The sequence below is a fragment of the Phyllobates terribilis genome, unplaced genomic scaffold (genome assembly GCF_046119375.1).
Source record: "Phyllobates terribilis strain yellow unplaced genomic scaffold, ASM4611937v1 Scaffold_7__3_contigs__length_470593459, whole genome shotgun sequence".
Lineage (NCBI taxonomy): Eukaryota > Metazoa > Chordata > Amphibia > Anura > Dendrobatidae > Phyllobates > Phyllobates terribilis.
Window position 1 is genome coordinate 153,201,862 of NW_027362767.1, and position 144,179 is coordinate 153,346,040.

General features: G+C 48.3%; 1 protein-coding gene across 2 annotated transcripts; it reads right to left on the bottom strand.

The window, feature by feature from the left end:
* Positions 1-7,191: 7,191 nt before the first annotated feature.
* LOC141154046 (uncharacterized) lies at positions 7,192-87,442 on the bottom strand. Of its 2 annotated transcripts, XM_073639450.1 has the most exons (6): positions 87,372-87,442; positions 81,772-81,861; positions 14,059-14,391; positions 12,677-12,925; positions 12,319-12,380; positions 7,192-10,196 (listed from the first exon to the last, which is right to left on the bottom strand). In XM_073639450.1, exons 3-6 carry the CDS (start codon positions 14,351-14,353, stop codon positions 10,119-10,121), a joined length of 684 nt encoding a protein of 227 aa, XP_073495551.1. In that variant the 5' UTR covers positions 14,354-14,391; positions 81,772-81,861; positions 87,372-87,442; the 3' UTR covers positions 7,192-10,118. The 2 variants fall into 2 exon arrangements, with proteins under 2 accessions (XP_073495551.1, XP_073495550.1); XM_073639449.1 differs by lacking the exons at positions 81,772-81,861; positions 87,372-87,442 and adding an exon at positions 18,244-18,391.
* Between the last annotated feature and the right edge of the window lie 56,737 nt (positions 87,443-144,179).

Consider the following 144,179-nt stretch of genomic DNA (forward strand, 5'->3'; position numbering starts at 1 on the left):
CAATCATCGCCAAAAATCTACCGGTAGGTCACCGTTCTTTGGTGCATACGGTTTCCATCTACAGTTTGGTAGTTTTAGTGGGGGAGGGGGCTTCGGGAGTTCCTGAGGAGGAACGTTTTGCTTTGTTACTCTCATCGGTGTGGTGAGGGGGGGACAGAGTAATTTGAAGATCATGAGAGACAGGTACAGGTATGGCTGACTGGAAATGCTCGCCAGGTCCGGACCTGAGTGTGAATGACTGTGTGGTTGTCTACCAGGAATATCAAGTTGAAGGTTCCTTCCTGGAAGCTGAGACCTAGATTTATTGGTCCCTATAAAATAACCGCCATCATTAACTCAGCTGCTTTTCATCTTGAGCTACCTCAGGCTCTTATGATCCACAATGTGTTTCATAGGTCTCTGCTCAAGAAATATGTAGAACCTCTTGAGTCCCCTCCCCTGCCGTTGCCCCCAATCATGGTTGATAGTAATTTGGAGTTTCAAATTTCGAGGATTGTGGATTCTCGTCTCCAGTGTCGTTTCCTACAGTACTTAGTGCACTGGAGGGGTTACGGTCCAGAGGAAAGGATATGGGTTTCAGCATCAGAGGTGAATGCCCCTAGGCTGGTTCATTCGTTCCACATCTCTCATCCTGAGAAACCTGGTCCTGAGTGTCCGGAGGCCACTCGTAGAAGGGGGAGTACTGTCACGGGTGTATCAAGTGTGACAGACAGTCCCTTTGGATCCGGCTGTAGAAGGTCACTGCGCTTGGCATTGCAGACGCCTTCTTGATCCTCTCATCTCTGTAGTGTAGTGATATCCTTCTTCCTTTAGGACCCAGCAGTGACCTTCACATTCTGCTGCTAATTGACACACCCTTGCTTGGTAGTTAAAAACTCTCAGTGTTTTCAGAGAGTCGCCGGTGATAGTTCCATGTTTCTCTGTCCATGCCTGGAGTATTAGTAGTCGGCTAGTTTCTTCTTGGACTTCCCTTGGAGGACAGTTGGCGTTATCTCTTTGGTGTCTTCTCAAGCTAAATGTATCCCCTTTGTTTGCCTTGTTGTCTTTAGTTAAAGTGGGGCCTGACTAGTGTTCACCCCGCCCCCTCCCTACCTAGGGCCTAGCTCTAGGGACATTCAGGGATTAGGTTTCCTGCTAGGCAATAGTTGTGGAACCTAAATAGGGACAATAGGGTAGTCAGGGTGATATTAGCTCTGCCTAGGGGTCTCCACTCCCCCTTTCCCTAGTTGTTGGGCTCCCTTCCCCCACTTCCCGTCGTTGTACACTTGTTCCTTCCCTCACCTTGATTGACACGGACATTCCATTGTCGCAAGTCCTCCCAAAAACCATCAGACCAAAAGACAAACTTTTTACAATTTGAGGAATCAATGTCCTAATGAATCCCCCGGATCAATTTAGACCCAACTTCAAGGACCCTCCAACCGCCGTTGGCCACCATGAATCTAAAAGTTGCCCCTATGTATCCTCTTTCCCAAACATTTTACAAAATAAGGGAGGGTGGCCGGGACTGCAAACTGCCCTGGGAGGGGGATACTGAAAAACCCTGCTCACTTCTATTACATTTATAACCCCCAACTAGTAGCCCCCACCCCCCACTTAGAAGTAACTCCACCTTCCCTCCAAGCCATCGTCATGCCGGCCTCCGCCCATGCCAAGGCTGATGATCCAGCCTTTCCTTTCCCCCCTCCCCTCTCCTTCCCCCGCCCCTCTCTTGCTCCCCCTCCTCCCCTTTTGCCCCCTCCTCCCCCTCCTCCTACCCCTCTCCCTCCCCCCTCTCCAGTTCCCTCTCGCCCTCCTCCTCCCCCCTCTCCCTCCTCCCTCTCGCCCTACCCCTCCTCTTCAGTTCCTTCTCTCCCCTCCCTCTCCTCTTCCGTTCCCTCTCTCTCTCTCCTTTCCCTCCCTCTCCCTCTCATCCCCCCCTCTCTTCTCTCCAGTTCCCTGTCTCTCCCTCTCTTCCCCTCCTCCTCCCTCTCTTCCCCTCCCTCTCCCTCTCTTCCGAGATGACGGGCCCCCAGGGCAGTGGGGTATTCGGTGTCCGGGCCTATGGATGCTGGGGGGGAATATGTCACAGTGGCTGGCCCGGTCCGTGGCCCAGGGCGGTCAACAAAAAGGGGATAGTTTATATGGGATTTGTAGTTTGATCGTGACGCCACCTGTGGTTTCTGGTAATTTGTACCAGTGCTGCTGCAGACCTCTGAGGCAGTTGATAGGGCAGCTAGGATGGAACAGCTCCCCACAGGTGGAGCGGGCCTCAGGGCAGTGTAGAGTTTGATGGTGGGTGGTGCTGGGGCTTGTGGTGCAGTCGGGATGGCGCAGCTGAAATAACTGATGGAGGCAGTGGAGTGCAGTCATCCGAGTTTTACTCACAGTTCTTGTTCAAGGTTCTCAGGTACACTGTACGGGTGTCCGCCTCCGCGTCGCACTGCGTCTACCAGACCAGTCGTTCAGCACTTCCCCAGATACATCAGGAGTGCCTGACGGAACCCCGCGTTCTTTATGTTCCTTACTAGACCGACTTCTCACGCTAGGTCTTCTCCCTCCTGCCCTGCGCTTCCCCACACTCAGTCCCGATTGGGTGCTCTGAAGTCGCTCTGGGCAACCTGGAGTTCCCGGACCTACTTGACCCTCACGGTGACTAGGATGAGACTGTGGCGACTGCACCATGGAGGTGCAGAAGCCTCCAGTTTTTCCAGCCGAGACCTGGAGTAACACCTCTGGTCCAGGGGCCGGTCCCCTTCTTGCGGCCTGATCCCTCTGACACCTGGCAGATTCGGGGCGTACGGGTGCCGTCCTGCACTCACTGTACTCCCTGGGATCCCTTCTATAGAACGGAGCCTTCCTCCTCTGCTCCCCTCCTGGGCCTCTATCACTAGGCCCCACTTGTGGAGCAGAGCTCCTGACGAGACTCTGCTCCCCTCCTTACTGCTCACTCACTTACTACTCACTGACCGACCAACTAACTCACTCTAAGATGGCTTCCTATATATATATTCTCTAAGTGCTCCCCTGTACTGCGTCCTCCACCCACACCTACTACTGGTTCCCCCTCACTTTTGCTTCCCCCCACTCCAGCCAGGGACAGGGCTCAGCAGGAAACACAGTGCATCTTGCCCTTCCAGGAGGCCTGGAGTAGTGTAGTGTTGAATGTGGGTGTTGGGGTTTCGGGCAGCACTCCCTCCTTACCTGAGAGAAGGAGACACCACACCTCTGGGTGAGGTGCAGTACCTCTGTGGCGACTGAACCCTCAGGGGCGCCACACCTCCTCCTCCCTCTCTTCCCTCCTCCTCCCTCTCTTCCCCTCCTCCTCCCTCTCTTCCCCTCCTCCTCCCTCTCATCCCCCCCTCTCCTCCTCCCTCTCTTCCCCTCCTCCTCCCTCTCTTCCCCTCCCTCTCTTCCCCCCTCCTCCTCCCTCTCTTCCCCTCCCTCTCTTCCCCTCCTCCTCCCTCTCTTCCCCTCCCTCTCTTCCCCTCCTCCTCCCTCTCTTCTCCTCCCTCTCCCTCTCTTCCCCTCCTCCCTCTCTTCCCCTCCTCCCTCTCTTCCCCTCCTCCCTCTCTTCCCCTCCCTCTCCCTCCTTCCCCTCCTCCTCCCTCTAATCCCCTCCCTCTCTTCCCCTCCTCCTCCCTCTCTTCCCCTCCCTCTCTTTCCTTCCTCCCCCCTCCTCCCTCTCTTTCCCTCTCCCTCTCTTCCCCTTCTCCTCCCTCTCCCTCTCTTCCCCTCCTCCTCCCTCTCTTCCCCTCCTCCTCCCTCTCTTTCCCTCCTCTTCCCTCTCTTTCCCTCCTCCTCCCTCTCTCTCTTTCCCTCCTCCTCCCTCTCTCTCTTTCCCCCCTCCTCCTCCTCCCTCTTCCCCCCCTCCCTCTCTTTCCCTCCCCCTCTTTCCCTCCTCCTCCCTCTCTTTCCCTCCTCCTCCCTCTCTTTCTCTCCTCCTCCCTCTTTCCCTCCTCCCTCTCTCTCTTTCCCTCCTCCTCCCTCTCTTCCCCTCCTCCTCCCTCTCTTCCCCTCTCTCTCTTCCCCCCTCCTCCCTCTCTTTCCCTCTCCTCCCTCTCTTTCCCTCCTCCCTCTTTCCCTCCTCCTCCCTCTCCCTCCCTCTCTCTCTCCTCCTCCTCCCTCTCTTTCCCTCCTCCTCCCTCTCTCCCTCCTCCTCCCTCTCTCTCCCTCCTCCTCCCTCTCTCTCTTTCCCACCTCCTCCCTCCCTCTCTTTACCTCCCCCTCTCTCTCTTTACCTCCCCCTCCTTCTCTTTACCTCCTCCTCCCTCTCCTTACCTCCTCCTCCCTCTCTTCCCCTCCTCCTCCCTCTTCCCCTCCCTCTCCCTCTCTTCCCCTCCCTCTCTTCTCCTCCCTCTCTTCCCCTCCCTCTCTTCCCCTCCTTCTCTTCCCCTCCCTCTCTTCCCCTCCTCCTCCCTCTCATCCCCTCCCTCTCCTCCTCCCTCTCTTCCCTCCTCTTCCCTCTCTTCCCCTCCCTCTCTTCCCCCCTCCTCCTCCCTCTCTTCCCCTCCCTCTCTTCCCCTCCTCCTCCCTCTCTTCCCCTCCCTCTCTTCCCCTCCTCCTCCCTCTCTTCTCCTCCCTCTCCCTCTCTTCCCTTCCTCCCTCTCTTCCCCTCCTCCCTCTCTTCCCCTCCTCCCTCTCTTCCCCTCCCTCTCCCTCCTTCCCCTCCTCCTCCCTCTAATCCCCTCCCTCTCCCTCTCTTCCCCTCCTCCTCCCTCTCTTCCCCTCCCTCTCTTTCCTTCCTCCCCCCTCCTCCCTCTCTTTCCCTCTCCCTCTCTTCCCCTTCTCCTCCCTCTCTTCCCCTCCTCCTCCCTCTCTTCCCCTCCTCCTCCCTCTCTTTCCCTCCTCCTCCCTCTCTTTCCCTCCTCCTCCCTCTCTTTCCCTCCTCCTCCCTCTCTTTCCCTCCTCCTCCCTCTCTCTTTCCCTCCTCCTCCCTCTCTCTCTTTCCCCCCTCCTCCTCCTCCCTCTTCCCCCCCCCTCCCTCTCTTTCCCTCCCCCTCTTTCCCTCCTCCTCCCTCTCTTTCCCTCCTCCTCCCTCTCTTTCTCTCCTCCTCCCTCTTTCCCTCCTCCCTCTCTCTCTTTCCCTCCTCCTCCCTCTCTTCCCCTCCTCCTCCCTCTCTTCCCCTCTCTCTCTTCCCCCCTCCTCCCTCTCTTTCCCTCTCCTCCCTCTCTTTCCCTCCTCCCTCTTTCCCTCCTCCTCCCTCTCCCTCCCTCTCTCTCTCCCTCCTCCTCCCTCTCTTTCCCTCCTCCTCCCTCTCTCCCTCCTCCTCCCTCTCTCTCCCTCCTCCTCCCTCTCTCTCTTTCCCACCTCCTCCCTCCCTCTCTTTACCTCCCCCTCTCTCTCTTTACCTTCCCCTCCTTCTCTTTACCTCCTCCTCCCTCTCCTTACCTCCTCCTCCCTCTCTTCCCCTCCTCCTCCCTCTTCCCCTCCCTCTCTTCCCCTCCCTCTCTTCTCCTCCCTCTCTTCCCCTCCCTCTCTTCCCCTCCCTCTCTTCCCCTCCCTCTCTTCTCTCCAGTTCCCTGTCTCCCCTCTTCCTCCCCAGTTCCCTATCTCCCTCTCTCTCCCCTCTTCCTCCCCCTCCTCTGCAGTTCCCTGTCTTCCCCTCCCTCTCCCCTCCTCCTCCCCTTCCCCTCCTCCCTCTTTCTCCCCCTCCCTCTCTTCTCTCCAGTTCCCTATCTCCCTCTCTTCCCCTCCCTCTCCCTCTCTTCCCCTCCCTCTCTTCCCCTCCCTCTCTCTTCTCTCCAGTTCCCTGTCTCCATCTCCCTCCCTCTCCCCTCTTCCTCCCCCTCCTCTCCAGTTCCCTATCTCCCTCTCTTCCCCTCCCTCTCTTCCTCTCCCTCTCTTCCCCTCTTCCTCTCCAGTTCCCTATCTCCCTCTCTTCCCCTCCCTCTCCTCCCCTCCCTCTCTTCCCCTTTTCCTCCCCCTCCTCTCCAGTTCCCTCTCTTCCCCTCCCTCTCCACTCTTCCTCTCCCTCTCTTCCTCTCCAGTTCCCTATCTCCCTCTCTCCCTCTCTTCCCCTCCCTCTCTTCCCCTCTTCCTCCCCCTCTTCTCCAGTTCCCTCTCTTCCCCTCCCTCTCCACTCTTCCTCTCCCTCTCTTCCTCTCCAGTTCCCTATCTCCCTCTCTTCCTCTCTTCCCCTCCCTCTCCTCCCCTCCCTCTCTTCCCCTCTTCCTCCCCCTCCTCTCCAGTTCCCTCTCTTCCCCTCCCTCTCCACTCTTCCTCCCCCTCCTCTCTAGTTTCCTAGTAGCAATAACCAAAAAATGTAGAAATAAATATAGATAATATAATACTTTGTAATCCCTCCCTTTTTCCATTTGTTCTAGGATTGTTCCTACATGACAAGCTGTCACCTGTGCAGCTGATCGCTGGGAGCCCGAGAGTGAGAACAACCCGTGATCGCTAGAACGGGGGTCCTGCCTCACTGCCAATGACTGCGGCCCCAGTATCACACAGGATTGGCTTAGATGCACAGCTGAGCAGACAGTATCACAATTATAGTATTAGATACACCTATTCAATAGCTATTACACATAGTGGGCTTAGATACAACTGCATAGGTAGAATAAGATACACCATATTATAAAGTATCACATATGAGAGGCTTAGATACACCAACTCAGTAGACAGTATCACTCAATAGGCTTGGACACACTGGTTCCGTATACAGTAACGTGATAGGCTTAGATACACCAGTTCAGTAGACAGTATCACACAGAATTAGATACACAAATATAGTCATGGAAGAAACAGTGGTGTAACATGTAATAGTATATACTGTATACCGAGCTCATCATACTGCATGTATATACTGCTGATCTGCCGCCATCTAGTGGCTGATTCTTACCATGACCATTAACATGGGATATCGATGGAAAAATAATTTTCTGACAAATCCACACAACGTTTATTGTTCTGTTGAATCAAAGCTGAAAAGCAAACATGACCTTGACAGGAACTTCTTCATGTCTGACCCTAAATGCACTACCCCACTTAAGGAACGCACAGTTAAAGGGATACTTCCATTTTGGACATTGTTGACATATTCAAAGGACTTGCCAAAAACATCCGAAAATCATACAAATCCCCCTTTAATAATACAGACAGGTCAGGGTGTCAATTTAAAGCAGATTAGCTTAATAGTTACAGTCTCTCAATGAGGGAACACGCTTGATAGTTACACACAGAACAGCGGCACAAACTTTTTATTATTTTTCTTTATTACTAATCCAACCAAAAAAAAATCAACAAATGTAATATTTCCACCATAAAATATAATCCCATCCATACTCCACGCATATCAGTACAAAACCTTTCAACACTCATTCATCTTCTCTCAATAGTCAGCCTTACAATGTATATATTATATTTTTACCATCCTCTCCTACATTTAAAAACATCCCTGAGAATCGCAATAGCAGCTACAAAATCTTGTACCTTTGAACACCGCCACCACATAGGTGAGATCTCTGTGTCCACCGTGAAGCGTCTTGGACACACATCAGGTCCAGTACTGAGATTTTCTAAGACAAGTTGCCTCTTCTGTAGATTCTTTCAACTTATTCCAAATTTTACTAGGATTTTCACCATTAGAATCAAGGCAAGTTCAATAACCTGATGGTTACACACCGGGACTAAGGCACAAAATTTGATAGTTACACTTTAGGGTTAAGGCATAAAGCTTGGTGGTTACACTTCAGAGCAGAGGCACAGAGCTTTGTAGTTACACTTCAGAGCAGAGGCACAGAGGTTTGTGGTTACACTTCAGCGCAGAGGCACAGAGCTTTGTAGTTACACTTCAGAGCAGAGGCACAGAGGTTTATGGTTACACTTCAGCCCAGAGGCACAGAGCTTTGTAGTTACACTTCAGAGCAGAGGCACAGAGGTTTGTGGTTACACTTCAGAGCAGAGGCACATAGCTTTATGGTTAAATTTCATAGCTGAGGCACAGAAGTTTGTGGTTACACTTCAGAGCTGAGGCACAGAGCTTGGCAGTTACACTTCAGGGCTAAAGCACAGAGCTTGGCAGTTACACTTCAGGGCTAAGGCACAGAGCTTGGCGGTTACACTTCAGGGCTAAGGCACAGAGCTTGGTGGTTACACTTCAGGGCTAAGGCACAGAGCTTGGCGGATACACTTCAGGGCTAAGGCACAGAGCTTGGCGGTTACACTTCAGGGCTAAGGCACAGAGCTTGGCGGATACACTTCAGGGCTAAGGCACAGAGCTTGGTGGTTACACTTCAGGTCTAAGTCATAGAACTTGGTGGGTACACTTCAGGACTAAGGCACAGAGCTTTTTGGTTTTAGTTTAGGGTTGAGGCAAAAACCCTGGTTACATTTCAGGGCTGAAACAAACAACTTGATGGTTACACATCTGGGCTTAGGCAAAGAGACTGGTGGTTACAATTCATAACGGAGACAAAAATTGGTCATTGCACTTCATTCAGGACTGAAACGCAGAGCTCAGTGGTTACACGTCAGGACTAAGGCACAGAACTTGCTGGTTACACTTCAGGACTAGGGCACAGAACTTCGTGTACTCACAATGGGAAAATATACCTTGCATTACAAGACAGCACTGCTAATCACGGAGCCAAGATGACTACCTGCACCTGTGTAAGCGATGGACCAGGGTGGGCTCCCCAGGATACAACAAAGCCGTGGACAAGGAAAGCAATAAACACTACACTTGTCAAAATGAACTTTTAAACTCAGACTGATTACGCTTCCACCAACCAACAAAATGTAACAGGTTAATTCACACACACCTGGTCAGAACTGACCGGGACCACGGTGCAGCTTCACTCAGTAGGCCCGGAAATGTTGACTACATTACTATTTACCTAGTTGAGCACCCGCCCAGTGCGGCTACCGAGCATTTACCTGGAAAACTGGAGCAATCAAATGGATGCCCGGGATGGCCTATTGGTGATGCAGCACAGCCGCTTATAGACTTAACAGAATGACTCTAAACCTACTAGATACAACCCAGTTATTGAATTATACACTGTTGCGTTCACTTTAAGGACCGCATGAGTGCAATGGGCCGCTCCTCGGAACACCTCAGTATACTGTATACTTCTGTAGCTCCCCTTTAATGTTGTAGTCTCTGTAAGTCACTAGTGGTTCAGCAAGCTGAGTCTGATCGGCAATGATGCATTTAAGTGCCAGTATCTGCCTGTCTGAGTTTGGCGCCAAACTAACTGTGTGCGTGCACGCTCCCACCATAATCCTCGTGGTGGGCCTGAGCTCAGGATTTAATGACCCGTGTCTGGTCGCTGTGTTGTTGCAGAGATAAGCTCATCTGGATGATGGCTGTTTGACCAATGGATGCCGAGTCTCTAACCGATGCGTGGTACCACAGCTGACTTGTTGATAGGCCCTCCGGGTGCGTCATGGATCTCGGATCCTGGGGATTTCGGCTCCGCTACTTCCTGTGGACGTCATCTCTCCAAACTTCTTCTCTGACAATGAAACTGGAAAACGGTATCCTCTGCTACCCGCTGTGGTTTTTGTCCCCTTGGAATCCGGATGGCGTTCAACGGAGATGTCACACGTCCTCCTCTTTCCAGCCAAGATGGCCACAGAACCAACCCCTTCCTGTCAGGCACTTCCTCCCAATTGCTTACACTGCCCCTCTGGCCTGGGGCTTCATCTGCTTCTGTCCAAATTTCAGTTCAAACCAGCAGAACAGAGTCCATTTAAGATAACATAAGTCTTTGCCAACAGAATAACTGTTTCTCTTTCTCCTCGCAGAACTGGGTAACTGTCTCTGAATAAATATCCTGCACAAACCAGTTTAAGCCATGGAAAGTCATGGAGGAGTTACAGAGGAAACAGCGGCCTCCTGTGGCTGGTGATTAGTACTGCAGACAAGAATATTCTCAATGTCCATGTACATTACTAATAAAATAGCACAGCAGCTGCAAATTACATGCAAATGGTTAATGGTAGGTGACAGTCAGCGGCATATTCCCCATCACCTCACACCTGACTAACTTACATAACTTAGCAGTTTACTGCACTCAGATAAACACAGCTCTCATTAAATAGCACGTCCCATGGTAAAACTCATCAAAAAAAAATGGTCGACGTAGAAATTGGTTCTTCTCCAGCAAAAAGACCCAGTCTGACTTAATTAGCAAACACTATTATGTCTTTCTTCCTCTTCCTTCCTTTGATCTTTTGCTCTCTTTCTTTTTTTATTGATGATCACCTGCAATAATGAAAAAAAATACTTATATAAAATTATATAAAAGCTAAAATAAAGAACGTTAAAAGGACCTCTCGGCTTTCCTAACATGTCCATTTCGATAAATACTTGTGTTTCCTATAACACAACACTTCTGGAGCATCATTTTTTAGGTGTGGGGAATTGCTGTACACCTCAATGGATAAGACCAAGCAAATCGTTTTCGAGTTCATCCACTGGGAAAACTTTTTACCAGAGGGATTTTTTTTAATTGTAAAACTGCACGACTTGTTTAAATGGCCACATTACTTGCCCCCCTGGACTATGTAGACCAAGAGGGGGTTCAGGAGGAGAGTGGTAGGGCACCTGGGGGATGTACGGCATGGCCATGATACCTCATTAGCAAAGCACATGAGCAGAAGGCACCACGGTGAGATTGGAGACATCTCTCTCTGTTTAATGGAGGTGGTCAAATCCAATGCCAGTGAATGGATATTTAGAACAGACTCACTAGCCCCGAAGGGACTGAATGAGCAAATGTCCTCTGCCTGTTTTGTGTGAATACGACCCTATGATGGACTGGTACCCATGGACGAGTCTCTGTCCATTTTTACTTTGGGGTCCTGTGAATGGGGTTCACATATTACCTACTGTGGTTTATCATAATACAGTGGTGTGAAAATGTGTTTGCCCCCTTCCTGATTTCTGATTCTTTTGCATGTTTGTCACACTTAAATGTTTCAGATCACAAAACAAATTTAAATATTAGACAAAGATAACACAAGTAACCACAAAATGCAGTTTTTAAATCTAAACCTACAGAGCCCTGTGTGAAAAGAAATCCAAACCTACAGAGTCCTTTGTGAAAAAAAATCCAAACCTACAGAGCCCTGTGTGAAAAGAAATCCAAACCTTTAGGGCCCGGTGTAAAAAGAAATCCAATCCTACAGGGCCCTGTGTGAATAAGTGATTGCCCCCTAAACCTAATAACTGGTCGGGCCGCCCTTAGCAGCAACAACTGCAATCAATCGCTTGCAATAACTGGCAATGAGTCTTTTACATCGCTCTGGAGGAATTGTTGCAGAATTGTTGTAATTCAGCCACATTGGGGGATTTCCGAGCATGAACCGCCTTTTTAAGGTCCTCCGGAGGAACTTCGCGCATGCGCAATCCTCATACTAGAGGTGCGGACGCCATCTTTATTCATCAAAAACGTTACCTTTTGCCATCTTGCGATGTTCTATGCACAATGAGGATTCAGTAAGCAGCGTTTTGGAGCCATTATCATTATGGGATGCTCCCCACTAATATCTTGGTGCAACAGTGTTTTAATGGGGCACCTACGATACCTAGGACCTTGCAAAACATCATTCCCTATGGGGGATGATTGCAGAGGTCAAAGGCACTAAACAGAGGTCAAGCCCTAGTTAGGACAAGCTGTCAGAATTACAGTTGTCCTTCTACAGTTTGACCACTAGTGGCTGCTATTGTTCACCTTAATAATTGTGCTGCAATCCCACTCCTTACCATTTGAGACTGCTGTTGTGTTCTGCAATTGCCATTTACTAAGATGGCAGATTCTGAATCTATGGGATCCATCTTGTTTCCTGTTTCGGCCTACTTAAAGCCACATAGTTCTCTCACTTATTGCTTGAGTATTGTGTCTAGCTGTTAGCCTAGTTTCCAGTCTCCAAGCTCCTGAACATTCTTACCTTGATTGTTCTCACCTATCTACAGATTGTTTCCTACAACTCCTTTTGCTAACTACAAGAACTACTACTACCCCTTGTTGTTCCTGCTCCTTCGGCCACTGGTTTCCAGCAGTACTACACCAGCATCGTAACACAAGCACTCTACCATCAACATAAGGCGGTCATTTAAGTCACTGTGGGCAGCTCCATAATAAGTGCAGCACTCCACAGCGCTCCAATTAAGCTCCTCCCATGGCATTTTACGTGGGATTAAAAAAAAATGTAAAAAAAAATAATAATAGTAAAAAAAATACAAAATCAAAAAGTTTAAATCCCAACTTTCCTTTTCCCATTTATTACAAGTTATTACCTATCTGTCTCAGAGTGCTCGGCCCGCCACCAATCGCTAGATCAGTGGTGCCCAGGTAAAACAATACAATGTGATACAAACTTACCAGAACAATAACAATTAGTACAGGGATGATGGCGGCCACGATTATCCATCGACTAAAGCGATCTGTCCAGAGAAAAAAAAATAAAGTTTAATCATAGACTCTGATATCAATTCTGAAAATTATGTGATCTTCTTAAAGGCGCCAATGCAGACAATGCTTTTAACTTCCTCCCGGAAACATAGAAATTCATGGACAACTGGGTGTTACCATTCCTCAGGGGTGTGGCCTTGTATCAGTGCTGATAGGGTTAGACTGTGAATGGACATCGCCCTTTGCTCCGCCCCCGCGGTAATCGCACCGGGCAGCTTTGCCTGCAGTTCTCTTTTAATGCTGATTTCCGGTCTAATCATCCACTTACCTTCCTCTGGCACGCTGTACTCATGGCTGTCTTCACTGGCAGCATTACACACGACCACCCTGTATACTCCAGTGGCCGTGCCCGGGATGGTCAGAGTCTTGTCATGGTTGGACAGTAGATAACCCTCGGGTAGTTCTCCTCCAATCTTGCTCCAGGTGACTGATGCCGGCTCGTCTCCAGTAAAGAAAACTGTCAGGGATGAGTTCTCGCCCGTACTGGTCATGGAGATGTTGCTGATGATGATTGGGGCTGGTCAGAAGATAATGGGAGAGGATAAAATTCTCATATAATAAGTGTTAGGACTCATGTTATTTTCTGAGCTGCCTCTAGTGGTCACTGTTTGCAACCAGAATATTTTCACTCCAGAGCTGAACTCTCTCAGCATTCCCTGCTGGCTCAGTGTCTGCACCGAGCTGGCGTAAACTCTATGGGAAGAGACTTCAGTAGACCAGTCAGGACATGATGTCAGTGCTGATATTCAAGGTTATCATGTGCCCGCCTGCTCTCCCATCTGCTTCTGAGTCTCTGCTCTCTCCACGACTTGCAGTCACATATAGGACAGAGTATAATGGTTTTATCTATAGGTGATAGATGGCGCATACTCTGTCCCTCAATATTCCTGCAGTACCTTCCTGGAAAGCACTCATGCCCCTATACCTGTGCTGACCTCTTTTTTTGATGCCACATTGTGAGGCCTTTACATAAACCCAACTCCCTGCTTCCTCTCGGGACAGGACACCAATGACCCCATAAGACTGGCTGCCATGTTGTCCAAAGATGTCTGGGCCGTAAACTCTGCAGTCATTATGGTAGTCAGGTCTGATGTCTAAGTTAGTGAACTGTTCTGGCATATATTTAATCGGGTCTGGGGTCTGAATAAATTTAGGGGGCTGGCCTGGGGTCTGAATGTATTAATTTTGCTATAGAAACTGTAAATATTAGCAGAAACAATGAGCCAAAGATGTCACAGAATGAAAAATATGCAGTCAGCCCCCATATAGGGTCTGATATGGGGTTCGTTTGGAGTTCGGACTAGTCTGGGGTATGAAACTTATTAAGGTACCGGTTTGGGGTCTGACTATTTGTGTTTCTATAAATACTGCACAAGTCAGGGACCAAAGACGTCTTAGCAGCAAACTCTACAGCTGTTAGGAGCAGTCATAATAGCGGTCTGGGTCAGATGGAGAAGAAAAAGACAGAGGTGGGTGATTAGAGAAGATGCCACATGAGATCGCTGGATTTATAGAAGAGGTGTAACTTCTCCTGATCTGTCTGGAATAATGAATCTTTGTATTATTAGAAAGGTAAAATTTGATGAATCAACATCATTAATATTTATTTTGATAACAAAGAATCTCTGAGGTGAGAGACTAAAGACTTACCCAGCACATCACAGTCCACAGTATGGTGCAATCTTTTACTTTGGTCTTTGTCTGTGAAATATATGAAGTATGTCCCGGCATCATCTTCTCTTACGTCACTGATATTGACACATCCACAGGTTGCATCTAAGGTGGTCCTTTCCTTGTATCCACCATAAATATCAAGAAACCGGTCTCGACAATAATAGGTAAAAACCATTGATTTATGATGATCCACGTTGTAATCCCCCTCTGACCCACAAGGCAAATCACAGAACGATAGGAGTCCTGAGATGGTGACGTGAGTACCGGTCATGGTGGATGGGCGCGGACAAACAGGACTGCCGTGAAAAGCTGAAAAAAAATATATGATTAATAACTGCATAAAACGCATCAGAACTACTCTGCTCTCATGTCTCTGCCCTGATCATATAACTCATTGTAAAGCATTGGAGACATATCTGAGCGCCCTCTGGTGGCTGATCACCGATATTGTTCAAGTCAAGAGGAAGAAAAGAGAACAGGGATAGGTGAGCATTAACAGAAGCTGATGGGTGTGAAGACGAGTGTAAGGATCTGATTGACTTTCACAAAAATCAAAGTAGATTAGGAATGTCCGAAATGGGCAGTTTAATAGGTTGTTCCCGGTATTAGAATTGCAGCTATGATAGAAAGATGTCCCAGCACTTACAGCATAACTGCTATGATAGAAAGACCACTTACAGCATCGCAGCTAGGAAAGAAAGGAGACAGACTACTTACAGTATCACAGCTAGGAGAGAAAGGAGACAGACCACTTACAGTATCATAGCTTGCCATATATAGGGCAGTGACCTAAACACCAAAACAACACCTTTGGGATGAACTAGAATGGAGAATGTAAATCAAGCCCTCTCCAACAACAGTGTGTGAGCTTACAAATGGTCTCATATACATAGGACATAGCTGATTATTTTGGTTACAGTTTCAGATTTGGTACTCCCCAGAAACTGTCACTTGATTATAGCTTTGTTTTATTTAGTCAGTCTAAACACCCGCATAAGAGGCACATCAACAACCATTACAGCGTTATCGTCATTTTCTCCTCGAGTCTGTGAATTTCTAGTGTCTTTGTTAGATATCGTATTAACTTGAAATTACTTCCCGTTTCAGAATGATTTCTTTGTCCAAATATTTGGGACCGCTATGGGGTCAAATGTAGCCCCATTTATGCTAACATCTTTATGGGTACACTCAAGGAGGACCAGTGTATGTATCCCACCACTACAGACATGACCTGGAGTGGTGTGAATACTGTGGCAAGACGACTCACTTGGCTTTCAGAAGTAGACTCAGGGACGTTTTCGTCTGCTGGTTTATTTAAAATGGCATAAAGTACTGCAGGTTCAGCAAAATAAACTCAGCCTTGCTGGCATAACGGCGAAACAAAAGATAAACAATAGTACAGTCCATATGTGTGCGGGATTCACCCGCTTAAGTTGCAGTACACTTCAGCTCCTCCTGAGCTGAAGTTTCACAGTCTGGAGACTTGCCTCTCCAAACTCACAACAGAGAAAAAAAAAACAGTGACGGAGCATTTAACTTGCCCAGCCACACCCTAAGGTGGAGAAATGGTGAATGACTTCCCACCCTTCTCAATGTCATTCACAAAAAAACACTCCCTTTAAAATGGTGGTTTAACCCCCAACAAGTAAGGGCTGGAGGAAATTTGTAGGTTTAGCTCACTGAAGCTAGTAGCCGCAGTGAAACATATCTCCAGTGACTGTCATATATTCCCCCCTCTGCCCAAAGCCGGGAGTTTGGGCACCTTCAGACACCAGACAGGGAATTCTAGAGAGGGCATCAGCGTTACCGTGAAACTTCCCGGGTTTATGCTCCACGTGAAAATTAAAATCTTGGCGACCTAAAAAACACCTAATCACCTGGGCATTCTTAACCATCTTTTCCCTTAACCATTTCAAAGGGGCATGGTCTGACACCAGTTTAAACTTCCGGCCTAGTAGGTAATATCTTAGCGCATCTACGGCCCAATTTATGGCTAAGCATTCTTTCTCTGCTATAGCGTAGTTTATCTCGCAGGAAGAGAGCTTCCAGCTCAGATACAGGATGAGATGCTCTTCACCATTTATCTCTTGGGACAGCACGACTCCTAGGCCAACCTCTGAAGCGTCTGTCTGGACCACAAATTCCTTATTGAAGTCTGGTGCAACCAGGACCGGCTGCTTACACAGTGCTGTCTCTGTTTCAACTGTCCATTTCGCCATCAAAGAATTGGTGCCTTCGAGAAGATCCGTAAGTGGCACGGCCATCATGGCAAAATAAACTGCTGATAATATCCCACAATCCCAAGAAAAGCTCTCACCTGCTTCTTGGAGAGCGGTTGATTGATTGATTATTGATTTTCGGCTTGATTTTGCCTCTCCTGACCACATAGCCTAAGTACTTGGCCTCTTCCTTCCCAATGGCACTTGTTTTTTATTTATAGTAAACCCCACCTTCCTCAGAGCATCCAGAATCACCTGTACCTTTGGTAGATGACTAGCTCAGTCTGGGCTAAAGACCACAATGTCATCAATGTAGGCTGCGGGATATTTCTTATGTGGGGCTAGGATCAGATCCATGACCCTCTGGAAGGTGGATGGGTCCCCCTGCAGTCCAAAAGGCATTAGAGTGTATTGGAAACATCCATCAGGTGTAGAGAAAGTCGTCTTCTCCTTGGCCCTTTGGGACATGGGGATCTGCCAGTAGCTGTTCGTCAGGTCAAGGGTGTGTCACGCAAGGTGTGGGAAAGGCTAAGTGCAACACAAACAGAAGAGGGAAAAGGAGCCCAGACTCTAGGGAAAGGGGGAGTGGAGACCTCCTAGGCTGATCTAGCGTCACCCTGTCTCCACTAACGTCTCTGTATTGGCTCTTCACCAATTGCCGCACGTGAACCTCACCCTGTCTTTCCCTGGCGTTTGGCTCAGGCTAGGGAAGGGAGTAGATGAGCACTAGTCGATCTCCACTACTATAGACAACAAGGAAGAACAAACAGGGGGAAATGGCTTAGCTTTAGATGAATCCAGACAAATGCACTCATGACCGCACGCTTCAGAGAGGTAGAAGTACTGCTCTTACTAAAACCTTCACAACGAATATCGCTGGCACCTCCCTCTGAAACACAGCAAGTATTTATATACCCAGGCCAGAGAGTTAATTAGCCAGAGGGAGGTAGCCGCTGGGTCCTAGAGACAGCCTCTCAGAAGATTATAATGGTAAAAGTGAAATGTTTCCAACACTTAAAAATCCAACAAGACAACAGTATACATGAGAATGTGACTATGCCAACATGGGTACACTAACTGTTTTCAATTGCTTTATTGAGGTTGAGCACTTGGAAAAAATCTATGCATTTCTGAATAATTGACCACATGGCCCCCTTACGATGTGGACTAAGTGTAGGAAGTTACATTGGATCCATACTCTGGATACACTTTATACATCATATGTAATTATGCTATCTACTCACTGTAATATATATTGTGTCACACGTTGCTGTATTTAATGTTTTTCAATTATACAACACTTCCAGGAGGAACTGAAACCTTGGTATTGGTGATGGGTTAACAAAGCGCTCCCTTCACTCCTGAACCTTGGAGTTCTTGCCTTTCATTTCTATATACAGAAGACATAGTGGGGGTCCTGAGAATTGCACCCACCACTGCCGCCTGCTGACGATACTACATATTCAGCCAAGTTTGTGTATATTGTTAGATACGTACATACTCAATCTATATCATCTCTCTGTGTATCTCTCTTCTATGTGTTGTAACAGTTTAGCAGATTAGCTCACAAGATCGCCATCTCCGTGGACAGACAGGCACTTCAGGCACTCTAAGAAAATAGTCCACTAAGTAAACTATGCATGGAAATACTAACTCCTGTGCTTAGTGCACAGCATCCCAAATAAAACAGTTGCTGTACTCACAGCAGTTTTCCCAGGAGCACAGAGACCAGAAACGTGTCAGCGCTCTGCTCTTATAAAGCATACCTGAGCAGGTGATCAGCCACCATCATAGAGAGGGAGATACACAGATCTCTGCTACCGAACTCCATGGCGGGGATATATACACCGTATAATACAGGAACCCTGGAGGTTGTTACACACTGTCAAGCACTTTCCCCTGTCACAGTATATAAATGGTGATATATTCCTGTACTCCTTACCTGGGCTCAGCAGAGCGAGGAGCAGGGAGACCTGTGCAGCGGAGAACATGGTCACTGCTACACAATGTGCAGAGAAGAGCAGCAGAGCAGTGCGGTGCGGGGAATACATAGTGTATAACTGCTTGTACTCCACATTCACTGCCGATTACTCACCAGGAAGGAAGTCCATGTATGGACAGTAAGTGATGTCAGACAGACAGGCAGAAGGGTCATTACTGCCATATAGACTGTACTTAACCCCTTTACCCCTGAAGGTGGTTTGCACGTTAATGACCAGGCCAATTTTTACAATTCTGACCACTGTCACTTTATGAGATAATTACTCTGGAACGCTTCAACGGATCCCCCTGATTCTGAGAATGTTTTTTCATGACATATTGTACTTCATGATTGTGGTAAAATTTCTTCAATATCACTTGCGTTTATTTGTGAAAAAAACAGAAATTTGGTGAAAATTTTGAAAATTTTGCAATTTTTATGCCCTTAAATCAGAGCGATATGTCACAGAAAAGAGTTAATAAATAACATTTCCCACATGTCTACTTTACATCAGCACAATTTTGGAACCAAAATTTTTTTTTGTTAAGGAGCTATAGGGGTTAAAAGTTAACGAGCGATTTCTCATTTTTCCAACAAAATTTACAAAACCATTTTTCTAGGGACCACATCACATTTGAAGTCACTTTGAGGGGTGAAAAAGTGGAAAAAACCCACTTTTTTATTTTTACGGATTAATTTGTGAAGCACCTGGGGGTTCCAAGTGCTCACTATGCATCTAGATAGGTGCCTTGTGGGGTCTAGTTTCCAAAATAGGGTTACTTGTGGGGGAGCTCCAATGTTTAGGCACATCAGGGGCTCTCCAAACGCGACATGGTGTCCGCTAACAAATTGGAACCATGTCGCGTTTGGAGAGCCCCTGTGTGTCTAAACATTGTAACTCCCCCACAAGTGACCCCATTTTGGAAACTAGACCCCTCAAGGATTTTATCAAGGGGTATAGTGAACATTTTGAGTCTAGAGGTACGACACAAAATTTGATAACATTAGGTCATCATATTGAATAAGTTGTCATTAGTCTTGAGCGCAAGTGCTCGCTACTTGAGTTTGCATCGGGTACTCATGTATGCACCATGTATCGCTTGTGCTCGAGTGACATGCTCGAGTCCCTGCCCCGCATGTTTCACGGTTATTAGACACCCAAAAAAAAACATGCGGGGATCGCTCGTGCATGGCAGGCAATCCCCGCAAAGTTTTTTTGGCCGCGAAGCATATGGGGCGGAGACTCGAGCATGTCACTCAAATACCCACGATACTCAATGCATACCAGAGCACCCGATGCAAACTCAAGTAGCGAGCACTTGCGCTCAACACTAGTCGCCATATCGTCATCTTTTTTTCTTACTTTTTAAAAAAATCCCAACCCCATCACAACCCTAACCCAACCCTAACCCTAGCACAACCCTAACCCTAGCACAACCCTAACCCGAGAGTTTATTTTTTACGCCGTTCCTCGTGCGGTATAAGTGATTACACGACTTTATTTTTGGGTCGATACGATTACAGCGATACCAGAATCATATCGGGTTTTTATGATTGACAGCTGTCACACACTAAAAGACGCATTTTTGTAAAATCTAGTTTTTGCATCGCCATATTTTGAGAGCTATAATTTTTCCATATTTTGGCAGACAGTCATGTGAAGGCTTGTTTTTTGCAGGAAGAGTTGACGTTTTTATTGGTGCCATTTTCAGGCACGTCACATTTTTTGATCGCTTTCTATTCCGATTTTTGGGAGGCAGAATAAACAAAAACCAGCAATTCAGGAATTTTTTTTTTTTTTTTTTTTATTCTGCTCCGCGTGTGGTAAAATTGATAAGGCAGCTTTATTCTTCGGGTCAGTACGTTTACAGCGGTACCACATTTATATAGTTTTTCTATGTTTTGGCGCTTTTACACAATAAAGCTATTTTATAGAAAAAAATTATTTTTTTGCATCGCTTTATTCTGAGAGCTATAACTTTTTTATTTTTCGGCTGATGGAGCTGTATGGCAGCTTGTTTTTTGCAGGACAAGATGATGTTTTCAGCGGTACCATTTTTATTTATATTCGTCTTTTTGATCGCGTGTTATTCAATTTTTTGCTTGGCGGTATGGTGATAAAGCATCGTTTTTTGTTTCGTTTTTTTTTTTTTTTTTTTACCGTGTTCACTGAAGGGGTTAACTAGTGGGACAGTTTTATAGGTCAGGTCGTTCCGGACGCGGCGATACCAAATATGTGTACTTTTATTGTTTGTTTGCTTTTTTTTTCATAATAATATTTATTGATGGGTACATTATATTTTTATTTTTGGTGGATTATTATTATTATTTTTTTTTTAATATTTTTACAATTTTTTTTTTTTTTTCACTTTCTGGGAGTTTTTACACTTTTTTACTTTGTCCCACTCTGGGACTTTTACTTTTTTTTATTCTGATCACCTGCATAGCATAGGGATGGAGCACAATCCCTGTGCTATGCAGGCAGTCAGCGCTGGACAGTGAGAACATTGTTTGGTCGTGCACTGCGCATGACCAAACAATGTTCCTGCTGCCTGGTGACCCGGATGTTGTCATGACGACATCGGGTCGTCATGGCAACACCCGGGCAGCCGCGGCAGACAGCGCTGGAGGTCGGAAAAGCAGGTGAGTATACCGATCACCTCCCCTTGCCACCGCAATGCTGCGATCGACTTCGATCGCAGCATCGCGGAGGTTAATGTGCTGGGAGCGGTGCGGGACCGCGCCCTGCACATAGTACCGGGTGTCAGCTGTGACAATCAGCTGACACCCAGCGGCGATCGCGCCCGCACAGCCTGTGTGCGCGCGCGATCGCGATGACGTACTAATACGAGTCTGGCTCTTAAAGCCCAGGGCACAGACGCGTATTAGTACGTCATGGGCTGTAAAGGGGTTAAATACCGCATTACTGCCATATAGACTGTACTTATATACCGCATTACTGCCATATAGAATATACTTATAGACTGCATTACTGCCATATAGACTATACTTATATACCGCATTACTGCCATATAGACTGTACTTATATACTGCATTACTGCCATATAGACTGTACTTATATACTGCATTACTGCAATATAGACTGTACTTATATACCGCATTACTGCCATATAGACTATACTTATATACCTCATTACTGCCATATAGACTATACCTATATATCGCATAACTGCCATATAGACTATACTTATATACCGCATTACTGCCATATAGACTGTACTTATATGCTGCATTACTGCCATACAGACTATACTTATATACCGCATTACTGCCATATAGACTATACTTATCTACCGCATTACTGCCATATAGACTATACTTATATACCGCATAACTGCCGTATAGACTATACTTATCTACCGCATTACTGCCATATAGACTATACTTATATACTGCATTACTGCCATATAGACTGTACTTATATACTGCATTACTGCCATATAGACTGTACTTATATACCGCATTACTGCCATATAGACTGTACTTATATACTGCATTACTGCCATATAGACTGTACTTATATACCGCATTACTGCCATATAGACTATACTTATATACTGCATTACTGCCATATAGACTGTACTTATATACTGCATTACTGCTATATAGACTGTACTTATATACCGCATTACTGCCGTATAGACTGTACTTATATACTGCATTACTGCCATATAGACTGTACTTATATACTGCATTACTGCCATATAGACTATAATTATATACCACATTACTGCCATATAGACTGTACTTATATACCGCATTACTGCCGTACAGACTGTACTTATATACTGCATTACTGCCATATAGACTGTACTTATATACCTCATTACTGCCATATAGACTATACCTATATATCGCATAACTGCCATATAGACTATACTTATATACCGCATTACTGCCATATAGACTGTACTTATATGCTGCATTACTGCCATACAGACTATACTTATATACCGCATTACTGCCATATAGACTATACTTATCTACCGCATTACTGCCATATAGACTATACTTATATACCGCATTACTGCCATATAGACTATACTTATATACCGCATTACTGCCGTATAGACTATACTTATCTACCGCATTACTGCCATATAGACTATACTTATATACTGCATTACTGCCATATAGACTGTACTTATATACTGCATTACTGCCATATAGACTGTACTTATATACCGCATTACTGCCATATAGACTGTACTTATATACTGCATTACTGCCATATAGACTGTACTTATATACCGCATTACTGCCATATAGACTATACTTATATACTGCATTACTGCCATATAGACTGTACTTATATACTGCATTACTGCTATATAGACTGTACTTATATACCGCATTACTGCCGTATAGACTGTACTTATATACTGCATTACTGCCGTACAGACTGTACTTATATACTGCATTACTGCCATATAGACTGTACTTATATACCTCATTACTGCCATATAGACTATACCTATATATCGCATAACTGCCATATAGACTATACTTATATACCGCATTACTGCCATATAGACTGTACTTATATGCTGCATTACTGCCATACAGACTATACTTATATACCGCATTACTGCCATATAGACTATACTTATCTACCGCATTACTGCCATATAGACTATACTTATATACCGCATAACTGCCGTATAGACTATACTTATCTACCGCATTACTGCCATATAGACTATACTTATATACTGCATTACTGCCATATAGACTGTACTTATATACTGCATTACTGCCATATAGACTGTACTTATATACCGCATTACTGCCATATAGACTGTACTTATATACTGCATTACTGCCATATAGACTGTACTTATATACCGCATTACTGCCATATAGACTATACTTATATACTGCATTACTGCCATATAGACTGTACTTATATACTGCATTACTGCTATATAGACTGTACTTATATACCGCATTACTGCCGTATAGACTGTACTTATATACCGCATTACTGCCATATAGACTATAATTATATACCGCATTACTGCCATATAGACTGTACTTATATACTGCATTACTGCCATATAGACTATAATTATATACCGCATTACTGCCATATAGACTGTACTTATATACTGCATTACTGCTATATAGACTGTACTTATATACCGCATTACTGCCGTACAGACTGTACTTATATACTGCATTACTGCCATATAGACTGTACTTATATACTGCATTACTGCCATATAGACTATACTTATATACCGCATTACTGCCATATAGACTGTACTTATATACCGCATTACTGTCATATAGACAGTACTTATATACCGCATTACTGCCATATAGACTGTACTTATATACCACATTACTGCCATATAGACTGTACTTATATACTGCATTACTGCCATATAGACTGTACTTATATACTGCATTACTGCTATATAGACAATACTTATATACCGCATTACTGTCATATAGACTATACTTATATACCGCATTACTGCCATATAGACTGTACTTATATACCGCATTACTGCTATATAGACTATACTTATATACTGCATTACTGCCATATAGACTATACTTATATACCGCATTACTGCCATATAGACTGTACTTATATGCTGCATTACTGCCATACAGACTATACTTATATACCGCATTACTGCCATATAGACTATACTTATCTACCGCATTACTGCCATATAGACTATACTTATATACCGCATAACTGCCGTATAGACTATACTTATCTACCGCATTACTGCCATATAGACTATACTTATATACTGCATTACTGCCATATAGACTGTACTTATATACTGCATTACTGCCATATAGACTGTACTTATATACCGCATTACTGCCATATAGACTGTACTTATATACTGCATTACTGCCATATAGACTGTACTTATATACCGCATTACTGCCATATAGACTATACTTATATACTGCATTACTGCCATATAGACTGTACTTATATACTGCATTACTGCTATATAGACTGTACTTATATACCGCATTACTGCCGTATAGACTGTACTTATATACTGCATTACTGCCATATAGACTGTACTTATATACTGCATTACTGCCATATAGACTATAATTATATACCGCATTACTGCCATATAGACTGTACTTATATACTGCATTACTGCTATATAGACTGTACTTATATACCGCATTACTGCCGTACAGACTGTACTTATATACTGCATTACTGCCATATAGACTGTACTTATATACTGCATTACTGCCATATAGACTATACTTATATACCGCATTACTGCCATATAGACTGTACTTATATACCGCATTACTGTCATATAGACAGTACTTATATACCGCATTACTGCCATATAGACTGTACTTATATACCACATTACTGCCATATAGACTGTACTTATATACTGCATTACTGCCATATAGACTGTACTTATATACTGCATTACTGCTATATAGACAATACTTATATACCGCATTACTGTCATATAGACTATACTTATATACCGCATTACTGCCATATAGACTGTACTTATATACCGCATTACTGCTATATAGACTATACTTATATACTGCATTACTGCCATATAGACTATACTTATATACCGCATTACTGCCATATAGACTATACTTATATACTGCATTACTGCCATATAGACTGTACTTATATACCGCATTACTGCCATATAGACTATCTATAATATAACGGGAGATGCATGTCTCTGTCCGAAGCCTCGATAGACTGCACATGCGTGACGCGCAGTCTGGCTCCAGACAGAAGACCACATCCAGCCGTTACAGGTAAGACAGCCACTGCTATGGGGCCCGGGCCCGTGGCCGGAGGGGGCCCATGAGGGCCCCAAGCAGCGTGGGAACGAGGAGGATAGGTGAGTAGGAGGTGGCGGCGGCAGAGGAGCGGGTTGCGGCAGTGAAGGAGCGGAGCACACTACCACGTGTGCCCGCTGCTAAAGGGACATGAATATTCCCTCTGAGGCCACTCCCATGGGCGTGGAGAAGAGGGAATATTCATTCTCTTTAGTAGCGGCCACGGAGGAGCGCTGAGCCCCGGCTCCTGCTGTCAGTGGCTGCCGCTAAAGAGAAAGCATATTCACTCTTCTCCATGCCCATAGTCCAGGCGTGGAGAGGAGTGAATGTGTGTCACCCTGGCCTGGATGCCACAAGTGTAATTAAAGCTGTGTCTGAGAGCAAGGGGGAGGTTCTCTAGTCAGGGGAATATTAGCATGCAGTACTTCCTGTCTCAGGCCAGTAGGGGGAGCTGGCTGCCCCTATAAAAGCTGGTGCTGGGGGCAGGGTTAGAGATAACTTGATGGCCTGTCTCAGGACTGAGACTTGTCCCAGAGCAGAGCAGGGACAGACAGTTGCACTGCACCTAAGAGGAAGTGTGGCAGTAGGAGAGCCACAAGCCAGAGACAAGAGGCTAAGAGAGCCTGTCTTGGCAGATAAAAGACTGACTTTACCAGACTTTGGTGTCTGAGGCTGGGAGGATTCCACGTCCTGCAGCAGATAACCAGTCCGCAAGGGACTGTACATTCCTTGGCCTAAGAAGCCTGGAGGCCCTGCCACAACCGAAGGGACCAGCAAAGCCGTACAAGGCTGGGAGCAGAAAGGAACCCACGTCACAGGCCATACAGGCGAGAATACACGGAAAGCTCGGAAACGTGGGCTGTTATCCTATAAGGAGGGGATAGCCAGAAGGAGCGCAGAAAGCACGGTAGGCCTACACCCTCACCCTGACCAGGGCCAATTTCCCCGTTGCTCTCAGACATCCAGGTCCCCTCCTAGCTGGGACTGTTTGTGGGTCAATTTACCTGTTCTAGTAAAGACCCTGGACTGCAACCTGTTGTCTGCGTGCTCCTTGCTCCTCCAGCACTATCAGCACTGAGACTCTCACTACCATCACTCCCAACATCCATTATACTGCCCTGGGGCTGCATTGTTCCCGTGGGGAGTCACACTACCCTAGCTGCACACCTCATCAGCCCCAGCGGTCTGCATGCAGCGGCGGTTCCTAATAACCGCAATCCACGGGTGGCGTAGTCGGACATTATCAGCAGAACGTAGCAGACTACCATTGGCCTGACCACCCTGAGCCACGGAACCGGGTCGCCACTACTACCCCCATCGTCTGCCTATTGCCCGGATCCGAGTGCCCCACGGCCCTAGGGGCGAGTCAGCTTTGGCGTAGTCGGCAGGATTGCAACCAACCAGCCACAAACGGTTATTGCGTGCCTAGAAAAGACTTTGCGCTTACCTGAAAAGAGGTTTCCCGCCATCCGGAGCCGTTTCCCGCCATTTCCAGCCGTCTCCCGCCATCTTCCATCGGTTTCCGCCATCTTCAGCTGTTTTCCCGCCATCCGAAGTCGTTTTCCCGCCATCGGACGCCATCTTCGGGACGCCGCACGGGAAGAAGAGGAGCGTGGACGCCGAAAGCGCGCGAGATCCGAAGCTCCGCCCCACACACCGACGCTGCGCAAGGTCCTGGAAGGGAGAGAGAGCGACGCTGACGTCACCAGGACGCGACGCAAGGTCCTCGTCCAGAGCAGCAGCAGCGGAGCCGCGGCCTACAGAAGAGGATCGTCGGAAGGTAGGCCACGTTTGACTAGGGGGGAGGAAGATGTCGGACACAGAGGCCCCCACTACCACCAACGCAGCTGCAGCAGCGGTGATGCCATTTTCCCTGCCTTACATCCCTGGAGCGGCCTGGCTGCCTAAGTACTCTGGGGAGCCCCATGCCCTGACTGATTTTAAGGAAAGGCTGTACAGTTTGTTCCAAGTTTACCCCCTGACAGAGGAACAGAAGGTCAGCATATTAACAGGGCAGTTAACTGGCGCAGCCCAGCGGGAGGTAAAATCATGGCCCACTGAGGAGAAAAGGACAGTGAAGGGTATTCTGGCCCGGCTGCTAGGTACCTTTGACACACGTACCTCCGCTGAGATTAAAATGAGGTTCTATGGATGTAAGCAGCGGGCACAGGACAGCATCAGAGACTATGCCCTGAATCTGCAGGAAGCCCTAAGGGCCATTCAACAAACTGACCCTGGCAGCGTGCAGGAAACGGATAAGTTACTAACAGAACAATTCATAGAAGGTCTGCTGTCCAGTGCCCACAGGGCCCAGCTGCGCCTCATGTTCTTTCAGAACCCTGATCTGACCTTTGCCCAATTTAAGGACAGGGCCATAAGGGTGCTCCGTGAATCTGCAACCAGTGGCGCTATAAACCCCCGGCACCCTGCTCTCACCAACCACCAGAAGGCGGCGCCCTCCTCTATGGACTCCGTGGAGGCTGATGCACAGGCCCTGAACCAAGCCCCGTCGAAAGACCTGCACCACCAAGTCCAGGAGCTGACCAGGAGCGTCGCGGCATTGACCAGGAGCGTCCAGGCGTTGCAAGTGGACCCGTCAAGACCCATCGAGCTGGCTTCAAGTCCGGAGGATGTCCCATGGCGTCGACAGAGGAGGATCCCATCGTTCCGAGGGAGGCCCACAGACCGCTACGCAGAGGATGGACAGCCCATTTGCCGTCGATGCAACCAGCCCGGACACATTTCCAGGTACTGAAATTTAAACGGGTCCAACCTGGGGCAGAGGGCCAACCCCCAGGCATAAGATCACCAGGCCCTTACAATTGGCGTAATAAGTACGTTGGGGGGCGCCCGGTTTTACCCGTGGTGCTGGACGGTATCCCCATGAGCGCCTTGCTGGATACTGGGTCGCAAGTAACCACTATCCCTTATGTACTTTTTAAGCAGTATTGAACTGATGCTGATATCACACGGTATCCAGACAGTAACTTGAGCATCATCGCCAGTAATGGCTTACCCGTGCCGCAGATGGGGTTCAAGGAGATGACCATTAAAATTGGTAAAGTTGAACTGCCGGCACAGGGAGTGATTATTGTGGACATTGACCGTCGTGAAAGTCACCCTAAAATAACTGTGGGTACTAACGTGATTAAAAATTGTCTTTCAGAGGTAATTGTAATCTTACAACAGGTGGCGGTGAATGCTAGTTCCAGCCAACAGAGAGTCCTCAACAAGGAGATAAAAGCCCTGATGAGACGGCAGCAGGTAGAACTGTCTGGTGGTGAGATCGGTAGCGTAAGACTGAGTGACCCATTCCCAATTTCCATGCCTCCCAAAAGTGAAATGATGATCTGGTGTCGGACTGCAATCGGGTTGAGAGGTAGAGACTACCAAGCCATGGTAGAAACCATGTACTCAGACAGCAGGCCCACCATTTTGACAGCCCGGGGGGTGGTTGATGTCCGTCATGGGAGGGTGCCCGTCCGCATCCTCAACATAGGGGAGAGGGAGGTACACTTACCCAGGTACGCTACACTCGCCAAGCTGTTTGTGGTCGAACACAAAGCTATCAGGGCCGTGGAACCCTTGCCTCCATCTCCTCAGGCGGAGGGTAATGGCTCCCAGAAACAAAAGGAGGACTGGTGCCAGAAACTCCATGTGGGTGCTGACTCCACTCCCCTGCACCAAAAACAAGGAGTCTACCGGGTGGTACAGGAGTACGAGAGAGTCTTTAGTAAGCACCCGCTAGACTTCGGCAGAGTAAAGGGGATAGAACACCACATCCCCACCGGGAGCCACCCACCAATAAAAGAGAGGCACAGACCTGTACCCCCTGCACATTATCAGAACGCAAAGGGCATGCTAAGAGAGATGAAAGAAGCTGGGGTTATTAGAGACAGCTGTAGCCCCTGGGCAGCCCGCTTGGTTCTGGTGAAAAAGAAAGATGGCACCATGAGAATGTGCGTAGACTATAGACAAATCAACCGTATCACCCACAGAGACGCATACCCGCTGCCCAGAATAGAGGAGTCTTTAGCCGCACTAAAATCAGCTAACTTCTTTTCTACTTTGGACCTTACTAGCGGGTACTGGCAGGTTCCTGTGGCAGAGGCTGACAAGGAGAAGACCACCTTCACCACCCCGATGGGACTGAGTGAGTTCAACTGTATGCCCTTCGGGCTCTGCAACGCACCAGGGACCTTCCAGCGGCTGATGGAATGCTGTCTAGGGCACCGAAACTTCGAGACGGTCCTCCTTTACCTGGACGACGTGATCGTCTATTCAAAGACCTACGAGGACCACCTAAAGCACCTGGCCGAGGTGTTCGAAGCCCTGGCAGGCTATGGTCTGAAGGTAAAACCATCGAAGTGTCACCTGCTGAAACCACAGGTCCAGTACCTAGGGCACGTGGTAAGCGCGGAAGGAGTGGCCCCCGACCCTGACAAGGTCACGGCAATCAAGAGCTGGCCAAGCCCCTCGAACATCAAGGAGGTGAGACAGTTCCTCGGGTTGGTAGGCTACTACCGAAGGTTCATCCCCGGGTTCACTAAGATGGCAGCTCCTATGCAGGACCTCCTGATCGGACAATCTAAGTCCAGGAGTCAAAAGCCACCCTTCAAATGGGATAAACCGGAAGAGGAGTCCTTCCGCCAGCTAAAGATGGCCCTCACGGGGGATGAGATCCTCGCCTACCCTGATTACGGCCAGCCTTTCATTCTCCACACAGACGCCAGTAATGTGGGACTGGGAGCCGTGCTGTCCCAAAACCAACAGGGCAGAGAACGGGTGATCGCATACGCCAGTCGGAAGCTGAGGCCCACCGAGAGGAACCCGGAGAATTACAGCTCCTTCAAGCTAGAATTCTTGGCGGTGGTGTGGGCCGTGACGGAACGCTTCAAGCATTACCTGGCCTCCGCAAAGTTCACCGTGTACACGGACAACAACCCGTTGACATACCTGGACAATGCAAGACTGGGTGCCCTAGGACAGCGGTGGATGGCCCGTCTCTCCAACTATGACTTCGTGATCAAATACCGGGCCGGCAAAACCAATGCCAACGCTGACGCCCTATCGAGGATGCCTCACTTACCTGAAGGTGACGAAGACCCAGAAGAGCTGGAGGAGGTAGAACTCCCCGCGTTTCACCGGTATGGAGCCGCTCAATACTCCCACCGCGTGAAGGAGGAGGATCTAACAACCGTGATGATCAATCCCCTACCTCACCACAGCTGGGCCGAGACCCAAGATAGTGACCCTGCCATCCGCCTGGTGAAAGATCTGTTGACCCAGGAAGACGCCCGCTTAGATCCAGATGCCCCAGAGGAAGCCAAGCAGCTATGGAAAGAGAAGAGCAAGTTGTTCCTCTACGAAGGCAAGTTGTGCAGAAGGATTGTCAACCACCGGATGCACGAGCTGACCTGGCAAGTCGTGGTTCCAAGGCGGGATGCAGCTATGGTCCTGGGGGCTTACCATGACAGAGCGGGACACTTCGGTTGGAAGAAACTGGAGTTCCTACTAAGAGGAAGGTTCTTTTGGGTCGGCATGAGAGGAGCTGTAGAAAAGTGGTGCAGAGACTGTGGCCCTTGTCACCTAAGGAGGAAGGACCGTGCCAGCCAGAAGACACCCTTGAGGCCCATCGTCACCACGCAGCCTCTTGAGCTGGTAGCTCTGGACCACGTCAAATTGGCTCCAAGCCTGTCTGGATACATCTATGCCCTGACAATCGTGGACCACTATTCCCGTTTCCTAGTGGTGGTCCCGGTAAAGGACTTGACAGCCCAAACAGCGGCCAGAGCCTTCCAGCAATATTTCTGCCATCCACACGGGTATCCGGAACAGGTCCTGACAGACCAGGGTCCAGCATTCGAGGCTGAAATCTTCCAGGAGTTCTGCAACCTCTATGGCTGTAAGAAGATTCGTACAACGCCTTACCACCCCCAAACCAACGGGATGTGTGAGAAGATGAACAATATAGTCATTGATCTCCTGAAGACGTTGCCCCTGGAGGAACGCAGCCTGTGGCTGGAAAAACTGCCGGACCTGATAGACCTATACAACAATATCCCGGTGAATGCTACAAACTGCACCCCGGCTTACCTGATGCGAGCCAGACCAGGTAAGCTGCCCGTTGACCTGGAGATGGGAGTCCTAATACCTGAGGACACCTCCCCGGATGCGGACTGGGATACGGAAAGGCAACTGCAGTACAAGAAGGTACAGGAGAGTGTGGAGAAGAGCCTGGCCCAGGTGAGAGAGAGGCAAGAAAGACTCTTCAACCAACACGCCCCTGCTGGTCCCCTAGAACCTGGTGAGCAGGTCCTGAAGCGGAAGAGAAGGCTACATAAGTTGGACGACCAATGGGAAAGGGAACCCTACACCGTACTGCAGTCTGACCACGACAACCCAAAGGTGTGCGTAATCACCAAGGAAGGAGGAGAAACCACTAGTGTCGTCTCCAGAGACCACCTCAAAAGATGCCCCGAGCAACTCCGTAGTGCAGAAGAAGATCAGAGTGACCTTGAACCCGCAGAGGACAAGGAAGAAATGATCAGCACCGTTCTCGGAGAGTTCCCTCAGTTCTGGACTCGCATAAATGATGCCATAGTGGTACCTGTCCTGCATTTTCTGCAACCGGCACAGCAACAACCAACACCAGAGCCGGAAGGTGAAGAGGAGCAAGCGGTTCCAGAGGCAGAAGAGCCTGTACCAGCAGCCCAGGAGAGTCAACCCTCTGCTGACAGTGAGCCTGCCATGCCTGCGGTAAGCCAAAGGACCCGCAGACAGCTGCCTGCCCTACCTGTACACCCAGCTGGTAGCTGTACCCCTAACGCTAGTGGGGAAAGCCAGGTTGGTCCACCACCAGACAGTGGGCTACGTAGGTCAACCAGGAGCACAAAGGGGCAGATACCCGCTTGCTGGAGAATATAGAGCGCGCAAAAATTGTAAATAACCCTGTTACCAAATGTTGAATTGTTTGCCAAGTTACATGCATGTTTGGTAATTCTGTGTTTCAGTTTCTTGCAGCTACCGTAAGGACTCAAAGGCTATGGACTTTGTATAACCGGGACCTTGTATGGACTGCATTCGGAGCTTAACCCAGGAATGAACTAAGACTGTAAAGGACTTGGGGTAGGACAGACCCCCACCTGGTTAAGGCTCCCCGTTGTATTGGTGATATGCACACCCGGTCACAGACCACACTGTGACCTTAAGAACTCAATCTGTGCTTCGCTTGTATACTAATGTTTTATGGTCATGCATATAATCCTTGTTTACTGTTTAGTCCCGGAGTACTAAATTTCACTAGGGGGGAATGTGTCACCCTGGCCTGGATGCCACAAGTGTAATTAAAGCTGTGTCTGAGAGCAAGGGGGAGGTTCTCTAGTCAGGGGAACATTAGCATGCAATGCCTCCTGTCTCAGGCCAGTAGGGGGAGCTGGCTGCCCCTATAAAAGCTGGTGCTGGGCGCAGGGTTAGAGAGAACTTGATGGCCTGTCTCAGGACTGAGACTTGTCCCAGAGCAGAGCAGGGACAGACAGTTGCACTGCACCTAAGAGGAAGTGTGGCAGGAGGAGAGCCACAAGCCAGAGACAAGAGGCGAAGCAAGCCTGTCTTGGCAGATAAAAGACTGACTTTACCAGACTTTGGTGTCTGAGGCTGGGAGGATTCCACGTCCTGCAGCAGATAACCAGTCCGCAAGGGACTGTATATTCCTTGGCCTAAGAAGCCTGGAGGCCCTGCCACAACCGAAGGGACCAGTAAAGCCGTACAAGGCTGGGAGCAGAAAGGAACGCACGTCGCAGGCCATACAGGCGAGAATACACGGAAAGCTCGGAAATGTGGGCTGTTATCCTATAAGGAGGGGATAGCCAGAAGGAGCGCAGAAAGCACGGTAGGCCTACACCCTCACCCTGACCAGGGCCAATTTCCCCGTTGCTCTCAGACATCCAGGTCCCCTCCTAGCTGGGACTGTTTGTGGGTCAATTTACCTGTTCTAGTAAAGACCCTGGATTGCAACCTGTTGTCTGCGTGCTCCTTGCTCCTCCAGCACTATCAGCACTGGGACTCTCACTACCATCACTCCCAACATCCATTATACTGCCCTGGGGCCGCACTCTTCCCGTGGGGAGTCACACTACCCTAGCTGCACACCTCATCAGCCCCAGCGGTCTGCATGCAGCGGCGGTTCCTAATAACCGCAATCCACGGGTGGCGTAGTCGGACATTATCAGCAGAACGTAGCAGACTACCATTGGCCTGACCACCCTGAGCCACGGAACCGGGTCGCCACTACTACCCCCATCGTCTCCCTATTGCCCAGATCCGAGTGCCCTACGGCCCAGGGGGCGAGTCAAATGTGCTGGCAGCAGCTCACCTCGGCTTCTGAGAGAGCGCAGCTCAGATGCCGACATGAGCTGCAGCAGACAGGACTCAGCGCTGGAGCAGAGGTGAGGAAGGAAGGTGAGTGTAAGTGTTTATTGTTTTATGTGTGCAGTGATTGGGGGGATGAGGAAGCCACACATACCAGGAATGGGGGATTGAGGAGGCCACACATACTAGGATTGAGGGGTTGAGGAGGCCACACATACCAGGATTGAGGAGGCCACACATACCAGGATTGGGCGGTTGAGGAGGCCACACATACCAGGATTGGGGGATTGAGGAGGCCACAAATACTAGGATTGGGGGGTTGAGGAGGCCACACATACCAGGAATGGGGGATTGAGGAGGCCACACATACCAGGAATGGGGGATTGAGGAGGCCACACATACCAGGAATGGGGGATTGAGGAGGCTACACATACCAGGAATGGGGGATTGAGGAGGCCACACATACCAGGAATGGGGGATTGAGGAGGCCACTCATACCAGGAATGGGGGATTGAGGAGGCCACACATACCAGGAATGGGGGATTGAGGAGGCCACGCATACCGGGATCGGGGATGAGGGGAGCCACGCATACCGGAAATGGGGATGAGGGGGGGAGCCACGCATACCGGAAATGGGGAAGAGGGAGGGAGCCACGCATACCGGAAATGGGGAAGAGGGGGGGAGCCACGCATACCGGAAAGGGAAAGAGGGGGGGAGCCACGCATACCGGAAATGGGGAAGAGGGGGGGAGCCACGCATACCGGAAATGGGGAAGAGGGGGGGAGCCACGCATACCAGAAATGGGGAAGAGGGGGGGAGCCACGCATACCGGAAATGGGGAAGAGGGGGGGAGCCACACATACCGGAAATGGGGATGAGGGGAGCCACGCATACCGGAAATGGGGATGAGGGGAGCCACTCATACCGGAAATGGGGATGAGGGGAGCCACGCATACCAGAAATGGGGATGAGGGGAGCCACACATACCGGAAATGGGGATGAGGGGAGCCACGCATACCGGAAATGGGGATGAGGGGAGCCACGCATACCGCAAATGGGGATGAGGGGAGCCACGCATACCGGAAAGGGGATGAGGAGAGCCACGCATACCGGAATCGGGGATGAGGGGAGTCACGCATACCGGGATCGGGGATGAGGGGAGCCACGCATATCGGGATTGGGGATGAGGGGAGCCACGCATACCGGGATCGGGGATGAGGGGAGCCACGCATACCGGGATCGGGGATGAGGGGAGCCACGCATACCGGGATTGGGGGATGAGGGGAGCCACGCATACCGGGATTGGATGGTGGGGACAGGATGGGGGCAGCACATACCAGCATGGGAGACCATATACCAATAAAAATGCTCGCCACCCGGGCGTAGAACGGGTTCAATAGCTAGTACTTATATACTGCATTACTGTCATATAGACTATACTGATATACTGCATTACTGCCATATAGACTGTACTTATATACCGCATTACTGCCATATAGACTGTACTTATATACTGCATTACTGCCATATAGACTGTACTTATATACTGCATTACTGCCATATAGACTGTACTTATATACCGCATTACTGCCGTATAGACTGTACGTATATGACGCGCCCCTGGGCCTGTGTCGCGCTGCGTTGCGCACGCGGGAGCTTACCCGGAGCCGGATCTGTTGAGGGTTGTAGTCTCGTGGCGGTGACCCGGTCCGTGCCCAGGGAGTCAAACTGAGCGGCGATGTATCAGCGGTAGATGTTGGACGACTACGCCACCCGTTGAGTACAGCTAAGGAGCTGCTGCTGCAGGGCAGACCGCTGAGGCCGGTGGTAGGATTGTGCAGCGTGATAGTATAACCCCCAACGGGAGGGGTATGGCCTCAGGGCAGCCGACGTGCATGATGGGGGTAGCAGGAACCACTCGGAGACGGTACGGTGTAGTTCAGGGTCTTTACTGGTGACAAAGATAGACCCTCCCGGAGTACTGGCTAGCGATTGGGGCCTGGTCAGTCATTGAGCAGATGGGATCTCCCCTGGCCAGGCGGAGTTGTAGGCCTCCCAAACTAACTGTACTCTTCTGGCTACCTTGCTAGAGGCGGGTATAAGTAGCCCACGTCCCTGAGTGTACCGTGTGGTGCTCACCCGTATGGCCGGTGACTCGGGGCCTTCTAGTAGCTTCCACTCCACGACGGCGGTGCTGGTCCCACGCGTGTGACCGTGCCTTCGGGTTTCTTGGCCAGAGGACCTGGAATCCCCTGCCTGACGGATTCTGCTGCTGGGTAGGAGTTAGTCCCCACAGCCTCGGACTCCGGGTCCGGTAAGAAATCTTCTCAGTCAGGGCGAGCTCTGCAGCTGCCAGCCCCTGACTCCTTGTAACACTGCTCCCACAGAGCTCCTGATGTTCTGTTCCTATATTTGCTTCTTTTCTCTGTCTCTACTTCTTCTCTACTCACTAACCCTGCCTCAGCCCTAGGTTTATATAGGGGAAGTTCTTCCCCTCCCAGGACTGGGCAGGAGGTGTGGCATGCATAGGATTCCTGACCAAGAGACCTCCCACCTGCTCTCAGACGTAATATCTCTATCACTGTGGCAACCAGACCCCTGGGGTGTCACATTCCCCCCTAGTGAAATTTAGTACTCCGGGACTAAACATATTTTAGAAAAACATAACGAGATATAACAATAACAATACAATAAAGAAACACATAAAGGTGGTCACGGCATGTCCGTAACCGGGTGCAGTCTTTGAAGAAAGCAAGGTGTCCATTTCACCAAAACAGGGAGACGTAACCAGGTAGGGGTCTGTCCTGCCCCGAGTCCTTAACAGTCTTTAGTCCGTCCTGGGTTACGCTCCAACTATGTACACAGGATTCCCGGTAAATCCACCAAAGACTCCTATAAACAACTAGAAACACATAATTATACACAAGCAACAAGAAAAAACAGGTAACCACAAATAAAACAATTTATACACTTCAAATCCTCCAACGTGCAGGTAACTGGCCTCTAGTGGCCCTAGTGGACCTACGGAGCTGACTGTCTGGCCCTGAACTACAGGGTGTAGGAGCTGTCAAGGGTAAATTGGGCAGCTGTCTACGGGCCCTTTGGCTCACTAGGGATATGGCAGGCTCACTGCAAGCAGAAGGTTGATCCTCCTGATCTGCTGGTGTGGGGTCTTCTGCCTCCTGGACCGGCTGTTCTTCCAGCTCTACCTGTTGCTCCGTAGGTGCTTGGGATGCTGGTTGGAGGAAGGTGAGTACGGGTACCACAACTGCACCATTGACTTGAGTCCAAGACCGAGGGAAGTCTCCGAGCACAGTACTAACCATATCTTCCCTTTCCTCTACGGGTCGATGGTCTTCTTGTTCCTCTTCAGGGTTCCGTAGCTGTTCAGGACACTTCTTCAGGTGATCCCGGGATACAATGGCTGTGGTCTCCCCTCCGTCTTTACTGATGGTACATACCTTCGGGTTCTCGTGGCTTGAGGGCAGTACGGTGTACGGGTCCTTCTCCCACTGGTCGTCCAACTTGTGGAGCCGTCTTTTCCTCTTCAAGACCTGCTCTCCGGGCACCAGGGGAACAGCGGGAGCATACTGATTGTAAGTTTTCTCTTGTCTCTCCCTAGCCTGACAGAGACTTCGCTCCACGCTCTCCTGTACTTTCCGGTACTGCTGCTGCCTCTCTGTGTCCCAGTCTGCTTCTGGTGAAGTGTCCTCGGGTGTCAGGACTCCCATTTCCAGGTCAACAGGTAACTTACCAGGTCTCGCCCTCATTAGGTAAGCCGGGGTACAGTTGGTGGAACCTACCGGGATGTGGTTGTATAGGTCCACCAGATCGGGCAGCTTCTCAGGCCACAGACTGCGTTCTTCCAGGGGCAACGTTTTCAGAAGATCCATTACCACCTGGTTCATTTTCTCACAAAGTCCATTAGTTTGCGGATGATAGGGTGTCGTCCTTATCTTCTGGCAGCCATACAGATTGCAGAATTCCTGGAAGACCTCCGCTTCAAAGGCAGGTCCCTGGTCCGTCAGCACTTGGTCCGGGTACCCGTGTGGACGGCAGAAGTGCTGCTGGAAGGCTCTAGCTGCTGTTTGAGCCGTTAAGTCCTTGACGGGGACGACAACCAAGAACCGGGAGTAATGATCCACGATGGTTAACGCATAGACGTAGCCACTTCTGCTTGGGGTCAGTTTTACATGATCCAAGGCTACCAGTTCCAACGGCTGCCGGGTGACGATGGACTGCAGGGGAGTCTTCTGGCTGGCACGGTCCCTCCTCCTCAGGTTGCACGGGCCACAGTCTCTGCACCACCTCTCGATGGTTCCCCTCATGCCTACCCAATGGAACCGCCCGCGCAGCAGGAACTCCAGCTTCTTCCATCCGAAATGCCCAGCTCCATCGTGGTATGCCTCCATCACCATGGCTGCGTCTCGTCGTGGCACCACTACTTGCCAGATTAGTTCATGCGTCCGGGAGTTAACCATCCTGCGGCACAACTTCCCCTTGTAAAGGAACAGTCTACTCTTTTCTGCCCACAGTTGCTTGGCTTCCTCCGGAGCGTCTGGGTCAAGGCGAGCCTCTGGCCGAGTCAGCATCTCCTTCACCAGCCGGACGGCAGGGTCACTGTCTTGCGTTTCCGCCCAGTTGTAGTGAGGTAAGGGGTTAAGCGTAGCGCCTTGCTTACTCCTTACCCGATGGGAATACTGGATAGTCCCATGACGGTGAAACGCGGGGAGTTCGACTTCTTCCAGTCCCTCTGGATCTTCTCCTACGTCCGGTAGGTTTGGCATCCTGGACAGGGCGTCCGCGTTGGTATTGGAGCGTCCTGCCCGGTATTTGATGGTGAACTCGTAGTTGGACAGGCGGGCCATCCATCTCTGCTCTAGGGCACCGAGTCTTGCCGTGTCCAGGTGTGTCAACGGGTTGTTATCCGTGTACACGACGAACCGGGAAGAAGCGAGGTAGTGCTTAAAGCGTTCGGTGACTGCCCACACCACTGCCAGGAACTCTAGCTTAAATGAGCTGTAATTCTCAGGGTTTCTTTCGGTGGGTCGCAGTTTTCGGCTGGCGTAAGCGATTACTCGCTCTTTCCCCTGCTGGATCTGGGACAGCACGGCTCCTAGCCCGATGTTACTTGCGTCGGTGTAGAGGATAAAGGGCTGGCTGTAATCCGGGTACGCCAAAATTTCATCCCCCGTGAGGGCCATCTTCAGCTGGCGGAAGGACTCTTCTTCCAACTTCTCCCATCTGAAGGGCGGCTTCTGGTTCTTGGCCTTCCGGGACTGGCCTATCAGGAGGTCCTGCATAGGAGCTGCCTTTTTGGTGAAACCGGGGATGAACCTGCGGTAGTAGCCTACCAACCCGAGGAACTGCCGCACTTCCTTTACACTGGAGGGATTTGGCCATTCCTTAATTGCGGTGATCTTATCAGGGTCGGGAGCCACTCCGTCAGCGCTCACCACGTGTCCCAGGTACTGCACCTTTGGTTTCAGGAGGTGACACTTGGAGGGTTTCACCTTTAGGCCGTAGCTTGCCAGAGCTTCGAACACTTCCGCCAGGTGTTTCAGGTGGTCCTCATAAGTCTTAGAATATACGATGACATCGTCCAGGTATAACAGGACTGTCTCAAAATTTCGGTGTCCCAGACAGCATTCCATCAATCGCTGGAAGGTTCCTGGTGCATTGCAGAGTCCGAACGGCATGCAGGTAAACTCGCTAAGTCCCATCGGGGTGGTGAATGCGGTCTTCTCCCGGTCCGCCTCTGCTACAGGAACCTGCCAGTACCCGCTAGTGAGATCCAAGGTGGAGAAGAAGTTAGCAGATTTTAAAGCAGCCAAAGACTCCTCTATTCTTGGTAAGGGGTACGCATCTTTGTGTGTGATACGGTTAATTTTCCGGTAATCTACACACATTCTCATGGTGTTGTCTTTCTTTTTGACCAAGACTAGTGGAGCTGCCCAGGGGCTACAGCTATCCCTGATTACTCCAGCCTCCTTCATGTCTCTAAGCATCCCCTTGGCGTGTTGGTAGTGTGCAGGGGGTACGGGTCGGTATCTCTCCTTTATGGGAGGATGGTCTCCCGTGGGGATGTGGTGTTCTACCCCCTTTACTCGCCCGAAGTCTAACGGGTGTTTACTAAACACTCTCTCGTACTCTTGAACCACCCGATAGACTCCCTGTTTCTGGTGTGAGGGAGTGGAGTCAGTACCCAGATGTAGTTGCTGACACCAGTCCTCCATTGGTTTCTTAGAGCCGTTACCTTCCTCTGGTTGAGATGGAGGCAAGGGTTCCACGGCCTGTACAGAATTCTGATTGATGGTATACAATTTGGCTAGCGTAGCATACCGGGGCAGGTACACTTCCCTTTTCCCGATGTTTATTATGCGAACGGGCACCCTCCCATGGCGTACATCAACCACCCCCCGTGCTGTCAAAATGGTGGGCCTACTGTCTGAGTAGACGGGTTCTACCATTGCTTGGTAGTCTCTACCTCTCAGACCAATAGCTGCCCGGCACCAAATCATCATTTCACTTTTCGGGGGCATGGCAATAGGGAAAGGGTCACACATTCTTACGCTACCAATCTCACCACCGGAGAGTTCCACCTGTTGCCGTCGCATCAGTGCCCGGATCTCTTTCTGGAGCACTCGCTGCTGGCCGGAGCTGGCGTTCTTGGCAACCTGCTGTAAAATGAAAATCACCTCTGCAAGACAATTTTCAATCACATTAGTTCCTAGAGTTATCTTTGGGTGACTCTCGCGCTTGTCAATGTCTACAATGATCAGTCCCTGTGCTGCCAGTTCGACTCTACCGATTTTAATGGTCATTTCTTTAAATCCGATCTGTGGCACGGGCTGACCATTACTGGCGATGATACTCAAGTCGTCGTCAGGGTAGCGGGTGATATCCGAGTCATTCCAGTACTGCTTGAAGAGCACGTACGGGATGGTGGTGACCTGTGACCCGGTGTCCAGTAGGGCACTCATAGGAATGCCATCCAGTACCACGGGTAAGACTGGACGTCCTCCCACATATTTGTCGCGCCAGTTCGATGGGCCTGGTGATCTTTTTCCTGGGGGTTGGCCCTCTACCCCAGGTTGTGCCAGTTTAAAGGACAGTACCTTGCCATATGTCCGGGTTGATTGCAGCGGCGGCAGATGGGTCGTCCGTCCTCGTTGTATCGGTCGCTGGGTCTTCCTCTGGCCGGTGGGGTCCTCCTTGGTCGACGCCACGGGATGTCCTCCGGTCCGGATGCCAGCTGGATCTTCCCTGGAGTGGAAACCTGTAAAGACTGCACAGTTCGGGTTAGCGCAGCAACGCTTTTAGCTAGCTCTTGGACCTGATGGTGCAAGTCCGGAGCCGGGTCATTGTTCAAAGCCTGCGCATCAGCCCCCAAAGGCCGTGCCGACAAGGGCGCCGCCTCCTGGTGGTAAGTGATAGCTGGGCGCCTGTGGGTCACAACGCCACCCGGTGTCGGTTCTCGGAGCACCCGATGGCTCTGTCCTTGAACTGTGCAAAGTCCAGATGAGGATCCTGTAAGGCTATGGCCCGCAACTGGGTTCGGTGGACATTGCAATATAGTCCCTCTATAAATTGCTCGGTCAACAGCCTGTCCTCGTTTCCCACGCTGTCAGGGTCGGTCTGCTTAATGGCTCTCAGGGCCTCTTGTAGGTTTAGTGCATAGTCCCTTATACTCTCATGTGCTCGCTGCTTGCACCCATAGAATCTAAGCTTAATCTCGGCTGAGGTGCGGGTATCAAATGTGTCCCTCAGCCGGGTTAGTATCCCTGCGACAGTCCTCCTCCCAGGTGGCCAGGACTTTACCTCCCTTTGGGCTGCCCCGGTTAGTTGGGCCACCAGGATGCTCACTTTTTGCTCTTCTGTGAGGGGGTACACCTGGAAGAGGCTATCCAGCTTTTCTTTAAAGTCATTCAGGGTATGTGACTCCCCTGAGTACTGGGGTAGCCAGGCTGCTCCCGGGATATAGGGCATGGTGAAAGGCATGACTGCAGCAGCGGTGGCGCTGGCGGGGGTTGAGGCAGTGAAGCTCTCCTCCGTATCCGACATCCTCCTCCCCCCTAGTGGACCGTGGCCTACCTTGCGATGATCCTCTTCCGTAGGCCGCGGCTCCGCAGTGGATCGTCAGGGTTGAGGGCCTTGCGTCGCGCTCCTGTGACGTCGGCGTCTGCTGGGCTCCTTCCAGGACCTTACGCGACGTCCGGACGTGAGGCGGGGCTTCAGTTCTCGCGCGCTTTCGGAGTCCACGCCCCTCTTCTTCCCGCGCGACGTCTTCAAGATGGCGTCCAACGGCGGGAAAACTCCACGGAGGCGGGAAGAAGGCTGAAGATGGTGTCGGATGGCGGGAATCGGCTCCGGATGGCGGGAAACGACTCCGGACGGCGGGAAACTTCACCACAGGTAAGTAAAAAGTCTCTTTTTCAGGCACGTAGTACCCGGTGGTTGCGGGCACGAAATCCTGCCGACTACGCCAAAGTTTGACGCGCCCCTGGGCCTGTGTCGCGCTGCGTTGCGCACGCGGGAGCTTACCCGGAGCCGGATCTGTTGAGGGTTGTAGTCTCGTGGCGGTGACCCGGTCCGTGCCCAGGGAGTCAAACTGAGCGGCGATGTATCAGCGGTAGATGTTGGACGACTACGCCACCCGTTGAGTACAGCTAAGGAGCTGCTGCTGCAGGGCAGACCGCTGAGGCCGGTGGTAGGATTGTGCAGCGTGATAGTATAACCCCCAACGGGAGGGGTATGGCCTCAGGGCAGCCGACGTGGATGATGGGGGTAGCAGGAACCACTCGGAGACGGTACGGTGTAGTTCAGGGTCTTTACTGGTGACAAAGATAGACCCTCCCGGAGTACTGGCTAGCGATTGGGGCCTGGTCAGTCCTTGAGCAGATGGGATCTCCCCTGGCCAGGCGGAGTTGTAGGCCTCCCAAACTAACTGTACTCTTCTGGCTACCTTGCTAGAGGCGGGTATAAGTAGCCCACGTCCCTGAGTGTACAGTGTGGTGCTCACCCGTATGGCCGGTGACTCGGGGCCTTCTAGTAGCTTCCGCTCCACGACGGCGGTGCTGGTCCCACGCGTGTGACCGTGCCTTCGGGTTTCTTGGCCAGAGGACCTGGAATCCCCTGCCTGACGGATTCTGCTGCTGGGTAGGAGTTAGTCCCCACAGCCTCGGACTCCGGGTCCGGTAAGAAATCTTCTCAGTCAGGGCGAGCTCTGCAGCTGCCAGCCCCTGACTCCTTGTAACACTGCTCCCACAGAGCTCCTGATGTTCTGTTCCTATATTTGCTTCTTTTCTCTGTCTCTACTTCTTCTCTACTCACTAACCCTGCCTCAGCCCTAGGTTTATATAGGGGAAGTTCTTCCCCTCCCAGGACTGGGCAGGAGGTGTGGCATGCATAGGATTCCTGACCAAGAGACCTCCCACCTGCTCTCAGACGTAATATCTCTATCACTGTGGCAACCAGACCCCTGGGGTGTCACATATATACTGCATTACTGCCATATAGACTGTACTTATATACCGCATTACTGCCATATAGACAATCCTTATATACCGCATTACTGCCATATAGACTGTACTTATATACCGCATTACTGCCGTATAGACTGTACTTATATACCGCATTACTGCCATATAGACTGTACTTATATACCGCATTACTGCCATATAGACTATCTATAATATAAAGGGAGATGAGTGTCTCTGTCCGAAGCCTCGATAGACTGCGCATGCGTGACGCGCAGTCTGGCTCCAGACAGAAGACCACATCCAGCCGTTACAGGTAAGACAGCCACTGCTATGGGGCCCGGGCCCGTGGCCGGAGGGGGCCCATGAGGGCCCCAAGCAGCGTGGGAACAAAAGGAGGATAGGTGAGTAGGAGGTGGCAGCGGCAGAGGAGCGGGTTGCGGTAGTGGAGGAGCGGAGCACACTACCACGTGTGCCCGCTGCTAAAGGGACATGAATATTCCCTCTGAGGCCACTCCCATGGGCGTGGAGAAGAGGGAATATTCATTCTCTTTAGTAGCGGCCACGGAGGAGCGCTGAGCCCCGGCTCCTGCTGTCAGTGGCCGCCGCTAAAGAGAAAGCATATTCACTCTTCTCCACGCCCATAGTCCAGGCGTGGAGAGGAGTGAATGTGCCGGCAGCAGCTCACCTCGGCTTCTGAGAGAGCGCAGCTCAGATGCCGACATGAGCTGCAGCAGACAGGACTCAGCGCTGGAGCAGAGGCGAGGAAGGAAGGTGAGTATAAGTGTTTATTGTTTTATGTGTGCAGTGATTGGGGGGATGAGGAAGCCACACATACCAGAAATGGGGGATTGAGGAGGCCACACATACCAGGAATGGGGGATTGAGGAGGCCACACATACCAGGAATGGGGGATTGAGGAGGCCACACATACCAGGAATGGGGGATTGAGGAGGCCACACATACCAGGAATGGGGGATTGAGGAGGCCACACATACCAGGATTGGGGGGTTGAGGAGGCCACACATACCAGGAATGGGGGATTGAGGAGGCCACACATACCAGGAACGGGGAATTGAGGAGGCCACACATACCAGGATTTGGGGATTGAGGAGGCCACACATACCAGGATTTGGGGATTGAAGAGGCCACACATACCAGGATTGAGGGGTTGAGGGGGCCACACATACCAGGATTGGGGGGTTGAGGAGGCCACACATACCAGGATTGGGGGATTGAGGAGGCCACACATACTAGGATTGGGGGGTTGATGAGGCCACACATACCAGGAATGGGGGATTGAGGAGGCCACACATACCAGGAATGGGGGATTGAGGAGGCCACACATACCAGGAATGGGGGATTGAGGAGGCCACACATACCAGGAATGGGGGATTGAGGAGGCCACACATACCAGGAATGGGGGATTGAGGAGGCCACACATACCAGGAATGGGGGATTGAGGAGGCCACACATACCAGGAATGGGGGATTGAGTAGGCCACGCATACCGGGATCGGGGATGAGGGGAGCCACGCATACCGGAAATGGGGATGAGGGGGGGAGCCACGCATACCGGAAATGGGGAAGAGGGAGGGAGCCACGCATACCGGAAATGGGGAAGAGGGGGGGAGCCACGCATACCGGAAATGGGGAAGAGGGGGGGGAGCCACGCATACCGGAAATGGGGAAGAGGGGGGGAGCCACGCATACCGGAAATGGGGAAGAGGGGGGGAGCCACGCATACCGGAAATGGGGAAGAGGGGGGGAGCCACGCATACCGGAAATGGGGATGAGGGGAGCCACGCATACCGGAAATGGGGATGAGGGGAGCCACTCATACCGGAAATGGGGATGAGGGGAGCCACGCATACCAGAAATGGGGATGAGGGAGCCACACATACCGGAAATGGGGATGAGGGGAGCCACGCATACCGGAAATGGGGATGAGGGCAGCCACGCATACCGGAAATGGGGATGAGGGGAGCCACGCATACCGCAATTGGGGATGAGGGGAGCCACGCATACCGGAAATGGGGATGAGGGGAGCCACGCACACCGGGATCAGGGATGAGGGGAGCCACGCATACCGGGATCGGGGATGAGGGGAGCCACGCATACCGGGATCGGGGATGAGGGGAGCCACGTATACCGGTATTGGATGGTGGGGACAGGATGGGGGCAGCACATACCAGCAAGGGAGACCATATACCAATAAAAATGCTCGCCACCCGGAAGTAGAACGGGTTCAATAGCTAGTACTTATATACTGCATTACTGTCATATAGACTATACTGATATACTGCATTACTGCCATATAGACTCTACTTATATACCGCATTACTGCCATATAGACAGTACTTATATACTGCATTACTGCCATAGAGACTATACTTATATACCGCATTACTGCCATATAGACTGTACTTATATACCGCATTACTGCTATATAGACTGTACTTATATACCGCATTACTGTCATATAGACTATACGAATATACTGCATTACTGCCATATAGACTGTACTTATATACCGCATTACTGCTATATAGACTGTACTTATATACCGCATTACTGCCATATAGACTGTACTTATATACCGCATTACTGCCATATAGACTATACTTATATACTGCATTACTGCCATATAGACTGTACTTATATACCGCATTACTGCCATATAGACTGTACTTATATACCGCATTACTGCCATATAGACTATACTTATATACTGCATTACTGCCATATAGACTGTACTTATATACCGCATTACTGCCATATAGACTGTACTTATTTACTGCATTACTGTCATATAGACTGTACTTATATACCGCATTACTGCCATATAGACTATACTTATATACTGCATTACTGTCATATAGACTGTACTTATATACCGCATTACTGCCATATAGACTGTACTTATTTACTGCATTACTGTCATATAGACTATACAAATATACTGCAGTACTGCCATATAGACTATACTTGTATGCCGCATTACTGTCATATAAACTATACTGATATACTGCATTACTGCCATATAGAATATACTTATATACCGCATTACTGCCATATAGACTGTACTTATATACCGCATTACTGCCATATAGACCATACTTATATACTGCATTACTGCCATATAGACTGTACTTATATACCACATTACTGCCATATAGACTGTACTTATATAAAGCATTACTGCCATATAGACTGTACTTATATACCACATTACTGCCATATAGACTGTACTTATATAAAGCATTACTGCCATATAGATTATACTTATATACCGCATAACTGCCATATAGACTATACTTATATACTGCATTACTGCCATATAGACTATACTTATATACCGCATAACTGCCATATAGACTATACTTATATACCGCATTACTGCCATATAAACTGTACTTATATACCGCATTACTGCCATATAGACTGTACTTATATACTGCATTACTGCCATATAGACTATACTTATATACCGCATAACTGCCATATAGACTATACTTATATACCGCATAACTGCCATATAGACTATACTTATATACCGCATTACTGCCATATAAACTGTACTTATATACCGCATTACTGCCATATAGACTGTACTTATATACTGCATTACTGCCATATAGACTAAACTTATATACCACAATACTATCATATAGACTGTACTTATATACCGCATTACTGCCATACAGACTGTACTTATATACCGCATTACTGCCATATAGACTATACTTATACACCGCATTACTGCCATATAGACTGTACTTATATACTACATTACTGCCATATAGACTATACTTATATACTGCATTACTGCCATATAGACTATACTTATATACCGCATTACTGCCATATAGACTATACTTATACACCGCATTACTGCCATATAGACTGTACTTATATACTACATTACTGCCATATAGACTATACTTATATACTGCATTACTGCCATATAGACTGTACTTATATACCGCATTACTGCCATATAGACTGTACTTATATACTGCATTACTGCCATATAGACTATACTTATATACCGCATTACTGCCATATAGACTATACTTATATACCGCATTACTGCCATATAGACTGTACTTATATACCGCATTACTGCCATATAGACTGTACTTATATACCACAATACTGCCATATAGACTGTACTTATATACTGCATTACTGCCATATAGACTATACTTATATACCGCATTACTGCCATATAGACTGTACTTATATACCACAATACTGCCATATAGACTGTACTTATATACCGCATTACTGCCATATAGACTGTACTTATATACCGCATTACTGCCATATAGACTGTACTTATATACTGCATTACTGCCATATAGACTATACTTATATACCGCATTACTGCCATATAGACTGTACTTATATACCGCATTACTGCCATATAGACTGTACTTATATACCGCATTACTGCCATACAGACTATACTTATATACCACATTACTGCCATATAGACTATACTTATATACCGCATTACTGCCATATAGACTGTACTTATATACCGCATTACTGCCATATAGACTGTACTTATATACTGCATTACTGCCATATAGACTGTACTTATATACTGCATTACTGCTATATAGACTATACTTATATACCACAATACTGCCATATAGACTATACTTATATACCACAATACTGCCATATAGACTATACTTATATACTGCATTACTGCCATATAGACTGTACTTATATACCGCATTACTGCCATATAGACTGTACTTATATACCGCATTACTGCCATACAGACTATACTTATATACCACATTACTGCCATATAGACTATATTTATATACCGCATTACTGCCATATAGACTGTACTTATATAGCGCATTACTGCCATATAGACTATACTTATATACCGCATTACTGCCATATAGACTGTACTTATATACCGGATTACTGCCATATAGACTATACTTATATACCGCATTACTGCCATATAGACTGTACTTATATACCGCATTACTGCCATATAGACTATACTTATATACCGCATTACTGCCATATAGACTGTACTTATATACCGCATTACTGCCATATAGACTATACTTATATACCGCATTACTGCCATATAGACTGTACTTATATACCGCATTACTGCCATATAGACTATACTTATATACCGCATTACTGCCATATAGACTGTACTTATATACCGCATTACTGCCATATAGACTGTACTTATATACTGCATTACTGCCATATAGACTGTACTTATATACCGCATTTCTGCCATATAGACTATACTTATATACCTCATTATTGCCATATAGACTATACTTATATACCGCATTACTGCCATATAGACTATACTTATATACTACATTACTGCCATATAGACTATACTTATATACCGCATTTCTGCCATATAGACTGTACTTATATACCTCATTACTGCCATATAGACTGTACTTATATACCGCATTACTGCCATATAGACTATACTTATATACTGCATTACTGCCATATAGACTATACTTATATACTACATTACTGCCATATAGACTATACTTATATACCGCATTACTGCCATATAGACTGTACTTATATACCTCATTACTGCTATATAGACTATACTTATATACCGCATTTCTGCCATATAGACTGTACTTATATACCGCATCACTGCCATATAGACTGTACTTATATACTGCATTGCTGCCATATAGACTATACTTATATACCGCATTACTGCCATATAGACTGTACTTATATACTGCATTACTGCCATATAGACTGTACTTATATACCGCATTACTGCCATATAGACTGTACTTATATACTGCATTACTGCCATATAGACTGTACTTATATACCGCATTACTGCCATATAGACTGTACTTATATACCGCATTACTGTCATATAGACTGTACTTATATACTGCATTGCTGCCATATAGACTATACTTATATACCGCATTACTGCCATATAGACTGTACTTATATACTGCATTACTGCCATATAGACTGTACTTATATACTGCATTACTGCCATATAGACTGTACTTATATACCGCATTACTGCCATATAGACTGTACTTATATACTGCATTACTGCCATATAGACTGTACTTATATACCGCATTACTGCCATATAGACTGTACTTATATACTGCATTACTGCCATATAGACTGTACTTATATACCGCATTACTGCCATATAGACTGTACTTATATACCGCATTACTGCCATATAGACTGTACTTATATACCGCATTTCTGCCATATAGACTGTACTTATATACCGCATCACTGCCATATAGACTGTACTTATATACTGCATTACTGCCATATAGACTATACTTATATACCGCATTACTGCCATATAGACTGTACTTATATACCTCATTACTGCTATATAGACTATACTTATATACCGCATTACTGCCATATAGACTATACTTATATACCGCATTACTGCCATATAGACTGTACTTATATACCGCATTACTGCCATATAGACTGTACTTATATACTGCATTACTGCCATATAGACTGTACTTATATACCACATTACTGCCATATAGACTGTACTTATATACCGCATTACTGCCATATAGACTGTAGTTATATACTGCATTACTGCCATATAGACTGTAGTTATATACTGCATTGCTGCCATATAGACTGTACTTATATACCGCATTACTGCCATATAGACTGTACTTATATACCGCATTACTGCCATATAGACTGTACTTATATACCGCATTACTGCCATATAGACTGTACTTATATACTGCATTACTGCCATATAGACTGTACTTATATACCGCATTACTGCCATATAGACTGTACTTATATACTGCATTGCTGCCATATAGACTATACTTATATACCGCATTACTGCCATATAGACTATACTTATATACTGCATTACTGCCATATAGACTATACTTATATACCGCATTACTGCCATATAGACTATACTTATATACCGCATTACTGCCATATAGACTGTACTTATATACTGCATTACTGCCATATAGACTGTACTTATATACCGCATTACTGCCATATAGACTGTACTTATATACTGCATTACTGCCATATAGACTGTACTTATATACCGCATTACTGCCATATAGACTATACTTATATACCGCATTACTGCCATATAGACTGTACTTATATACCGCATTACTGCCATATAGACTGTACTTATATACTGCATTGCTGCCATATAGACTGTACTTATATACTACATTACTGCCATATAGACTATACTTATATACTGCATTACTGCCATATAGACTATACTTATATACCGCATTAGTGCCATATAGACTGTACTTATATACTGCATTACTGCCATATAGACTATACTTATATACCGCATTACTGCCATATAGACTGTACTTATATACCGCATTACTGCCATATAGACTGTACTTATATACCGCATTACTGCCATATAGACTATACTTATATACTGCATTACTGCCATATAGACTATACTTATATACTGCATTACTGCCATATAGACTGTACTTATATACCGCATTACTGCCATATAGACTGTACTTATATACTGCATTACTGCCATATAGACTGTACTTATATACCACATTACTGCCATATAGACTGTACTTATATACCGCATTACTGCCATATAGACTGTACTTATATACCGCATTACTGCCATATAGACTGTACTTATATACCGCATTACTGCCATATAGACTGTACTTATATACTGCATTACTGCCATATAGACTGTACTTATATACTGCATTGCTGCCATATAGACTGTACTTATATACCGCATTACTGCCATATAGACTGTACTTATATACCGCATTACTGCCATATAGACTGTACTTATATACTGCATTACTGCCATATAGACTGTACTTATATACCGCATTACTGCCATATAGACTGTACTTATATACTGCATTGCTGCCATATAGACTATACTTATATACCGCATTACTGCCATATAGACTGTACTTATATACTGCATTACTGCCATATAGACTGTACTTATATACTGCATTACTGCCATATAGACTGTACTTATATACCGCATTACTGCCATATAGACTGTACTTATATACTGCATTACTGCCATATAGACTGTACTTATATACCGCATTACTGCCATATAGACTGTACTTATATACTGCATTACTGCCATATAGACTGTACTTATATACCGCATTACTGCCATATAGACTGTACTTATATACTGCATTACTGCCATATAGACTGTACTTATATACCGCATTACTGCCATATAGACTGTACTTATATACCGCATTACTGCCATATAGACTATACTTATATACCGCATTACTGCCATATAGACTGTACTTATATACTGCATTACTGCCATATAGACTGTACTTATATACCGCATTACTGCCATATAGACTGTACTTATATACTGCATTACTGCCATATAGACTGTACTTATATACCGCATTACTGCCATATAGACTATACTTATATACCGCATTACTGCCATATAGACTGTACTTATATACCGCATTACTGCCATATAGACTGTACTTATATACTACATTACTGCCATATAGACTGTACTTATATACTGCATTACTGCCATATAGACTGTACTTATATACTGCATTACTGCCATATAGACTGTACTTATATACCGCATTACTGCCATATAGACTGTACTTATATACCGCATTACTGCCATATAGACTGTACTTATATACTACATTACTGCCATATAGACTGTACTTATATACTGCATTACTGCCATATAGACTGTACTTATATACCGCATTACTGCCATATAGACTATACTTATATACCGCATTACTGCCATATAGACTATACTTATATACCGCATTACTGCCATATAGACTGTACTTATATACTGCATTACTGCCATATAGACTGTACTTATATACCGCATTACTGCCATATAGACTGTACTTATATACTGCATTACTGCCATATAGACTGTACTTATATACCGCATTACTGCCATATAGACTATACTTATATACCGCATTACTGCCATATAGACTGTACTTATATACCGCATTACTGCCATATAGACTGTACTTATATACTGCATTACTGCCATATAGACTATACTTATATACCGCATTACTGCCATATAGACTATACTTATATACCGCATTACTGCCATATAGACTGTACTTATATACCGCATTACTGCCATATAGACTGTACTTATATACCGCATTACTGCCATATAGACTATACTTATATACTGCATTACTGCCATATAGACTATACTTATATACTGCATTACTGCCATATAGACTGTACTTATATACCGCATTACTGCCATATAGACTGTACTTATATACTGCATTACTGCCATATAGACTGTACTTATATACCACATTACTGCCATATAGACTGTACTTATATACCGCATTACTGCCATATAGACTGTACTTATATACCGCATTACTGCCATATAGACTGTACTTATATACCGCATTACTGCCATATAGACTGTACTTATATACTGCATTACTGCCATATAGACTGTACTTATATACTGCATTGCTGCCATATAGACTGTACTTATATACCGCATTACTGCCATATAGACTGTACTTATATACCGCATTACTGCCATATAGACTGTACTTATATACTGCATTACTGCCATATAGACTGTACTTATATACCGCATTACTGCCATATAGACTGTACTTATATACTGCATTGCTGCCATATAGACTATACTTATATACCGCATTACTGCCATATAGACTGTACTTATATACTGCATTACTGCCATATAGACTGTACTTATATACTGCATTACTGCCATATAGACTGTACTTATATACCGCATTACTGCCATATAGACTGTACTTATATACTGCATTACTGCCATATAGACTGTACTTATATACCGCATTACTGCCATATAGACTGTACTTATATACTGCATTACTGCCATATAGACTGTACTTATATACCGCATTACTGCCATATAGACTGTACTTATATACCGCATTACTGCCATATAGACTATACTTATATACCGCATTACTGCCATATAGACTGTACTTATATACTGCATTACTGCCATATAGACTGTACTTATATACCGCATTACTGCCATATAGACTGTACTTATATACTGCATTACTGCCATATAGACTGTACTTATATACCGCATTACTGCCATATAGACTATACTTATATACCGCATTACTGCCATATAGACTGTACTTATATACCGCATTACTGCCATATAGACTGTACTTATATACCACATTACTGCCATATAGACTGTACTTATATACTGCATTACTGCCATATAGACTGTACTTATATACTGCATTACTGCCATATAGACTGTACTTATATACCGCATTACTGCCATATAGACTGTACTTATATACCGCATTACTGCCATATAGACTGTACTTATATACTACATTACTGCCATATAGACTGTACTTATATACCGCATTACTGCCATATAGACTGTACTTATATACCGCATTACTGCCATATAGACTATACTTATATACCGCATTACTGCCATATAGACTATACTTATATACCGCATTACTGCCATATAGACTGTACTTATATACTGCATTACTGCCATATAGACTGTACTTATATACCGCATTACTGCCATATAGACTGTACTTATATACTGCATTACTGCCATATAGACTGTACTTATATACCGCATTACTGCCATATAGACTATACTTATATACCGCATTACTGCCATATAGACTGTACTTATATACCGCATTACTGCCATATAGACTGTACTTATATACTGCATTACTGCCATATAGACTATACTTATATACCGCATTACTGCCATATAGACTGTACTTATATACCGCATTACTGCCATATAGACTGTACTTATATACTGCATTACTGCCATATAGACTGTACTTATATACTGCATTGCTGCCATATAGACTGTACTTATATACTGCATTACTGCCATATAGACTATACTTATATACCGCATTACTGCCATATAGACTGTACTTATATACTGCATTACTGCCATATAGACTATACTTATATACCGCATTACTGCCATATAGACTGTACTTATATACCGCATTACTGCCATATAGACTGTACTTATATACTGCATTACTGCCATATAGACTATACTTATATACCGCATTACTGCCATATAGACTGTACTTATATACCGCATTACTGCCATATAGACTGTACTTATATACTGCATTACTGCCATATAGACTGTACTTATATACTGCATTGCTGCCATATAGACTGTACTTATATACTGCATTACTGCCATATAGACTATACTTATATACCGCATTACTGCCATATAGACTGTACTTATATACTGCATTACTGCCATATAGACTGTACTTATATACCGCATTACTGCCATATAGACTGTACTTATATACCGCATTACTGCCATATAGACTATACTTATATACCGCATTACTGCCATATAGACTGTACTTATATACCGCATTACTGCCATATAGACTGTACTTATATACCGCATTACTGCCATATAGACTATATTTATATACTGTGTCAAAGAAAACATTAATATCCATAGCCCTCTCCAGGAAGGATTGTGAATCTGAAACCATTGAAGCCCCAGAATCAGCCCAGCAGGTAAATTATCCAACACAGAACAGGAGATGGATTCAGAGTGGAGAGCTCCCACTTGGAGCGTGAAAATCCACTGTGAGCCTCTTGACCAAATTCCAGGATAATGGTGTCTTGTCAAAGGCGATGATTTGAATGCGTCTTTCTAAACTAACTGTCCCTGATCCTAGCTTTAGAACCAATCCCGAATCAATAAAGTTAGCAGCAGACCCCCAGTCAATGAACGCCAATGTTGATAACACCTGGTTTTCGAAGGATAAAATCGTATTTATCAGTACGAAGTATAACTGGCAGCCTGCTGTTCAACACGTCTCTCACGGATTCTGCGGTCTATTCGTATGGCCTGGGTCATGGCCTCCACCAGAGAACAAGGGCCGTCATGAAGGACCAGAGTGTGAAAAGCCTGTGTGGAACGAGCACCTGAGAGCTGCACCGTTCCACAGAACCTCAGTGGACCACTGCCGGAACTGAGTGCAGTAGTCCTCAGCTGTGGAGCCCCCCTATGCCAGGTTCATGATCTTAGCCTCAGCGACCTGGATCCTGTCAGGTTCATCATAGATCAGACCTAAACTGTCAAAGAAGGTGTCAACACAAAACCGTTCTGAGGCTTGTGGGAACAAGGAAAATGCCCAGGTCTGAGGGCCACTTCGCAGTAGGGACATGATTATTTCCACTCCTCCCCTATCGGGGGCGCAGGGTAAAAAATAGCCTGAAGCTCTCCCTGAATACACAGAACTGGTCTTTCTCTCCAGAAAATTTATCAAGGAGGGCCATTACAGGTTCGGGAGAGACCAACTGTACATCAGAGGGTACTGATGTCACAGCCAGTGCCGGCAGTGGAGGGCTATAGGAGGTCTTCATTAAATTAGTTATCTGACACTGCAACTGACATTGTGATGACTCCAGACTCTGGCATTCCTTAGCCAATCCGAGTCATCTGCGTCAAATTTGCCACCTGGTCACAGAGCGTGTGAACAGGCTCTGTAGCGCCCCGAGGGCTTGGTTGCTACAGGGGTATTGCACCTCAACCAGAGGTGTGATATGCCACTCCCGGGTAAGGATGGAGTGTGGACCAGGGCTCAGTTAGCTGCATGCACACACACATACTCACCCCATTTCCGGGGGACAGCTCAACGGTGCTCCCAGCTGCGAGCACAACTGACCATGTCCCTGGCTGGAGTGGGGAGGGGGGGGGGAGAACCCAGTGGTGTAGGAGCAGAAAGGGGGCGGTTTCTGGAGCATAGGAAGGAGCTCATTGGGTGCAGGTCACCTGAGCTCAGGCACAGAGAAACAGATGAAAGGTGGGAGCCATCTTAGTCGAGTAGTTCAGTTCAGTCAGAGCGGAAGGGAGAGAGAGCTGACAGGGAGCCGCGGCTCAGCCTGAGCTCAGCTCCACGAGGCAGGCCTAGAGAGAAGGCCGGGGCCAGAGAGGAGAAGAGAAGAAGGAGAAGGAAGGAAGGAGAAGAGACAGAGGAGTGGAAGTGCTCCAGAAACAAGAAGGCAGAAGGGATCCTAAGAGTGCAGAACGGTCAGCAACCGTTGCATACCCCATTATACCGGGTGGAAGGGTCAGGCTGTGGAAAGGTACCGGATCCCTAAGTTGGTGGAGGCGAATCTACCCTCAGCGCAGAACCGGTGGTTGTGACCATTTATTAGTGCGACCCCCCGCTAAACCTGCTAGGAAGGCATCATATAGGATAGCGGGAAGTGAAGGCCAATGCTTACCCGACACGGTCCGCGGTAGCTGGACAGAAGTTTGGTCACTGGTGGGGCACGAGAGGCCAGAGAAAGGACAGAAGGGGGTCCTGTGCCATACTCCTGAATTGCCTGGGGGTTGACCGAGCTCCTCACCTGGTGGACGCAGCAAGGCTCAGGCAGTCCTTGCTGACAGAAGTGACTTGGATAACAACTGTGAGTAGAATACCCTGGACTGCATCATTGGACTCTGTGTGATTTCTGCTGCGCCTGCACCATCACCCCCAGCATCCACTTACACTGCCCTGAGGCTACACTCTTCCCGTGGGGAGTTATCCTACCCCTGTGCTGCACACCAACACCAGCCTCAGCGGTCTGCCTCGCAGCGGAGGTTATCCCTGACCGAAATCCACGGGTGGCGTAGTCGGACATTTAAAGCACTGCCACAATTTGGTCTGACCACCCTGAGCCACGGGATCAGGTTGCCACTACTACCCCCATCAGCACCGTACACCAGAAGGCCCGGTTCCGGGTACCCCACGTCCCAGGGGGCGAGTCAGCTCTATACTGGCGAAAAAGAAAAACGTATGAGCCAGACATAATGGCAAAGTGTATAGGACAGGTAGTATAGGATTGTGGATAGTTGACTGCAGCATAGGAAGTGATGATGTGGTAAGTGAGGATACAGTTATTGTTGGAACTAGCCCACAGTGGGAGGGGTTAGTGTTACGGAAAGTGACAGTGTTGCTGTTCGTTGGTTAGATAGGGTCTGGAGTGTTAAGTGAGCAGAGCTGCATGAATGGGTGATGCTCAGTGAGAGGAGACTACGAATGAGGGATAGTGTGAACCTGAAGAGAAGTGACTAATGAGACAGACTTGCCTTCCGGAGAAGGTTCCTTGGATATGACACTGAGTCATGAATCCTGGAGCTTGTAACGCAGAAGGTAATGTACCTAAGCAGGACTGAATACGACGGACTAGTGGGGGTCCCAAGTGCAAGGGTTCCAGGTCGCCAGTAGTGGAAGAAATAGGACACAAAACCAAAGTGCAAGTAACTAGACTTGCTGATCAGGACTGTAGTGTTAAAACTGGGTTGTGGGAGTACAGAGAACAGTGTGGGAGTACAGTGTGCCTCACTAGACCTGGAGTAAACTACGGGGGAAGGATTCTGTGTGGGAAATGCATCATAATGTAAAGGAAACCTCCATAAGACTTTATACCCGCTATCCCTGATATATAACCTTTACTAAGTTACCATTCAGTAGAGAGTTTGTTTTGGAATGGAAGCCTCTCTCAATGAACTGTTTAACACATGGTCCTGGCCAGCCCACACCACCAGTTACATGCGGCCTGCACGGGCGTAAGGCCCTCACAGCACAAGTCCGCACACCCAGCCAGGATCTACACTTTCATGTAATGCACCAGGGCATAAAGGGAGACGAGAGCCTCGCCTGCGGCTACCACCATGTGCGCCGCTGCATAGGTTTTGGCAAAACACAGCCAAGCTTTGTTGTTTTTCTGTGTAAGAAACTGCTTTCGTCTTGCCATCCTAACCCACAAGCCAGACACATGAAGAATATGATAGACCGTTGACACATGCAGGACTCATCGAGTAATGGCCACAAATGCCTGCAGCTAGTTTAATGTTGCTGTCAGCCTCTTGGCAGTCTCCCAGTCCAATTTTCTTGTTGTCTTTTCATCAATTTTTGATGTATGTCCGGTTCTAGGTAATGTCACTATTGTGCAAAAACTTAAGCCAAAAACTTCTGACTGATAACTTTCCAGAATTAAAAACCTTTGCTTTGTTGTAAGCTGTTTACAGACCATGAATTTTGTTGTAAAATGTAACTAAGGAAAATATCAGAAATTTTCTCCTAAAAGATCCAAACTTTGTATGGGGTTAATCAGAATCCCTATAAAGGCTACGTGCACACATTGCATATTTGATGCATTTTTGCGGCAGTTTTTCCGCCGCGGAAACGCTGCAAAAACGCTTGTTAATAGGTCTGCCAGCTATAGCAATGCTAATCCTGATGTGCTGTGCACATGATGCAGAAATTTCCGCTCAGGAAAAAAACGCAGCATGACGATTATGCCCAGCGTTTCCGGAGCGTTTCCTGCCCATTGACTTTAATTAAAACGCAGCAAATCTGCTGCATACCCAGGCACCCGGTGCAAACTCACGTAGCGAGCACTTGCACTCAACACTGGTCGCCATATCGTCGTCAGTTTTTTTCTATACTTTTGAAAAAATCCCAACCCCAACACAACCCTAATACAACCCCAACCCTAACCTTAGTACAACCCTAGAGTTTATTTTTTACGCCTTTCCTCATGTGGTATAAGTGATTAGACGACTTTATTCTTCCGGTCGGTGCCAGCGATACCAGAATCATATGGGGTTTTTATGACTGACAGCTGTCACACACTAAAAAACATTTTTTTGCAAAGACTAGTTTTTGCATTGCCATATTTTGAGAGCTATTATTTTTCCATATTTTGGCCAACAGAGTCATGTGACGGCTCGTTTTTTGCGGGACAAGTTGACGTTTTTATTGGTGCCATTTTTGGGCACGTGACATTTTTTGATTGCTTTCTATTCCAATTTTTATGGAGGCAGAATAAACAAAAATCAACAATTCAGGAATATATATATTTTTTTTATGCCGTTCCGCGTGTGGTAAAATTGATAAGGCAGCTTTATTCATCGGGTCAGTACGTTTACAGCGGTACCACATTTATATTGTTTTTCTATGTTTTGGCGCTTTTACACAATAAAAAGTATTTTATAGAAAAAAAAAATTTTTGTATCGCTTTATTCTGTGAGCTATAACTTTTTTATTTTTCAGCTGATGGAGCTGTATAGTGGCTTGTTTTTTGCGGGACAAGATGAAGTTTTCAGCGGTACCATTTTTATTTACATTTGTCTTTTTGATCGTGCTTTATTCCATTTTTTGTTTGGCGATATGATGATAAAGCATCATTTTTTGCTTCTTTTTTTGTTTGTTTTATAGTTCAGGTCAGGTCGTTCTGGACGCGGTGATACCAAATATCTGTACTTTTATTTATTTTTTTCATAATAATATTTATTTATGGGTACAGTATATATTTGCTTTATGGATTATTTTTTATTTTCTTTTATATTTTTACAATTTTTTTTTTTCACATTCTGGCACTTTTGTTACTTTTACACTTTGTCTCACTATGGGACTTTCACTTTTTTCAGCCTGATCGCTTTTATAGCATAGAGATGCAGTCTGCCAGCGCTGCACAGGGAGAAGTTACTTTGATCGCGCACTGCGCATGATCAAAGTAACTTCCTCCTGTCTGGTGACCTGGATGTCGTCAGGACTCCAGAGAGGAGGTGAGTATCACGCTTACCTCCCCTTGTTCCCGCAATGCTGCGATCGACTTCGATCGCAGCAATTCAGAGGTTAATGTGCCGGGAGCGATGCGGGACCGCTCCTAGCACATAGTACCGGGTGTCAGCTGTGACAATCAGCTGACACCCGGCGGCGATTGCCCTTCACCGCTTGTGTACGGGCACATTCACATTCTGCGAAATAACACGTCCCTGGCCCAATAGGCCCAGGGCACAAGGACGTACTATTACGACAAACGTCAGAGAGGGGTTAAAGGGAAACTCTCATGTTGTCGTATCTACTATCTACACTGCCCCCCATTGTGTTGTTAGTGATGCAATGTGCATCACTAACAAGCTTTTTTCATTAAAATTGGTGGTGTTATAATGAATCTTTAACATGTTATCTACTTATATCCTACCTGCCTGTTTTCAGCCATGGGGTGTGATCCACTTATACAGTCATAGGCGGCGCCACATTCAGTCAGGACTGGCGCCACCCATGTATTGGAATTTTGCTTCCGGCTAGCGCTGATATTAGTGGGGCGCATGCGCAGTTTTACATGGCCAGCCGCGGCTCCCAGCGCATGCGCAGTGAGGTTCCCAGCTTCACTTTGTGCAGCCGGAGCCGCTCGTCACAGCGCAGTGAAGCTACGAACTACACAGCCTCACTGTGCACGCGCAGGGAGCCGAGGCTGGCCACGTAAAACCGCGCATGCGCCCCACTTATATCAGCGCTCGCAGGGAGCAAAATTCAAATACGTAGGCGGCGCCATCCCTGAATGAATGTGGCGCCACCCATGACTGAATCACTAACAACGCAATGGGGGCAGTGTAGATAGTAGATACGACATGACAGGTTCCCTTTAAAGTTCCCAGACCACACCCTGGGGTGGAGATATGGTGAATGACCTCCCGCCCGCACTCTGGTAATTCTTTATAAAACACGCCCTTTTAAATGGCTGATTAACCCTCTCTGCACCTAATATGCAGGAGACTTCCATGTTTCACATCACTGAAGCAAATAGCCTCAGTGAAACATATCTCCCCTCCAGTATTCTGCCAGTGACTTTGTCACAATAAATATATACTTTTGTGCTTCTTTTATCTTGTGTTTTGTTTTTGCTCTGTCCTCCTATATGATACGAGTATACTTGTGTACCGGACTATATAGGACATCCATGTAGAACCCTAGGCTTTGTATGTGATTTCATGTATAGATATTATAATGCCATTATAACCCGTCACATACTTGTACATTGTAATAAGATCGCCCCTAAGCCTTCGTTTTCCAAACTGAATAACCTCAAGTTCGATAACCTGTCTTGTTACTGCAAAGAACCCAGTCCTTTAATAACCTTGGTCGCTCTTCTCTGCACCCGCTCTAGTTCAGCTACGTCCTTCTTATACACTGAAGCCAAAATTTTACACAGTATTCTAAGGCTATGTTCACACATCATGTTTTTTTCAGCGTTTTTTTTCAGCGTTTTTTTATGCCAATTTTCAGCTGCTTTCAACGTTTTTTCACCAACTGGAAGTAATGAGTGGTGAAAAAAAAACACTACCAAAAACAGAGGTGGCAAATTTTCTGCGTTTTTTGTGTCTAAACCAGAATGAGATTTTTTTTTCACTGAACTTTATGTACATGCATAACAGAGACAAAAGGACAGTGAAAAAAACGCTGAAAAAAAAGCACAAAAAAAAGCAAAAAAGCAAGAAAACAGCAACAAAAATCCTGAACAACCTCAAGAGATCAGGTTTTGCTGCAGAAAATGAACGCTGAAAAAAACATGATGTGTGAACATAGCCTAAGTGTGGCCACACTAGTGACTTGTATAGAGGCAAAACTATGTTTTTGTCATGGGCATCCCTGCCTCTTTTAATGCATCCCATTATTTTATTTGTCTTGGCAGCAGCTGCCTGACACTGGTCGCTAAAGTTGAGTTTGCCATCCATCCAAACGCCCAAGTCTTTTTCAGTGCCAATTTTACCCAGAGTGTTACAATTTAGTACATACAGTACAGACCAAAAGTTTGGACACACCTCATTGAATGATTTTTCTGCATTTTAACGACTATGAAAATTGTACATTCACACTGAAGGCATCAAAACTATGAATTAACACATGTGGAATTATATACTTAACAAAAAAGTGTGAAACAACTGAAAATATGTCTTATATTCTAGGTTCTTCAAAGTAGCCACCTTTTGCTTTGATGACTGTGTGGCGCCCCTGAGGGTTCGGTCGCCACAGAGGTGTTGCATCTCAGCCAGAGATGTGGCATCTCACTCTCAGGTAAGGAAGGAGTACAGCCCGGGACCCTAACACCTGCATCCAACACGTCCACTTCAGCCGGGCAGGGCGAGATTGCTCCTAAGGGAGAGCACAGACCCTGGTCCCTGGCTGGAGTGGAGGGGAACCTAGAGAGGGGGAACCATGTAGTGGGTGTGGGTGGAGGAAGTAGCTCAGGGGAGCACAGGAAAGATATAAAAAGGGGGAGCCATCTTAAGAGTTCAGTTCAGTCAGAGGAGGAGAAGTGGAAGGAGCAGAGGCTCTGCAGGAGCTCTGCTCCAGAGGCGGGCCTAGCCAGTGAGGCCCAAGTCTGAGGAGAAGGAGAGAAGAGAGGAGAGGGAGCAGGAGAAAGGCTCCAGGAACCAAGAAAGGACCCTAAAGATACGGGCCATGCAGAAGGCCACCCGTACGCCCGCATCTGCCAGGAGGTGGAGGGGTCAGGCCACACAAAGGGAACCGGTCCCTCAACTAGCAGAAGACTGCACGTCTCAGCTAGAAACCGGAGGCTGCAGTACTTTAAGTCCTGTAGCCACAAGTCCATGCCAGTCTCACCGAGAAGGTAGCCACATAGGACCCAGGGGACGGAACAGACGTCGCCCGCCAAGGCCCGCGGGTACCGGATTGGAGACACTAGGTGTGAGGTGCAGGAAGAAGGCCAGAGAGCGAGGACACACAGAAGGGGGTCCTGCTAAGTACTCCAGAGTTACCTGGGGGTAGACCGAACCCCTCCCTGAGTAAACACAGGACGACGAGGGCAGTTACATGGATCCCTGTAATCTGGACTGCAACAACTGTGAGTAAAGACCCTGGGACTGCACTATCTTGTCTCTGTGTTTCTTGCTGCGCCATCAACCACTGCACTACAACGCCCAGCACAACTTGTAATATCTACACTGCCCTGGAGCTCGCTCTTCCTGTGGGGAGCCACACCATTCCTGCTGCAGTAACATCGGCTTTAGAGGACTGCTCCGCAGCGGCGGCTCCCTTGGCCGCATTCCACAGGTGGCGTCACGAATTTTAATATAAACTATAAAATCCCCTATCCAATACCCCTTTTATTGATCACCCTGGGTCACGGACCGGGTCACCGCCACTGTGACATTCTCCCAGCATCTACCGGCCCGGCACCGGGTACCCCACGGCCCAGGGGGCGCGTCAACTGCTTTGCACACTCTTGGCATTCTCTTGATGAGCTTCAAGAGGTAGTCACCGGAAATGGTCTTCCAACAATCTTGAAGGAGTTCCCAGAGATGCTTAGCACTTGGTGGCCCTTTTGCCTTCACTCTGCGGTCCAGCTCACCCCAAACCATGTCGATTGGGTTCAGGTCTGGTGACTGTGGAGGCCAGGTCATCTGGCGTAGCCCCCCATCACTCTCCTTCTTGGTCAAATAGCCCTTACACAGCCTGGAGGTGTGTTTGGGGTCATTGTCCTGTTGAAAAATAAATGATGGTCCAACTAAACGCAAACCGGATGGAATAGCATGCCGCTGCAAGATGCTGTGGTAGCCATGCTGGTTCAGTATGCCTTCAATTTTGAATAAATCCCCAACAGTGGCCCCAGCAAAGCACCCCCACACCATCACACCTCCTCCTCCATGCTTCACGGTGGGAACCAGGCATGTAGAGTCCATCCGTTCACCTTTTCTGCGTCGCACAAAGACACGGTGTGTAACGGGTCTGGGAGGCGGAACCTCTGAGCTACTATACAAGGGGGCGGTCCTTGTAAGGGAGCGGGTGGCAATCAGGGATGACGGGCAGGTAGTCACAGCAGGTGACCGGGACAGTCTCTGAGTGGACGGGCTGGAGGTCACGGCAAGTGACCGGGGCAGTCTCTGGAAGAACGGGCAGGAGGTCACGGCAAGTGACCGGGGCAGTCTCTGGAAGAACGGGCAGGGAGTTACGGCAAGTGACCAGGGCAGTCTCTGGATGAACGGGCAGGGAGTTACGGCAAGTGACCGGGGCAGTCTCTGGGTAAAGGGTAGGTACGACCTGTGATGGCAGAGCCTCCGGGTAGGCTAGCAGGCAGATGGTAGATGTGTGCTCCCAGGTGAGCAAGCGAGAGTCTCTGGAATGGTAGGTGGTCACAGCACGTGACGGCGAAGCCTCCAGGTAGGCTAGCAGGCAGGTAACAGGTGGGCGCTCCCAGGTGAGCGGGCAGGAGTCTCTGGAAAGGCAGATGGTCACAGCACGTGACGGCGGAGCCTCCAGGTAGGCTAGCAGGCAGGTAACAGGTGGGCGCTCCCAGGTGAGCGGGCAGGAGTCTCTGGAAAGGCAGATGGTCACAGCACGTGACGGCGGAGCCTCCAGGTAGGCTAGCAGGCAGGTAACAGGTGTGCGCTCCCAGGTGAGCGGGCAGGAGTCTCTGAAAAGGCAGATGGTCACAGCACGTGACGGCGGAGCCTCCAGGTAGGCTAGCAGGCAGGTAACAGGTGTGCGCTCCCAGGTGAGCGGGCAAGCTGGTCCATAGACAGACTGACAGGAGTTGGAAGGCAGACCGTCGGACCTCAGGCTAGCAGGCAGGTGACTGGATATCAGGCAGGACAAAGGCAGCAAGCTGGCAGGAATCTGGCAGGTAACTGGCAGGTAACTGGCAACGGGACCTGAGGGCTGAAGCACAGGTGAGACACAGGTGCAAACAACATTGCTCGGGCACCTCCATTTTGGAGGAGGTGCCCTTTATATGGGAGGTCCTCCGGCAATTGGCCGGGGACTCCTTAGGACGGCGCGCGCGGTCCCTTTAAGAGAGGGGGAGCGCGCGCGCGCGCGCCCCAAGCACACTGCCGGGGAAGGAGCGCGCGCCGGAAGCAGCGGGGAGAGCAGCGCTGGAGGACGCCGCGCCAGGAGCGGGGAGGTGAGAGGGACGGCGTCTCTGCCTAGAACGGGGCAGAGACGCCGATGCTACACGGTGGTTGTAACCAAATATCTTAAATTTGGACTCATCAGACCAAAGCACAGATTTGCACTGGTCTAATGTCCATTCCTTGTGTTCTTTAGCCCAAACAAGTCTCTTCTGCTTGTTGCCTGTCCTTAGCAGTGGTTTCCTAGCAGCTATTTTACCATGAAGGCCTGCTGCACAAAGTCTCCTCTTAACAGTTGTTGTAGAGATGTGTCTGCTGCTAGAACTCTGTGTGGCATTGACCTGGTCTCTAATCTGAGCTGCTGTTAACCTGCGATTTCTGAGGCTGGTGACTCGGATAAATTTATCCTCAGAAGCAAAGGTAACTCTTGGTCTTCCTTTCCTGGGGCGGTCCTCATGTGAGCCAGTTTCTTTGTAGCGCTTGATGGTTTTTGCAACTGCACTTGGGGACACGTTCAAAGTTTTCCCAATTTTTCGCACTGACTGACCTACATTTCTTAAAGTAATGATGGCTACTCGTTTTTCTTTACTTAGCTGCTTTTTTCTTGCCATAATACAAATTCTAACAGTCTATTCAGTAGGACTATCAGCTATGTATCCACCTGACTTCTGCACAACACAACTGATGGTCCCAACTCCATTTATAAGGCAAGAAATCCCACTTATTAAACCCGACAGGACACACCTATGAAGTGAAAACCATTTGCGGTGACTACCTCTTGAAGCTCATCAAGAGAATGCCAAGAGTGTGCAAAGCAGTCATCAAAGCAAAAGGTGGCTACTGTGAAGAACCTAGAATATAAGACATATTTTCAGTTGTTTCACACTTTTTTGTTAAGTATATAATTCCACATGTGGTAATTCATAGTTTTGATGCCTTCAGTGTGAATGTACAATTTTCATAGTCATGAAAATACAGAAAAATCATTAAATGAGGTGTGTCCAAACTTTTGGTCTGTACTGTAATTATACATTTGAAGGACCTTACATTTATCTACATTAAACTTCAATTGCCATTTCTCAGCCCAAGCCTCCAGCTTATTTAAATCCCTCAAGGATAAACTTATCGGCCTATAATTTCCAGGCTCAGTTTTTGTGCCCTTTTTGAATATTGGCTCCACATTTGCTATGGGCCAGCCCTATAGTACAGACCCTGTTATTATGGAATCTGTGAACATTAAAAATAACGGTCTGTCTATCAAGGTACTTAATTACTGCAGTACTTGGGGGTGTATGCCATCCGGGCCTAGTGATTTGTCTACTTTTGTGATTTTCAGATGCTTCCTGCTGGGTTAAGCAGTGACATTTAATGGAGAAATTCTAGTATCATGTTGTCGGTCATAGGATTTTCTTGTATAAATACTGAAAAGAAAGAAGAGTTTTGTAGATTGGCCTCATCCCCTCCCAGGGGTGGGCAATTAATTATCCCGAGGGGCCACATGAGAGACCGTGACAGTTGTGGAGGGCCGAATCAATAGGCTGAAATTAATTATACTCAAAATTAATGTCATAGAAATATTGAAAATCTCTCCCTCTCTCTTTTCCTCCAAACCGCTCTTCCCTCCTCCCCTATCTACCATTTGCCAGAGTAGAAGAGCTGGCAATCTAAGGAGCTGTCTCTGCAAATTAGCACACACAGGAGAAGTGGCTAATAGGCAAATGCTATTACAAAGGGAGCTACTAACCTAATTAACATACGAGTGTATTTCCTAGTGGCACAGGCCTGTGACAAATATATACCTTGGTGAGAAGGATGCAGTTCCTGGCTTCAAAAAAATTCTCTCTCACCCCCAGGACATCTCCCATTTTCTCAACAGAAATCTGCAGTCTCGCCAGCGCCAACACAAAATATGGAATATCGGAAATTCTATACTTCCAATAATAATGGGACACAATTTTAGCGGCAGGGTCAGCTAAGGAACAATATGCATAGTTTTCTGGATCTGTGAGCCACTCCGTTGAGCTGTAGCGCAAAACTACCAGAATAACAGACCGCATGCCATGTGTAGTCTGTAAGGAAAGGTAAATTCGTAGCTAAGAATATGGCGTCACTTGCAAGCTTCTGTGATCAACCAGTGATAAGGTATTGCGGAAGTTAGATATTTTAATAAAAATATGAAGGCTGGAGCCCAGTCCACGTGATGTCATCACAGGGGGTGTGTGGGTAGGTTCCCCCTTCGGCATAAAAGACCCAGCCGAACATGGGTCAGTACTCATGCCGGGAGTATATATGTCATATAGCACGGGTCCTGTTCGATAACGGCCAGAATTGTAGTACCTCCCCTCCAGCTAAACGGAATCATCTCTGCGATCTTTTTAGTAAGTTCTTCTTTAATCCCATTTTATTTGTGTAACTGTATATTCTGTATTGTAATGTCTCCCTTTGCAAAACCTTTTGTATATTTTTCATAAACACTGCCTCCCTTTTGGATTAAATATAAAATTTAATAGTAGTGTTTCTTTTGTCCTGTAATCGTTCCTCCCTAGAAGCCATATACGCTACCAGAAAGCAGGCGTCCGATCAGGCCTGTATTATATTTTAAAATTGATCGGTGGTGGTAGCGAATAATTGTAATTGGGCTATCATGAAGCTGGCAGTGACTGTATAGGGGTGTATACACATATTCCATGCATTAGAATCCGGAGGTGTGTACGCCATATGCTCACTGATCGCTTGCATGTGACATGCAGAAGTAGTGCTGTTGCTTCAAAAGCATCCAGCAACTGTTACAAATAACACAAGCACAGGAGACAGGAAGTGTTGTGCTTCAGAAGCATCCAGCAACTAGAGGGGTTAACAAAGTCACAGGAGACAGTGTTTTAGCAGAGCCCCAGGGGGATTGTAGTGAACTTGCTATTGTAGTCTGGCTGAAGCCGAAGAGAAAGGTGGTGTGTTATCTGGATCTGACAGAAGGCAACTGAACAGGATTCAGATCAGGAGAGAAACTAAACACAGGTCAGATAAACTCCCTGAACTAACAGTGCAGAGTATTATCGGGCAGGAAGATAAGGACTGGAAGGAATTGTGTCACAGGGATCATCTCCCTCATCAAATCCTCCCCCCTCCATCTCCATGCAGGATAAAGAATGCTGTGTACTATTGTGTCCTTGTGAAGGAAAAGCCTGTGGTCCTGTATGCATAGAAGTGTGCTGCTAAGAGATCTAATCTATGCTGAATTGTGCTACTGAAGAGACTGTAATACTGTGCCTTGTGAAGAAACTACTGTATTGTTACTGGAGCCGGTTGCTCAAAAAACTCAGACTGTACTGTAATGAAGATTGTTGCTGTAATATCCCTGAACTGCACTGGCCGTGCTTCAGATTAAATTCCACTGTTAAACTGTTGAAAAAGACTCTCGTCAGATGTGTCTGGTCAGCAATTGAATCTATCGTGTGCCTGAGAGAAGCTGCAGCACATGGTCTTTGGTCGCCCTGAGTAACGGTTCCCCCAGGATTCCAAAGAATTCATGTAACCTGTCTCGCCCCTATCTGAATCTAGCAGCGTGCGTGTAATGGCCCGTACAAGGAATCCTGAGCGGGAATTAGCGTGCAGAGGGAGAAGAGGAAAAGTGTCTGGAAAAACACAGCAGCACAGCACCTCAATTCAACTCTACTACACCAGTTAAAGGGGACCAGCCCTAAAGAAAATAGCAGTAATGGATGTGGAAATACAAATGGACAGAATTAGTGAGCTGCTTCTTCAGTTAACCTGTGAAGAATTGAGAACAGTAGCAGAACGTATAAAGATGTCAAAAGAACAGATTTCTAAAGCACACAACCGCAGACAACTGTTAGCTGCCATTAATGCAAAAAAGGAGGAGCTGAGGAAGAAAGAAGCTGAAGACGTCATGGGGACATTCCTCCAGGAGCTAACACAGTTTCTAACCAGATTGAAGTTGGAGGATGGAGGGGCGGCACCAATTACCAAAAGCAGGAATCTCCGTCCGCAGACTGAACAACAGGAATTGAAAGAACAATTATAAGCCCTAACAATAGGCCTGCTGGAATGGACCAAAACCTCTGAATGGGTGACAGACTCAGACAGAACCTTTAGCCTGCTCGGGTTAGATAAATCAGTGAGACAGTCCTCTCTAACACCACAAATCACCATAAGGAAAGAATTCAAGATCCTGGGACAGATTGGAGAGTGTGAACAGAAAGAGAGACTGTCTTATAGGAACTTGTTGCACCAGATTGATGCAGGCTTACAGAAAGGCTACCAGCCAAATGAGATCGTTGAGGGGGTGGTGAAAGCGATCAGCCCAGGACTGAACCTCCGTAGTATGCTAGAAATGAATTGTCAATTGACCTTGCAACAGCTGAAGATGATTTTAAAAAGGCACTATAAAGAAGAGAGTACTTCAGAATTGTTCCACCGACTCATTAACCTCTCACAGAAAAATAATGAATCACCCCAAAGTTTCTTGTTCAGAGCAATTGAACTGAAGGATAGACTGTTTGTATCCAAAGATGTAGAAGCTGAGGAGAAGTTTAATGCTGGACTAGTCCAGAAAAAGTTCTTGAGATCATTGGGAACAGGATTAATCAGCAAAGACATCAAGTTGCAGCTAAAACAGTACCTAGAAGATCTTGGCATTCTGGATGAAGTCCTAATTGAAAAAATTAATGAGGAAGCTAGTTTGGAATCAGAGAGTGAACAGAAGTTAAAGAAAGGCTCTGCTCCTAAAATCACCAAAATGAGTCTGCTGAAGTTGGAGACCCCCGGTGGCCAGTCCGAAGATCATCATGGAGACCCTCTAGTGCCACCTCCGAGAGGGAACCTTAAATCACCAACAAAAGAGAGGACCGCCAGCTCTCGCTGGGAGGAAGTAATAGGAGAACTGCGAGCCGAGTTGATTGAGGTGAAAAAGTTGATTTGTTCCAGGCCAGAACCGGTATCCCTCAGACCCAGGAGTGGTTTCCAAAACAGAAGATACCCGGCTTGTGAAGCGTGCCGTTCATCAAATCAGAGTACAGTGTGTACACTGTCTAAAATGTGGTGAGGAAGGACATAATGCCAACGAATGCCAATGGTCACGGTCGTTTGGGTTAAAAGACAGGAGGTTGCTAGTGCGGGGCAACTGGTAACCGTGACACGGAGGAGGCCCCAGAAGCAAATCCAAATCTCACTAAACCCCAGAATGGCGCATAAGGTAAAACGGCTGCGTCAGTACTATCCCCAAGTGTGTTCCCATCTATAACAGCTGCAAGGGAGACAGTTACTTAATGCCCAGTGTGAAGGTCAAACAATGTACTCCTGGGAGGAGGATTCCTCGGTCAGTAAAGATAGCCTCATCAGCCTAATCGGTGAAAGGTGCTTTATACAGTGCCAGCTAGATGGACTCCTGGTAAAAGCACTGTGGGACACAGGAGCCCAAGCGAGCCTTTTAAATGAAGAATGGAGAAGGCGCTACCTGTCACACACCTGTCTTCGATCGCTAAAAGAACTCTTAGGACCAGTGGAACTACACGGCAAAGCTGTCAACCAGACCAAAATCCCTTTCATAGGCTGGGTGGAAGTGACTTTCCAACTGAGGGCCACGAAGAACAACAACACCATTGAGCTTCTGGTACCTTTTCTTGTGACCAGTGATCAGAACGTGGCAGAGGATTCTATCCTGGGTTATAATGTAATCAGTGAGGTCATCACGAAACACAAGGCAGGGGCGTTGGTGGTGGATGCAATTGCTACATCGCTTGCCATACCCAACACCGTGGCAGAAAATGTGATTCATAGAGTAAAGAAAGCACAGAATACAATAGACCTAAAAGAAGTCAAGGTAGGCTGGCGCCCAACCATCATGCCTGCAAAGCAAATGGTGGGGGAGAGGTGTGGAGTACGGGTAGAGCTGGGAAGAAAAGTACAGTTGTCTGTAAAAGGATGAAGTTGGTACCGGGAATAAAAACCGCGCTCCTCCGTGGTGAAGAAATTTGACGAGAGATTGTACAGTATATATTTAACAATCTTGTAGTTTATTTCTAAAAGCTACGATTACAATGCTTTTCGTGGACGTCCCTATCACTTCCTCAGGTACCTAGACACACCAGGTATATATACACCCAGAGTAAAGGGAGGTAGTCGCTGGGTCCTAAACACAGCCTCTTATCTAGGCAGCTGTCTGCATTGCCAAATGTGGAGACCTCCTGCGAACCACTGCAGGGCGACTGTCTGTCACCTCTGACACACCCTTGCCAGTACCCCCCCTCTATGAGGTGCCTCCTGACACTCAAGACTGTTTCTGAGGAAAAGAGGTGTGAAAAGAGCGAACCAATCTGGGAGCATTCACCTCTGATGCTGAAACCCACATCCTCTCCTCAGGACCATAGCCTTTCCAGTGCACCAAGTATTGCAGAGAATGACATTGGAGACAAGAATCTACTATCCTCGAAATCTCAAACTCCAAATTATCATCAACCATTACTGGGGGTGGTGGTAGAGGTGAAGGTTCAAGAGGTTCTACATACCTTTTAAGTAAGGACCTGTGGAACACATTGTGAACCTAAAGGGCCCGAGGAAGTTCAAGACGAAACGCTGCTGGGTTAATGACGGCGGTAATTTTGTAGGGACCGATAAACCTAGGTCCCAGCTTCCAATTTTATATTCTTGGTAGACTACCACACAAAGTCATTCACACTCAGGTTCGGACCTGGCAAGCGTTTTCTGTCAGCCATACGTGTATACCTGTCACACATGGTCTTCAAATTACACAGAACACCCTGCCACACCGCGGAGAGCGACGAAGCAAACCGTTCCTCTTCAGAAACTTCTGAAGCTCCTCCCTCACTGAAAGTACCAAACTGTGGATGATAACCGTATGCACCGAAAAACGATGACCTGTTAGTGGATTCTTGACAATGATTATTGAGGCAAATTTTGCCAGCGGTAAGTAGGATGCCCAATCCTCCTGATTTTCGGAGGCAAAACACCTGAGGTATGTCTTCAAGTTCTGATTGACCCGCTCGGTCTGACCATGTGACTGAGGGTGGAAGGCAGAGGAAAAGGACAGCTGCACCCCCAGTCGAAAACAGAATGCCTTCAAGAACTTGGAAACAAACTGGGTCCCCCGATCAGACACCACATCAGAGGGAACCCCGTGAAGCTTCACAATCTCATTTATGAACACCTGAGCCAGTGTCTTAGCATTGGGAAGTGCAGGTAAAGCGACGAAGTGAACCATTTTATTGAACCTATCTACTACCACCAAAACCACAGTTTTGCCTGCAGAAACCGGTGGGTCAGTAATAAAATCCATGGACAAGTGTGTCTATGGCCTACTAGGGATAGGTAGCGGAAGAAGAGCACCAGACGGACGGGTATGCGAAACCTTAGAACGCGAGCAAATACTACAAGCAGCTACGTGTTCAATTACATCCCGATGCAACCCTGGCCACCAAAAACGACGAGAGAGGAGGTCCGCGGTTGCCTTACCACCTGGATGCCCAGCAAGCACAGAGTTATGATGTTCCTTGATTACTTTAGGGTGCAGATCAGGTGGTACAAATAACTTTCCTGAAGGGCAGGAAGCAGGGGAGCCCTCCTGAGCCTCCAGCACTTCACCCTCCAGTTCAGGAAAAAGAGTCAAAATAACTACCCCTTTCTGTAATATTGGGGCAGGGTTCTCATGGTCACCACCACCAGCGAAGCTCCGGAACAAAGCATCAGCCTTGAAGTTTTTGACCCCTGGACGAAAAGTGACAACAAAGTTGAACCTAGTAAAAAAGAGGGACCATCTGGCTTACCTAGGGTTGAGATATTTAGCTGACTGGAGATATGACAGGTTCTTATGGTCAGTAATAACAGTAACAGGATGGACAGCCCCCTCCAACCAACCAGTGTCGCCATTCCTCAAACGCCAATTTGATCGCCAAAAGTTCCCTATTACCCACGTCATAATTTCTCTCAGCCGGAGCCAATTTTTTTAAAAAAGAAGGTGCATGAACACCATTTACCAGGGCCCAAACCCTGAGACAACACAGCCCCAACCCCGACATCCGAAGCATTGACCTCCACAATAAAGGGTTGAGAAACATCGGGTTGACTGAGAATAGGTGCAGTGGCAAAATGATTTTTTAAGGAAGAAAAAGCCTGGAGGGAAGCATCCGACCAATTGGAAAAATCAGACCCCTTCTTAGTCATGTCAGTAAGGGGTTTCACTACGACTGAGTAATTTTGGATGAATTTCCTGTAAAAATTAGTAAAGACCAGAAAACGTTGTAGGGCCTTCAGGTTCTCAGGACGTTCCCAGTCAAGGACTGCACGGATCGTCTCCAGATCCATCCGAAAACCTGAAGATGACAACAAGTACCCCAAAAACTGCACCTCCTGAACGGTGAAAACACATTTCTCTAGTTTGGCATAAAGGTTATCACTTAATATCTGGAGCACCTGCTTAACATGCCCACGATGGGTCTCAAAATCAGGTGAATAAACCAAAATATTGTCCAGATAGACCACCACAAACCTCCCCACCAAATGATGAAAAATATCATTTATGAAATGCAGGAATACCGCAGGTGCATTGGTCAAGCCAAAAGCCATAACCAGACTCTCGAAATGTCCTTCCGGGGTATTGAACGCTGTCTTCCATTCGTCCCCTTCCTTGATTCTAACCAGATTGTAGGCTCCCCTTAGATCCAACTTGGAGAATACCTTAGCTCCCACAACCTGGCTGAACAAATCAGGAATCAGAGGTAGAGGGTATGGATCACGGATGGTAATTTGATTTAATTCCCGGAAATCTAAGCAGGGACGGAGACAGCCATCTTTTTTCTTCACAATGAAGAACCCTGCTGCCACGGCGAAGATGTGGGTCTGATATGTCCCTTCTCCAGACTTTCCGCAATGAAATCCTTCATGGCTTGTCTCTCAGGGCCAGAAAGATTATACAGTCTGGACTTGGGTAGTTTAGCTCCGGGAGTCCGGGTAATAGGACAGTCATAAGCACGATGATGAGGCAAATTCTGACACCCCCTCTCAGAAAAAACGTCCTCAAAACCAGACAGAAAAGCAGGCAGTATCTCCGCAGAGACAGCAGCAATGGAAACATTCAGACAGTTCTCATGGCAGTAATCTCCCTATTCAATAAACTCCCCGGTTTGCCAATCCACCAACGGATTATATGAACCAGAGAGACCATAGGTATTTTCAAAACCCCAAAGTAACATAATCAAAATACCATATGTTAGACTAAAAAAGATCAATGCTTTATTTACATTTTTTTTTTTTAAAAGATAACACATAGGTATAAATAACATGTGTGAAAGGACATAACATGGGCATGTGAGGCAGCAGGGGGTAGATAAAGACACAGCTGGTATCCAATTCACATTGGACCTATAATAGGTCACATAGTCCAACCCATACAATCCATAAGTCACAAAAAATGTGTGCAGAAAAAGTTATAGAAAAAGTTATAATGACATAGAGCAAGTGACCTGTAACAAGTCACAGTATAGACAACCACGCCCCCTGAGGAAGTATGGAAACACTGTCATGTCAGGGCCTCCCCTGACACTGTTGGTTATCTGTTTACTCTCACTAAGTATGCCTTACTTAACCCTTTCCATGTGATGCTTGTACTTTTTATGTGTTGCTGAAAAAACTTCTGATGGTTGTCTATACTGTGACTTGTTACAGGTCACTTGATCTATGTCATTATAACTCTTTCTATAACTTTCTCTGCACACATTGTTTGTGACTTGTGGATTGTATGGGTTGGATTATGTGACCTATTATAGGTTCAATGTGAATTTGATACCAGCTGTGTTGGGGCCTCCCCTGGCGCTGCTGGTTATCTGTTTACTTTCACTAAGTATGTCTTACTTAACCCTTTCCATGTGATGCTTGTACTTTTTATGTGTTGCTGAAAAAAACTTCTGATGGTTGTCTATACTGTGATGCTGATGGATTGTCGAGAATGCCAATAGAGCCTGAGGAGTTCATGCAAGAATGCTCGGAGGAAGTCAGTCTGGAAGCAATTGAGAGCACTACCCAAGCACTACATACTTATCAAGAGGAAAACACACCATTATGGTGTCCGTTAACGGTGGAAACCACCATAAAAGAGAGAGACCAAGATCACCCCCTGTCCATTCAACAGCTACCAAAAGGAAAAATCCATAGAGCACTACGGGAAGATCAGATAATTGGTAGAATACTACTTTATGTGGACCAAAATCAGTTTCCAAGTAAACGGGAGAGAGATAATGAGTCACCAGTAGTATCTGTTTTAGTTAAAGAATGGACGAAGCTCTACCTCAGTGAAGACGGTATCCTGTGATCGTAAAGGAGGACAAAACCGGCAGTTGGTACCACCCAGAGTATTCCGTAGGTTGGTCTTCAAAGAACTCCATGAAAACATGGGACACCTGGGAGTGGAAAGGACAACCAACTTGATCCGTGAACGTTTCTTCTGGTCGTACATGCAGAGAGATATTGAGAGGTATGTGACCAGGAAGTGTGGGTGTTTGAAAGATAAACGTCCCAACACATCAACCCGGGCACCCATGGGCAACATCCAAACTACGTATCCATTTGAGATGGTCTCAATAGACTTTCTACATCTCGAGACGTGCAAGGGTGGTTACGAATACATCTTGGTGGTGATGGACCATTTTACTCGATTTGCTCAAGCATATGCCACCACCAATAAAGCGGGTAGAACAGCGGCAGAGAAGATCTTCAACGAATTTGCTTTGAGGTTTGGGTTCCCTACGAGGTTACACCATGACCAAGGAAGAGAATTTGAGAACCAGCTCTTTGCCGAGCTAGGAAAGTACTGTAGAATTCAGAGATCCCACATAATGCCCTATCACCCAGTGGAGCGTTTTAACCGGATATTATTGTCGATATTGCGCACTTTAACAGCTGACAAGAAAAAAGACTGGAAGAGTTCTCTGTCTAAAGTGGTACATGCCTATAATTGCACAAACGGGTTACTCACCCTTCTTCCTATTGTATGGATGATTGCCAAGACTGCCAATCGTCATCATGTTCGATGCTCTGGTGTCAGAGACTTACAGAACGTATCCGGAGTACATTCGGAAATGGAAGGAACGGATGGCAGAGGCATACAACATAGTGTCCAAAGTGGTTACGCAAGGACAGAGCAAGAGTAAGGAGTACTATGATCGAAAATGTTATGGAGCAGAATTGGCACCGGGAAGCCAGGTTCTAGTCAAGAACGTATGTGAGAAATGCGGTCCAGGGAAACTTCGTTCGTACGGGGAAGACAAAGTGTATGTGGTCGTAAAGAGGAAGGCCGTTGACAGTCCAGTGTATGAAATTAGATTGGAAAGAGGGGACAAGAAAACCAGCATAGTCCATCAGAATTTTTTAGTACCCTGTGATTATCTCCCACCACAACAAGACTTCCCAGAAGCAGACTGACATCGAGATCGATTAAGAAATCACCACAGATTGAAGCTGCGGTGGTGGATAGTGACCTTGAAAGTTCCGATGGAGAAGAACACACCGTTGTATTTCTTGGACCGGCAAGGAGAGAGATGTACCATCCTCAAGAGAGTCAACTAAGTCGCGAGGCTGCAGAGTTTTTACCAAGGAGTACAGATGAAGGCCAATTCAGATCGATAACTGAAAAGACCGATCGACAATCTAGAGGAGCGGAATTACCAGAATGTGTGGACACAGGCGATTCAGGAGAAGTACAGGAACTTACAGCGGCAGATCCAAGAGCATCTGAGGAAGCACGGAAAATGAGTGAGGTGGAAGAAACTCCTGTAACCGAAGAACCCGTGGTATCTGAGGAACAACCCACCAGGAGGATGTCGACTCAAGAAGTGAGGAAGCCCATGACGCTGACGTAGGAGACACTTGGTGAACCGAGTCAAATGCCAAGGACTGTCGACTGGAAACAGGTATCTCTGCCTGTGGACCAGGTAAGCCCACTTGAGTGGTATTCACTAGTGATGAGCGAGCACTAAAATGCTCGTGTACTCGTTGCTCGGGTCGAGCAAATTGGAATACTCGGGTGCTCGACCCGAGCAACGAGCCCTATGTAAGTCTATGGGAAACTCGAGCATTTTTCATGTGGCTCCCCCCGGTGGTCTGCAGAGGGCCTAAAAATTACCCAAATCGATGGGAACAGTGCTCAAATGACAAGGGAACAGCATGGGAAAGACCCCTGGAAGCATTTACGACTCCCAGGTCACTGCTTTCAACAACGTTGTCAGAGTATTACGCCACTTTTACGAACTCACAATAAAACAAAACCAAAATGTATTTTCCTGGGAAATATGTTAAGGAACATCCTTTCCAGGGTAATGACTTGTATATAAGGCAAAATAAATAACCAAAAACAAAAATGCTCCTCCACACCCTGGGCTATGTTCACACGTAGCATTTTTGATGCGTTTTTGCAACTTTTGCATGGCTTTCAACCAAGACCAATGCATTCACCGGGAAATGTCATTTTAACATTTTACAACCTTATCTGGCCAAGTTGTGTGTGACACATCATCAGACATGCATACAGTGCTGAAAAGACATGGGAACAGCATGGGGAAGACCTCTGGAAGCATCTCTGACTCCTAGGTTACTGCCTAAAAGTGTGCCCATCATAAGTGATCCATGGCGCATGCGAAAATGCCTCCCGCCATGCACCTGTCATTGCAGACTTGCAACAATCACCATCCACGTCCTTGTCCCAGTGCAGCATTCAGTTGTCCTTACCCCATTCCTTGGAATGCAAGTGCAAGTATGCAGCCAGCCACCCACCCACCCACAGGCTGCAATACTATACTGCCAAATTTTTGACAGCTGCTTGCACTAGAAATGTGGCCTTTTAGGCTCGGAGACGGAAGCTGTCCACAATCTTATGGCGGCGGTGACCGGGTATCCATACTCGGTCCCCAGCCGCCACTATTTGTCCTGTCATCTCCGCCTTCCACAAGCACGGGTCCCACAACATTACCCGTGCCCTCCCCAGTGCACTTACTGGTAAGAACCACCTAACCACAAACACGTGGACAGATGAATGTGGCCAGGGACGGTACGGAGCCAGTTCACAGATTTTTTTGCTGAGTTGTATTTCACCACAGCCATATTCTTTAGCTCGGTGAAAGCATAGAGGGAAACCGTATCTACTCTGGGTGTCATTTCTCCCAGGAAGTCCTCTAATGCAGCTTGTTGCAGAAGCAATTGCAGCCCGTCCAACATCAACTCGCATTTAATTTCTTGAATACAGAGTTGGGCAATGGCCTGATCTGCAATGCGGTTTGAGAAATAACATGCATAAGCACGTCCGATCCACATTAAAAAAGCAGCCATAGAGTGTCTGGGAACCTTCCCCCACTCTTTTCTTAGCCAGGGCTGCTTCTCGGCAGTGATGGACGGACCCACCAGAAAACCGGAGCCTTCTCCGGTGGGCCCTGGCTTCTCTTTCAGGAGAGTTCATAGTGCCGAGGTGAGGCCATGATGATGATAGAGGCCACCATCTGCTTAGTTTTCTGTTACTTGGAATGCAAGCGCAAGTATGCAGCCAGCCACCCACCCACTTACAGGCTGCAATACTAAACTGCCAGATTTCTGGGCAGCTGCTTGCACTTGAAATGTGGCCTTTTAGGCTCGTGGAGGCGGAAGCTTTTCACAACCTCATGCTTTGTGTCCATACTCGGTCCCCAGCCGTCACTATTTCTCCCGGTGCTGTCTCCACCTTCTACAAGCGCAGGTCCCTGAACATTACTGCTGGTACTTTACTGTGGGAATCTGCTTGCCTCCTACCAGCCTGGAATATTTCCAGTAAACTATGGTACGACGCCATGGTATTAGCACTTCCCCCAGTACCAGTAGCGAAGCCATGCCCAATTTACTTCTCAGGAATTTTATTTGGTAGACTGAGTGGCTGCACAAATACATTAGTGTAGCGCCCCGAGGGTTCGGTCGCTACCGGGGTACTGCACCTCAACCAGAGGTGTGATATCCCACTCCCGGGTAAGGATGGTGTGTGGACCGGGACTCAGTTAGCTGCATGCACCACACACACCCCATTTCCGGGGGACAGCTCAACGGTGCTCCCATTAGACAGTAATGCAGGCACGACAGAACATGTCCCTGGCTGGAGTGGGGAGGGGGGAGGAAAACCCAGTGATGTAGGAGCAGATAGGGGTTGGGTTTCTGGGCATAGGTAGGAGCCCATTGGTTGCAAGTTACCTGGGCTCATACACAGAGAGGGAGGTATATAAGGTGGGCACCATCTTAGATCAGTGTTCAGTCTGAGAGAGGAAGTGACAGAGCAGGGCCTCCGTGGAGCTCTGCTCCGGAGGCGGGCCTAGCCTGTGAGGCCCAGCCAGCACTGGAAGAGAGAGTGCAGAGAGTTGGAGAAGAGAAGGAGTTCTGCCAGAGAGGGCTGACAGGGAGCTGTGGCTCAGTCTGGGGCCAGCTCCACAAGGCAGGCCTAGGGTGAAGGCCAGGGCCAGAGGAGAGGAACAGAAACATCAAGGAACATGAACAGAAAGGAAAGGAAGAAAGGAACAGAACACCAAGAGAGGCCCAGAGACACGAGGGCAGAAGGAACCCTAAGGACCCAGGAGATTGCGGGTGACGGGTTGGCAGAACAGGGTACCGGATCCCAAGTTGGTAGAGGCGAATAATCCTTAACCAAGAACCGGAGGTCGTGATCATATCTTGGTGCGACCCCTCGCTACACCTACTAGAAAGGCACACCACATAGGGTCAGGGAGGTGAGCACGAAGCCCTCCCAAGAGAAGCCCCACGGGAGCTGGACAGGCGTAGTGTCACTGGTGGGGCACGGCCAGAGAAAGGAATAGAAGGGAGTCCTGTGCCACACTCTGGAATTACCTGGGGGTTGACCGAGCCCCCTGCCTGGTGGATGCAGCACGGCTCGGGCGGTCCTACCTGCGCACAAGTGACTTGGATGAGAACTGTGAGTAAAGAACTAGAACTGCAACACCTTGTCTCTGTGCTTTCTCACCGCATACAGCACTATTAGTGCTGGGACGCCCGCACCATCACCCCCACCATCTACTACACTGCCCTGGGGCTGCACTCTTCCCGTGGGGAGTCACACTACCTCAGCTGCATACACCATCAGCCCCAGCGGTCTGCCTTGCAGTAGCGGTTCGCACTGACTGCAATCCACGGGTGGCGTAGTCGGACAATTAACCATAAAAACCCCATAAATAGACTGCCACTGGTTTGACCACCCTGAGCCATGGGACCGGGTCGCCGCCACGGAGACTACAACCACCCCCAGAGACCTGGTTCCGGGTAACCCACTACACGTGTACGCTAGGCCCAGGGGGTGCGTCATTAGTTTCTCACAAAGGAGCTGAAGACAGAGTGGCAGTAGGTGCAAGTTTCTCCAGCCTGTTAGATATTAGAGGGTGAACGGCAGCACATTGGATCAGTGGTTAGCACTGAAGCCTTGCAGCGCTGGGATCCTGGGTTCAAATCCCAGCAAGGACAACATCTGCAAGGACTTTGTATTTTCTCCCCATGTTTGCGTGTGTTTCCACAACAGTAAAAAAAAAGCAGCCATAAAGTGTCCGGGAACCTTCCCACACACTTTTCTTAGCCAGGACTGCTTCTCGGCAGGGTTGGACGGTCCCACCAGAGCAGGGGCGGACACAGACTGTAGTGGGCCCCTGTGCAAGAAATTTTTGGGCCCCCCCCCCTGCGCTTCATAAGGCAACAAAGTTATGTAAACATAACCCCCCCATGTGCAGCTCTCATCCCCCCCATGTGCAGCTCACCCCCCCGATGCATCTCTCATCCCCCCCCGATGCATCTCTCATCCCCCCCGTGCATCTCTCATCCCCCCCGTGCATCTCTCACCCCCCCGTGCATCTCTCACCCCCCCATGTGCATCTCTCACCCCCCCATGTGCATCTCTCATCCCCCCCATGTGCATCTCTCATCCCCCCATGTGCATCTCTCATCCCCCCATGTGCATCTCTCATCCCCCCATGTGCATCTCTCATCCCCCCCATGTGCATCTCTCACCCCCCCATGTGCATCTCTCATCCCCCCCATGTGCATCTCTCATCCCCCCCCATGTGCATCTCTCACCCCCCCATGTGCATCTCTCATCCCCCCCATGTGCATCTCTCACCCCCCCATGTGCATCTCTCATCCCCCCCCATGTGCATCTCTCATCCCCCCATGTGCATCTCTCATCCCCCCCATGTGCATCTCTGATTCCCCCCACTCCTAGTTAATTAATTGTATTTAAGAAAAATAAAACTTGTTATACTTACCCCCATACGATCCCTGCAGAATCCTGGCGCTCGTCCACGTCGCTGCCACCAGGTTCTCCTGACGTTCGGCCATGTGATGGCGCCACATGCATAGCCAACAGCTTTTGTTTTGGCCAAAAGATTTTTAAAGCCGCCACCACGATAAGGTAGACTCTTCTGGGCGGGCCCTACTCTAACCTATTAAAATTTTCTTAAAATATCCAATACTCTTTTTAGATATATTTTTATTTAGTTTTCTTTAAGGGAATGTGTCATATAAATTTTTTTTTAAAATGACCAATAATACCACATACAGGGAATACCGCCACACCATCACCAGACCACATATTACCACAACATAGTGACCGAATAATACCACACAGAAGGGAGAAAAACTGCCACACCATGACCAGACCACATATTACCACCACATTACTAATATTACCACCACATTACTAATATTACCATAAGTGTCATTATACACGGGAGCTCTATACATGGTATGTATAATGTAAGTGTCCAGGTAATCTAGTGATCACCAGTGACATTATACACAGGAGCTCTGTATATAGTGTCAGTGTACAGGTAATACAGTGATCACCAGTGACATTATACACAGGAGCTCTGTATATAGTGTACAGGTAATACAGTGATCACCAGTGACATTATACACAGGAGCCCGGTACATAGTATATAGTGTAAGTGTACATGTAATGCACTGACTCACTGGTGACGTCTCTAGGTGAAGTCCTTCAGCTACGCTTTTCTCCTTCATCCAGCACAGAGCGCCATCACGTCTTCCAGCCAGGACTCGTCTCTGCATAAAATAACACAGTTATCTAGAGCACATTCCCCAACTTCTACATTACGCAGCTGAATACAGACGTGCATCCACCATCAATATATGGTTAGTTATTATGCAATCTACCATTCCAAATATAAATTGTAATCCACCACGGTGCCCCCATTAACTGTAAATAGGCACTTAATATATAATTTAATTAGAACCTCTACTCTATACTTCCTGCTCCCCGCATTCATTATTTACATGCACCCCCTGCCCCAATTCATTATATCATGTCCGTGCTCTCCCCACCCCATCGTCATTTATCATTTACTCTCCCCCACCCCACATTCATTATGTGCAGCTCATTATCCCCCTACTCCTAATTCCCCCATGTGCAGCTCATTTTCTCCCAATTCCCCCATGTGCAGCTCTCACCCCACCATGAGCAGCTCTCACCACCCCACCATGTGCACATCTCTCATCCCCCTCCCCCTCATGTGCCCCTCTCTCATCCCCCTCCCCCACGTGCATCTCTCATCCCCCTCCCCCACATGTGCACCTCTCTCATCCCCCCCATGTGCATCTCTTATCTCCCCCCCATGTGCATCTCTTATCCCCCTCCCCCATGTGCATCTCTTATCCCCCTCCCCCATGTGCATCTCTTATCCCCCTCCCCCATGTGCATCTCTTATCCCCCTCCCCATGTGCATCTCTTATCCCCCTCCCCCATGTGCATCTCTTATCCCCCTCCCCCATGTGCATCTCTTATCTCCCCCCCATGTGCATCTCTTATCCCCCCCTCCCCATGTGCATCTCTTATCCCCCTCCCCCATGTGCATCTCTTATCTCCCCCCATGTGCATCTCTTATCTCCTCCCCCATGTGCATCTCTTATCCCCCCCCACATGTGCACCTCTCTCATCCCCCCCACCCCATGTGCATCTTTTATCATCTCCCCCCCCCACGTGCACCTCTCTCATCCCCCTCCCCCCACATGTGCACCTCTCTCATCCCCCCCACCCCAAGTGCATCTTTTATCATCTCCCCCCCCCATGTGCATCTCTTATCTCACACACACACACACACACCTCCCATTCCCCCCACTCCTAGTAAATTGTATTTTGAAAAAAACAAAACTTGTTATACTTACCCCCATGCGATCCCTGCAGAATCCTGGCGCTCGTCCAAATCGCTGACACCAGGTTCTCCTGACTTCCGGCCATGTGACGGCGCCGTCACATGACCGGAAGTCAGGGGAATCATGAAGGTGCTGCCGCAGGAGCGCAGCGCAGCGCTGAGATGTAGTGACCCGGCGCTTAGCATGGGGCCGGGGCCCCATGAGGAGAGAGACTCACAAGAGGGGGCCCCCAACGGGGCTCCAAGGGGGCCCCTACCGGCTGGGCCCCACACTGGAGTCAGGGCAGACATGCCCTGATGGCGGCCCTGCTGGAGGCTGGAGGGGCCCCATGATAGCGCTAACTTTGCAACTGCTATGGGGCTCTTGAGCGGGTGAGAAAGGTGAGCCCTCAGAATCAAATCCTCTGGTGGGCCCAATGTTTTTCAATCTGAAATAGCTTCTCAGTGGGAGTTGTATTTCACCACAGCCATATACTTTAGCTCGGTGAAAGGACTGGTATAGAGGGAAACCGTATACTTGTAATGCTCATGCACTAAGTGTATGGGCTGACAATCATTTACCCCTGCGGGGTATACATGAACATACTGTATAATTTTTTTTTAACTGGCATCATAAACACACTTTAAAAAGTTATGTGGGTGTTGCATCATGGACCACGGTCACCCTGGTGATATGGTGGTGGAGGATGAGGAGAAGGAGGAGGACAAGAGCAAATAGCCAAAATCAGGAAGCGTATACCCATGTGTGGGTGTGAAGAGGTGCATGGGAATACACCTCCCAAAAAATACACTGGATTTGAGTTTATGTTAAGCTGCTATCATTCGGTGGTGTTGAGAAGTCTGGCCCAATCCAGCCCTTGTTCATTTTTATAAGAGTCAGCCTGTCAGCATTTTCAGTTGACAGGCGGATGCGCTTATCTGTTATAATTCCACAAGCGGCAATGAAAACCCACTCTGATAAAACGCTAGCGGCAGGGCAGGCCAGGACCTCCAAGGAGTAGAGAGCCAGTTCATTCCACGTATCCAGCTTGGATACCGAATAATTATAAGGCACAGAGGAATCACGGTGGATGTTGGTACGGTCAGCAAGGTACTCCCTCAGCATCTTCCCCAACTTTGCACTCCTTGTGAGAGTACCCCGCGTCCCAGGGCCTGTGCGATGGGAGGGTCTGAGAAAACTTTCCCAGAACTTTGACAGTGTTCCCCTGCCTCTGCTGGATTGAAGTTGTGTCTCTCTCGCCTGTACTCCTTGGTTGTCCAACGAACTGTAACCTCTCCAGCGTTTCCAGATGGGAATTTTTTTAATAGTTCCGCAACAAGGGCCTTCTGGTACAGCCTCATTTTTGTAGACCTGTCCGCCTCACGAATAAGAGATATAAAGTTCTCCTTGTAGCGTGGATCTAGAAGTGTCACCAACCAGTATTGACTGTCACCCAAAATTTTGAGAATGCGAGGGTCAAGGGAAAGGCAGCGTAACATAAACTCAGCCATGTGTGCCAGACTGCTAACAGGCAAGACGTCCGTGTCCTCACCAAGAGGATGACTGACCATGCTCTCCTCCTCCTCTCTGTCCTCAGGCCATCCACGCTGAACAGATGGTATGACAGTTGTGCAGGTAGTATCGTCTATAGTGCATGAAACTAGCTCCTGTTCTTCCTTCTCCTCCTCCTCTTCCTTATTGTCACCCAATCCACGTTGGGATGAGATGAGACTGGGCTGTGAGTAATCACCCTGTAGGGTTCCTTGCTCCATCTCATCGTACTCCGCCTGCAATGCATCCTCTTTGATTGTGAGCAGAGAGCATTTCAGAAGACAGAGAAGCAGGATGGTGATGCTAATTATGGCGTCATCGCCGCTCACCATCTTGGTGGAGTCCTCAAAGTTTTGGAGGATGGTACAGATGTCTGACATCCATTTCCACTCCTGAGGTCTTATGTGTGGAGTCTGAACTGAATACCGACGGCCTTGTTGATGCTGGTACTCAACAACTGCCCTCTTCTGCTCACAAATCCTTCCCAACATCTGCAGTATAGAGTTTAAATGCGTGGGGACATCACACACCAGTCTGTGAGCCGGAAGCTGCACACGCTGCTGAAACACGTCAAGGGCAGCGGCAGCTGTAGGTGACTTTCTAAAATGGGCACACAGGCGGCGTACTTTAACAAGCAGATCGGGCAGCTCAGGGTAGGATTTGAGAAACCGCTGAACCACGAGGTTAAGCACATGGGCCAGGCATGTTACGTGTGTGAGATCGCCTCACCTCAGAGCCGCCACCAGGTTCCGGCCATTGTCACACACGACCATGCTTGGCTGTAGGTTCAGCGTTGTGAGCCACAGATCTGCCTGCTCTTTTAGAGCTGTCTACAACTCTTCAGCATTGTGCGGTTTGTCACCTAAGCATATTAGCTACAGCACAACCTGTTGCCGCTTGGCCGAGGTAGTGCTGCAGTGCTTCCAGCTTGTGACTGATGTGGTCATTTCGGAGATGGAGGCTGAAGAGGAGAAGGAGCCTGAGGAGGATGAGGTGCAGGAGCTGTAGATTGTGGGGGCAACCCTCATTGACCTATGGCCCGCAATCCTTGGCGTCGGGAGGACATGTTCCGTTCCAAGGTCCGAATGGGTCCCGGCTTCCACTATGTTAACCCAGTGTGCCGTTAGCGAGATGTACCGTCCCTGCCCACAAGCAATTGTCCACGTGTCCGTGTTTAGGTGGACTTTCCCGGTAACTGCATTGTTGAGGGCACGGCTAATGTTTTGGGACACGTGCTTGTGTAATGCGGGGACGGCACACCGGGAGAAATAGCGGCGGCTGGGGACCGAGGACCGAGTAACGGCCGCCATCAGGTTGTGGAATGCTTTCATCTCCACAAGCCTAAAAGGCAACATTTCGAGCACAAGCCGTCGTGAAATGTAGGAATTTAGTAGTGTGGCCTGTGAGGCATTGGCTGCGTATTTGCGCTTGCGCTCCAAGGACTGGGGTATGGACAACTGAACGCTGTGCTGGGACAAGGACGTGGACGTGCTTCCTGATGCTGCTACTTGAGAGTGTGCAATGACAGGTGCAGGACAGGAGGCATCTTCACATGAACCATGGACAGGGGATTCGCTTGCATGCACAACAGCGGAAGAAGCAGTGGTGCCACCCGCAGACACTGTTCCTGGACCCTTGGGTTCGGCCCACAAAGTCGGGTGCTTTGCTGCCATGTGCCTGATCATGCTGGTGGTGGTCAGACTCGTCGTTTTGCCACCTCTGCTGATGCTGGCCTTGCAGGTGGTGCAAATGGCCTTTTTGGGGTTATCGGCAGAGTCTTTAAAAAACAACCAGACTCGGGAAGACCTAACAGTTGTACTGGCAACTTCCTTCGTGTTGGTGTTACGGAGAACGGTTGCCTGCCTTCTTTCTGCGGCCACCACAATGCTTCTTCCTGCCTGTTGGGGTGCTCAGCCTCCCTCCCCGTGTGCTGCTGTCCTCGCTCTGCATGTCCTCCTGCCAGGTTGGGTCAGTTACTATATCATCCACCACCTCGTCTTCCACTTCCGCACTCTGGTCCTCCTCCTGAGTTTCTGGCAATTGTGTCTCATCATCGTCCACCTCTTGTGACACTTTCCCACCGTCGCTTTCGTGTGACTGTGGCTGCTCAAATATTTGGGCATTACTACATGCGATCTCCTCTTGCCCTGCTTCAAGTGGACAGGGCGAGAGGCCTGAATCTATAAATGGAAAAGTGAACAGCTCTTCGGAGTGTCCAAGTGTGGGATCAGTTGTCTCTGGGCACTCGGCATGGTGGGAGGAAGGCAGTTCAGGGTGAGGAATATGCGGTCCAGACTCACAACTACTTAGACTTGACCGTGTGGAAGACAAGGTGGTGGTGGTGGTGGCTAAGTGACTGGAAGCATTATCTGCTATCCAACTAATAACCTTTTCACACTGCTCTATATTTAATAGTGGTGTTCTGCGGTCCCCTATTAATTGGGACAGGAAGGTCGAGCGAGAAGATGTGGGTGTTTGTTGTGGCACAATTTCAGCTTGCCCATGGCCTCGGCCTCTGCATGCACCATCATCACCATCACGTCCAGTTCCCTTTCCCTTGCCACGTGCCTTTCCATTGTAAATGGAGGACAATATCTTCCATGCTCACAACAAATGACTGAATTTGGAGCAAACTTATATGTGATCCGTGTGACGGACAAACCATAGTTTTAAATACCTGGCCTGTAGGTAACTATTTTGAACAGCAAACTGGTGTCAATTGCTTCAATGACACACTGAAATTTTTTTTAATGGAGGCCAGAAATGACAGTATTTTCAGCGCAATTATATGTGATCCGTGTGATGGACAAACCACAGTTTTAAATAGCTGGATTTTTAGAGTCATAGCCACCGTCAGAGAAGAAAACACATACCGGAAGTAGAGATGTGTGCAGGAGGAAGCTCTCCCTCCATTGATGTGCGTGTCAGGGTGGAACGCATAGTGCAGGAGAAAACCAGAAATGACAAACTACGGAAGGGGGGGGGGGGGCTAAGCAGTCGTGTAAATCACCAGCAGGAAAATGAGATAAGGAGTGACACTGAAAGCAGGAGCCCAAGATATACACAAGGGGGGCCCAGATGACACCACAGAGGCACAGACATGCAAATCCAGGACAGCAAGACAGCAAATCCTCATTAATCCCTTTAGGGGACACACAGTTCATCATGTAGATCCATCTAGATTCAAGGCGTAGTAGAGCTGGTGTTACATCACCACCCTGGATATTGGGAGAAAGTCGATCCAAGCCATAGACCATGGTCCCGGCACTTTTGCAATGATGATGTTGTAGATAATGCATGGCCACAATAGAGATTTGTTTTCTTGCTTTGAGATGAAATCTCTGCCAGAGCAATATTCCACAGATGTTGTTGTATACGTTTATGTAATTCCTGTGATGTCTGGCCAATATAGACAAGAGAGCAAGGACAAACTAAGGCGTAAATAACATTTTTAGTCCGACAATTGATAAAGTTCCTCAAGTGAAATTCCCGTTTGTCAATTGGGTTCACAAAGATATAAGTGGATGGCATCAATGAACATACAGTACAACTTCCGCAAGCATGAGATCCTTTAAGTACTATACCTCTGTTTAATTTTGATATTGGTCGTACAAAATGGCTTCTGACCAAATTATCCTTGAGACTTCTTGCTCTCTGTCAGGCAAAAGGTATTTTTCCCCGAATTTTAAAAATGAGAGATGTTTTAAAAAAGAAAAACACCCACCCCCTATCCGTTTGTAAGAAGATATAGAACTGCAGTGCTGGCCCCCACCCTAAGAATTTTTATTAGCGTCGTAAACCCTCAGTGTAGCGCAGCTTCTAGCTCAAACTAGATTATTCCCTCCAAAATTCCCATTGTTTAAAAGCTTGTACAGTTAATGTAGAATTTAAAAACGCACATCACTAACCCAGGGACCAGATTTTTGGAATACTCACATTTTCCTGGTTACAATGATATATTTTTCATAACTGGGATACCTCCAGAAATCGACGAATTGGTTTCTTAGCTTCTGAGCATCATAGAGAGGTCCGGTTTAATATCCATCTGCATGAAAATCAGTGACGGCCAACATGATGTCTCCATCTTGGATGTGGGACCCCCCCCACACCAAGATATGAAATCTGAAGGTTTCTATGTTCTATGCAGCTAGGTGGTTTCACAAAACCGAGCCCCCGTGTGAGGTAGACAAAATGGGTGGTTCCTAATAATTTGGCCCTGTTACTAAAAAGCAAATCGGCCATTTTCAGGTCATTCTTCTCAGGGACGTCAGACGCACGCACACCACGCTGCGCGGAAGAATCACGTCTACTTTCCGGGGAGCCGTCCCCCCCACAGAATCTGAGACCATCACCTTGTGAAGCATGTTTTGCTATTACTTATCCCTTTTATTTTAATAACTGTTTATGCATACATGTAAATTGTCTCCTTTATAATATCTTGTATATATTTTGTAAACACTGCCCCCCTTTGGGAGTAAATCATAATTATTTACCAGTTTCGTCCTTCTTGTCCTATGTCGAGCAAACACGTTCCTCACCCGCTAATTCACGTTACCTACCAGGTACCCGATCCACCTGTTAAGCGATCGGTGGTGGCAGTATACCAGTATTTATGTGATATTGTGGTTTGAGGGTGGCTGGTCGGAGGCATATATACGTTCCTGGAAGGAACTGGTGGTATATATACGTCCTGTCACATCACGTGCCGCAATAGTCGACATAAACTAGAGCAGCTGCACCCGTGCTTATCCTCGGTCAATACCGTGTTTGACCAGCAGGATAAGGGGGCGCCAGAGAGCTGCAAGGACTGACCCAAAAGTGGGTGTCGTTTTCGTGACAAAATGGTGGCAGCGGTGGGATCATAGGACATTAGTGATCGGGTTTGAGCAATCATTCCTCTCACTAAAAACTTGCACAAAAGTTTTGGAAGATCGAACTCAGTGTTTATTAGATCTGAGACAATACTGTATGTGTAGCAGTTACCCCTACCCTTCTTCATTTTTTCTTTTCTATTTTTATTTTGGTGATCATGGTCGTAGTTGGGGAGTCCTGGTACAGCCAGCAGAAAAAGGACACTCTTATTGGAATATGTATAACCAGAGGCATTGACCCCCACGGCAAAAGCAGAGAACAAATGATTGCTGAACTGTTACAAGATTCTGCAGAGCCCGTCCGACAGCAGAGCCCTGATGATGGGGCGGCCAGCCAAGGCCCGGATGGCGCTGCTGCAGGGGTCCCACCTGTGATTGCCAGCCATACCCGCAACCAGGGTAGTGTGGACCCCCACCTGCAGATGGCCTTGGAGGAGCTCGCTGCAGACGATCGTGATGGACGACTGCAGCTGATCCTGAAATTCCAGGAGCGGGCTGAGCGACAAGCCCAAGCTGACCGAGAGGCTGCTGAGCGACAAGCTGACCGACAACACCAGCTGGAGCTAGCCCGGATTCAGAAGGAGTCGCCCTCTACGCAGACCCGTGAGTCCAACAGTGCCAGCTGCTTTAAACCTCGTCCTGAGCACTTCCCTGTGATGGAAAAGGATGGGGACTTGGACACATTTCTGCGAGGCTTTGAAAAGGCCTGCAGGCAGTATCAGCTGCCCACCGACCAATGGGCAAGATATTTAACTCCAGGGCTCCGAGGAAAAGCCTTGGAGGTGTTCGCTTCCCTCCCTCGAGAACAAGATGGAAACTATGAGGACGTCAAGCAGGCCCTGATAAAAAAATACCAGCTGACTCCGGAGGTTTACCGGAAAAAGTTCAGAGCCCTCCAACGTGGACCACATGACACCTACAGCGATGTGGTAGACGGGCTCAGAACCAACTTTAAGCAGTGGATCCAAGGACTTTCAGCGACCACCTTTGAGCAGCTAAAGGATCTGATGGTGAAAGACCAGTTCCTGCATCTGTGTCCGACTGAGGTACGGCAGTTCGTGATGGATCGGGAGCCACCAGATGCCAATAAAGCAGCGCAGATCGCAGACACCTACGAGGCCAACCGGAGACCAGAGGTGCGGAAGCCGGTCGTCACCAGCTGGAAAGGGGGTAAGCCATCAACCACCATCCCTGCCCCTGCCAGCCGACCTTCCGGAGGCCTTTTTCCCGATACCAAGGCCCTGCCTGCATCCGATGCCCGCAGGTGTTATTCCTGCAACCAGACTGGTCATTTCAGCGCCACTTGCCCAGAGAAGCAGAGGAAGAACCCCCCATCTAAGGCCCCAGGGCCTAAGGCATCAGTTCTTTTGGTGGGTGGGCCGGTTGGGAGGGCCTGTGAAAACTTGCAGTCTGTCAGGGTGGGGAACACTGTCACTGTAGGCCTCAAAGACACTGGGGCCGAACGAACCCTCATCCGACCCGAACTGGTGTCCACTGAAGTGCTTATTCCGGGAAAGACCCTGACTGTCACCGGGATTGGGGGCGTCCGATGCCCCTTGCCCATGGCCCGGGTTTTTATTGATTGGGGTGCGGGGAGTGGGGTGAAGGAAGTGGGAATATCTGCAAACCTAGCTGCAAATGTTTTGTTGGGAACTGATTTGGGGGGGATGTTTGCTTATTATGTCCCCGACACCCCTCCCAGATCTGATACGGTTGGTAAGGTAAATGCTGATAATGTGAATGTCAGTGCTTTACCTGATGATCATGATGATGATGATGATGATGTGGTTGTATTGGAAGGTGCAGGAGAACTCAGCCATGTCACTCTGCGGGGTGATGTTGCTGAGGATCCCCTAGCTTGAGCAAAGGTCAGTGCCAAGGGTAATGGGGAGAGGCACGAGGACCATGAAGCAGGTGGTGCTGTGCCAGTGTCCAGTGTCACAACAGAAGGTGACCTGGCTGATAGTCGCTGCCCCATACGTAGCACTGTGCCTGAGGTAATGGAGGATGATGGAGAAGTAGTTCTCATGGCCTCGCAGGCTAATGAGACGGTGTTATTCCCCGGGGAGACGGCCTATATAGCCGCTGTTACCCGCAGTCAGAGTGCCCAGAATGCAAGTAACGCCCTGCCTTCTAGACCCTCCTCGGACAGAGGAATAACCGGATCATGTATGGACCCAGAGCCGGTCCCAGAGGGTCCCCGTGAGGACGTGGCCTTAACCTCACTTCTGGCTTCCTCCAGCCAGGAGTTTCAGGCAGCTCTGCACTCAGATGCTAGCCTGGAGACGTTAAGGGGCCTCGCGGAGAAACCCACCTCCGAGTCGGATAAAGAGAGGGTATTCTGGGACCAAGGAAGGTTATTATTATTATTATTATTTATTATTATAGATCCATTTATTCCATGGCGCTTTACATGTGAAAAAGGGGGTATAATACAAGAACAATTACAATAATCTTGAACACAATGTGACAGCGACTGGTACAGGAGGAGCGAGGACCCTGCCCGCGAGGGCTCACAATCTACGAGGGATGGGTGAGGATACAGTAGGTGATGGTAGAGCTGGTCGTGCAGCGGTATGGTGCAGCGGTATGGTGGAGCGGTGGTTACTGCAGGTTGTAGGCTTGTCGGAAGAGGTGGGTCTTCAGGTTCCTTTTGAAGGTTTCCACGGTAGGCGAGAGTCTGATACGTTGGGGTAGAGAGTTCCAGAGTAGGGCGGAAGCACGGGAGAAATCTTGTATACGGTTGTGGGAGGAGGAGATAAGAGGGGAGTAGAGAAGGAGATCTTGTGAGGATCGGAGGTTGCGTGCAGGTATGTAACGGGAGACTAGGTCGGAGATATATAGAGGAGACAGGTTGTGAATGGCTTTGTATGTCATGGTTAGGGTTTTGAACTGGAGTCTCTGAGCAATGGGGAGCCAGTGAAGAGATTGACAGAGAGGAGAGGCCGGGGAATAGCGGGGGGACAGGTGAATTAGTCGAGCAGCAGAGTTTATGATAGATTGGAGGGGTGCGAGAGTGTTAGAGGGGAGGCCACAGAGCAGGAGGTTGCAGTAGTCAAGGCGGGAGATGATGAGGGCATGCACTAGTGTTTTTGCAGATTCATGGTTTAGGAATGTGCGGATCCGGGAGATATTTTTGAGTTGGAGTCGGCGGGAAGTGGAAAGGGCTTGGATATGTGGTTTGAAGGAGAGTTCAGAGTCCAGGGTTACCCCAAGGCAGCGAGCTTGAGGGACTGGGGAGAGTGGACAGCCATTGACGTTGATAGATCAGTTGGGAGGGTTGAATGAGATGGCGGAAAGATGATGAATTCTGTTTTGTCCATGTTAAGTTTTAGAAATCTGGCAGAGAAGAAGGATGAAATAGCAGACAGACATTGTGGGATTTTGGTTAATAAGGAGGTGATATCGGGTCCAGAGAGGTAGATCTGTGTGTCATCGGCATAGAGGTGATAATGAAACCCATGAGACTCTATGAGCTGTCCCAGGCCTAAGGTGTAGATGGAGAAGAGCAGGGGTCCTAGAACTGAACCTTGGGGGACACCGACAGATAGGGGGCGAGATGAAGAGGTGTTGTGTGAGTGGGAGACACTGAATGTCCGGTCTGTTAGGTATGAGGAGATCCAGGATAGGGTCAAGTCTGTGATGCCGAGAGATGAGAGTCTGTAGTAAGAGGGAATGGTCCACTGTGTCAAAGGCAGATGACAGGTCTAGGAGGAGGAGGACAGAGTAGTGTCGCTTAGATTTGGCAGCTAGTAGGTCGTTGGTAACTTTGGTCAGTGCAGTTTCAGTAGAATGGTGCGGTTGGAAACCAGATTGTAGGCGGTCAAAGAGGGAGCAGGAGGAAAGGTGGGAGGACAGCTCAGAATGGACATGTTGTTCCAGTAGTTTTGAGGCATAGGGGAGAAGTGAGATGGGGCGATAGCTAGACACAGAGTATGGGTCAAGGGAGGGCTTTTTGAGGATGGGTGTGATTGAGGCATGTTTGAAGCATGAGGGGAAAACACCAGTTGTTAATGACAGGTTGAAGAGGTGGGCAAGGGCTGGGATGAAGATAGTGGTAAGGTTTGGGATGAGGTGGGACGGGATTGGGTCAAGTTTACAGGTGGTGAGGTGTGATTTGGAGAGTAAGGAGGAAAGTTGATCTTCAGAAATGGTGGAGAATGTAGTTTTGGAGGAGGAGGGTTGAGTAGGTGTGGGGAGGGGCGGTGGGGGCTTTAGGCAAAAGCTTTGTCTGATGGTGTCAATCTTCTGCTTGAAGAATGAGTCAAAGTCTTCGGCTGAAATAAGAGGAGAGGGAGGAGGCACTGGGGGACGGAGGAGAAAATTGAAGGTGTTGAATAGTTGTTTAGGGTTGTGAGACAGGGAGGATATGAGAGATGAGAAGTATGTTTGTTTTGCTGCAGTGAGTGTGGACTTGAAGGTAGTGAGGGACTGTTTGAATGCGATGAAGTGCTCATGGGAGTGGGACCTTTTCCATCTACGTTCAGCAACCCTGGAGGCCCGTCGCAGTTCTTTAGTTAGGCTGGTGTGCCAGGGTTGTCTGTTGATTGTGCGAGCCTTGGTATGCGTGAGGGGGGCAACCGACTCGAGAGCTGCAGTTGTTGTGGTGTTGTATAAAGTGGCAGCAGCATCTGCATCATGTAAGGAACTAATGTCTGTAAGAGGGAGGAGGGATTCAGAGAGAGAGTGTAGGTCAAGGTGTTTGAGGTTTCTACGAGGGTATGCAAGTTTGTGGAGTGGGGATTGTTGCTCCGGGGAGGAGAGAGAAGAGAATGTGAGTAGGTTGTGGTCAGAAAGAGGGAGAGGAGAGTTAGAGAGGTTAGATAGGGAACAGAGGCGGGTGAAGATGAGGTCCAGCGTGTGGCCGTCTTTGTGGGTGGGTGTGGAAGACCACTGAGTAAGACCAAAGGAGGAAGTGAGGGATAGAAGCTTAGAGGCAGCTGAGAGGGAAGTGTCAATGGGGATGTTAAAGTCGCCCATGAGGATAGTGGGGATGTCAAAGGAGAGGAAATGAAGTAGCCAGGTGGTGAAGTAGTCAAAGAAAGTGGTGGTTGATCCTGGGGGGCGGTAGATGACAGCCAGTTGGAGGTTGGATGGGGAGTAGATGCGCACGCAGTGCACTTCAAAAGACGGGAGAGTAATTGCGGGCGGCAGTGGGATCTGGGTGAAGGAGCAGTTTTCTGAGAGGAGGAAACCTATTCCTCCACCGTGCTTGCCGTTGGGGCGGGGGGTATGGGAGAGGTGGAATCCGCCATACGAAAGTGCAGCAGGAGAGGCTGTGTCGGAGGGGGTGAGCCAGGTTTCAGTGATGCCGAGGAAGGAAAGCTTGTTAGTGATGAAGAGATCGTGAATGTAGGAAAGTTTATTGCAGACAGAGCGAGCGTTCCATAGAGCTCCTGTTAGTGGAACTGGGGAAGCGGGGGCTGGGCGGATGGGTATAAGGTTAGAAGGGTTACGAGAGTTTGGGATAGATCGTGGGTAGGAGGTGGAAGTGAATGTAGGGATGTGGTGAGGAGGGCCAGGATTTGGAGAGATGTCGCCGGCAGTAAGGAGGAGCAGAGAAAGCGTTAGTAGGTGGGAGCAGGAGAGGGCATGAGGTGGCTGTCTGTGTTTGGAGACAAAGGATTGTATGTTGTGGAATAGCTCTGAGGAGGAGGCGAGATGGGTGGGGAGAATGGAGGGAGAGATGAAGAGTTCCTTTCCAGGTGTAGGGATTAGGGGTGGTTGAAAGAAGTGAAGGATTAAGGGGGTGAGAGTGAGAACAAAGACAAACATTGTTTACTGTGACTTAGTATCCAGTTACCTTCAGTTCACTTCAGATTCAATTCAGAATTAATTCAAATTTCAGACACTTCAGCTAATGGACACTTAAGCTGAGGGACACAGACTGTAGTCTGACACAGTTCCCTGTACACCCCAACAGGAGTGGCTGAGGGAAAGACAGCTGGTCGTCCCCTACCAATTCAGGGATGAGTTGTTGCGGTCGCCCATGAGATTCCACTCGCTGGACACTTGGGGGTCAGCAAAACCAAGGCCCGGCTGTCTCATCACTTTTATTGGCCCAAAATGAGGACAGATGTGGTGAACTACTGTCGCTCCTGTACCACGTGTCAAAGAGTGGGAAAGTCAGGGCCGGCCCCCAAAGCCCCCCTGATCTCTTTTCCAGTGATAGAGGAGCCTTTCCAGAGGATTGCTGTGGACATTGTGGGACCACTGGCCATACCCAGCAGCTCTGGAAAACGTTTCATCCTTACCGTGGTAGACTATGCTACCCGGTATCCAGAGGCAGTAGCCCTGTCCTCAATTAGGGCGGATAAGGTGGTGGACGCCCTCTTGGCCATCTTTTCGCGAGTAGGATTTCCCAGGGAGATGCTTACCGACCAGGGGACTCAGTTCATGTCACGCTTAATGGAGGCTCTATGTAAGAAAATGCAGGTGCAGCATCTGGTATCGAGCGCGTATCATCCCCAAACCAATGGTTTGTGTGAGCGATTCAACGGTACCCTCAAACAGATGTTAAAAATGCTGGTTGAGACCGAGGGTCGCGACTGGGAGCGTTACCTCCCACACCTGCTATTTGCTTACAGAGAGGTTCCACAGGCCTCAAAGGGGTTCTCCCCCTTTGAGCTCCTGTATGGCAGGCGTGTCCGAGGACCACTTGGGTTGATAAGGGAATTCTGGGAAGAAGAGCCGAGCTCCCCAGGAGTGTCCATCGAGGAGTATGTCATGCGCTTCCGTGACAAGATGCAGACCTTGACGCAGTTGGTGCATGACAACATGGCGCAAGCCCAGGCTGACCAGAAGCATTGGTACGACCAGAACGCCCGAGAACGGACCTACCAGGTGGGTCAGAAGGTGTGGGTGCTGGTCCCCGTACCAAAGGACAAGCTTCAGGCGGCCTGGGAAGGCCCGTACGTCATTCACCAACAGCTCAACCCGGTCACCTACGTGATCACACTTGACCACGAGCGGGGTAGGCGGAAGGCGTTTCATGTTAATATGATGAAGGCTCATCAAGAACGTGGAACCTGCGTCCTACCGGTCTGCAACCTGCCCGAGGATGGGGAGGATGACCCCCTCTTGGACATGCTCGCCCAAGCGAAGGCCAGCGGGTCCCTAGAGGATGTAGAGCTAAGCGACTTGCTATCCGCAGACCAGAGGTCTCAGATGCAAGCAGTGCTGAAACCCTTCCAAGCAGTGTTCACCAACCTGCCTGGCAGGACTGAAGTGGCGGTCCATGAAGTGGACACCGGGAATCATGCCCCACTCCGGCGGACAGCCTATCGAATCTCCGACGAGGTGCAGCATGTCATGCGCCAGGAGGTCGAGGAGATGCTGCAGTTGGGGGTGATTAAGCGGTCCAAGAGCGCGTGGGCCTCACCTGTAGTCCTGGTGCCAAAGAAGGACCGGACCACCCGGTTCTGTGTGGACTACAGGGGGCTCAACGCTATCACAGCCTCTGATGCACAACCAATGCCACGTATTGAGGAGCTGCTAGAGCGGTTAGCCAGTGCGAGCTATCTCTCCATTATGGATTTGAGTTGTGGATATTGGCAGATTCCCTTGAGCCCCGGGGCCCAGGAGAAGTCCGCCTTTATCACCCCCTTCGGATTGTATGAATCCACGGTCATGCCTTTCGGCATGAAAAATGCGCCTGCCACGTTCCAGCGAATGGTCAACCACCTGCTCCAGGGACTGGAGAGGTACGCAGTGGCGTACCTGGATGACATTGCCATCTTCAGTCCCACCTGGGAGGATCACCTCGAGCATCTGCAGCAGGTGCTCGGGCGCATTCACCAGGCGGGCTTGACCATCAAGCCGGGAAAGTGCCAGATGGGCATGAACGAGGTCCACTACCTGGGGCACCGGTTAGGTGGGGGTACTCTGAAGCCAGAGCCTGGAAAGGTGGACGCTATCGTGTCCTGGCCCACCCCCAGGACCAAGAAGCAGGTGCAGTCCTTCTTGGGCACCGCAGGGTACTATAGACGCTTTGTACAGGACTATAATAGCCTTGCGAAGCCCTTGACAGACCTCACCAGGAAGAGCCTTCCCCATTCCGTCAAATGGACAGATGAATGCGAGGTGGCCTTTAGGGCTTTGAAGACTGCCTTGAGCAGATCCCCTGTGCTAAAGGCGGTCGACGGCACACGGCCACTCTTAGTACAGACCGACGCCAGTGAGTTTGGCCTCGGTGCTGTACTCAGCCAGGTCGACCCGGGAACCAAGAACACCCCGTGTTGTACCTAAGCCGGAAACTGCTGCCGAGGGAAGTGGCCTATTTCACCATAGAGAAGGAGTGCCTGGCCATTGTATGGGCCCTCAACAGCTTACAGCCTTACATGTACGGGCGCCCCTTCACTGTCGTGACTGACCACAACCCCCTGAGTTGGCTGCACATCATGCCAGGTGCCAACGGAAGGTTGTTACGCTGGAGCCTCACCCTCCAGCAGTACGACTTTACCTTTCAACACCGCAAAGGCAGCGAGCATGGCAATGCCGATGGGTTGTCCCGGCGAGGGGAGCCTCCAGACATACGCTTGGAGGAGTACCAGAAGGTCCTACCTCCATAGCGCAGTCTAAAAGGGGGAGGCGTCAGGCAAAAGGTATTTTTCCCCGAATTTTAAAAATGAGAGATGTTTTAAAAAAGAAAACCCCCCCACCCCCTATCCGTTTGTAAGAAGACATAGAACTGCAGTGCTGACCCCCACCCTAAGAATTTTTATTAGCGTCGTAAACCCTCAGTGTAGCGCAGCTTCTAGCTCAAACTAGATTATTCCCTCCAAAATTCCCATTGTTTAAAAGCTTGTACAGTTAATGTAGAATTTAAAAACGCACATGACGGTCACTAACCCAGGGACCAGATTTTTGGAATGCTCACATTTTCCTGGTTACAATGATATATTTTTCATAACTGGGATACCTCCAGAAATCGAGGAATTGGTTTCTTAGCTTCTGAGCATCATAGAGAGGTCCTGTTTAATATCCATCTGCATGAAAATTAGTGACGGCCAACATGATGTCTCCATCTTGGATGTGGGACCCCCCCCACACCAAGATATGAAATCTGAAGGTTTCTATGTTCTATGCAGCTAGGTGGTTTCACAAAACCGAGCCCCCGTGTGAGGTAGACAAAATGGGTGGTTCCTAATAATTTGGCCCTGTTACTAAAAAGCAAATCGGCCATTTTCAGGTCATTCTTCTCAGGGATGTCAGACGCACGCACACCACGCTGCGCGGAAGAATCACGTCTACTTTCCGGGGAGCCGTCCCCCCCACAGAATCTGAGACCATCACCTTGTGAAGCATGTTTTGCTATTACTTATCCCTTTTATTTTAATAACTGTTTATGCATACATGTAAATTGTCTCCTTTATAATATCTTGTATATATTTTGTAAACACTGCCCCCCTTTGGGAGTAAATCATAATTATTTACCAGTTTCGTCCTTCTTGTCCTATGTCGAGCAAACACGTTCCTCACCCGCTAATTCACGTTACCTACCAGGTACCCGATCCACCTGTTAAGCGATCGGTGGTGGCAGTATACCAGTATTTATGTGATATTGTGGTTTGAGGGTGGCTGGTCGGAGGCATATATACGTTCCTGGAAGGAACTGGTGGTATATATACGTCCTGTCACATCACGTGCCGCAATAGTCGACATAAACTAGAGCAGCTGCACCTGTGCTTATCCTCGGTCAATACCGAGTTTGACCAGCAGGATAAGGGGGCGCCAGAGAGCTGCAAGGTCTGACCCAAAAGTGGGTGTCGTTTTCGTGACACTCTCCTTGCGGTAAGTAATGGTTTTGTTGAAATAAGATGTTGTAGTTTCGGTTCGGACAGCAAAATGGACCAATTCTTGTGTAATATAAACCGGAGGTCCCTCCACTGATTATTATAATCAGTTATTAGACGAGTCACTAGTGTATTTGATAACAACTACTAATTCATTCCTTTGTTAGGGGCCTTTTGTTTTTGACACTTATTAATTGTTGCTGCGGTGTGGACCCTTTCTCCTCCCCCCCCCCCCTTGCTGTCCTGGATTTGCATGTCTGTGCCTCTGTGGTGTCATCTGGGCCCCCCTTGTGTATATCTTGGGCTCCTGCTTTCAGTGTCACTCCTTATCTCATTTTCCTGCTGGTGATTTACACGACTGCTTAGCCCCCCCCCCCCTTCCGTAGTTTGTCATTTCTAGTTTTCTCCTGCACTATGCGTTCCACCCTGACACGCACATCAATGGAGGGAGAGCTTCCTCCTGCACACATCTCTACTTCTGGTATGTGTTTTCTACTCTGACGGTGCACTCCAATGTGGAATGCTACGGTGCACTCCAATGTGGAACTCACGCCCTGTACCTGCACACAATCAGATCCTGGTTATGGCAGGTATTGTGCAAATGTGGATACCGGAATACAACTTCAGGACTCCTATATCCTATAGTGAGTCTTAGGGGCTATTTCCTTCCTTCTGATTTTGGTCCAGCACTGGTTTTCATGGACTCTCTCTTTGACTAATGGGTGTATGTGGTTTCTGGAGTATATATTACAAAATGTTTGGGACACTGACATTATACCCCTGAGGAAGCCATAATTGGATGGCGTAACGTGTAGGTTTTGTAGTTTGACATCTCCTCTATCTCTCTGTGGATACATATGGTTTGTACTTTTAGATTCCTTCTTATTCTGGGACCTTCTAATACTATTTCAGGTATCCCATTTGTCTGGGGACCATATATATTGGATAATGGAGGGTATACCCTAATCATGTTATTGTGCAAATACCAGATGTGTTAGATTATTTATTACATCTGTTAAATATTTTCCACGGACTAATTGCTTGTAATTATATATTATATCGGATCTATATGTCAATTTCTGTAAGGGGATTTTTTTGCTTATATGTCCCTTTTTTGTCTTACATGTTTTTAAATGTTTCTGTCCAGTGTCCTATTAATAATAAAATTTCTATGTTTTTCTCATTATATTGTATTCTTATTTAATCATTTAACGCTCTTGGTGCCTTTATTGTCCCTTTTTTCCTCTTTTGTTTGCTTAACATGTATACAGGGACTTTGGCATAAGCGTGTATTTTGATAATTGTGGTGCTGGGTCAGATACTATTTATCTCATTGTCCTGCATTAAAGTCATGTTTTTCTTGAACGATACCGACTTCTTCCTGTACCACTGCTTGAAGAAGTTGTCTTCCAGAAACTGGCAGTAGGTCTGGGAGTTGAGCTTCACTCCATCCTCAACCCGAAAAGGTCCCACAAGTTCATCTTTGATGATACCATGTGATGAACCTGTAGCCGCCATCTTGGTAATGATAAATCATATCCAGGGATGGCCACACTTCAGCAGCCCCCACCCTTGGGACCTTCTGTTAAAACGTCAACTAGATAGTTTCCCCCCATCCAGGCTCCTGTAAGATAAGAAGCCTACTTAACACTTGAATGCTAGGAGCTTCAAAGACTTCGAGAGGAAACACAGCCAGCAGGGGGGGGTGCTTCGTCTATCTGTAACTGACCATTTGTCCCATAGGACTAGTTTCTTTGTCTGTCACAAGCATGGAGGCATAAGATATAGAAACATGAAAAGTACACGCATGTTGCGTGGGATGGGCCAATAAAAAAATATCACGGTGTCCCGGAGCCATTGCGCACACAAGCCTCCGCGGTAGACGTTTGTACGTGCTCTGGAAGCCAAGATATAGCGCTGAGCCATTCCTGAGGACCGTATGGTATCATAATTGATATCAAAAGGTCGGTTACGGCGGCCCGAATCCGTGGGAACCCCTGTGGGTATCCTGAGACCATCCCAGAAGAAGTTATTGGGTTCCTTAGAATTTGGGCTTCTGATCGAAGTTAGACCTGAGGGTGGAGACTGAGTCAGCTGACCTCACCAGCAGTGGGCGGGACAGGGCAGGTAAGATAGCAGGACAGACAAGAGACAAGTGAGTCTTGACCCAAGAGTGGGGTGCTGAACATCTGAGCACCAGCTGAGGCCACCAAGGGGAGGAGCAGTTTGACCATGCGGTGGTAGGCCTCAGCCTGTAACAAAGAACCGTGCCTGCGATCGCAGAATCCTCTCCCTGCGTCACAAGAAAATCAAGAAACCGGTAACTGATATGCTGTGGTGATTCTGTGTGTTGTATTCCATTGTTGTATAGTTTAGCCTGACCTTATACCTGTGTATATTTAGTTGTATATCGTGTATCTAGTGTATTATTATAATCAATTACCTCAAGTAATTGTGGGCCTGCCTTTTATTCTGCATAACGAACGCACGTCCGTGTGAGCTCGGCTCAAGCCAAAAACGCTACCCAGGGTTGGTTCCTGACCCGATATAGGCCCATTCACGGACTGGGCGTATATCTAAAATAGGGACTGGTGGCAGCATACCAACTGGGGATTGGGGAAGGCTGGTAGTGACGGTCGGAGGTTCAGATATATATATTCCTGGCGCGGCCAAGGAAGATATATATACCGCCCTCACTACAGAGGGCCCCGATACCCAGTAGGTTACAGGACAGTCTCTCTGGCGACCGCTTATCCTAGGTGCAGTTCCTTGACTGACCTGAGGCTAAGAGGGCGCTAGCGAGTTGTGCTGTGTAGTGACGTTACGGTTTAGTGACGTTGAAGGGATAACACACTACCGTGTTCCCTGCGCTGGTTGCAGCTTCCTGGCACTACTTTCTCTAGGTGCAGTACCTTGACTGACCTGAGAGGTAAGGGGGCGCCAGAGAGCTGCACCCACCGGCCGGCTTTCATCACATTGGTGGCAGCGGTGGGATTGCAGAATAATAGTGTTGTGGGACCCCTACTCCCAGGCACTAAAGACTGCCAGTGGTAACTTCCACTGCTGGAGTCTTAAGGTCAGCCCAACGTTAGACGGTCAGGCTAAAAGTATAACAAGGTGTGTGCAAACTCAGGGTTGCAGCGGTGTCGGTTACCAAGATGGCAGACGGCACCAGGAGCAAGACCCTGCAAGAGGCTAATGCTACGGTCCGTGTGGCAGGAGGGGAGGACATTGTTACTCATGGCGAGGAGGAGTCCAGCCCGGGCACCTCAGGGAGCCAGTCCCCAGTATACGGTCCCGCAGTGGGCTGCCCACCACCTACCCAGCCCAGCCTGTCCAGATCACAAGCCCTTTTACAAGCGGCTATGGCAAGTCTCCAGTCTCATGGCGATGCCGTCTACAAAACCCTCCTGGCAGCATCAGAGAAGGCAGCGGAGGAGGAGCGTGCAGAGCGGGCTGCGGAGCGGGCTGCGGAGCGGGCTGCGGAGCGTGAAGCTGCAGAGCGCCGGGAGGCTGCGGAGCGCGAAGCTGCAGAGCGCCGGGAGGTTGCGGAGCGTGCAGAGCGAGCTGCGGAGCGCCAGCACCAACTGGACCTGGCCCAGCGGGGGCTTCCGCTAGAGCAACCAACCCATCAGGAGACCAAGTCGTCCAAAGTCCGAGCTGAGGACTTCCCTCTACTGGAGAAGGATGGGGACCTGGACTCCTTTCTGGTGGCATTTGAACGGACCTGTCTTCAGCACCATCTGGCCCGGGATCAGTGGGCCAGATACCTGACCCCCCGTTTGAGGGGTAAGTCCCTGGATGCCTTGGGGGACTTACCTGCCGGGGAGGTACAGAACTACGACTGCATCAAGCGGGCCCTGATCCGGCAGTACAACCTCACTCCCGAGTCGTACCGCCAGAAGTTCCGGAGCCTGCTGCGTGGCCCCAAGGACACCTGGACCGATCATATGCGGGCGCTGTTGAGAGCCGCAGAGCACTGGACCTCGGGTCTAGCGCTTACTACCCGCCAGGAGGTCCAGGAACTGTTCGTCACGGAGCAGTTCTTGTGGAACTGCCCAGAGGACCTCCGACAGTTCCTCCGTGACCGAAAACCAACAGGGGCTTCTGCTACAGCCGCCCTGGCAGACGAGTATGCCAATAACAGGGCGCCTGAGCTGAAGAAGTCTGCCAGCAGCACCTGGAGAGGGGGTAAGCCCAGTCATGCCCCTGTTTCCCCGGCCCCTAGAACACAAGGGGTGTATCCCCCTGTTGCCCTCTCCAGGCAAGGACCAGACGTAAGACGTTGTCATCTATGCAACAAACCAGGACACTTTAGGCCTGAGTGTCCCCAGCGCCAAAAGACCCCATCCCAGTCCCAGAGAGCGCCCAATGTTTTGTGTGTGGGAGGGGGTGGTGGTAGGTCCCTGGACAACATCCAACCCGTCACCATAGGCCGTTCTGCGGTCATGGGACTGCGGGACACTGGCGCTGAACGAACACTGGTACGGCCTGAGGTGGTGTCCCCCCAGGACTTGGTACCAGGAAAGACTCTTTCCGTCTCCGGGGTTGGAGGCGTGGAGCCGGCACTTCCCGTTGCCATGGTGTATTTGGACTGGGGTGCCGGAAGGGGGATGCGGGAGGTGGGAGTAACGCCAAATATTCCCGCAAATGTTTTATTAGGGACCGACTTGGGGCGTCTAGTATCGCAGTATGTACCCTCTGAACCCCCAAGTTCGGCCCCCCAAGAGTGTATTGATTTGTCTGCTGCTAATGCCAACCATGTTGTATGTAGTGTGTGTCCTGCTGAGGAGGAGGGAGTGAAACCTGAGGGTAACACCTGCACAGACACAACACAAACAGGGTTAGTGAAAGCAGGTGGGGAGTGTGGGGATGCCCGCAGAGGTGCTCAGCCGGCGTGCCGTGACCTCTTGTCCTCCGGTGAGGGAGGGGGCGGGCAGGATTCTGTAGAGGGAAGCTCAGGGATGGAGAGGGGGGCAGCTACCGGCAGTGTAGGGCTCCCAGGGGTATCCAGGCTGCTGAGTATAGGCCCACTGCAGGGGGAGGAACAGGCCATGGGAGGTGGGGGTGTCCCAAGAGAGGAGCCGCCAGGTAAGACCCCAGGGCAGGAGTTCCCCACATCCGAGATGTCCAAAGGCCTAGGAAGCCTGCCTGATCGGGCGGCTTGGTCAGAAACAGAGGGGAAGCAGGCACTACCCACGGTCACAGCGGTCATAGCCGCTGTCACCAGGAGTGGGAGCGTCGGAGCCCAAGGAGCCTTGCAGAGGTCCGACGGCTTCCCCACTTCTGACCAAGTGTCTGCCGGGTCAGACAGCGGCCAGGTGACATGCCCGGAGGGGCTGACGGAGGATGTGGCAGTTTCGTCGATTCTGGCCACATCAAGTCAGGAATTTCAGGCTGCGTTGGAAGCAGACGACAGCCTGAAAGCTCTCAAGGAACAGGCGGCACAGCCTCCCATGGAGTCAGACTGCGAGCGTGTGGTCTGGGACCAGGGACGGCTGTACCGGGTAACGGTCCAGCAGGGTTCACCGGAGGCGTGGCCCAGGGACCGACAGTTAGTGGTACCCAATCCGTTCAGGGCGGAATTGTTGCGGATCGCACACGAGATTCCGATGGCCGGACACCTAGGGATCGCTAAAACCAAGGCCAGGATAGCTCAGCATTTCTACTGGCCTGGGATGGGAGCCGCGGTGGGTGCCTACTGCCGTTCGTGTGACACCTGTCAGAGGGTGGGGAAGGCGGGGCCGCTCCCCAAAGCCCCACTGGTAACTCTGCCAATCATCGAAGAGCCTTTCTCGAGGGTTGCTGTGGATCTTATTGGACCTCTGTCCACTCCCAGCCACTCCGGGAAATGCTTCATACTCACGGTAGTGGACTATGCCACCCGGTACCCGGAAGCGGTAGCTTTGTCGTCCATTCGGGCCGACAAGGTGGCTACCGCCTTACTGGAGATCTTCTCCAGAGTGGGTTTCCCCCAGGAAATGCTCACCGACCGAGGGACCCAGTTCATGTCGCGGCTGATGGAGTCCCTCTGTAAGCAAATGCAGGTGCAACATCTGGTGGCCAGCCCGTATCACCCACAGACTAATGGCCTGTGTGAGCGGTTCAATGGCACCTTAAAGCAGATGCTTAAGATGTTGGTCGACTCCCACGGGAGAGACTGGGAGCGTTACCTCCCACACCTCCTATTTGCTTACCGGGAGGTTCCGCAGGCCTCAACGGGGTTCTCCCCCTTTGAGCTCCTGTACGGGCGACGGGTACGGGGCCCCCTGGCTCTGGTGAAGGAAGCATGGGAAGGGGATTTGGCCACCCCCGAGGTGTCGGTCATCGAGTATGTCGTGCGCCACCGGGACAGGATGATGGCCTTGGCAAAGCTGGTGCAGGACAATATGGCCCAGGCCCAGGCCGACCAGAAGCGGTGGTACGACCAGAATGCTTGTGAGAGGACCTACCAGGTGGGTCAAAAGGTGTGGGTACTGGTCCCCGTACCACAGAACAAGCTTCAGGCAGCCTGGGAAGGTCCCTACTTCGTGCACCAGAAACTCAATGCCGTCACCTATCTGGTCACCCTGGATCACGCCCGTGGAAGGAGGAAGGCCTTCCACGTGAACCTGATGAAGGCTCATCATGAGCGGGAAGCGACTGCCCACCCAGTGTGCAACCTTCCCGAGGAAGGAGAGGTAGAAACCCTCCTGGATCTGCTCACCCAAGCCAAGGCGGGTGGGTCCATCGAGGATGTGGGGGTTGGCCACCAGCTCACGGAGGACCAACGGTCCCAGCTGGGGACCACCCTGCACCCCTTCCGGGGGCTGTTCAGCAGCCTGCCCGGAAGGACTGAGATGGCTGTCCACGACGTGGACACTGGCGATCCCCCGCCGATCCGGCGTTCAGCATATCGGGTCTCTTTCGAGGTGCAGGGAAACATGCGCCAAGAGATAGACGAGATGCTGAAGCTGGGGGTGATCCAGGCATCCAGCAGCGCGTGGGCCTCGCCTGTAGTCCTCGTACCAAAGAAGGACCGAACTACACGGTTCTGCGTGGACTACCGGGGGCTCAACGCTGTAACGGCCACCGATGCGTTCCCCATACCACGCATCGATGACCTGCTCGATCGGATGGCCGGGGCTAAGTACCTGACCATCATGGATCTGAGCCGGGGGTACTGGCAGATTCCTCTGACCCCCGCGGCAAGGGAACGCTCTGCCTTTATCACCCCTTTTGGACTGTACGAGTCCACAGTGATGCCATTCGGCAGGAAGAATGCCCCTGCCACTTTTCAGCGGATGGTCAATACGCTGCTTGAGGGACTTGAAGGGTACGCGGCTGCGTACTTGGACGATATTGCAGTCTTCAGTCCCACTTGGGAGGATCACCTAGAGCACCTGCGGCAGGTGCTCGGTCGGATCCACCGGGCAGGCTTGACCATCAAGCCGGAAAAGTGCCAGCTGGGCATGAGTGAGGTCCTCTACCTGGGTCACCGGGTAGGCGGGGGGGTTCTGAAGCCAGAACCGGGGAAAGTGGATGCCATCGCATCCTGGCCCACTCCTAGGACCAAAAAGCAGGTGATGTCCTTCTTGGGGACCGCCGGGTACTATAGGAGGTTCGTCCCACACTATAGCACCCTGGCCAAGCCCCTGACGGACCTCACCAAGAAGAAGCTGCCCGTCGCAGTCGACTGGACAGTCGCCTGCGAGACAGCTTTCGGGGCACTCAAGGCCGCCCTAAGTAGCTCCCCTGTACTGCAAGCTGCCGACTTCGACCGGCCGTTTGTGGTACAGACCGACGCCAGTGACTTTGGCCTCGGTGCTGTGCTAAGTCAGGTCAACACGACAGGCCAGGAACATCCTGTCTTGTACCTGAGCAGGAAGCTACTGCCCCGGGAGGTGGCTTACTCCACGGTGGAAAAAGAATGCCTGGCAATTGTATGGGCCCTGCAGCGTCTGCAGCCCTACTTGTACGGGAGCCATTTCACCGTGGAGACGGACCACAACCCCCTCAGCTGGTTACACACGGTCTCTGGGTCGAATGGCAGGTTGCTACGCTGGAGCCTCGCTCTCCAGCAGTACCACTTCTCCATTCGCCACAGAAGAGGCCGTGACCACGGTAACGCTGACGGGTTATCCCGGCAAGGGGAGGGTGCAGAAGGACGCACGGGGGAACACAGGAATGTGCTACCCCCTCGCGCCCTCGTATAGGGGGAGGTGTGATGAACCTGTAGCCGCCATCTTGGTAATGATAAATCATATCCAGGGATGGCCACACTTCAGCAGCCCCCACCCTTGGGACCTTCTGTTAAAACGTCAACTAGATAGTTTCCCCCCATCCAGGCTCCTGTAAGATAAGAAGCCTACTTAACACTTGAATGCTAGGAGCTTCAAAGACTTCGAGAGGAAACACAGCCAGCAGGGGGGGGTGCTTCGTCTATCTGTAACTGACCATTTGTCCCATAGGACTAGTTTCTTTGTCTGTCACAAGCATGGAGGCATAAGATATAGAAACATGAAAAGTACACGCATGTTGCGTGGGATGGGCCAATAAAAAAATATCACGGTGTCCCGGAGCCATTGCGCACACAAGCCTCCGCGGTAGACGTTTGTACGTGCTCTGGAAGCCAAGATATAGCGCTGAGCCATTCCTGAGGACCGTATGGTATCATAATTGATATCAAAAGGTCGGTTACGGCGGCCCGAATCCGTGGGAACCCCTGTGGGTATCCTGAGACCATCCCAGAAGAAGTTATTGGGTTCCTTAGAATTTGGGCTTCTGATCGAAGTTAGACCTGAGGGTGGAGACTGAGTCAGCTGACCTCACCAGCAGTGGGCGGGACAGGGCAGGTAAGATAGCAGGACAGACAAGAGACAAGTGAGTCTTGACCCAAGAGTGGGGTGCTGAACATCTGAGCACCAGCTGAGGCCACCAAGGGGAGGAGCAGTTTGACCATGCGGTGGTAGGCCTCAGCCTGTAACAAAGAACCGTGCCTGCGACCGCAGAATCCTCTCCCTGCGTCACAAGAAAATCAAGAAACCGGTAACTGATATGCTGTGGTGATTCTGTGTGTTGTATTCCATTGTTGTATAGTTTAGCCTGACCTTATACCTGTGTATATTTAGTTGTATATCGTGTATCTAGTGTATTATTATAATCAATTACCTCAAGTAATTGTGGGCCTGCCTTTTATTCTGCATAACGAACGCACGTCCGTGTGAGCTCGGCTCAAGCCAAAAACGCTACCCAGGGTTGGTTCCTGACCCGATATAGGCCCATTCACGGACTGGGCGTATATCTAAAATAGGGACTGGTGGCAGCATACCAACTGGGGATTGGGGAAGGCTGGTAGTGACGGTCGGAGGTTCAGATATATATATTCCTGGCGCGGCCAAGGAAGATATATATACCGCCCTCACTACAGAGGGCCCCGATACCCAGTAGGTTACAGGACAGTCTCTCTGGCGACCGCTTATCCTAGGTGCAGTTCCTTGACTGACCTGAGGCTAAGAGGGCGCTAGCGAGTTGTGCTGTGTAGTGACGTTACGGTTTAGTGACGTTGAAGGGATAACACACTACCGTGTTCCCTGCGCTGGTTGCAGCTTCCTGGCACTACTTTCTCTAGGTGCAGTACCTTGACTGACCTGAGAGGTAAGGGGGCGCCAGAGAGCTGCACCCACCGGCCGGCTTTCATCACACCAGCCCATACCAGTACCCCACCTCCACCTTGCTGGTGTCTGAGTCGGAGTGGAGCTCTCTGCCCTTTACTGATCCATGCTCTGGCCCATCCATCTGCCCCATCAAGAGTCACTCTCATTTCATCAGTCCATAAAACCTTTGAAAAATCAGTCTTAAGATATTTCTTGGCCCATTCTTGACGTTTTATCTTATGTTTCTTGGTCATAGGTGGTGGTTTTTCAGCCTTCCTTACCTTGGCCATGTCCCTGAGTATCGCACACCTTGTGCTTTTTGATACTCCAGTAACGTTGCAGCTCTGAAATATGACAAAACTGGTGGCGAATGGCATCTTGGCAGCTTCACGCTTGATTTTCCTCAATTCATGGGAAATTATTTTGCCCCTTTTTTGGCCAACACGCTTCTTGCGACCCTGTTGGCTATTTGCCATGAAACGCTTAATTGTTCGGTGATGACGCTTCAAAAGTTTGGAAATTTCAAGACTGCTGCATCCCTCTGCAAGACATCTCACAATTTTGGACTTTTCAGAGCCCGTCAAATCTCTCTTCTGACCCATTTTGCCAAAGGAAAGGAAGTTGCCTAATAATTAAGCCCACCTTATATAGGGTGTTGATGTCATTAGTCAACACCCCTCCTCATTACAGAGATGCACATCACCAGATTTACTTCATTGGTAGTTGGCTCTCAAGTCTATGCAGCTTGGAGTAGGACAACATGTATAAAAAGTATCATGTGATCAAAATACGCATTTGCCTAATAATTCTGCACACAGTGTAAAGAGCGCCAAACATGCAGGGAGGGGACCCGAGCTTCCGCTGAGCAACGCCGAAAAAATACTCGGCGAGTGCCAAGCATCTCGAGCAGTGAGATGCTCGGACGAGCACTGAGCAGTAGCGAACATGGTCGCTCATCACTAGTATTCACCACTGAGAGGCAGTATGGAAGATGTTGCCTGGTGGAAAGACTTGTTTTCATTTTCCTTAAAAGACTTTGTAGAAACAAAGAACTGTTAAGGCCTAGAGAGAGAGAGAGCTGGTTGAAGACATACGAAAAGCTCCAGCTTAAGAGACACAGATTGTTTTAACTGTGTTCATTGTTTATTTCTTACAGGAGTCCTACAAGAAAAAGGTCATAAGAATAGGTTGTTATCAATGTTTATAAAGGGTATGCCAATTTGACAATGCCAATTTGTATATAAAGTTACTCAACTTTCACCACTGTCTCAAAATTGGTCTGATTGACCGATTAAGACGAATGTCGAGGACGACATTCAAAAAGGAGGGAAGAGTGTGACATGCAGAAGTAGTGCTGTTGCTTTAAAAGCATCCAGCAACTGTTACAAATAACACAAACACAGGAGACAGGAAGTGTTGTGCTTCAGAAGCATCCAGCAACAAGAGATGTTAACACAGTCACAGGAGACAGGGAGTGTTTTAGCAGAGCCCCAGGGGGATTGTGGGGAACTTGTTATTGTAGTCTGGCTGAAGCCGAAGAGAAAGATGGTGTGTTATCTGGATCTGACAGAAGGCAACTGAAAAAGATTCAGATCAGGAGAGAAACTAAACACAGGTCAGATAAACTCCCTGAACTAACAGTGCAGAGTATTATTGGGCAGGAAGATAAGGACTGGAGGGAATTGTGTCACAGGGATCATCTCCCTCATCAAACCCTCCCCCCTCCATCTCCATGCAGGATAAAGAATGCTGTGTACTATTGTGTCCTTGTGAAGGAAAAGCCTGTGGTTGTGTATGCATAGAAGTGTGCTGCTAAGAGATTTAATCTATACTGAATTGTGCTACTGAAGAGACTATAATACGGTGCCTTGTGAAAAAACTACTGTATTGTTACTAGAGCCGGTTGCTCAAGAAACTCAGACTGTACTGTAATGAAGATTGTTGCTGTAATATCCCTGAATTGCACTGGCCGTGCTTCAGCTTAAATTCCACTGTGAAACTATTGAAAAAGACTCTTGTCAGATGTGTCTGGTCAGCAATTGAATCTATCGTGTGCCTGAGAGAAGCTGCAGCCTATGGTCGCCCTGAGTAACGGTTCCCCCAGGTTTCTAACGAATTCATGAAACCCGTCTCGCCCTATCTGAACGTGTGTGTAACAGCTACGTAGTGAGAAATCGGGATCGTGTGTGCGAATACGTGATGTTCCTGACAATTAATATCAACATATTAATTATGATAATTATTAAGTTATATTAATTGTATGACTTAATATTGAGCAGAATTAAGTATGCTGACATCCCCCTATATACCGTTTGAACCCGAATACAGCCCCTTCTATATACCATATGAGCCCCACACAGCCTCCCCATGTCCAGCAACAGAGCCCCACAGCCTCCCCATGTCCAGAAACTGACCCCCACCCCCATAGCCTCCCCACGTGCAGCCAAACATCCAATATACATAAAAAAAAAACCCACATTCCCCTCACTCCCGTTCCCCCGAAGCTGTGCCTCTGATACTGACCGTCTCCGATGCGCTGACGCGATGAAATGACGTCATCGCGTCAGCTGTTTCACGCGCTGACTGGCGGTGGAAGGGGCCGGAGACCCCTCCTCTAACAATGCAGTCAGCGGCTTAGCGCGGATGGAGACAGCGGTAACAATGAACGGTGCAGTCCGTGGGCCACTATTTCAGCCCTTTGGCTGTCTTGGTCTGCGGGCCGGAGTGGAGCAGCCAGAAGGCAGGATGTGGACCGCACTTTGCCCAGGTCTGCCATAGAGTGTATATTGTGCACAGGTCAGATTCAGGATCCTTATAAGGCTATGTGCCCACGATGCAGAAATGAAGCAGAAAATTTCTGCAGCATTTCTGCATCTCCCTGGCAGAAAAAACGCATGCAGATTGTACATGCAGATTGTACATGTGTTTTTCCTGCCAAATAAATGCGGATTTGAAGCGTTCTTCACATGCGTTTCTGCATGCGGATTGACAAGCGCTTTCCAGGCGATTTTAGCATCACTTGGTCACACTATATAAATCCATGCAACCGGCCCTTCAGTCCTGCCCGCAAGCACAGGGAAGGAGACCGGGGGCCGTCGGAAGGTGAATATAATCTTTTTTTTTATTTTATTCTTTTTTTACAGGTAGAATGGTACCCAGGTCTGGATGACAGTCTCCTCTCCTCCAGACTTAGGTACCATCCGCACATAGAGACGCATATAATCCGCTTGTACAAATGTACAGACACGGATTATGTGCGTCTCAATGCAAGTCAATGGCGGCGATTACGCCGCGCTTCCGCAAAATTAATGGACATGCTGCGGATTTTTGAGCGCAGCAGAAACGCTGTGGAAAAATCCGCAACATGGACATAGAACTTGCGGAATCCCCTTGGGGACCATGGGGGGCGGATTACCTAGCGTTTCACAAGCGTTTACGCTGCGGAAATTCCACAGCATATACACTTGAAAAACGCTACGTGGGCACACAGCCTAAAAGTCTCCCATTTGTTTTGTCACCTTTGCTACACTTGTAGGACATTGTCTCAGGTTATGGCACTGAAATCATCTCTTTTAGCCAGGAAGAGGCACCATTCTGTCATGTTTAGGAGTCAGATTTCCCTATCTGTTCTCCTAATAATGGAGTCCCAACTACCAGCACCTCCCTGGCCGGCCCTCATTGTGCTATCCCCCTCCTTACTGGAGAAGACACTTTTCCGGATGTCTTACAGCAGCTTCCCCCCCTGTACAGACCCCCCTGTACACACTACCCTGTCATCTGCAACTCACCAAACTTACTGTAAAGATCAGGACTCTCCTCCCTCTACCTGTCATCTGTCATTGGGAGACACAGCTGTCAGCTACCATCCTCCCCACATCCTGTCCTGCTCAGCCCTGTATCTAATCCTATCCTGTGTGATACTGTCTGCTGAGCCGTGTATCTAATCCTATCCTGTGTGATACTGTCTGCTGAGCCGTGTATCTAATCCTATCCTGTGTGATACTGTCTGCTGAGCCGTGTATCTAATCCTATCCTGTGTGATACTGTCTGCTGAGCCGTGTATCTAATCCTATCCTGTGTGATACTGTCTGCTCAGCCCTGTATCTAATCCTATCCTGTGTGATACTGTCTGCTGAGCCGTGTATCTAATCCTATCCTGTGTGATACTGTCTGCTCAGCCCTGTATCTAATCCTATCCTGTGTGATACTGTCTGCTGAGCCCTGTATCTAATCCTATCCTGTGTGATACTGTCTGCTCAGCCCTGTATCTAATCCTATCCTGTGTGATACTGTCTGCTGAGCCGTGTATCTAATACTATCCTGTGTGATACTGTCTGCTGAGCTGTGTATCTAATCCTATCCTGTGTGATACTGTCTGCTGAGCCGTGTATCTAATCCTATCCTGTGTGATACTGTCTGCTGAGCCGTGTATCTAATCCTATCCTGTGTGATACTGTCTGCTGAGCCGTGTATCTAATCCTATCCTGTGTGATACTGTCTGCTCAGCCATGTATCTAATCCTATCCTGTGTGATACTGTCTGCTGAGCTGTGTATCTAATCCTATCCTGTGTGATACTGTCTGCTGAGCCGTGTATCTAATCCTATCCTGTGTGATACTGTCTGCTGAGCTGTGTTTCTAATCCTATCCTGTGTGACACTGTCTGCTGAGCCTGTATCTAATCCTATCCTGTGTGATACTGTCTGCTGAGCCGTGTATCTAATCCTATCCTGTGTGATACTGTCTGCTGAGCTGTGTATCTAATCATATCCTGTGTGATACTGTCTGCTGAGCCGCGTATCTAATCCTATCCTGTGTGATACTGTCTGCTGAGCCATGTATCTAATCCTATCCTGTGTGATACTGTCTGCTGAGCCGTGTATCTAATCCTATCCAGTGTGATACTGTCTGCTGAGCCGTGTATCTAATCCTATCCTGTGTGATACTGTCTGCTGAGCTGTGTATCTCATCCCATCCTGTGTGATACTGTCTGCTGAGCCGTGTATCTAATCCTCTCCTGTGTGACCCTGTCTGCTGAGCTGTGTATCTAATCCTATCCTGTGTGATACTGTCTGCTGAGCCGTGTATCTAATCCTATCCTGTGTGATACTCTCTGCAGAGCCGTGTATCTAATCCTATCCTGTGTGATATTTTCTGCTGAGCTGTGTATCTAATCCTATCCTGTGTGATACTGTCTGCTGAGCTGTGTATCTAATCCTATCCTGTGTGATACTGTCTGCTAAGCTGTGTATCTAATCTTATCCAGTGTGATACTATCTGCTAAGCCATGTATCTAATCCTGGCCTGTGTGATACTGTCTGCTGAGCTGTGTATCTAATCCTCTCCTGTGTGATACTGTCTGCTGAGCTGTGTATCTAATCCTATCCTGTGTGATACTGTCTGCTGAGCTGTGTATCTAATCCTATCCTGTGTGATACTGTCTGCTGAGCCGTGTATCTAATCCTATCCTGTGTGATACCATCTGCTGAGCCGTGTATCTAATCCTATCCTGTGTGATACTGTCTGCTGAGCCGTGTATCTAATCCTATCCTGTGTGATACTGTCTGCTGAGCCGTGTATCTAATCCTATCCTGTGTGACACTGTCTGCTGAGCCTGTATCTAATCCTATCCTGTGTGATACTGTCTGCTGAGCCGTGTATCTAATCCTATCCTGTGTGACCCTGTCTGCTGAGCTGTGTATCTAATCCTATCCTGTGTGATACTGTCTGCTGAGCTGTGTATCTAATCATATCCTGTGTGATACTGTCTGCTGAGCCGCGTATCTAATCCTATCCTGTGTGATACTGTCTGCTGAGCCATGTATCTAATCCTATCCTGTGTGATACTGTCTGCTGAGCCGTGTATCTAATCCTATCCTGTGTGATACTGTCTGCTGAGCCGTGTATCTAATCCTATCCTGTGTGATACTGTCTGCTGAGCTGTGTATCTCATCCCATCCTGTGTGATACTGTCTGCTGAGCCGTGTATCTAATCCTCTCCTGTGTGACCCTGTCTGCTGAGCTGTGTATCTAATCCTATCCTGTGTGATACTCTCTGCAGAGCCGTGTATCTAATCCTATCCTGTGTGATATTTTCTGCTGAGCTGTGTATCTAATCCTATCCTGTGTGATACTGTCTGCTGAGCTGTGTATCCAATCCTATCCTGTGTGATACTGTCTGCTAAGCTGTGTATCTAATCTTATCCAGTGTGATACTATCTGCTAAGCCATGTATCTAATCCTGGCCTGTGTGATACTGTCTGCTGAGCTGTGTATCTAATCCTCTCCTGTGTGATACTCTCTGCAGAGCCGTGTATCTAATCCTATCCTGTGTGATACTGTCTGCTCAGCCCTGTATCTAATCCTATCCTGTGTGATACTGTCTGCTGAGCCGTGTATCTAATACTATCCTGTGTGATACTGTCTGCTGAGCTGTGTATCTAATCCTATCCTGTGTGATACTGTCTGCTGAGCCGTGTATCTAATCCTATCCTGTGTGATACTGTCTGCTGAGCCGTGTATCTAATCCTATCCTGTGTGATACTGTCTGCTGAGCCGTGTATCTAATCCTATCCTGTGTGATACTGTCTGCTCAGCCATGTATCTAATCCTATCCTGTGTGATACTGTCTGCTGAGCTGTGTATCTAATCCTATCCTGTGTGATACTGTCTGCTGAGCCGTGTATCTAATCCTATCCTGTGTGATACTGTCTGCTGAGCCGTGTATCTAATCCTATCCTGTGTGATACTGTCTGCTCAGCCATGTATCTAATCCTATCCTGTGTGATACTGTCTGCTGAGCTGTGTATCTAATCCTATCCTGTGTGATACTGTCTGCTGAGCCGTGTATCTAATCCTATCCTGTGTGATACTGTCTGCTGAGCCGTGTATCTATTCCTATCCTGTGTGATACTGTCTGCTGAGCCGTGTATCTAATCCTATCCTGTGTGATACTGTCTGCTGAGCTGTGTATCTAATCATATCCTGTGTGATACTGTCTGCTGAGCCGCGTATCTAATCCTATCCTGTGTGATACTGTCTGCTGAGCCATGTATCTAATCCTATCCTGTGTGATACTGTCTGCTGAGCCGTGTATCTAATCCTATCCTGTGTGATACTGTCTGCTGAGCCGTGTATCTAATCCTATCCTGTGTGATACTGTCTGCTGAGCTGTGTATCTCATCCCATCCTGTGTGATACTGTCTGCTGAGCCGTGTATCTAATCCTCTCCTGTGTGACCCTGTCTGCTGAGCTGTGTATCTAATCCTATCCTGTGTGATACTGTCTGCTGAGCCGTGTATCTAATCCTATCCTGTGTGATACTCTCTGCAGAGCCGTGTATCTAATCCTATCCTGTGTGATATTTTCTGCTGAGCTGTGTATCTAATCCTATCCTGTGTGATACTGTCTGCTGAGCTGTGTATCTAATCCTATCCTGTGTGATACTGTCTGCTAAGCTGTGTATCTAATCTTATCCAGTGTGATACTATCTGCTAAGCCATGTATCTAATCCTGGCCTGTGTGATACTGTCTGCTGAGCTGTGTATCTAATCCTCTCCTGTGTGATACTGTCTGCTGAGCTGTGTATCTAATCCTATCCTGTGTGATACTGTCTGCTGAGCTGTGTATCTAATCCTATCCTGTGTGATACTGTCTGCTGAGCCGTGTATCTAATCCTATCCTGTGTGATACCATCTGCTGAGCCGTGTATCTAATCCTATCCTGTGTGATACTGTCTGCTGAGCTGTGTATCTAATCCTATCCTGTGTGATACTGTCTGCTGAGCCGTGTATCTAATCCTATCCTGTGTGATACCATCTGCTGAGCCGTGTATCTAATCCTATCCTGTGTGATACTGTCTGCTGAGCCGTGTATCTAATCCTATCCTGTGTGATACTGTCTGCTGAGCCGTGTATCTAATCCTATCCTGTGTGACACTGTCTGCTGAGCCTGTATCTAATCCTATCCTGTGTGATACTGTCTGCTGAGCTGTGTATCTAATCCTATCCTGTGTGATACTGTCTGCTGAGCTGTGTATCTAATCATATCCTGTGTGATACTGTCTGCTGAGCCGCGTATCTAATCCTATCCTGTGTGATACTGTCTGCTGAGCCATGTATCTAATCCTATCCTGTGTGATACTGTCTGCTGAGCCGTGTATCTAATCCTATCCTGTGTGATACTGTCTGCTGAGCCGTGTATCTAATCCTATCCTGTGTGATACTGTCTGCTGAGCTGTGTATCTCATCCCATCCTGTGTGATACTGTCTGCTGAGCCGTGTATCTAATCCTCTCCTGTGTGATACTGTCTGCTGAGCCGTGTATCTAATCCTATCCTGTGTGATACTGTCTGCTGAGCTGTGTATCTAATCCTATCCTGTGTGATACTGTCTGCTGAGCCGTGTATCTAATCCTATCCTGTGTGATACTGTCTGCTGAGCTGTGTATCTAATCCTATCCTGTGTGATACTGTCTGCTGAGCCGTGTATCTAATCCTATCCTGTGTGACCCTGTCTGCTGAGTTGTGTATCTAATCCTATCCCGTGTGATACTGTCTGCTGAGGTGTATCTAATCCTACCCTGTGTGATACTGTATGCTGAGCCGTGTATCTAATTCTATCCTGTGTGATACTGTCTGCTGAGCCATGTATCTAATCCTATCCTGTGTGACCCTGTCTGCTGAGTTGTGTATCTAATCCTATCCCGTGTGATACTGTCTGCTGAGGTGTATCTAATCCTACCCTGTGTGATACTGTATGCTGAGCCGTGTATCTAATTCTATCCTGTGTGATACTGTCTGCTGAGCCGTGTATCTAATCCTATCCTGTGTGATACTGTCTGCTGAGCCGTGTATCTAATCGTATCCTGTGTGACCCTGTCTGCTGAGCTGTGTATCTAATCCTCTCCTGTGTGATACTGTCGGCTGAGCCGTGTATCTAATCCTACCCTATGTGATACTGTCTGCTGAGCCGCGTATCTAATCCTACCCTGTGTGATACTGTCTGCTGAGCCGTGTATCTAATCCTATCCTGTGTGATGCTGTCTGCTGAGCCGCGTATCTAATCCTATCCTGTGTGATACTGTCTGCTGAGCCGTGTATCTAATCCTATCCTGTGTGATACTGTCTGCTGAGCCGTGTATCTAATCCTATCCTGTGTGATACTGTCTGCTGAGCCGTGTATCTAATCCTATCCTGTGTGATACTCTCTGCAGAGCCGTGTATCTAATCCTATCCTGTGTGATATTTTCTGCTGAGCTGTGTATCTAATCCTATCCTGTGTGATACTGTCTGCTGAGCTGTGTATCTAATCCTATCCTGTGTGATACTGTCTGCTAAGCTGTGTATCTAATCTTATCCAGTGTGATACTATCTGCTAAGCCATGTATATAATCCTGGCCTGTGTGATACTGTCTGCTGAGCTGTGTATCTAATCCTCTCCTGTGTGATACTCTCTGCAGAGCCGTGTATCTAATCCTATCCTGTGTGATACTGTCTGCTGAGCCGTGTATCTAATCCTATCCTGTGTGACCCTGTCTGCTGAGTTGTGTATCTAATCCTATCCCGTGTGATACTGTCTGCTGAGCCGTGTATCTAATCCTATCCTGTGTGATACTGTCTGCTGAGCTGTGTATCTAATCCTATCCTGTGTGATACTGTCTGCTGAGCTGTGTATCTAATCCTATCCTGTGTGATACTGTCTGCTGAGCCGTGTATCTAATCCTATCCTGTGTGACCCTGTCTGCTGAGCTGTGTATCTAATCCTATCCTGTGTGACCCTGTCTGCTGAGTTGTGTATCTAATCCTATCCTGTGTGATACTGTCTGCTGAGGTGTATCTAATCCTACCCTGTGTGATACTGTATGCTGAGCCGTGTATCTAATTCTATCCTGTGTGATACTGTCTGCTGAGCCGTGTATCTAATCCTATCCTGTGTGATACTGTCTGCTGAGCCGTGTATCTAATCGTATCCTGTGTGACCCTGTCTGCTGAGCTGTGTATCTAATCCTCTCCTGTGTGATACTGTCGGCTGAGCCGTGTATCTAATCCTACCCTATGTGATACTGTCTGCTGAGCCGCGTATCTAATCCTACCCTGTGTGATACTGTCTGCTGAGCCGTGTATCTAATCCTATCCTGTGTGATGCTGTCTGCTGAGCCGCGTATCTAATCCTATCCTGTGTGATACTGTCTGCTGAGCCGTGTATCTAATCCTATCCTGTGTGATACTGTCTGCTGAGCCGCGTATCTTATCCTACCCTATGTGATACTGTCTGCTGAGCCGCGTATCTAATCCTACCCTGTGTGATACTGTCTGCTGAGCCGTGTATCTAATCCTATCCTGTGTGATGCTGTCTGCTGAGCCGCGTATCTAATCCTATCCTGTGTGATACTGTCTGCTGAGCCGTGTATCTAATCCTATCCTGTGTGATGCTGTTTGCTGAGCCGCGTATCTAATCCTATGCTGTGTGATACTGTCTGCTGAGCCGTGTATCTAATCCTATCCTGTGTGATGCTGTCTGCTGAGCCGTGTATCTAATCCTATCCTGTGTGATACTGTCTGCTGAGCCGTGTATCTAATCCTATCCTGTGTGATACTGTCTGCTGAGCCGCGTATCTAATCCTATCCTGTGTGATACTGTCTGCTGAGCCGTGTATCTAATCCTATCCTGTGTGATACTGTCTGCTGAGCCGTGTATCTAATCCTATCCTGTGTGATACTGTCTGCTGAGCCGTGTTTCTCATCCTATCCTGTGTGACCCTGTCTGCTGAGCCGTGTATCTAATCCTATCCTGTGTGATACTGTCTGCTGAGCTGTGTATCTAATCCTATCCTGTGTGACACTCTCTGCAGAGCCGTGTATCTAATCCTATCCTGTGTGATACTGTCTTCTGAGCCGTGAATCTAATCCTATCCTGTGTGACACTCTCTGCAGAGCCGTGTATCTAATCCTATCCTGTGTGATATTGTCTGCTGAGCCGTGTATCTAATCCTATCCTGTGTGATACTGTCTGCTGAGCTGTGTATCTAATCCTATCCTGTGTGATACTGTCTGCTGAGCCGTGTATCTAATCCTATCCTGTGTGATACTCTCTGCAGAGCCGTGTATCTAATCCTATCCTGTGTGATATTTTCTGCTGAGCTGTGTATCTAATCCTATCCTGTGTGATACTGTCTGCTGAGCTGTGTATCTAATCCTATCCTGTGTGATACTGTCTGCTAAGCTGTGTATCTAATCTTATCCAGTGTGATACTATCTGCTAAGCCATGTATCTAATCCTGGCCTGTGTGATACTGTCTGCAGAGCCGTGTATCTAATCCTATCCTGTGTGATATTGTCTGCTGAGCCGTGTATCTAATCCTATCCTGTGTGATACTGTCTGCTGAGCCGTGTATCTAATCCTATCCTGTGTGATACTGTCTGCTGCGGCGTGTATCTAATCCTATCCTGTGTGATACTGTCTGCTGAGCCGTGTATCTAATCCTATCCTGTGTGATACTGTTTGCTGAGCTGTGTATCTAATCCTATCCTGTGTGATACTGTCTGCTGAGCTGTGTATCTAATCCTATCCTGTGTGATACTGTCTGCTGAGCCGTGTATCTAATCCTATCCTGTGTGACCCTGTCTGCTGAGTTGTGTATCTAATCCTATCCTGTGTGATACTGTCTGCTGAGCTGTGTATCTAATCCTACCCTGTGTGATACTGTATGCTGAGCCGTGTATCTAATCCTATCCTGTGTGATACTGTCTGCTGAGCCGTGTATCTAATCCTATCCTGTGTGATACTGTCTGCTGAGCCGTGTATCTAATCGTATCCTGTGTGACCCTGTCTGCTGAGCTGTGTATCTAATCCTCTCCTGTGTGATACTGTCGGCTGAGCCGTGTATCTAATCCTACCCTATGTGATACTGTCTGCTGAGCCGCGTATCTAATCCTACCCTGTGTGATACTGTCTGCTGAGCCGTGTATCTAATCCTATCCTGTGTGATGCTGTCTGCTGGGCCGCGTATCTAATCCTATCCTGTGTGATACTGTCTGCTGAGCCGTGTATCTAATCCTATCCTGTGTGATACTGTCTGCTGAGCCGCGTATCTAATCCTACCCTGTGTGATACTGTCTGCTGAGCCGTGTATCTAATCCTATCCTGTGTGATACTGTCTGCTGAGCCGCGTATCTAATCCTACCCTATGTGATACTGTCTGCTGAGCCGCGTATCTAATCCTACCCTGTGTGATACTGTCTGCTGAGCCGTATATCTAATCCTATCCTGTGTGATGCTGTCTGCTGAGCCGCGTATCTAATCCTATCCTGTGTGATACTGTCTGCTGAGCCGTGTATCTAATCCTATCCTGTGTGATGCTGTCTGCTGAGCCGCGTATCTAATCCTATGCTGTGTGATACTGTCTGCTGAGCCGTGTATCTAATCCTATCCTGTGTGATGCTGTCTGCTGAGCCGCGTATCTAATCCTATGCTGTGTGATACTGTCTGCTGAGCCGTGTATCTAATCCTATCCTGTGTGATACTGTCTGCTGAGCTGTGTATCTAATCCTATCCTGTGTGATACTGTCTGCTGAGCCGTGTATATAATCCTATCCTGTGTGATGCTGTCTGCTGAGCCGTGTATCTAATCCTATCCTGTGTGATACTGTCTGCTGAGCCGCGTATCTAATCCTATGCTGTGTGATACTGTCTGCTGAGCCGTGTATCTAATCCTATCCTGTGTGATACTGTCTGCTGAGCCGTGTTTCTCATCCTATCCTGTGTGACCCTGTCTGCTGAGCCGTGTATCTAATCCTATCCTGTGTGATACTGTCTGCAGAGCCATGTATCTAATCCTATCCTGTGTGATATTGTCTGCTGAGCCGTGTATCTAATCCTATCCTGTGTGATACTGTCTGCTGAGCCGTGTATCTAATCCTATCCTGTGTGATACCGTCTGCTGAGCTGTGTTTCTAATCCTATCCTGTGTGACACTGTCTGCTGAGCCTGTATCTAATCCTATCCTGTGTGATACTGTCTGCTGAGCCGTGTATCTAATCCTATCCTGTGTGACCCTGTCTGCTGAGCTGTGTATCTAATCATATCCTGTGTGATACTGTCTGCTGAGCTGTGTATCTAATCATATCCTGTGTGATACTGTCTGCTGAGCCGCGTATCTAATCCTATCCTGTGTGATACTGTCTGCTGAGCCATGTATCTAATCCTATCCTGTGTGATACTGTCTGCTGAGCCGTGTATCTAATCCTATCCTGTGTGATACTGTCTGCTGAGCCGTGTATCTAATCCTATCCTGTGTGATACTGTCTGCTGAGCTGTGTATCTAATCCTATCCTGTGTGATACTGTCTGCTGAGCCGTGTATCTAATCCTATCCTGTGTGATACTGTCTGCTGAGCCGTGTATCTCATCCCATCCTGTGTGATACTGTCTGCTGAGCCGTGTATCTAATCCTCTCCTGTGTGACCCTGTCTGCTGAGCTGTGTATCTAATCCTATCCTGTGTGATACTCTCTGCAGAGCCGTGTATCTAATCCTATCCTGTGTGATATTTTCTGCTGAGCTGTGTATCTAATCCTATCCTGTGTGATACTGTCTGATGAGCTGTGTATCTAATCCTATCCTGTGTGATACTGTCTGCTAAGCTGTGTATCTAATCTTATCCAGTGTGATACTATCTGCTAAGCCATGTATCTAATCCTATCCTGTGTGACCCTGTCTGCTGAGCTATGTATCTAATCCTATCCTGTGTGACCCTGTCTGCTGAGTTGTGTATCTAATCCTATCCTGTGTGATACTGTCTGCTGAGGTGTATCTAATCCTACCCTGTGTGATACTGTCTGCTGAGCTGTGTATCTAATCCTCTCCTGTGTGATACTCTCTGCAGAGCCGTGTATCTAATCCTACCCTGTGTGATACTGTCTGCTGAGCCGTGTATCTAATCCTATCCTGTGTGATGCTGTCTGCTGAGCCGCGTATCTAATCCTATCCTGTGTGATACTGTCTGCTGAGCCGTGTATCTAATCCTATCCTGTGTGATACTGTCTGCTGAGCCGTGTATCTAATCCTATCCTGTGTGATACTGTCTGCTGAGCCGTGTATCTAATCCTATCCTGTGTGATACTCTCTGCAGAGCCGTGTATCTAATCCTATCCTGTGTGATATTTTCTGCTGAGCTGTGTATCTAATCCTATCCTGTGTGATACTGTCTGCTGAGCTGTGTATCTAATCCTATCCTGTGTGATACTGTCTGCTAAGCTGTGTATCTAATCTTATCCAGTGTGATACTATCTGCTAAGCCATGTATATAATCCTGGCCTGTGTGATACTGTCTGCTGAGCTGTGTATCTAATCCTCTCCTGTGTGATACTCTCTGCAGAGCCGTGTATCTAATCCTATCCTGTGTGATACTGTCTGCTGAGCCGTGTATCTAATCCTATCCTGTGTGACCCTGTCTGCTGAGTTGTGTATCTAATCCTATCCCGTGTGATACTGTCTGCTGAGCCGTGTATCTAATCCTATCCTGTGTGATACTGTCTGCTGAGCTGTGTATCTAATCCTATCCTGTGTGATACTGTCTGCTGAGCTGTGTATCTAATCCTATCCTGTGTGATACTGTCTGCTGAGCCGTGTATCTAATCCTATCCTGTGTGACCCTGTCTGCTGAGCCATGTATCTAATCCTATCCTGTGTGACCCTGTCTGCTGAGTTGTGTATCTAATCCTATCCTGTGTGATACTGTCTGCTGAGGTGTATCTAATCCTACCCTGTGTGATACTGTATGCTGAGCCGTGTATCTAATTCTATCCTGTGTGATACTGTCTGCTGAGCCGTGTATCTAATCCTATCCTGTGTGATACTGTCTGCTGAGCCGTGTATCTAATCGTATCCTGTGTGACCCTGTCTGCTGAGCTGTGTATCTAATCCTCTCCTGTGTGATACTGTCGGCTGAGCCGTGTATCTAATCCTACCCTATGTGATACTGTCTGCTGAGCCGCGTATCTAATCCTACCCTGTGTGATACTGTCTGCTGAGCCGTGTATCTAATCCTATCCTGTGTGATGCTGTCTGCTGAGCCGCGTATCTAATCCTATCCTGTGTGATACTGTCTGCTGAGCCGTGTATCTAATCCTATCCTGTGTGATACTGTCTGCTGAGCCGCGTATCTTATCCTACCCTATGTGATACTGTCTGCTGAGCCGCGTATCTAATCCTACCCTGTGTGATACTGTCTGCTGAGCCGTGTATCTAATCCTATCCTGTGTGATGCTGTCTGCTGAGCCGCGTATCTAATCCTATCCTGTGTGATACTGTCTGCTGAGCCGTGTATCTAATCCTATCCTGTGTGATGCTGTTTGCTGAGCCGCGTATCTAATCCTATGCTGTGTGATACTGTCTGCTGAGCCGTGTATCTAATCCTATCCTGTGTGATGCTGTCTGCTGAGCCGTGTATCTAATCCTATCCTGTGTGATACTGTCTGCTGAGCCGTGTATCTAATCCTATCCTGTGTGATACTGTCTGCTGAGCCGCGTATCTAATCCTATCCTGTGTGATACTGTCTGCTGAGCCGTGTATCTAATCCTATCCTGTGTGATACTGTCTGCTGAGCCGTGTATCTAATCCTATCCTGTGTGATACTGTCTGCTGAGCCGTGTTTCTCATCCTATCCTGTGTGACCCTGTCTGCTGAGCCGTGTATCTAATCCTATCCTGTGTGATACTGTCTGCTGAGCTGTGTATCTAATCCTATCCTGTGTGACACTCTCTGCAGAGCCATGTATCTAATCCTATCCTGTGTGATACTGTCTGCTGAGCCGTGTATCTAATCCTATCCTGTGTGATACTGTCTTCTGAGCCGTGAATCTAATCCTATCCTGTGTGACACTCTCTGCAGAGCCGTGTATCTAATCCTATCCTGTGTGATATTGTCTGCTGAGCCGTGTATCTAATCCTATCCTGTGTGATACTGTCTGCTGAGCTGTGTATCTAATCCTATCCTGTGTGATACTGTCTGCTGAGCCGTGTATCTAATCCTATCCTGTGTGATACTCTCTGCAGAGCCGTGTATCTAATCCTATCCTGTGTGATATTTTCTGCTGAGCTGTGTATCTAATCCTATCCTGTGTGATACTGTCTGCTGAGCTGTGTATCTAATCCTATCCTGTGTGATACTGTCTGCTAAGCTGTGTATCTAATCTTATCCAGTGTGATACTATCTGCTAAGCCATGTATCTAATCCTGGCCTGTGTGATACTGTCTGCAGAGCCGTGTATCTAATCCTATCCTGTGTGATATTGTCTGCTGAGCCGTGTATCTAATCCTATCCTGTGTGATACTGTCTGCTGAGCCATGTATCTAATCCTATCCTGTGTGATACTGTCTGCTGCGGCGTGTATCTAATCCTATCCTGTGTGATACTGTCTGCTGAGCCGTGTATCTAATCCTATCCTGTGTGATACTGTTTGCTGAGCTGTGTATCTAATCCTATCCTGTGTGATACTGTCTGCTGAGCTGTGTATCTAATCCTATCCTGTGTGATACTGTCTGCTGAGCCGTGTATCTAATCCTATCCTGTGTGACCCTGTCTGCTGAGTTGTGTATCTAATCCTATCCTGTGTGATACTGTCTGCTGAGCTGTGTATCTAATCCTACCCTGTGTGATACTGTATGCTGAGCCGTGTATCTAATCCTATCCTGTGTGATACTGTCTGCTGAGCCGTGTATCTAATCCTATCCTGTGTGATACTGTCTGCTGAGCCGTGTATCTAATCGTATCCTGTGTGACCCTGTCTGCTGAGCTGTGTATCTAATCCTCTCCTGTGTGATACTGTCGGCTGAGCCGTGTATCTAATCCTACCCTATGTGATACTGTCTGCTGAGCCGCGTATCTAATCCTACCCTGTGTGATACTGTCTGCTGAGCCGTGTATCTAATCCTATCCTGTGTGATGCTGTCTGCTGGGCCGCGTATCTAATCCTATCCTGTGTGATACTGTCTGCTGAGCCGTGTATCTAATCCTATCCTGTGTGATACTGTCTGCTGAGCCGCGTATCTAATCCTACCCTGTGTGATACTGTCTGCTGAGCCGTGTATCTAATCCTATCCTGTGTGATACTGTCTGCTGAGCCGCGTATCTAATCCTACCCTATGTGATACTGTCTGCTGAGCCGCGTATCTAATCCTACCCTGTGTGATACTGTCTGCTGAGCCGTGTATCTAATCCTATCCTGTGTGATGCTGTCTGCTGAGCCGCGTATCTAATCCTATCCTGTGTGATACTGTCTGCTGAGCCGTGTATCTAATCCTATCCTGTGTGATGCTGTCTGCTGAGCCGCGTATCTAATCCTATGCTGTGTGATACTGTCTGCTGAGCCGTGTATCTAATCCTATCCTGTGTGATGCTGTCTGCTGAGCCGTGTATCTAATCCTATCCTGTGTGATACTGTCTGCTGAGCCGTGTATATAATCCTATCCTGTGTGATGCTGTCTGCTGAGCCGTGTATCTAATCCTATCCTGTGTGATACTGTCTGCTGAGCCGCGTATCTAATCCTATGCTGTGTGATACTGTCTGCTGAGCCGTGTATCTAATCCTATCCTGTGTGATACTGTCTGCTGAGCCGTGTATCTAATCCTATCCTGTGTGATATTGTCTGCTGAGCCGTGTATCTAATCCTATCCTGTGTGATACTGTCTGCTGAGCCGTGTATCTAATCCTATCCTGTGTGATACCGTCTGCTGAGCTGTGTTTCTCATCCTATCCTGTGTGACCCTGTCTGCTGAGCTGTGTATCTAATCCTATCCTGTGTGATACTGTCTGCAGAGCCATGTATCTAATCCTATCCTGTGTGATATTGTCTGCTGAGCCGTGTATCTAATCCTATCCTGTGTGATACTGTCTGCTGAGCCGTGTATCTAATCCTATCCTGTGTGATACCGTCTGCTGAGCTGTGTTTCTAATCCTATCCTGTGTGACACTGTCTGCTGAGCCTGTATCTAATCTTATCCTGTGTGATACTGTCTGCTGAGCCGTGTATCTAATCCTATCCTGTGTGACCCTGTCTGCTGAGCTGTGTATCTAATCATATCCTGTGTGATACTGTCTGCTGAGCTGTGTATCTAATCATATCCTGTGTGATACTGTCTGCTGAGCCGCGTATCTAATCATATCCTGTGTGATACTGTCTGCTGAGCCATGTATCTAATCCTATCCTGTGTGATACTGTCTGCTGAGCCGTGTATCTAATCCTATCCTGTGTGATACTGTCTGCTGAGCCGTGTATCTAATCCTATCCTGTGTGATACTGTCTGCTGAGCTGTGTATCTCATCCCATCCTGTGTGATACTGTCTGCTGAGCCGTGTATCTAATCCTCTCCTGTGTGACCCTGTCTGCTGAGCTGTGTATCTAATCCTATCCTGTGTGATACTCTCTGCAGAGCCGTGTATCTAATCCTATCCTGTGTGATATTTTCTGCTGAGCTGTGTATCTAATCCTATCCTGTGTGATACTGTCTGATGAGCTGTGTATCTAATCCTATCCTGTGTGATACTGTCTGCTAAGCTGTGTATCTAATCTTATCCAGTGTGATACTATCTGCTAAGCCATGTATCTAATCCTATCCTGTGTGAACCTGTCTGCTGAGCTATGTATCTAATCCTATCCTGTGTGACCCTGTCTGCTGAGTTGTGTATCTAATCCTATCCTGTGTGATACTGTCTGCTGAGGTGTATCTAATCCTACCCTGTGTGATACTGTCTGCTGAGCTGTGTATCTAATCCTCTCCTGTGTGATACTCTCTGCAGAGCCGTGTATCTAATCCTATCCTGTGTGATATTGTCTGCTGAGCCGTGTATCTAATCCTATCCTGTGTGATACTGTCTGCTGAGCCGTGTATCTAATCCTATCCTGTGTGATACTGGCTGCTGAGCCGTGTATCTAATCCTATCCTGTGTGATACTGTCTGCTGAGGCGTGTATCTAATCCTATCCTGTGTGATACTGTCTGCTGAGCCGTGTATCTAATCCTATCCTGTGTGATACTGTCTGCTGAGCTGTGTATCTAATCCTATCCTGTGTGATACTGTCTGCTGAGCTGTGTATCTAATCCTATCCTGTGTGATACTGTCTGCTGAGCCGTGTATCTAATCCTATCCTGTGTGACCCTGTCTGCTGAGCTATGTATCTAATCCTATCCTGTGTGACCCTGTCTGCTGAGTTGTGTATCTAATCCTATCCTGTGTGATACTGTCTGCTGAGGTGTATCTAATCCTACCCTGTGTGATACTGTCTGCTGAGCTGTGTATCTAATCCTATCCTGTGTGATACTGTCTGCTGAGCCGTGTATCTAATCCTCTCCTGTGTGATACTGTCTGCTGAGCCGTGTATCTAATTCTATCCTGTGTGATACTGTCTGCTGAGCCGTGTATCTAATCCTATCCTGTGTGATACTGTCTGCTGAGCCGTGTATCTAATCGTATCCTGTGTGACCCTGTCTGCTGAGCTGTGTATCTAATCCTCTCCTGTGTGATACTGTCGGCTGAGCCGTGTATCTAATCCTACCCTATGTGATACTGTCTGCTGAGCCGCGTATCTAATCCTACCCTGTGTGATACTGTCTGCTGAGCCGTGTATCTAATCATATCCTGTGTGATGCTGTCTGCTGAGCCGCGTATCTTATCCTACCCTATGTGATACTGTCTGCTGAGCCGCGTATCTAATCCTATCCTGTGTGATACTGTCTGCTGAGCCGTGTATCTAATCCTATCCTGTGTGATGCTGTCTGCTGAGCCGCGTATCTAATCCTATCCTGTGTGATACTGTCTGCTGAGCCGTGTATCTAATCCTATCCTGTGTGATGCTGTCTGCTGAGCCGTGTACCTAATCCTATCCTGTGTGATGCTGTCTGCTGAGCTGTGTATCTAATCCTATGCTGTGTGATACTGTCTGCTGAGCCGTGTATCTAATCCTATCCTGTGTGATGCTGTCTGCTGAGCCGTGTATCTAATCCTATCCTGTGTGATACTGTCTGCTGAGCCGTGTATCTAATCCTATCCTGTGTGATACTGTCTGCTGTGCCGTGTATCTAATCCTATCCTGTGTGATACTGTCTGCTGAGCCGTGTTTCTCATCCTATCCTGTGTGACCCTGTCTGCTGAGCTGTGTATCTAATCCTATCCTGTGTGACACTCTCTGCAGAGCCATGTATCTAATCCTATCCTGTGTGATACTGTCTGCTGAGCTGTGTATCTAATCCTGTTCTGTGTGATACTGTCTGCTGAGCCGTGTATCTAATCCTATCCTGTGTGATATTGTCTGCTCAGCCGTGTATCTAATCCTATCCTGTGTGATACTGTCTGCTGAGCTGTGTATCTAATCCTATCCTGTGTGATACTGTCTGCTGAGCTGTGTATCTAATCCTATCCTGTGTGATACTCTCTGCAGAGCCGTGTATCTAATCCTATCCTGTGTGATATTTTCTGCTGAGCTGTGTATCTAATCCTATCCTGTGTGATACTGTCTGCTGAGCTGTGTATCTAATCCTATCCTGTGTGATACTGTCTGCTAAGCTGTGTATCTAATCTTATCCAGTGTGATACTATCTGCTAAGCCATGTATCTAATCCTGGCCTGTGTGATACTGTCTGCTGAGCTGTGTATCTAATCCTCTCCTGTGTGATACTCTCTGCAGAGCCGTGTATCTAATCCTATCCTGTGTGATATTGTCTGCTGAGCCGTGTATCTAATCCTATCCTGTGTGATACTGTCTGCTGAGCCGTGTATCTAATCCTATCCTGTGTGATACTGTCTGCTGAGCCGTGTATCTAATCCTATCCTGTGTGATACTGTCTGCTGAGGCGTGTATCTAATCCTATCCTGTGTGATACTGTCTGCTGAGCCGTGTATCTAATCCTATCCTGTGTGATACTGTCTGCTGAGCTGTGTATCTAATCCTATCCTGTGTGATACTGTCTGCTGAGCTGTGTATCTAATCCTATCCTGTGTGATACTGTCTGCTGAGCCGTGTATCTAATCCTATCCTGTGTGACCCTGTCTGCTGAGCCATGTATCTAATCCTATCCTGTGTGATACTGTCTGCTGAGCCGTGTATCTAATCCTATCCTGTGTGATACTGTCTGCTGAGCCGTGTATCTAATCCTATCCTGTGTGATACTGTCTGCTGAGCCGTGTATCTAATCCTATCCTGTGTGATACTGTCTGCTGAGCCGTGTATCTAATCCTATCCTGTGTGATACTGTCTGCTGAGCCGTGTATCTAATCCTATCCTGTGTGATACTGTATGCTGAGCCGTGTATCTAATCCTATCCTGTGTGATACTGTCTGCTGAGCCGTGTATCTAATCCTATCCTGTGTGATACTGTCTGCTGAGCCGTGTATCTAATCGTATCCTGTGTGACCCTGTCTGCTGAGCTGTGTATCTAATCCTCTCCTGTGTGATACTGTCGGCTGAGCCGTGTATCTAATCCTACCCTATGTGATACTGTCTGCTGAGCCGCGTATCTAATCCTACCCTGTGTGATACTGTCTGCTGAGCCGTGTATCTAATCCTATCCTGTGTGATGCTGTCTGCTGAGCCGCGTATCTAATCCTATCCTGTGTGATACTGTCTGCTGAGCCGTGTATCTAATCCTATCCTGTGTGATACTGTCTGCTGAGCCGCGTATCTAATCCTACCCTATGTGATACTGTCTGCTGAGCCGCGTATCTAATCCTACCCTGTGTGATACTGTCTGCTGAGCCGTGTATCTAATCCTATCCTGTGTGATGCTGTCTGCTGAGCCGCGTATCTAATCCTATCCTGTGTGATACTGTCTGCTGAGCCGTGTATCTAATCCTATCCTGTGTGATGCTGTCTGCTGAGCCGTGTATCTAATCCTATCCTGTGTGATACTGTCTGCTGAGCCGTGTATCTAATCCTATCTTGTTTGATACTGTCTGCTGAGCTGTGTATCTAATCCTATCCTGTGTGACCCTGTCTGCTGAGCCGTGTTTCTCATCCTATCCTGTGTGATACTCTCTGCAGAGCCATGTATCTAATCCTATCCTGTGTGATATTGTCTGCTGAGCCGTGTATCTAATCCTATCCTGTGTGATACTGTCTGCTGAGCCGTGTATCTAATCCTATCCTGTGTGATACTGTCTTCTGAGCCGTGAATCTAATCCTATCCTGTGTGATACTCTCTGCAGAGACGTGTATCTAATCCTATCCTGTGTGATACTGTCTGCTGAGCCGTGTATCTAATCCTATCCTGTGTGATACTGTCTGCTGAGCTGTGTATCTAATCCTATCCTGTGTGATACTCTCTGCAGAGCCGTGTATCTAATCCTATCCTGTGTGATACTGTCTGCTGAGCCGTGTATCTAATCCTATCCTGTGTGATACTGTCTGCTGAGCCTGTATCTAATCTTATCCAGTGTGATACTATCTGCTAAGCCATGTATCTAATCCTGGCCTGTGTGATACTGTCTGCTGAGCTGTGTATCTAATCCTCTCCTGTGTGATACTCTCTGCAGAGCCGTGTATCTAATCCTATCCTGTGTGATATTGTCTGCTGAGCCGTGTATCTAATCCTATCCTGTGTGATACTGTCTGCTGAGCCGTGTATCTAATCCTATCCTGTGATACTGTCTGCTGAGCTGTGTATCTAATCCTCTCCTGTGTGATACTGTCGGCTGGGCCGTGTATCTAATCCTACCCTGTGTGATACTGTGTGCTGAGCTGTGTATCTAATCCTACCCTGTGATACTGTCTGCTGAGCTGTGTATCTAATCCTACCCTGTGTGATACTGTCTTCTGAGCTGTGTATCTAATCCTACCCTGTGTGATACTGTCTGCTGAGCCGCGTATCTAATCCTACCCTGTGTGATACTGTCTTCTGAGCTGTGTATCTAATCCTCTCCTGTGTGATACTGTCTGCTGAGCCGTGTATCTAATCCTATCCTGTGTGATACTGTCTGCTGAGCCGTGTATCTAATCCTATCCTGTGTGACCCTGTCTGCTGAGCTGTGTATCTAATCCTATCCTGTGATACTCTCTGCAGAGCCGTGTATCTAAACCTATCCTGTGTGATACTGTCTGCTCAGCCGTGTATCTAATCCTATCCTGTGTGACCCTGTCTGCTGAGCCCCGTATCTAATCCTATCCTGTGTGATACTGTCTGCTGAGCCGCGTATCTAATCCTGTCCTGTGTGATACTGTCTGCTGAGCCATGTATCTAATCCTCTCCTGTGTGATACTGTCTGCTGAGCCGTGTATCTAATCCTATCCTGTGATACTCTCTGCAGAGCCGTGTATCTAATCCTATCCTGTGTGATACTGTCTGCTCAGCCGTGTATCTAATCATGTCCCGTGTGATACTGTCTGCTGAGACATGTATCTAATCCTATCTTGTGTGATACTATCTGCTGAGACGTGTATCTAATACTGTCCTGTGTGATACTGTCTGCTGAGCCGTGTATCTAATCCTATCCTGTGTGATACTGTCTGCTGAGCCGTGTATCTAATCCTATCCTGTGTGATACTGTCTGCTGAGCCGTGTATCTAATCCTATCCTGTGTGATACTCTCTGCAGAGCCGTGTATCTAATCCTATCCTGTGTGATACTGTCTGCTGAGCTGTGTATCTAATCCTGTCCTGTGTGATACTGTCTGCTGAGCTGTGTATCTAATCCTCTCCTGTGTGATACTCTCTGCAGAGCCGTGTATCTAATCCTCTCCTGTGTGATATGGTCTGCTGAGTTGTGTTTCTCATCCTATCCTGTGTGATACTGTCTGCTGAGCCGCGTATCTAATCCTGTCCTGTGTGATACTGTCTGTGCTGAGCCGTGTATCTAATCCTCTCCTGTGTGATACTCTCTGCAGAGCCGTGTATCTAATCCTATCCTGTGTGATATGGTCTGCTGAGTTGTGTTTCTCATCCTATCCTGTGTGATACTGTCTGCTGAGCCGCGTATCTAATCCTGTCCTGTGTGATACTGTCTGTGCTGAGCCGTGTATCTAATCCTATCCTGTGTGATACTGTCTGCTGAGCCGTGTATCTAATCCTATCCTGTGTGATACTGTCTGCTGAGCTGTGTATCTAATCCTATCCTGTGTGACTCTGTCTGCTGAGCTGTGTATCTAATCCTATCCTGTGTGATACTGTCTGCTGAGCCGTGTGTCTAATCCTCTCCTGTGTGATACTGTCTGCTGAGCTGTGTATCTAATCCTATCCTGTGTGATACTGTCTGCTGAGTTGTGTTTCTCATCCTATCCTGTGTGATACTGTCTGCTGAGCTTTGTATCTAATCCTATCCTGTGTGATACCGTCTGCTGAGCCGTGTATCTAATCCTCTCCTGTGTGATACTGTCTGCTGAGCTGTGTATCTAATCCTATCCTGTGTGATACTGTCTGCTGAGTTGTGTTTCTCATCCTATCCTGTGTGATACTGTCTGCTGAGCCGCGTATCTAATCCTATCCTGTGTGATACTGTCTGCTGAGCTGTGTATCTAATCCTATCCTGTGTGACTCTGTCTGCTGAGCTGTGTATCTAATCCTATCCTGTGTGATACTGTCTGCTGAGCCGTGTATCTAATCCTCTCCTGTGTGATACTGTCTGCTGAGCCGTGTATCTAATCCTATCCTGTGTGATACTGTCTGCTGAGCGTGTATCTAATCCTATCCTGTGTGATACCGTCTGCTGAGCTGTGTATCTAATCCTCTCCTGTGTGATACTGTCTGCTGAGTTGTGTTTCTCATCCTATCCTGTGTGATACTGTCTGCTGAGCTGCGTATCTAATCCTATCCTGTGTGATACTGTCTGCTGAGCCGCGTATCTAATCCTATCCTGTGTGATACTGTCTGCTGAGTCGTGTATCTAATCCTATCCTGTGTGATACCGTCTGCTGAGCTGTGTATCTAATCCTATCCTGTGTGATACTGTCTGCTGAGTTGTGTTTCTAATCCTCTCCTGTGTGATATTGTCTGCTGAGCCGTGTATCTAATCCTATCCTGTGTGATACTGTCTGCTGAGCGTGTATCTAATCCTATCCTGTGTGCTACTGTCTGCTGAGCTGCGTATCTAATCCTATCCTGTGTGATACTGTCTGCTGAGCGTGTATCTAATCCTATCCTGTGTGATACTGTCTGCTGAGCGTGTATCTAATCCTCTCCTGTGTGATATTGTCTGCTGAGCCGTGTATCTAATCCTATCCCGTGTGATACTGTCTGCTGAGCGTGTATCTAATCCTATCCTGTGTGCTACTGTCTGCTGAGTTGTGTTTCTAATCCTCTCCTGTGTGATATTGTCTGCTGAGCCGTGTATCTAATCCTATCCCGTGTGATACTGTCTGCTGAGCGTGTATCTAATCCTATCCTGTGTGATACTGTCTGCTGAGTTGTGTTTCTAATCCTCTCCTGTGTGATATTGTCTGCTGAGCCGTGTATCTAATCCTATCCTGTGTGATACTGTCTGCTGAGCGTGTATCTAATCCTATCCTGTGTGATACTGTCTGCTGAGTCGTGTATCTAATCCTATCCTGTGTGATACCGTCTGCTGAGCCATGTATCTAATCCTATCCTGTGTGATACTGTCTGCTGAGTTGTGTTTCTAATCCTCTCCTGTGTGATATTGTCTGCTGAGCCGTGTATCTAATCCTATCCTGTGTGATACTGTCTGCTGAGCGTGTATCTAATCCTATCCTGTGTGCTACTGTCTGCTGAGCCGCGTATCTAATCCTATCCTGTGTGATACTGTCTGCTGAGCGTGTATCTAATCCTATCCTGTGTGATACTGTCTGCTGAGCGTGTATCTAATCCTCTCCTGTGTGATATTGTCTGCTGAGCCGTGTATCTAATCCTATCCCGTGTGATACTGTCTGCTGAGCGTGTATCTAATCCTATCCTGTGTGCTACTGTCTGCTGAGTTGTGTTTCTAATCCTCTCCTGTGTGATATTGTCTGCTGAGCCGTGTATCTAATCCTATCCCGTGTGATACTGTCTGCTGAGCGTGTATCTAATCCTATCCTGTGTGCTACTGTCTGCTGAGCCGCGTATCTAATCCTATCCTGTGTGATACTGTCTGCTGAGCGTGTATCTAATCCTATCCTGTGTGATACCGTCTGCTGAGCTGTGTATCTAATCCTATCCTGTGTGATACCATATTCTGAGCCATGTATCTAATCCTCTCCTGTGTGATACTGTCTGCTGAGCTGTGTATCTAATCATATCCTGTGTGATACTGTATGCTGAGCAGTGTATCTAATCCTATCCTGTGTGATACTGTCTGCTGAGCCGTGTATCTAATCCTATCCTGTGTGATACTGTCTGCTGAGCCATGAATCTAATCCTATCCTGTGTGATACTGTCTGCTGAGCCGCGTATCTAATCCTATCCTGTGTGATACTGTCTGCTGAGCCGTGTATCTAATCCTATCCTGTGTGATACTGTCTGCTGAGTCGTGTATCTAATCCTGTCCTGTGTGATACTGTCTGCTGAGCCGTGTATCTAATCCTGTCCTGTGTGATACTGACTGCTGAGCCGTGTATCTAATCCTGTCCTGTGTGATACTGAATGCTGAGCCGTGTATCTAATCCTATCCTGTGTGACACTGTCTGCTGAGCCGTGTATCTAATCCTCTCCTGTGTGACCCTGTCTGCTGAGCTGTGTATCTAATCCTAACCTGTGTGATACTGTCTGCTGAGCCGTGTATCTAATCCTATCCTGTGTGATACTGTCTGCTGAGCTGTGTATCTAATCCTATCCTGTGTGATACTCTCTGCAGAGCCGTGTATCTAATCCTATCCTGTGTGATATTGTCTGCTGAGCCGTGTATCTAATCCTATCCTGTGTGATACTGTCTGCTGAGCCGTGTATCTAATCCTATCCTGTGTGACCCTGTCTGCTGAGCCGTGTATCTAATCCTATCCTGTGTGATACTCTCTGCAGACCTGTGTATCTAATCCTATCCTGTGTGATACTGTCTGCTAAGCTGTGTATCTAATCTTATCCAGTGTGATACTATCTGCTAAGCCATGTATCTAATCCTGGCCTGTGTGATACTGTCTGCTGAGCTGTGTATCTAATCCTCTCCTGTGTGATACTCTCTGCAGAGCCGTGTATCTAATCCTATCCTGTGTGGTATTGTCTGCTGAGCCGTGTATCTAATCCTATCCTGTGTGATACTGTCTGCTGAGCCGTGTATCTAATCCTATCCTGTGTGACCCTGTCTGCTGAGCCGCGTATCTAATCCTATCCTGTGTGATACTGTCTGCTGAGCCGCGTATCTAATCCTGTCCTGTGTGATACTGTCTGCTGAGCCGTGTATCTAATCCTATCCTGTGTGACCCTGTCTGCTGAGACGTGTATCTAATACTATCCTGTGTGATACTGTCTGCTGAGCCGTGTATCTAATCCTATCCTGTGTGATACTGTCTGCTGAGCCGTGTATCTAATCCTATCCTGTGTGATACTGTCTGCTGAGCTGTGTATCTAATCCTGTCCTGTGTGATACTGTCTGCTGAGCTGTGTATCTAATCCTCTCCTGTGTGATACTCTCTGCAGAGCCGTGTATCTAATCCTATCCTGTGTGATACTGTCTGCTGAGTTGTGTTTCTCATCCTATCCTGTGTGATACTGTCTGCTGAGCCGCGTATCTAATCCTGTCCTGTGTGATACTGTCTGTGCTGAGCCGTGTATCTAATCCTATCCTGTGTGATACTGTCTGCTGAGCCGTGTATCTAATCCTATCCTGTGTGATACTGTCTGCTGAGCCGTGTATCTAATCCTATCCTGTGTGATACTGTCTGCTGAGCCGTGTATCTAATCCTATCCTGTGTGATACTGTCTGCTGAGCCGTGTATCTAATCCTATCCTGCATGACTCTGTCTGCTGAGCTGTGTATCTAATCCTATCCTGTGTGATACTGTCTGCTGAGCCGTGTATCTAATCCTATCCTGTGTGATACTGTCTGCTGAGCCGTGTATCTAATCCTCTCCTGTGTGATACTGTCTGCTGAGCCGTGTATCTAATCCTATCCTGTGTGATACTGTCTGCTGAGCCGTGTTTCTCATCCTATCCTGTGTGATACTGTGTGCTGAGCCTGTATCTAATCCTATCCTGTGTGATACTGTCTGCTGAGCCGCGTATCTAATCCTATCCTGTGTGATACTGTCTGCTGAGCGTGTATCTAATCCTATCCTGTGTGATACCGTCTGCTGAGCTGTGTATCTAATCCTCTCCTGTGTGATACTGTCTGCTGAGTTGTGTTTCTCATCCTATCCTGTGTGATACTGTCTGCTGAGCCGCGTATCTAATCCTATCCTGTGTGATACTGTCTGCTGAGCGTGTATCTAATCCTATCCTGTGTGATACCGTCTGCTGAGCGTGTATCTAATCCTATCCTGTGTGATACTGTCTGCTGAGCTGTGTATCTAATCCTATCCTGTGTGATACCGTCTGCTGAGCTGTGTATCTAATCCTATCCTGTGTGATACTGTCTGCTGAGTTGTGTTTCTAATCCTATGCTGTGTGATACTGTCTGCTGAGCGTGTATCTAATCCTATCCTGTGTGATACCGTCTGCTGAGCTGTGTATCTAATCCTATCCTGTGTGATACCATATTCTGAGCCATGTATCTAATCCTCTCCTGTGTGATACTGTCTGCTGAGCTGTGTATCTAATCATATCCTGTGTGATACTGTCTGCTGAGTCGCGTATCTAATCCTATCCTGTGTGATACTGTCTGCTGAGCCGTGTATCTAATCCTATCCTGTGTGATACTGTCTGCTGAGTCGTGTATCTAATCCTGTCCTGTGTGATACTGTCTGCTGAGCCGTGTATCTAATCCTGTCCTGTGTGATACTGACTGCTGAGCCGTGTATCTAATCCTATCCTGTGTGATGCTGTCTGCTGAGCCGTGTATCTAATCCTATCCTGTGTGATACTGTCTGCTGAGCCGCGTATCTAATCCTATCCTGTGTGATACTGTCTGCTGAGCGTGTATCTAATCCTATCCTGTGTGATACCGTCTGCTGAGCTGTGTATCTAATCCTATCCTGTGTGATACCATATTCTGAGCCATGTATCTAATCCTCTCCTGTGTGATACTGTCTGCTGAGCTGTGTATCTAATCCTATCCTGTGTGATACTGTCTGCTGAGCCGTGTATCTAATCCTATCCTGTGTGATACTGTCTGCTGAGCCGTGTATCTAATCCTATCCTGTGTGATACTGTCTGCTGAGCCGCGTATCTAATCCTATCCTGTGTGATACTGTCTGCTGAGCGTGTATCTAATCCTATCCTGTGTGATACCGTCTGCTGAGCTGTGTATCTAATCCTATCCTGTGTGATACCATATTCTGAGCCATGTATCTAATCCTCTCCTGTGTGATACTGTCTGCTGAGCTGTGTATCTAATCATATCCTGTGTGATACTGTCTGCTGAGTCGCGTATCTAATCCTATCCTGTGTGATACTGTCTGCTGAGCCGTGTATCTAATCCTATCCTGTGTGATACTGTCTGCTGAGTCGTGTATCTAATCCTGTCCTGTGTGATACTGTCTGCTGAGCTGTGTATCTAATCCTATCCTGTGTGATACTCTCTGCAGAGCCGTGTATCTAATCCTATCCTGTGTGATACTATTTGCTGAGCCGTGTATCTAATCCTATCCTGTGTGATACTATCTGCTGAGCCGTGTATCTAATCCTATCCTGTGTGATACTGTCTGCTGAGCTGTGTATCTAATCCTATCCTGTGTGATACTCTCTGCAGAGTCGTGTATCTAATCCTATCCTGTGTGATACTGTCTGCTGAGCTGTGTATCTAATCCTATCCTGTGTGATACTGTCTGCTGAGCTGTGTATCTAATCCTATCCTGTGTGATACTGTCTGCTGAGCTGTGTATCTAATCCTATCCTGTGTGATACTCTCTGCAGAGCCGTGTATCTATTCCTATCCTGTGTGATACTGTCTGCTGAGCCGTGTATCTAATCCTATCCTGTGTGATACTGTCTGCTGAGCCGTGTATCTAATCCTCTCCTGTGTGATACTATGTTTATTCGGTGATATAGATGTACATTTCCTACCTGGGATCAGCAGGGAGAGGAGCAGTAAGGCATCAGCCATTGGGTCATACAGCAGGGAGCAGGACACAATGCCTGTAGAGAAGAGTCCTCTGCATCTGTAAGATCCCGACACTGGAAAGTGGAGACAGAAGCCAGCAAAGTGGATTTTGGGTTTGGCTCAGATACAGTCACACTCTTTGGCTATGTGCCCATGTTGCAGAAATGAAGCAGAAATTTTTTGCTTCATTTCTGCATGTCCTCTCCCGGACAAACGCCTTGCGCTTTTTATCACATTGCAAAGGCAATTTCGCTTTGGGAAACGCAAAATTAATTGACATGCTGCTGATTTTTGCGGCCATCAAAAACGCTGCGGAAAAATCCACAGCATGGGCATAGAACTTGCGGAATCCCGTTGGGGAACATGGGGTGCGGATTAACAAGCGTTTTACAAGCGTTATGCTGCGGAAATTCCTCAGCGTAAACGCTTGTAAAACGCTACGTGGGCACCCAGCCTTTCGCTTCACACCCACAATAATGTTACAGCTGCTGCTGACATCACAAGTCCTCACTGCAACAAGAAATATGTAACAAACCAGAGATACAAAAATAATACCTTAAAGCGCTTACATGAATTACAAGTGGTCTTGTGCTCAGTCTCCTCTCTCCTCATAGATTGTAAGCTCCTGTGCTCAGTCTCCTCCTCTCCTCATAGATTGTAAGCTCTTGTGCTCAGTCTCCTCCTCTCCTCATAGATTGTAAGCTCCTGTGCTCAGTCTCCTCCTCTCCTCATAGATTGTAAGCTCTTGTGCTCAGTCTCCCCTCTCCTCATAGATTGTAAGCTCTTGTGCTCAGTCTCCTCTCTCCTCATAGATTGTAAACTCTTGTGCTGTCTCCTCTCCTCATAGATTGTAAGCTCTTGTGCTCAGTCTCCTCTCTCCTCATAGATTGTAAGCTCTTGTGCTCAGTCTCCTCTCCTCATAGATTGTAAGCTCTTGTGCTCAGTCTCCTCTCTCCTCATAGATTGTAAGCTCTTGTGCTCAGTCTCCTCCTCTCCTCATAGATTGTAAGCTCTTGTGCTCAGTCTCCTCTCTCCTCATAGATTGTAAGCTCTTGTTCTCAGTCTCCTCTCCTCATAGATTGTAAGCTCTTGTGCTCAGTCTCCTCCTCTCCTCATAGATTGTAAGCTCTTGTGCTCCGTCTCCTCTCTCCTCATAGATTGTAAGCTCTTGTGCTCAGTCTCCTCCTCTCCTCATAGATTGTAAGCTCTTGTGCTCAGTCTCCTCTCTCCTCATAGATTGTAAGCTCTTGTGCTCAGTCTCCCCTCTCCTCATAGATTGTAAGTTCTTGTGCTCAGTCTCCTCTCTCCTCATAGATTGTAAGCTCTTGTGCTCAGTCTCCTCTCTCCTCATAGATTGTAAGCTCTTGTGCTCAGTCTCCTGTCCTCATAGATTGTAAGCTCTTGTGCTCAGTCTCCTCTCTCCTCATAGATTGTAAGCTCTTGTGCTCAGTCTCCTCTCTCCTCATAGATTGTAAGCTCTTGTGCTCAGTCTCCTCCTCATAGATTGTAAGCTCTTGTGCTCAGTCTCCTCCTCATAGATTGTAAGCTCTTGTGCTCAGTCTCCTCCTCTCCTCATAGATTGTAAGCTCTTGTGCTCAGTCTCCTCTCTCCTCATAGATTGTAAGCTCTTGTGCTCAGTCTCCTCTCTCCTCATAGATTGTAAGTGTAGCACCCCGAGGACTCGGCTGCTACAGGGGTATTGCACCTCGAACCAGAGGTGCGGTATTCCACTCCCGGGTAAGGATGGAGCGTGGAACATAGCTCAGTAGGCTGCATACACTACACTCACCCCATTTCCGCGGGACAGATCAACGGTACTCCCACCAGATAGATGTGCAGGTACGACAGCTTCTGTCCCTGGCTGGAGTGGGGAGGGGGGAGGAACATCCCAGTGGTGTAGGAGCAGAGAGGGGAGGGACTCTGGGCATAGGTAGGAGCCCATTGGGTGCTGGTCACCTGGGCTCGGGTGTCAGAAGGGAGTATAAAAGGTGGGCACCATCTTGGATAGGGGGTCAGTTCAGAGAGGAGCTCAGCCAGAGAGGGCTGACAGGGAGCTGGGGCTCAGTCTGGGCCCAGCTCCAGAGCCAGGCCTGGAGAGGAGGCCTGAGGCAGAGAGAGAGAGAGAGAGAGAAAGAAGGAGAAACAGGAACACCAGGAAAGGCCCAGAGACGCAAGAAGAGAGGGAACCCTGAGATCCCACGAGTTAACGGGTGAAGGGTTGGCAGAGAAGGGTACCGGATCCCAAACTGGTGGAGGCCAATTATCCTCAGCCAGGAACCGGAGGTCGTGGTCAAGCCTTGGCGCGACCCCTCACCATATCCACCAGGAAGGCATACCATATAGGGTCAGGGAAACCGGGAAAGGTTTCACCACCAGAAGGCCCGAGGGAGTCGGACAAAGGTGGGTCCCTAGTGGGGACGGCCAGTAGGAAGGAAGAGAGGGGAGCCTTGGACCACGCTCCGGAACTGCCTGGGAGTTAGCCGAGTCCCTCACCTGGTGGGCGCAGTACGGCTCGGGTGGTCCTTACTGCGCACAAGTGACCTGATAAAGAACTGTGAGTAAAGCTGTGAAAACTGCAACCGCACGTCTCAGTGATTCCTTGTTACACCACCACGACCACCATCATTCCTCCCTGCCTAGCCAGCTGCCCTGAGGCTATACCCCTCCCGTTGGGGGTTATACCATCCACGCTGCACCACCGTACCACCGGCCTCAGCGGTCTGCCTTGCAGCGGCGGCTTCATAGCCGCAATCAATGGGTGGCGTAGTCGAACAGAACAACATCCTATGCCAAGCACCGCCACTTAGTTTGACACCCTGGGCACGGACCGGGTCACCGCCACGAGGACTACTACCCCTATCGGACCCGGCTCCGGGTATTCCCCGCATGCGCAACGCTGCCCAACATGGCCCAGGGGGTGAGTCAACTTTGGCGTAGTCGGCAGGATTACGTGCCCGCAACCACCGGGTACTGCGTGCTTGAAGGAAAGTTAACATGTACCTCAAAAAGAAGTCTCCCGCCAATTCCGGAGGATTCCCGCCATCGGACGCCGTCCGGAGTCGTTTCCCGCCGTTTGCCCGCCATTTGCAGCCTTTACCCGCCATCCGCGGAGTTTCCCGCCATCAGGAGACGATTCCCGCCATCTGAGATGGTTTCCCGCCCTGGCAGAGCGGACGCCATTATGGGCGTGCCAGAGGGTGGCAAGAGACCACCTCCCATCGTGGGCATGGCCCCAGAGTGGCGCCAAAGGAAGAGACCGCCCCCACCAGCCGAGACTACAATAATGGAGATGTCCATCAGAGTGGGGGGTCTGCCCCTGAAACTGACTGTCACTAAGATGCCCCGGGACCACTCCCAATGGGGGCGGATAGGGAATAAAGCTGAGAAGATGGGTGCGGCCTGGAGGAGTCTGGACAGATCGCACCCGGGGATGGAGGAAGAGTCGAGCAGCACCGACCCCGTGGTTCGGAGCCTGTTGCAGGCCGCCACCCCAGAAGGCCTGGTGGAGATCCTGGCACAACTCCCCAGAGATCGGGAGCGTGCATAGACCGCGCTGGAGGCCTTGGCCCGGAAGATGGCCCGAGTACAGCAGGAAGCACTGGCCGAATGGAGAAGGGAGATGGCCCAGCAAGCTGGAACCCGCCAGCAGAGGACGCCACCCGCAACGTGGGGCATGTCTGCCCCTGAGGATGGTGCAGGAGGGACGAAGGCCGGAGACGACGCCGCGGAGGGAGCTGCAAGGATGGAAGCAGGTAATGGGGACGTCATCACCCCGTGCCCAGTAGCCGTAAGCCTGCCCCAGCTCCCCATCGTAGAGCCCGAAGTCATACTCACCGCGCCCGTTGCCGCACCGCCGCTGCTCCAAACTAGGCCTCAAGCGGCAGGAGCCGCGGTCGCGCCCTCTGTTACGCCACGCCCCTTGACCCTGAGCGCGGCGAAGCAGGAAGTGCCACCGGCCTGGTCGCAAGGCCTGGTGAACCCGGGCGCTGATGCCCCTCCAGCGCCCTCTTCCTCAACGGTGCCGTCCTTTGACCCAAATAGGATTCCCCCGGCCTGGTCGCAGGGCCGAGTACCCCCGGGCGCCACGGGCTCCACAGCGCCCTCTACCTCCACTGTGCCGCCGGCCTGGTCGCAAGGCCTGGTGCATCCGGGCGCCGCTGCCCCCACAGCGCCCTTGACCTCCACAGTGCTGCCCCTGGGCGAAGATCTCTTCGCGCAGCATACTAGCCCGGACGGGCTGCCCTTCGTGTGGCCACCGGAGTACATCAACCCCCGACTCCGGAGGGAACGGCCCCTGTGTGAGCCTCTGATCCCGGCACCGGCACCCGCCAAAATTGTCCCCCTACCGTTGGAAGACGCCCAATTCGCATGGGATCCGACCGGTGAGGACCTCATGGGGTTCACCAAGGAGACCCGGGCGGCCGCAGCCCGGCGGGAGGAGTGCTGCCGTCAACAGCTGGAGGTCTTTGGGAGAGAACGGTGAGAGAGGCGGATCCGCGAGGAACAGCTGCAGGCCCAAAGCGCGGAGCAGAAACGCCGGGCCCGACGAAACCCCCGTACGGCCCACGACCCCCGCACCACCGGGACCGTAATAAAGTTTCAACTGGAGAACGGCTGGGGCTTTATCCGGGATCACCGAACCCCCGGCGACGTCTTTGTCACCCGCAGGGATGTCGAGAGCCACCTGCCGGAGGGACACCACGGACGTGACCTCTACCCGGGTGATGTGGTCGCCTTCACCCGGCATCAGTGTGCTAAAGGACCGTACGCCCTTCACGTACACCGGCTGACTGAGGAGGAGATGCAGTATGAGGAAGACCAAGAGGACCCGGATGGGTCTGAAGACTACCCTCAGGAAGGAGCGTGTGGAGGACACCGTAAATCATAAACGGTAAAAGAGGAGATGTAAATAGTTACCCGATCGGGTATAAGGACTGTTGTGGGACTGTTTCCACAAAGAGTGTGGTCCCCGTTGGGACAGAAAGAGAACTGTTGCCTGTTTTGCCCTAATCCCTAACCTGACCGAGGACTGAGAGCGGTCATCCTTTCCCTCTACCTGGCTGAGGACTGAGAGCGGCCACCCTGTAAATAGTTGCGCTTCTTAAAGTGCCCCCTACTGGTTTTATAAGAAACTGTTTTTCTACCGTGGAATTGGTGACTGTTGCACTTTACCTGGTCACAAGTTGCACCGTGGCCAGAGATCAAGAATATATTTTGAAAATGTTTTATACCTGTACGTTTAAAAAAAAAAAAAAAAGGTACCTCCCATAA

Coding starts and splice junctions, on each gene's coding strand:
- LOC141154046 (XM_073639449.1), bottom strand. CDS start 18,352: ATGTATTCCCCGCACCGCACTGCTCTGCTGCTCTTCTCTGCACATTGT. Junction 12,926..14,058: donor TGTGGACTGTGATGTGCTGG/GTAAGTCTTTAG, acceptor TCTTCTGACCAG/CCCCAATCATCATCAGCAAC. Junction 12,381..12,676: donor GTACAGCGTGCCAGAGGAAG/GTAAGTGGATGA, acceptor TTCTCTGGACAG/ATCGCTTTAGTCGATGGATA.